The 128,751-nt window shown below is 40.1% G+C and overlaps 3 protein-coding genes across 5 annotated transcripts; 1 reads left to right on the top strand and 2 right to left on the bottom strand.

Moving 5' to 3' along the window:
• Positions 1 to 8,546: 8,546 nt before the first annotated feature.
• FZD3 (frizzled class receptor 3) lies at positions 8,547 to 45,596 on the bottom strand. Of its 3 annotated transcripts, XM_063300508.1 has the most exons (8): positions 45,510 to 45,596; positions 40,542 to 40,648; positions 29,892 to 30,360; positions 21,347 to 21,543; positions 18,995 to 20,012; positions 12,962 to 13,110; positions 11,857 to 12,090; positions 8,547 to 9,337 (listed from the first exon to the last, which is right to left on the bottom strand). In XM_063300508.1, the coding sequence occupies exons 3-8, from the start codon at positions 30,078 to 30,080 to the stop codon at positions 9,124 to 9,126; spliced, it is 2,001 nt and encodes a 666-aa protein (XP_063156578.1). In that variant the 5' UTR covers positions 30,081 to 30,360; positions 40,542 to 40,648; positions 45,510 to 45,596; the 3' UTR covers positions 8,547 to 9,123. The 3 variants fall into 3 exon arrangements, with proteins under 3 accessions (XP_063156578.1, XP_063156586.1, XP_063156595.1); XM_063300516.1 differs by lacking the exon at positions 40,542 to 40,648; XM_063300525.1 differs by lacking the exons at positions 8,547 to 9,337; positions 11,857 to 12,090; positions 12,962 to 13,110 and having other exon boundaries at positions 18,689 to 20,012; positions 45,510 to 45,594.
• An 8,059-nt stretch (positions 45,597 to 53,655) lies between these two features.
• On the top strand, positions 53,656 to 84,600 carry FBXO16 (F-box protein 16). Its single transcript, XM_063305287.1, has 9 exons — positions 53,656 to 53,881; positions 63,652 to 63,767; positions 67,385 to 67,420; positions 68,630 to 68,836; positions 70,154 to 70,318; positions 71,250 to 71,482; positions 75,658 to 75,763; positions 83,096 to 83,324; positions 83,681 to 84,600. Exons 1-9 carry the CDS (start codon positions 53,656 to 53,658, stop codon positions 83,782 to 83,784), a joined length of 1,422 nt encoding a protein of 473 aa, XP_063161357.1. The 3' UTR covers positions 83,785 to 84,600.
• A 2,985-nt stretch (positions 84,601 to 87,585) lies between these two features.
• LOC134500997 (L-gulonolactone oxidase-like) lies at positions 87,586 to 122,675 on the bottom strand. Its single transcript, XM_063308564.1, has 12 exons — positions 122,559 to 122,675; positions 120,337 to 120,438; positions 119,561 to 119,686; positions 117,544 to 117,638; positions 116,443 to 116,533; positions 101,805 to 101,990; positions 97,214 to 97,321; positions 96,478 to 96,554; positions 94,818 to 94,967; positions 92,238 to 92,402; positions 90,507 to 90,597; positions 87,586 to 87,916 (listed from the first exon to the last, which is right to left on the bottom strand). Exons 1-12 carry the CDS (start codon positions 122,559 to 122,561, stop codon positions 87,788 to 87,790), a joined length of 1,323 nt encoding a protein of 440 aa, XP_063164634.1. The 5' UTR covers positions 122,562 to 122,675; the 3' UTR covers positions 87,586 to 87,787.
• Positions 122,676 to 128,751: the final 6,076 nt, after the last annotated feature.

The raw sequence follows: 128,751 nt of genomic DNA, 5'->3' as shown, positions 1-128,751 counted from the left end.
TTCCCTGGCCTTCCTGAGCTCGCCTTTAGAAGGAAGCCCCTTTGGCCCGCACAAAACTGAGCCCCAGCCTGGTCCGCAAAGCTGCCGTGCCCCTGAAAGCTCCAACAGCGTGGCACAAAGATGCTGCACCTCAGAAAGCCCAGTCACCCCAGTCAGTAGCCCTCACCACCCTGCACTCCACCGTCCCAGCTGACCTTCACCATCTTCTTGTTCCCTCTGCTGACGAGGTGTGCCCGCACTGGCCCTTTGCAAAGCAGCCGCTAGCCACGTGAGGCCATCTTCCCCAGGTCGCATGAGGAAACTGCCATGCACAACCTTGGGAAGAAAGCCTCGTGCGGCCAACAGCTGCCTTATGAAGGGCCAGGCAGGGCATTCTTGGCCTGCAGTGGGAGCAAGAAGATGGAGAAGGTCAGCTAGGGCAACAGGGCTGCAGAGTGCAGGGGGCCAAAAAGGGCATAGATGGGGTGAGATAGGTGGGAGTGAGTTGAAACACCCCTGTGATCGTGTGAGCTGGTTGCCAAGCACCTGAATTTTGATCACATGACTGCGGAGGTGCTTCAATGGCGTAACTTTGGGGACCGGTCGTAAATCCCTTTGTTCAGCACCATTGTAACTTCGAACAGTCACTGAACAAATGGTTGTAAGTCAAGGACTACCTGTAGATGATCTGTTGGTCCAGCAGGATTCTTCTTCTCTATTCTGTAGGTCTGCAAGATCTTCAGAAGCCAGTTCCATTGTGTTCAATATCAGAGGTGAATTTGGTAAGAGGGCCTTTTGAATGGCTGCCCTGAATCTTGAAGTTGCTCCTTAGTTAAGCCCATTAAGCCTCTGTGCGATAACCTTCATTTTGGATTTAGATCCAGGGATTTGGTCTGTCATCTGATTGCATTCTTGCCTGCTGGGGATAGTGGATGATTTGAAGCCATCTGCTAATTTTAAACTGCTTTCTTTATTAGTGAACTTCCTTGTGGACTTATTATAGTAAGTATGGAATAAAAATGCAAATGAGCAAGTTTTATTTCCAGTTAAATGGGCAGAGAATTACAGCCGTAGAACATAATCTTATCTGCTGTTCAGATTTCCTTTTCCTTCCTTTCACCCCTTGACTTTATCCCTGCTCCCTCCCCTCCTGCCTTCTGTTCACTTTCTGTCATCTTTCCATAATTCATTCTTCACCCCACTTTCCTGTTTCTCCATCTTTTCCTCATTTTCCTGTTTCTCCATCTTTCTTTTCTGACTTCCCTTCTTCTCTTCCCATCTCTCTGATCACTTTCATCTTTAGTGCCCTGGCCCCTCTTCCTCCTTTTATTTTTCCCTTTCCATCTTCGTACCTTTTTTCTTCCCTTCTTTCTTATTCTCCCTCCCTTCTTCCCTTCCTCCCCTCCTCTACCAATCTTTTTCTCCTTCCTCTCCCTTTCCCTCCCATATTGTGTGCACAATATGGATCATTTACTTATTTGCACTGCCTGAAAACTCCAGAGTTTTCAGAATACTCCAGAGTTCACTGAGTACTAGAATAAATGAAAACTCTTGCAGCAATGAAGGGAACATTAAAATGAAAGGGGATGTGAGGCCAAGCACAAATTATAGTACTTTAATTTGTGTTTAGAGAATGATGGTGTATTGAGATTAAATATGGCCACAAATCAAAATCTCAGTTATTCAGAAAATCAATAGTCCTTTACTTTGGATTTATAGAATAGCTATTACCAAATTCCCCTGCACAATAAGACAGAGGAGGCAGGGAGGAGAGAGAACAGCTTTCAGTATCTCCTTAGTTGTGCTCAGTTTGGTGTTTTAGGAGTTCATAGTAAAAAGCAACACAGGTAAAACATACCATGCTTAAAACTTGTTACCAATTCTGTCTTAACATTTTGATGGACTTCCTTGGCAGAAAGTACCCCCCCTCCAGTCCTTGCTCATTTGCTAATACAATTTAGCAGGACTGAATTTGCAATGTTGAAAGAGGACAGCAAAGCAGCAATCATTCCACACTGGCTAAGCTGCAATTAGCCAATTAAACGAGGCTCCTAGGGTGGATAGTTTTATTAGAAATTTTAGACTGAGCTGACGAATCCTGCAAATAGAACTCAGAGCCTGGAGCCGTTAAAAGTGAAATGAAAACATACATTTTTCAAAGATGTCATGGTAACCCTAACCCTAACCAGAAATAATGGTGGATAAAAGTACTCTGTGTGTGTGTGTGTGTGTGTGTGTAATTACAGTAACACCTTCAAATGTAAACTATTACCTTTCTTTAGCCCTCCTTTTCCAATATATAATGAAACCATTCACAAGATTAAATATCTTGTAATATATATGAATATATACAGGTAGAGAAATATCTGGAGCCCAGAAGTGAAAATAATGGTTCCACAGAAGCTGCAGACATAGTTACTTTCCTGCCCTGCACTGAGCTCCCATATTCCCCAACCAAGTGTATTCAGAGACAGTGCTGGTTAGGAGGTTATGGGAGTTGGTCAAACACCTTGATCTAACACATCAGCTGTGGGTAGATCTTTACAAGATAAAGCAAAACAGCAACAAAAAGTTAGGTCTCTCCTAAAGAACACATTTATTATAGCACAAGCTTTTATGAACCATCTGGAAACTCCTGTAATGTAAAATGTTTGCTCTGGGTTCAGTTTACTTCTAAGCCTGCTCAATTTGGAGCTGAGCAGCATTTGCACAAATGGACTTATAAAATGGACCTTTTTTTTCCTTTGTCCAATTGGGATAACAGCAGTCCAAAGGTTGACCCCATTCTCCATTTTGGGCTAGCAATTAACTATGTCTGAACGTTAATAGCTAGTAAAACAACTGGATTTTTTACATATTTTTAAAGAAAAGTACTAGTATGATTACTATTCCCCCTTTTGTCTCAATAAGTAGTTTTGGAACATTTTGTCATGAAAAGAATTCATCAGTTAAAGTATTTCAAAAGGATAATTATCAGTGGAATTCACATATTGTTCAGACTTGTTAGTTTTGGTAGCTTTCAGATGGGATTTGTAGCTGGATTATCCTGCAATTTAATGCCTCAAGTATTTGGGAGAAACTCACGAACGCTGAAACGAAGGGAGAGAGCGCCATGCCTGCAACACAAAGCAAGTCGTACAAATGCAGCAGAGGAATAAGGTGAATGTTTTGTGCATCATTTCAAACAGAGCTAATGAAAGCGCTAGCACTCTTATGACGCTTCCAATACATTTTATAGAAATCGTGGCACATTTCCAAAATACTTGTGTGTACTTTTAATTCCCCAAACCAAATTTATTTTCCTAAGTGCAGACCACAACTTTGAAGATTCAAACTCTACTCAAACAGCAACGGGGATTAATTTCCATTTAGGAAGCCTGTCATAGCTGTAGTAACCAAAAGCAATAAAAACATTTCTGAAGCTTACCTTAAGTCACCTACAACTGTAGGTGACTTACAGATCTTACCTTAAGTCACCTACTTATCGGTAAGGCAGTTACTTATAGAGGTATTGACCACAATATTGTTATTAGTCCAATACCAAGACTATTCTAAGGAGATATAACCCGGGTTCAAACACTCTACTAAGTCCTGAGATAGACAATCCACAGTCCACATGTGCCATGTTACCCCAGACCATGCCAAGGTTGTGGCACTGAAATTTGGCAGCAAACCTACTAATATTCAGGGATTTTTGTTTGTTCTCAAAGATAAGAAATCGGTGTGTTAAACTGAAGCTTAACAGACCTATTTTTCTTTTTTCCCCTCCCCCAAAGTTGAACATTTTCGATTGTGTCTCAAGACACTCCTTGTGGCCTTCAGGAACCAAATTTTGTAAAAAAGAAAAAGAAAAAGCCACCTGCAGCCTGAGAAAGATTAACTGCTCTTGTGTTAAGGCACAATATGGTTTGCTTGGTTTTAGTTCAGTTATTGTATTATGCAACAAACCATGCTTGAGTAAACTCAGGGCTTAGTACAGTGGGTGAACAATCGTTCTGTTTGCAGTGAAAAGCCTGGTATGGAGATTTTATTGCCAATATTCAGCAGATATTCTTAAGACTCATAACTGATTTAAATAAAGAATAAAAACAAATTTCATGGTTATAAATTTGATCACTGCAATTCTTACTTGGAATAGAAAGGGGTTTGGTTTCTGGTGCACAACTACTCTAAAGTTTCACTGGGTTCATGGAAATACGTTCAAGCAAGTATTGGCATTAATGGGAAACCTATTTACAAGGCAGGGGAAGCCTGTATTTTCAGAGTTTTGGAACCCAATCTACCAAGAAATAAAGCTCGCCTTGATGGGTCTTTTGGGATATGGCAGCATTTCTGCACTCCCCCTAAAAACTTGCATGTTCTATGTATACATTTGTATTTTATTCTTCTCCCTAAATGTTTAAAGGAGCAACAAGCGTTTCGAAGATTTCATTTTAGTCATTTTATTAAAAATTCTAAGTAGTCTTTAAAAAACAAAAACAAAATGCTTAATCAATGCTATGGTATCCATTTGTACATGCACAGTTAAGGTGCTAAAACAACACAAAACTGAGTAGGACACTAGCATATTGTACATGAGGGGTCAAATCTACAAGGAGTTTAGTGCAAGTTGAACTGTTAGCATTGGAGATCAGGTACCACACTGGTGTATTCAAATCTGTCTCCTCTAATCACAATTTCAGATAAAGGTAGTAAACCTGATTTTTTTCAGAAACATTAACAGACCCAAAAAATAATTGGAAATAACAGGACTGATTAGAAGCACTACAATTTTAGAAGAATTTTCCTAGTATGAGTTATATAAGAAAAAAAACCTCATGCTTGAAAACAGAGGAAGTAAACAATTTTATCTGCTACTTCATTTTGGTTCTTCTGCACTGACAAAAAGTAGCCTATACCCACGTCGTTTTACACAAATTACAGCATTAAACACAGGTGATTAGTGCTGAGAAGGCTGAACTATTTTTTTCTAGAACAAAAACTTCTCTTCTAACTATGTCAGATCTGACAGAAACCAGCTTGATTGCTAAGCAGTTCAATATTCTGTTACAGAAAAGCCAGAAGAGTGATCTGTATAACTTGTTATCAAGATTGGAAATTTATTTTTTTTATCCCGCCTTTATTACATGACGCCATTCCAAGAGTGCTTGTCCTAGTCAGTTAAAAAAAAAATTCTATCTGCTAATGCTAGACATCATATCCTAATTTTTTGCTTGGTGCCATTTTCAAAAGAGGAAAACAAAATCTTTGTAAAACCAAAGATTAATTCCTTTGCCATTAGAAAAAAAGCCCTCTGCTCATAATCTCCGCTGACAATAAACCCTCAAATTGTTTGGTTTATTGTGGCAGCACTGCCAACACAGGACACTTTTTATTGTGCGTGAGAAAGTAAACTGAAGAACTGGTCTAAATAATCTACTTTCCCAGTTGCTGGGGGTGGGGGGGAGACAACAGATGACTTCAGTCTAGCAGTTTTAGACATGCAAGATGGAGCCAAAAGTGGCAGGAGTGCCCTGGAATTTCTAGGGCCACTGTGATTTGCATGTGTTTTATCAATAGTCTTAAAAAGTACTTGAGATTGCATATTAGTTTCTACTGGTTGGTATAAAATTAGGTTGTACTAAGCTGGGATTTTTCTATTTTGGCCATATATCAGTCCCAATGAAAAACCCATTCTAGTTTTGAGAACTTGTACAGATTGACTGGATGCTCACAATATATAATTTCCTGCATACACTTCTAGTAGAGCGTTTTAACAAAAAACACCATGTAAATGTTTTATTCAGCACTACTTAAATATGCTTAACTGAAGGAGAATACAGTATTTGTGGGCTGGGAGGATCAGGCAAGCTGCCTGAAGGGGCAGGCAGGATGATGAAGAAAGATTGATTTGGAAAACTACATGCCTCATTGAGCAATGAAGGTGGAAAGAATTTAGTTTACATACACCTGCCCCAATTTCAGCAATTTTGAGGAGTGAGATACCCCAAGCAAATGCAGGTTTTCAAGCAGCAGCACTGGTCTGTCTTATCAATCTCAGATTTTAAAAGGTAGGTATCTTAACATGCAGTTAATAGAAAAGAGAATGAGGCAGTCCCCTACCTACTTCTTTCTTGCAACCAGCTTTGATGCATAGCTACAGGGGCTCCCCTGGTTCTGTTCTAGGTTACAGTGATAGAAATAGGCAGCTGACAAATGAGCTTTGACTAGAATGTAGAAGCAAACAATGTTGCTGTTTTCTGGGAGAATTTTTTTTTTCTGAGTATGTAGGTTAAATCTATGGAATCCATGCTGACTCAAATTGTAAAGACGTTAGAAAAAAACTTGAGATATTTTGTTAGACCTTTTAAAATTTCCTTCAAAATTCTAGATATTTTCTCCTACTAGAGATTTCTATGTTTGCCTATTCTGAACTAAGCAGAAGTTGGAAACTGCTGTATGTCAAGAACAAAGAAAAATACTGCTGGACATTTAATAGTTGTGGCGCCTTAGAGCTAAACTAGATATTTGTTCCATTAATTGAATTACATACATTTGTCATGTAACAGGAATTGTGCAAAAACCCAAGCAGCCCGTGGACTGGAGATTTAACTGGTCTTTCCCCAGTTCTGACCTAGCAATTCCACTTCTGTGAAGTTGGTACAGGTGGCCCTTGTTACCTGCAATTCCATTATTCGTGGTTGGTAAATACAGATCAGATTTTATTATCTGCAAAAGGTTTGGGATAGCTTCAGTTTTTGATATATTGTTGTTTGGAAGATTTCTAGGGTTTTTTTTTTTAGTGGGGGAAGATATTTTAAGCATGTGCAAAATAACGGTGGGCTTTGCTTATGAATAAAGTATACCTGTTCAAGGTCCTGTTATGCACAAATCTGCTATTTCTGGCTGTTAGACTGGAATAGAATCACCACAGATAACAAGGGCGACTTACAGTATATTTAAATTTTATTGAACACTTCCTTGGTACTAATGTTTCTCCTGAAATGCAAATACCTGCAAATTTTTCCAGAACAATTGCAGAAAGAAACCCCTGCTTGCTATGGTTCAGAGGCTGTTCAGGCTTCCTCATAATTATATTCTCACAATTGACATTACTTGATCCCAATTGACTTAAAGCACCTGATTAAGTTACAAAGCAACTGATCTGGCACTTCACAATTTTTAAATTTAAATTTAAAATACTACTAATTCTTGTAGCTCCAAAGTATTTCAGCACCAGTTATTTTCTTGAGGAACCAAGAAAGAATGAAATGCTTTTCATGAAATTTTAGATACCTGGCATATTTGTTTTCCATTATACATAAAAAGTTGATAAAAGGGAGGGTGCATATTAAGAGAGAAAAAAAGAAGCAGAATAGTCATTTCCCAGCAGTTGTATTAGAGCAATAGATGAGGTAGGTTTAAACACAAACAAGTGCTTCCTTAACTCATGCCAATAGCTGCCTTAGAAAAATCAAGTTCACTTGATCAAGACAAGCATGGGCAATGTTTTAATTAAGAACTGTAGTTTTGCATATTCGAGTTGCTCATTTGCATATCATCCATAAGTGTGAACGAATACAAAACCATAGCTGATTACTACGTTGCACTTAAGAAGTGATCCTTTGTATCTTAACTTGGAGGTAAAGCGCATTGTTTAATTGGTCTTACTGTCTTGTAAATTATATTTTGAGTTGCATCTTCAAACGAGAAAAATCCCTATTCTGGAATTACAGTCTCCACTGCTGCTAACCTTGAGTTGGTCTCTAAATACTGAAGAGCTTTGAAATAATAAATTGAGAGCTAGTGCTTCACAGTTGGGCGGAATTCAAAAAGCCCCTTACAATATACTGAAGGGTTTGGTCTTATAAATAAGGCTAAACCATGATGCAGTTTGTTCTGTTTCAGCTTACTCCAGGCTGGTGTGGTTTACTCAACTGAATTATATGTGAACCCAGCCACCTTATTAAAGCAGCCTTCCTTCCCTTATCCCAAGCTACTATTTTTAAAAGATTCCAAATAATACCCTTATTTTGAATCCAGGCTTAAAGAAGGGAATGGAAAAATCTGTATTTTTTCCTCTGGTCTCCATATGCATATCTTGAGTTTGGATCTGAAAATGAGCAAATTTAACCTTTTCTCCTCATTGGCTGTCTGCTGGCCTCAGCAAATATTCTTTATAAACAGGCTAACAGATTATTTAAAGTACATATTAACCTATGGATCTTCTTGCCCTTCCTCTCAAAAAAAATCTCAGACTCCTTGATGCTAATAGAGGTCCTCCCAAAAATGCCCCAGATACAGCAAGAACCGTTCAAGACACTGATGCTGAAAGGGTTGAGGCATGGGGGAATTTTTCTAATATTTCTAGGGACTGAAAAAGTAGCTATATTAAGAAATCAATTTCTATCCTATCCAGTGAGGATTTTGAAGATGTTGAATTCAGTTTGGTAATTAAGAACCAACCCCACTTCCCTTCTTCTCTTTGAAAACAAGTAGGAAATTGGAATATTTTCTACCAAAGCACAAACAACACAAGAAACTTTACACCAAATGTTGATCCCCTCCCTCCCCTCCCCCTCCCCCATCAAGACCAGCAATTTAACTTAAGAGCCAACACCATTCTGTAGGACTTCTGCTCATTTTTCCCTTTGCTGCATTTCCAGTGTATTTACTTACAAGCTTTTGGCAATTCCCTACCGATGCCCTCTGTACAGTTTTTAATATGCAGCCTACCCTCTGTGCTGCAGGAGAATAACTAATTTATTATTTAATTAGAATGGGAAAAAATGCAAAACAGATGTCTCCCCCTCCCCTCACAAAAAAGCAAACCCAGTTTTCTAATTTGGGGATCTTTTCATAGGGCCTTCATAGTATGACTGTTATAGATGCATAAGGATTTTAAAAAGAGATTTGGGGGAAAACATCAACAAATAAATATAGTAAGTAATCCTAAATGCATCAACAGTTAGCTTATAGACTTGATCAACATCATACTTGCTTAGAGGCAATCTTTCTAAGAAACGTTGAGTTACAGGAAAAGGCAGTGACCAAATTGGGTACCATTCTGACTGATAAGGGGGGATAAAAACCGATACATTATTCTGATAAGAAATGAATACTGTTCATTTAAAATTATGTGTGAGATGGGAAAAGTAGTGCAGATCAAGCGCTGGTCCCATCCTCTTCAATAACTCGGTTCATGCTGGTGCCATGAGTTATATGAGTTACTGGATTTCCACTGAGGTCCCTCGTGCTGCTGTGACGTGACTGATCATTGAGCCGGTGGGAACTGCTATGCCTGGAGTGGTCAGTCAGTCGGGACATACTGCCATGAGGTAGTCGATCTTCAATGCCACGGTAACTGCAGGGGGTATATCTAATTCATAAAGACTTATCTGTTTTAGTAACACAGACATGTATGCATTGAAAACATTCAAATATTATCTAATAATCCCCCAAATATATAAATTAGATAAGCAAAACTCAGATGTCCCCCAGTTTAATCAAGCATTTCCATTTGTAGGGCTATCAGTTTTCAGTAAAAATATCTTAGCATAGTTTACTACTTTTTACTTGTATGTAATATTTTGGTTCTAGTTTTAAGCATACTTAGTTATATTCACTGAGGGACAAGTTAACTATGGATAATCTAACTGTAAGAAGCCTGCTGGATGAGGCCAAATGCCTATCTAGGTCATCATTCTGTATTTCACAATGATCTATCAGATGTCATATAAGCCCATAATGAGAATATGAGGGCAACAGTTTTTTTCCACTCACTTCTGCTCCTTAACAAAGGAATGCTGACCCTTACTCTGAATATAACATAGCCAGCGGAATTGGTGATCACTGATAACCATATTCTCCATGAATTTATCTCTTTCCCTTTTAAAATCATTACCGTTATTTTCCGTTATTTTATTTATTTATTCATTCAAATACTTTAATACTGCCCAGCTCAATCGTGACTCCTGGGCAGTTTACATAAGATAAAAATATAAAACAGAATGAGTAATACAAATACAAATAAAAACAAAAACGAAAATGAAAATAACAGTGCTCATGTATATCGACCATCCAGATAAACACTCTTTTCTCTTCCAGAAAACTCACAGGCCAAAGCATGAGGGTCATAACAGGAAATGATTGTCTGAATTCTCAAGGGGACAAAACTCTTGATGTCCCTTCCCTGCACGCATGCATGGACAAGGCAAAAGCTGTTTGGAGGAGATGTTCCCTAAGGTACTCTGGAGCCAGGCCATATGGAGCTTTAAAGGCCAAATCAGCACTTTGAACTAGACCAAGAAGCCTATTGGCAAACAGTATAGTGACCAATGAATTGGTGTAATACCAAGATAGTAGCACTTACCTGCTAGCAGCCTGGTCACTGCAATTTGTATCAATTAAAGCTTCTGAATCATTTTCAAAGACCGCCTTATATAAAGTATGCTATAATAGCCTAATTGTATGGTGACCAGCACATTAGTCACTGTTGCCAGAGCAGCTTGGTCCAAGTAGGACAGAAATTGGTGCACCAATTTCAGCTGGGTGAATGCCTGCCTGGCCATGGAGTCCACCTCCAAGTTGAGAACCAGCTCCTTTAGGAGAAGGGCTACCCCACCCATAGTTGTAGATGGAACCATTATGCAAACATTTCTGGGCAAATACCAACTCTTTGTTTCTCTCTCTCCAAACACAGGGTTGAGATTACTACATCTCCAATTCAGTCTGGGGTACAATGTAAAGATGAGTATCATCAGTATATTGCGAAACTAATAGATGACCTCTTCCAGCAACTTCTTATAGATGTTAGAAAGTAGAGTAGGAAGAGATGAGCCCTGCAGTAACTCATGCTATAGCACCCATCAGCCCAACTGCTTCTCCCCCAACAAAACTAACTGGAACTGCCTACTGTGGTATAAGTGAAATCTTCAACTCCCAACCCCTAGAGGTAGTCCAGTAAAATACCATGATCTGTCTAATAGAACTAAGAGAGCCTCCTTCAAGGACAGGCCATCCACAGAGTGACCAATGCTGTCTGTCACTTGCCTTAGTCTGAACCTAACTGAAAGGGACCTAAATATCCGTTTCCTCTAGGGCCTTTTTTAGCTGAGCCACCACTATCTTCTCTGCAAACTTCCCTGAAAAGGAGAGGTTAGAAACAGGATGATGGTCCACAAATATGGCTGGACTGAGAAATGGTGTCTTCGAAACGCACCATTGACAGCCATTTCACCAATGGTTTAGTCCATTCCAGCTTTTCACTACCTGGTTGCCCTCCAGAAGTGTAGATTTCAATCTGCAATCCCAGAATTTTCTGCATGAGTTATGCTGGAGGGTGTTCTACTGCTGTATGATTAAATCTGGAATTAGTTCATATTTAGTAACCAACTGGCTAGAAGGATAAATAAATGATATAAAACATGCATTTTGGAATGGTGACAAAATGTTCTATGCACCAATGTCCTTATTAAATAGTGTATAATTATGTATCACTGAATATATTATAGAATGGAATTGCCAAGAATTAGAGCTTTAGACCTCCTAATCTGCACTGAATTTCTCTCAAAGAGGAGAGATCCTATAACAGAAGCTCAAAGGCTGACTTCCTCAATATGATGTCCTCTAGGTATGTTTCAGACATACACATGAACTGGTTCCAGGTTGTGTCATATCATTACATTAGGAACATACCAGACTAGGGAAAGATAGTTTAAGCCCTAGAAAACCAACCACTTGCTAGACTTTATTTCAAATGAGGGTCTGTGGAAAGGAGAACAATTGCATACAACTGTTATCATTAGGAACTTCTACTCAATCATTTCTCTTGAATTCATTCTGTCCTGGGTTTAATATGAATTTGCACTTTGCAGGATAATATTTTAATCTCCTCACCTGCCATCTCGTGACCTATGCAAGCTGCCATGGTAGCTACTGACTTTGCTATGCACACTGCCTGCTTTGCTTCGCTGGTCATCCATCATAGCCAATTGTGTAGAGGAGGCATGGGTAGAAGTCCCTTGGGTGGAAGTGCCTCTGGATTTGCGAATTATGGGTGTATTTGGATCTCTCAAGAGAGACTGAGCAAAGTCGGGTTCCTGAAGCACTTGCCGGCTCTCATTAACAACCCTGGTGAATAACAATCAGTTTAACACCAAAAGACAAATGGAAGCAGCAGCATGTAGAAGAAGCTAGGCAACAAAAAAAGCTCTGACCATATTGCATGAATTCAGAAGTGCACATTTCTGTTGTATCTGTATTGTTAAGAGAATGCATGGCAGGCAGGTTGAAAATGGTTAAAAATTACCACTACAATTAAGGCAGATGCACAGCATCATTCCCAGAATATTGCTCCTACCAAAGACATGGAGGTATAAGTTATTATGTCCTTGGGCATAACTGTAGTTTCTGCCATCTTATTTACTCCACCTAACCAATATAATAATAAGCTTTGAGTCATGGTATTACGGGGCCTTTAACTGTACCTGACTAATCAGTTCTGTCAAGTGATGCAGGGACAAGTTTGCTTTGCAACTTATTATTTGATCTATGGGCTCCCACTAAGTTCTGCTTTGTTCCCTGTACCGTTAACATTTACAGTACATAAAATTGCCAGGGAAAGTCACCTTCAGTTTTGGGCTGCAATGTATGGCAACCTGATCTCTGTTTTTAACCTAAAAATCCCAGACAGGTAATTTTGGAACTGAGGAGGGGAAACAAGCTGAAAATCCAGGAAGTAAACTCAATGGAAAATCTGTGTCCTGGACAGAGGGATTCAACTAATATTGGATAGAGTTCCATACCTCCTAAAAATCAAGTTTATAGTTAGGAGGTGTTTCTGGATGCATTTTAATTCTGAAAGCACAGGTGACAGCAGTAGCCAGGAATGACATTTATGGACTTTGGCTGACATACCAACTAGAAAAAGCAGATTTGGCCTCTCCTATATTTCAGCCTTCCCCAGCATAGCCACCTTTCAAGCATATGGACTTCAACTCACTCTTTTTTCCTATGCCCATGAAAAAAGCTGGCCCATTCAAAGCAAGTCTTTTTACTTCCAACCCAAAAGACTGATGGGATTCCCACTACGAGAGCCATCAGATACTTCATAAGGAAGAGAATCAAGTCTGGCCGACTCATCTGGGTAACCTGTAGAAAAGAGGCAAGAACAACAAGGAGGCAAATGGTGCACAGGCACAATTCCAGGTACTAAGTCATTTAAAAATAACTGCTATAGACAAACACAAAGGCATTTGATTTCCATAGTTACAAAATCCAAATGGATTGATTTTAAATCAGTGCAATAATATATTGCATTATGTGTGAACAAAACGTAAACCAAGCTTTTTTTTTTGACATATCATGGTGGCCTGAGTAGCATATAGCACATTATGCTGCTAAGCCAAAGCCCAAACTCATTACAGCTTAGCATGATGTACAGATCAGACCACAGAGAAACATCAGTGTAAAACAGAATTTCCTCATGTTCCTCAAATAACTTTCATAAATCAGCAAGAGAATCTCAAATTCTGTATCCAGAAACTGCTTCTGTCAGCTTTTACTGGAATAATATGTGAATAATCATGCAGAAACAGCTGATTCTGTTTAGTCATGGGTGGCTGGGAGTAGCCAGATCATGTTGCTCCAGACCTCCTCTCCAACACCAGTAGAAAGACACGATAAAGATATTCAGAATAAACAGACAAGAAGTGTACAGTCACAAGACCAAATCTGGCATCTAAGAACTGCCTTTTTTTCAGGCTAGATTGTAATATGAGGACAGTTTAGGAGTCAGTTTGGGATGGAAGACTAAACTCCCCCAGCACTATATCCTTAAATCAGCAATCCAGCCCAGGATTAGGCTTGAAAAAGTTTTCCACTGATACCAGTAGAAGGCTTTTTTCAGCCCTGGTTACTGAATGGAGGGGAAGGGGTGATGTTCTTGTTAACTATTGGAATGCACATATTTGAAGGATTGAAGGACATAGCTCATGCATTGAAAATGGATGTGCATATATGAGTTTGTGGCATATCCCACCCATCTTATTACAGGGGTTTTCAGGCGTGGAATTCCCAAAAGGTTACCAACAGAGTTCTACTTCTAGTTTATGCAAAATTATGAGCATAGTGAAGTTATGCTTTGAATATATAACATTCTGGAGAAAAGACACACTGATTTTGTATTACCACCAGATATTCTCTTTGATGATCTGAAAACACAAGAGGCAATATAAGGTTTTGGATTGCAACCAGGTATGCTGGGGCTCAAGTTCCTACTCAAGCATGGAACTCAGTTTGAACCAATATCTGTCCCTCAACCTAACCCACCTCACAAAGTTCTTAGAGAATAAAATAAAGGGAGATCTTCATGGACATCATTTTAAATTCCCAGGTGAAAGATGGAATATAGATCTAATAATGAATAAGATGCTCCCTATGATAATTATTTGTTGAAAAGCTGTGAATTTTACAGGGACACAATTTGAGATTAACAACTTTAAAAGAGTCCTTTATCATATGTTGGAAAAGTGCACTTTTACAGTCACCGTTGCAACTTTCATTCTCATATGTGAAAATCAGGTCCACTCTAACATGCCTATGAGCCAAAGTGGATGGAATAGTAAATGCCAAAGAAAAATACTTCCTGCCCATTTACAATATTGTATGCCATTTTGCCTTTTTTACTTTTAAAATGAACTTTAATTTTTGTATTTATTATTTTAAGCACTGATGGTTTAACTGTGATGGTTTTATTTAAGGCTATTTTTATTCTCTTACAAGCTATTCTGGGAATGCAGTATTGATAAACATAATTTGCTAGTAAAGGATAGAAAATACTGTGGAGCAGAGGCTGGAAGTGGGATTGCATTTAGATAACCATAAACTCAGGTACAAGATTACGTAGCAAGAGTTGGCTGAATGGTTTCTATCTTTGGCAATAGCACCATATACAGCAAAATCTCTAAAATCCCTCTATGAAAGGCATAAGAAAAAGGTTTGTTCTCCTGAAATGATGTTCCCAACACCTTCATTATTAATTTGTACAATTAATTTAGCAATTGTTGCTGGATTAAGAATGGTATCAAATTAGTAAGGAAAAGGCAGTTGTTCACGTGGTACTACAAAAAGACCTACAGTACATGGATACCTTGTTGGCAAGCTTCTCATTGATAATGCTTTATTGTTGTGCTTAAGCAATATGTGGTAAACATCATTCCTGTTCTTGAAATAGAGAGAGCTGGACTGTCAGCATAAAGCTTTCAGAGAAGTTAAATCTGGAGGCTTTTCTGGTGTGGTCAAATATCATCTGAATCACTTATGGCTCCAAGACAATGTGATACTGAAGATGTTAGAGAGGGGTGCCAAGCAATGGTTAGATAATGAAGTGACTGTTGACCCCTGTTGACATGATGGGATAGAAACTCACTTAAAAATGCAGTGCTGCTTTGACCTCTATTTTCGCAGTTGATGCTGTGCAGCATGTGTAGCCATTAAAAACTAGGGTTGTTTGTTGAGAACTTTTGATTTCTCTAATTTCAAATTGCAGCTGCTTCCTTTAGCCATTTATCACTAATTTAAATGACAAAATATAACAGACCAGATGGTGAGAGAAAGTGAACAACTATAATCTGAGATTCTTTAAATATTTATCCCTGGAGAATGCCTCTATACAGAAAAAAAAGAATGGTCTTTGGAGTCAAATACTGTAGTTTGCCTTGTTTGGACCAAGATGCTCCATTTCAAGAGAAAAACCATCTGCCAGCCAGCCTATGCTGATGATACCCAATTATACCTTTCTGCCCCTGGCAACTGAAGTGACACTGTTGATGTCCTATCCTGGTGCCTGGAGGCTGTGGGGGCCTGGATGGGGAACAAGCTGAACCCTGGCAAGACTGAGTGGCTTTGGGTTTTTGGGTCCTCTGGGTCAGGGACTATTGCATCTTTGGTACTTGATGGGGTTGGACTGCCACAGACAGACACGGTATGCAACTTGGGGGTCCTCCTAGACTCGCGACTCCTGCTTGAAGAACAGGTGGCAGTCATGGCTAGGAGGGCTTTTGTACAGCTTTGTGTTGAGTGCCAGTTGCACCTGTTCCTGGACTGAGAGGCTCTGCTTACAGTTACTCATGCCCTGGTCACTTCCCAAATGGACTACTGTAACGCACTCTACATGGGGCTGCCCTTGAAGAGTGTCCCCAAGCTTCAGCTGGTGCAAAATGCAGCAACTTGGGCAGTTACATGTGCCCCTAGAACAGTGCATGTTACACCTCTGCTTCACAAGCTGCATTGGTTGCCAGTTTGTTTCTGGGTCCAATTCAAGGTGCTGGTTTTGACCTTTAAAGCCCTTCATGGCATGAGGCTGGGTTATTTGAGGGACCGCCTCCACTCAATTATATCTGCCCATCCCATCAGGTCTGGCAGAATAAGTATGCTTTGAGTCCTGTCTGTGAAAGAGTTTCATCTGGCAGGACCCAGAAAACGGGCCTTTTCTGTCATGGCACCCACCCTACAGAACATCCTTGACATCCCTCCAGAAATCCCTTAAAACATGTGTCAGCAGGCCTGGAGATCTCCAGGAGATGGTGATTTGATGAGATTGCTGCATTGTTTTTTAACATCAGTTCTCTCTACTAACTTGTTATTAATAATATTGTTGATGTCTCTTAACTATAGTTTTTAACATTTGGATTTTGATTGTTTTTATTGTAAGCCTCCTAAATTCACTTTACTGCGAGATGGGCGGTTATATAAATGTGATAATAAATAAAATAATTCAAATTCAAGTAATCTGTAGGACCCTTCTTCACCTGTGTGCTATTCCACATAGTTAAAAGGAGTATACCCAAGGACCACCCCAGATCTAGTGATGGGAATAAACAAAATAGGCCAATATAATCTATATTTTAAGCAAGACACATACTGGTTTCATATACACTATCCTAAGCCATAATGTGGTTTGTTTGGTTTTGGCTTAGTATGTGATTTGACAATGTGTGGTTTGTAAGACATGGTTCCTTGCTTAACATGTTATGCAAAGCCAGCCAATTATTGTCTACTAAACAATACTTGATTTTATACATTTTCATTTTTCTACCATTTCCCCTATTTAAACTGAATATTAACAGTGAACATATTTGTCATGTTCACCGTTCCAATGTTCCTGGTACATCGTAATGTTTCGCATGTCATTTACCTGATACGTGTTTGATCTGGGAGGAGGATTCCATCTCGGGGAGTTATCTGTTGGCTGTTGGTTTGGAATGTGGTTGGGTTATCTCATGTGTTCAAGGTTACTTTCCCAGGATTGGTAGAAAACGGTTAACAGCACCTGGGGGGGGGGGGGAAGTTTGCTACGGCTGGGCGAGGGGAGGGATTACGTTTTGAGCCGAGGGTTTTTAGTTTGTATTTGGCACGCTTTTATTCATTCTCAGCTTTCTCTGTATTTGCATACTATTCTCACAATAAATCAGATATCATTGAGTACCTGCTTGTGAGTCTGACTCTGTTAGGGTAGGCAATCATTACAATATTCTTGCTAATTTTCAACCACTGCTTACAGGTAGACCTGTATATACCTGGGGTAAACCACAGCAGCTCTTTTGAAAGCAAAGAAAGGGTTTAGTTACTTTAAGCATCTGCTGAAGTGACTGTAGCTCATAAAAATTGTGGCTTTTAAAAAAAATGTGTTACTCTGAAAAGCTGCCACAAGGCTCCTTCTGATTTTTGACTACCATAGATTAATGTGACTCTCCTCCTACAATGTTGAAGAATAAAATGACCATTATGTAATTCTGAAGATAGATAATTGATCTAATTTGTATTTGTGCTTTTGCAAAACAGCTGCTCTCATGTGTCAGCTAAGAGGCAGTTGCTGCTGTAGAAACTTCAATAATTTGCTAAGAATTATTGGCATAAGAATTAAAGTTCAATGGAAGAAGCCACTAAAGAAAGGGACAAGGAATAATACTGACTGATGGTGATGATGAGCCATCAAGTTGTTTCCGACTCATAATGACAAGATATATAGATTATCGACTACTACTGGCTGAATACAGTTCCTTTTGACTGTGTCAGAAGTATCCTTTTGATACCATGTCCTACGAATTCCAGCCACAAAAGGCTACAGCATTTTATAAGATATGCAACTTATTAGGTTGGTATACTAAACTAGAAGAGGAGGTTGACAAGTTTTATGGTCAAGTTCAATCTGAAATTGACAGAACATGCAAGCAAGATGTGCTGGTTGGTTGGAGTCTGGAATGTCAAAGTTGGAAATCTATCACACATGACCTTTTTTAAATATGGCCTTGTGAGATACACACAAAAAGAAAGAGCTACTATTTCTGAATCTTATCTAGCATCTCATAACAGCATTTTATAGGCTTAAAAGAAGAGAAATTTAACAGCAAAGCAATTAAAGTTCATCCCCTCTGAATGGGCTCCATTCAAGATACTATAATAAAGATCGCTTCTGTTCGGTTAACCACCCTCTCCATTTCATACTGGTATGCAATTCCCTCAGCCACCAAACAGTCATTTGGCATGTTCAATGTGTTCTTTTGTTCATTTTTCATGTTTGGCAAGTGCTTTGGTGTCATATCTTCTCACTGTAAACCCACAGGCAAGTATTGTGTGCGATTCCATATACGGGTATGTTTAGTGCCTAGTGAATTTAAGTTGTTTTAATAAGGGAAATGATATTTATCCCTATTTTTTAACTGTAGGACTTTTTATTTCAGTGCATTTAAAGTAATACAAAGGTTTTTTAAAAATACCAATTGATTCTATTTCCTTTGAAGGACACACTTTCTAAAAATTCACATTCACAATTTCATTTCGTTTTTTAAAACTGGGTTTCTTCTAAGTCATATTTCTAGTCACCCATACAATACACCAGGTAGTGCGTTTCTTCTTGATAAATATATTGCAGGAGACTGGTACCAAAGTTATAGAAAAAACCATGGCTTTCTGCCTTGAGGGAAATATAAGGAATTGACCATGAGGAAATGGCTTAAGAGATAGGCTCACTTACCTGATAAGGGCAAGGTATGTGATATTCCTTGCACCGTTCTTGAATCCATGTTGTCTCCCACACACTTCGGTAAGCTTGCTCATAGAAATAGCAGCCAATGACAACCAAGAGTGGCACAAGATACAGTACACTGAAGACGCCAATCCGAATCATGAATTTCACCAACTTGTCCTGGTTTTCCTTCTCTAAGGGAATTTCAATACGAACCCGATTTAAAGAAATGATGCCAGCAAGTAGCAAAGAAACTCCAACCACCACATACAGGCAGAGAGGAGCAAGAACAAAGTATCTCAAGGCATCCACATCATAAAGGCCAACAAAACATACGCCACTGATATTGTCACCTTCTATTTTATTCATAGCTAGGAGAATGATGGTAAGGGTTCCAGGGATGCCCCATGCACTAGCATGGAAGAGGAGGGCCTTCTTCTCAATGGCTTCACTACCCCATTTTGGGACAGCTGCCAAAAACCAAGTGATGGTAAGAATTACCCACCAGACACTCCCAGCCATGGTAAAGAAATACAGTACCATGAAAAGCATGGTGCATGCTTTATTGTGAGAGCCCTGCGTCACTGTGGAAGCCTTGTATGTGGCAGGGCCAGAGGCATTGCAGGCAACCCGGTCTTCTAGCAAAAAGCCAATGAAGAAAATTAGGGACACCATCATGTAACAAACAGCATAGAAGATTATGGGTCTCTCTGGATAGCGAAATCTTGTGACATCAATCAGGAAAGTCAAGAAAGTGAACAAGGTAGCGGAAAGGCAGACAATGGAGATCACACCAATGAAGTATCGTGCAAAAGAGAGCTCTTCTTGTCTAAAGTACATATTTGGACAAGGAGGGGAGCAGTCCCGTACCCGCAGGAATGTGTAGCCCAGATCAGGGTCTATTTTCAGTTCTCGAGGGCACCAAAAACCATAGTCTCTTTGCACTTCCACTGGTGCTTTTTCTGTTGGTTCCCCAACTAAATTGAGGTCAACAAGACGAGGATAAGGCTCATCACAGTCTGGGAACCTAGAATAGCAAGACCAAAGGACTTGTAATAATTTTTTAAATATAAGCAAGTATTGTTTTGCCTGTTCTGATTCTTTAAAAAAAGAATCAATCTGGAGGAATGCTCAAGTGTTAAAAAATGATAAGAAGAAATCAGATTAAATCATAAGAGTCTATGTATAGAAATCAAACTCTTATACAAATTATCCAACTATCAGCACCAGCTTCACCAACTGTTCTTTTCATGTTAAAATATGAGATTTAGTCAACTGCATCTATTGTGTAAGTAATCTAAGAGATTTTTGCAACTAACCTAGAAAAACAAACACACATCTTAAAAACATTTGAAGGAATAATAGAAAAAATCTATTGTGTTGCTTTGTCTGTTTGGTTAGAAAGTGTATATTTTTGTGGCCAGGTAAGCCTTTGGAGTTTGCCATGTGCACTGTGCAGTTTTCTCTGTCTTCTTGAAAACAGTCAATTTTAGAGTACAAAAGCTTCAAAATCAAATCTGTAATACTTTGTATTACACAATTTATATCATAGGGTCCTTTAGCCAAAAGGCATTGCTGGTAAAAGCCAGCACAATGCATTGTTTATCCAATGATATCTAGCCAAGATAGACTTTTCCTGACTTAAACATACAAAATAACACAGGTAGATGCATTCCTATACTTTTGCTCCTGTATTTTTCATTCAGAATCTATTTGCATTCTTTTAAGACTTTTTGTTTTAGTACTCATACAACATAACTTTCTACTCTACCAAATATTCTACATCATATTTTTTCAGACTCTAATTCCAGAGTCTAACAACTGGACTGCAATAGTCTGTAGGCATGGTTGAAAGGATTTAGATTTCCCTTGAAAAGAGATTTGTACTGTTGAAGTTATGTGTTTCTTTTCATTGAAATAAAAAGGTGACATAATTTGTTTCAAGCTTATACCTGACTCCTATCTGTCATTTACCAAAGTCAGAAAGGCTTCTACGCAAGTGGTACACCTGTGCAGAAGTTGCTTTCAATTTTGGCAAAGGCATGCTAGCAATGTCCTCCAAAAGCATTCAACAGAGCTTGTGGTGAGCCCTCTGACAAAACTGTGCTTAGGAGGGGCTGTTGATTCAAAACAAATTTAAAACTCTCCAAGTGAGTAAGAAAAATATTGAATATTTTGAATTTGAATATTTGAATATTTATAATGAGAGCAGGAAGCTCAGAGTTGGTTTCACTCCCAAGAAAATATCACAATCAAAAGAAAATATGGGAGGGATACATCATGTAGTCTGAAAATAGATCTTGAAAACATTACATATGTAGGTAGTAATTTAATGAATATAGATCCTGAGGATTTGCTCACCTGTTGCATTCCATGTCTTCAGGCCAAGACACACCAAACATCTCCATGAGTTTTGAACATTCACTGAATGCTCGTTGACAAATTCTGCGACATGGGAGGGTGACTCTACCATATTCCATGCAAACAGGAGCATAGAGAGCACACAGGAATGGTCGAAAGTCTCGGGAGCAGTCAAGGTTTACCATAGGATGAAATGGCTATAAAAAGAAAACAAAAGTAAATAGCTCTGGGCCAATATTTAAACAGCCAAATTCTATGCTGTATACTGTGATGAACTGTACTTAACAAAATCAAAGATCTCAGAATCTTTGCATAGCTTTGGGAAAATAAGTAAAGTATTATACATGTCAGAGAAAAAACAGCAGAGAAATCCTACCTAAAAATTTATTCATTAACATTAACTCCTTTTACTGTGCTATTTCTGACTAATGTAACCTGTGCAACTTGTGATATCAAGCTGAATGTTGCCCATCTGCCCAGAGCATGGTACACCCTCTCCCAATTTGTAATTTTAGGTATATAATAAGACCTATAAATTAATCAGTTTCATGATGCCTACTATATACTGCTGATCTGCATTTTGTAATACATATCTAAAACAATACGTTTTCATGAGATACATTGATAAAGCATACCCACCAGACAAGAAAACACTATGCCCTTACTCACAATCTCCTTGTGTGTGTATGTATATTCATATATATTCAAGCTGTAACCTAACTTCTTACATTTTAGCAGTACTTGATTCCCAGGGAAAGTTACACTCCCAACCATTCAATGCTTTATATTCAGTCAAAACTAACTCAAATGTTACACCTAAAATGTTAGCTTACTCTGGGTAGAAAATAATTTCAACGTAAGAATGAAAGATTCTACCCTTCTTTGCCAATATAATGTATGTAGTAAACTAGAATTCACTTTCATGTTAAGAATTAAACAGCCAAATATTAAATATTTAGGTATTCAGCCAAGTATCTATTTTTAGGTACAGAACTTAGGTAAGTGAAACAGTCACAGAAAAGGGGTGAGGGGAAAGTAAAAGGACATAAATGCAAAAATATTCAGTTGAAGTAAGTATGTACTGATCTCAGTGTGCTTTAAAAACAGTTATGATACAACTGCACATATAACCAAATAAAATATTATAGTGACAATACTGGGTTAGAAGGAAAATCTTGACTGAAATGACTAATAAAAAAACTCACTGGGTGGCCTTGAGCCCACATGATTATTGTTGTGGGGAAAATAGGAGGAGGAAGGAGTATTAGGTGTGTTTCTTGCCTTGAGTTATTTGTAAAAATAATAAAGGCAGGATAAAAAATCTTTAAGAAAATTACCTCTTAGCTCATTCTTTTTCAGAATTTTTGAGAGGATGCGATGACACGTATGGCACTTAGAATTACTTGGAGGAAGGATGCAAATCAGATGTGAGGCAATATCTCAATCCCATACTCCAATATTATTATACACTGTCTAGACATAAGTAGTACTGGAAAACAAGCTGTCAGCAGTCCCAAGACTGCCAATACTCCCAGTGAATACATATTATTAGAGTATGCAAATTCTGAATTAGCAACTATCTATACGCAGAAAGTCATTTTATCAGTCTCTTTCTCTTTCAGTACTTTAAATGCAGGTGATAGGAGTAGGATTAAATCAATGACCAGATTTTAACTTGGAGCCACGGGCAATATACTGTGTACTAAAAATTTAAAAATTGTTACAGTACAGAATTCTTATAGAAGCAGCATTGGTCCACAAAATCTGTTAAGTTTCATGGGGGAAAGGATCAACCCTACGGAGGGTAAGGGAGAGAAAGAGATATTTTAATAACAATTCTTTTTAGCTTGAAAGTTTAAAAAAAATCAGGCAAGGAGATAGATAGATAGATAGATAGATAGATAGATAGATAGATAGATAGATAGATAGAGGCAGCTAGCAGGAAAAGGATGCTTCTATAACAGGGCAAAAGGATCTTTATTCAGAGCAAAACAGCTTTTCTCTTTTAATTTTTAATTACTATGCTCCATTATAACTAGTGTCAGGATAGAGTTTATGTACCTCTTCTGCTCTTTTAATAAATATGAATTGCATTTAATAGGATTCTTGCCTATGCTTATATTAATTTTAAACAGATTAGACTGAATAGCATGATATTCTACTTCCTTTACCCTTCTTCTTTCCCTCAGTGAAAAAAAGAAAACTTCAAAATATAAAGAATCCTAAGAATCACAACCCCCCACTTTTCTCACATGGGATACATATTTCTTTAGCTCACAATTATATAATATATAAAATATAAATTAATTCAACTTTTCATAGAAAATTCCTCTTGAATACATGGCAACTGCTCATGTCTAGGCAAGCAAAGCTTCTCCCTCCTTTCAACTGCATATATTCTGAACTTCAGTTGGAAGCTTCTTTGCAAGACCAGAAACTGAATAGAAACATAGTTTAATCTAAAGCCTTTGTTGTTGTTGTTGATCACTGCCTTTGACATGAACAATTTCATTTCATCCAAATCAATAAACAGAAAATATAAGCAAATCTGGAAAAAGTTCCTTTCCACTAATTATAGAGCCTTGCAGCACAGGGAGATAAAGCTCCAAGGAATCTTCCTCTTTTATTCACATTCAAATTAATAAGGCTGACATGTTCTATTCACAGTCTGCCCCCTCCTTTCAGACTTCCATACCCATTACCATGGGAACACTGCACTCACAGGATTTCAAGCCTACCACAGGCCAAGCTTAGCCTAAAGTGTGAAAAGGGTAGAGTCAAAGGGTATAATTTTGCTCATGAGAATCAGAACTTCAACTTTTGTCACACCACAAAAGGCTGGTATCCATAGGAACAGTTCTTTACTGAACAGAGAAAAGGTCTTGCTAATATCATATACACAGACATGATATGGGAAAGAGAGGCAAAGATACCATGAAATATACAATCATGACAAATACACACACAAATCAATTTTACCCTGATTTATCAGGGAGTTACGCTGGTACAATTTTTAAAAAACTTGCTTCTTCATAGAACTGGTCTGCACACTATGAAATAGCAATGTTGCCCCTGAAATCTACAGCAACACTTCAACAGTTTGTCCTGATGTTACTTTTTTTTTTCTGCCATTCTGGTAAGTCATATGGTTGGAGCTTTAAAGAGATTAATAACTAAGGAAAAATCTAGATGAGGCTTTTACTATAACGTTGCTGTTTTTCATTCACAGAGTTTCACTGTAGTTCCAGAAGATTCTTCCACTGAAACTCCCACATTTTCCCATTTCCAACCTAACAGGGAAAAGATGGAAAAGATGCACAATCTATATACTACTAAAACTCTGTCTGTAACCTTCAACTGGGCAAAACAATGCGTCATAAGGCAAAACCTTGTCAACCAAGGTACCTCAAATGGGCTAACTTACAGAATGCATCGAAAATCCAGGACCCATCCCTCCCGTGGAATTGAAATTTGGCAAATGTTATAACACATGTTATGACATAAAAATTACATTAAACATTTTAAGACATAATACAAAATGTCATAAAACGTTTCCTGTGGTTAGCTTCTGATGTTTGACTGTGCTATTCAGTTCAACATTGGCTACTTTCAAGGCAGATACATCTCTGAGGGTCTCCCTGAATTTTTAAGAACTTTTCCAGTATATTAGAAGCTCTGCCATTGTTGAATGCATTGAGGAATCTGGTAGGGAAATATCTCTGAAATGATGACCCAACAGGTCACAGGTTGTCTAGTACTTTTTATTTGTAGTGCTGGTAGTTTTCCATGTGGAAGCAGTCTTAAGAGATAAGCAAGCTGTTCAAATGTGGGGGCCTTACAGATCAGGAACTCTAGTATCTGTGATGTTAAATAGCAAGGGATAAAAATAGAGTTAAAAGGTCTGATCTCACCTACCACGTTTAGCCTATTTTTCATTTCAAACTGAAACAAGAGCTCTGGAAATTAAAAAGGCTATGATGAAGACCTATTGAGAATATTTTTCTCACCTAAAAGGTAATTGTAATATGTTTTATGATTGTGTATTTCATGGTATCTTTGCCTCTATCTCCCATACCATATCTGTGTATATGATATTAGCAAGACCTTTTCTCTGTTCAGTAAAGAACTGTTCCTATGTGACAAAAGTTGGTGTTCTGATTCTCATGAGCCAAATTATACCCTTTGACTCTACCATTTTCACACTTTAGGCTAAACTTGGCCTGTGGTAGGCTTGAAATCCTGTGAGTGTAGTGTTCCCTTCCTCCTGAAAAGTGGTACAGAATAAATTCAGTTGTTTCCTTCCACCAGCAAAATTATATGCTCAAGTGGCAGAGCTGCCACTGCTGCAACGGACAGAAATCTGGCATTTGCAGGCTTAAGGAGCCCACATGAAACAATTATGCTTTCTTTTAATCAGCTACTGAGCAGATTAGAGTCTGAATAAAGGTAAGCTCTCACTGTCATGTGTACTGGGTCTAGAGTTCCTAGAGAACAGCTGGGGGCAAGGTTCTCTTTTTCTCTATACTGAAGCTCACAGTGAATAGGTTGATCATTTAAGTGAGCAGAGCCAGTTATCCTAGCAGCTTTGTGGGTTTTTGGGGGGAGTTAGGGATATTTCAGGTGCATATGTAAAGCTTAAAAGAAAAATGATGGAAAATTATTATTCATATTTATGACTGGTTGCAGTGCTCTGCAATCATGTGATTGCCATTTGTGACCTTCCCTGCTGGCTTCCCCATTGACTTTCTGGCAAGGAAGGTTGCTGAGATAAGTCTCCCCACCCATGCACTGCCCTCCAGCCCCTCTGCACTTATGCCATGCTGGCCATTGCCCACCTCCACGCACCCTCCCTGACGCTTGCTGTACTTCCCTTGCACCCTCAAGCGCCCTTTCCAACCCGTGTCACGCTCTCCTGCATCCCCTCGCACCCTTCCTTGTCCTCCCTCCCACCCATGTTATGCCTGTTGCACACCCCCTCGTGCACCTGACTTGCACCTCTCGTGTAACCCCTCACTCTCTTGCGGACCTTCCCAACCTGTGCCGCACCTCTTGAGCACCCTCTGGCACTCTTCCCGATCCACCCTTGGACACCCTCAACCCTCCCCCACTCATCCCCTTGCTCCCCCACCTGGCAGCAGCCACCTACCTGCCTGCCAGCGTAGACTTGCAACTTCCTGCCAGCTTCCCAGCTGGTTGTGGGAAGCTGGCAGGAAGTTGTTTCGCCTAACAACTGTGGGATTTGGTTAATGAGAGCGACTGGGACTGCAGCAATTGCTATTGCTAAGGGATGAGGTTGTAGTTCCTACTCAAAAGGCTTCCGGCTTCCAGTCCGTCAAGCACCCAATACTTTCCTTTTACCAATACCTTATATGTATTCCTTTTGTACTATATTTTATATCACATTTTCTTAAACTAAGATATGGGAGCACCTTTATTCAAATTTTACTGGACATCATAACCATACTTTATCATAATTTCAGATCAGCACTTTGAACTGAAAAAATATAGTATGTGGGGGTGTGTGTAGGACTCCACTGGGTTACTTAAAAATTACAGTGCATATTTCTCATGATCTTCAACACAATAATTATACTGTTAAGTATCTCCTACATTTTGAATTGGAGAGATGCCTTAGTATTAACTAGTACAATTAATACTAAGGCATCTGACTGGTTGACCCTAAAACAAAGCGAATGTTCAAATATGAAATTGCTTCAAAAATATATATTATTGGAATAAAACCTCCATATTTCATTTACCATCTTCCAATCAGCTTGCTGAGTGAGATGAAAGATGGAATAACATATCTCAAGGAAGTTGATAAAAGCACAAGACAAGCAAAAAACATGAGTAATGATTGAGGAAGGAACCAACTGTTCCAGAAATAATAAAAATACTAAAAAGAATTAAGCAAAAAGCAAAGCAGCTGTATCAACCAATTAACACACATTCCTAATAAAGACAACATGCTTAGAGGTATTTTTTATTCTTTTGGTAAATAAACAGTTCACAGTACTAACTGCAGGTGGACAGCTCTTCAGCTGGACAGCTCCTAGTTATTCTGCTTATACAAACTGGATACCTCAAATGGACCAATACCGGAACCCTAACATTTTATATAAAGAAGCCACAAAGCATCTTAACTTTCTCAAGCAATGAGGTGCTTTTTGGCAGCCTCAAATAATCATTAAAATTTAAGGGACAACAAGCAAACACAAACCTACAAAAGTGTACAAGATGGAAAATAAACTGTAACCAGTAGATAGTAAATGTATATTAGTCAAAGCTTAAGGAGTATGAGTAAAAAATTAGAAATAACTCTGAACCTTTGTGGGGGGGGGGGGAGTCTGTCTAAATTGCAGGATATAACAAGCAATCAAGCTTCTGTCTGTATTGGAATAATAAAATCATATCATGTAGATTGCTTTGGATTCAAAGCCAAAAAGCTGCTTCAGAGTAGATGTGGGCATACATGGCATACCTATCAGTACCTCCTTAAAGATGCTGCATCTTTTCCTGAGCCTGCAGAAAATACAAGCCCTGAAAAAAATGCAAATGAGTTAAAGGGGTGCTGATAGTGTGTGACAAAGTGCTTTGCAATGAGTGTGAACAGTACATTTTTAATACCAGCCAATATTGACTTTGATTTCCAAAGCACTAATAAGGTACTAATAAGGTACTTCATACAGCCAATATTGTTTGACATGAAATGACAGTACTATTGTGGCAAATCCTAGTACTTACCTCTTGTAAAATCCCCAAATTTCAGAGTGACATTTCATTTTGAAGATGGAGTGAGAATTTTTTTAAAAAAGGAATTAAATATGGGAGGGGAAAAAACAAAAAAATACATATTCTTCAGGCACATTTTCCCCCCAAAAAGCTTCTATATTCTGTTAGTGCAAAGTCAGAAAATTTTCCATATCTTAGATGAGTAGGTGATAATATATTCTTTCAGAATGTTTATTTTGCTGTTTATATATTGTAAATTGTTTGGGACATTTTTATAGAAGAATGTCATTTATAATTTTATCTAATCTACATCTGAGTATCCTCATTTTGATCTAATGTAGTAATTCTCATGGTACCAGGGTACCATGCAGCAGATAATACTGGCCTGTAAGGGTGAGGACAAAGACGCTAAGTGCAGTCATCAGCCTTCTATAGGCCAATGATTTTAAACAGAATCCAGTAGTGTATGTCTCCACTGAATATTCTTAAATTCTGCTTTAGAGGGTCTTTTGAACTTCCAGAACTGATTCTGAGAATACACATGGAACTTAAAGGAGGAAGGGCAAAATAAAGTATCACTGGAGGGGAGACATCATTTTACTGAAGTTAAATTCCATCAGGGTTCACACCTAGAGCCAGAAGTAAACCACAAATCTCCACACTTGCAACTTTTAATTCAGCTCCTGACTAGACTTAGAAGATACCCAGGCAATATTTGGAAGTATTGCAGACAAGAATAAAGCCTTGAACATTACATTGAACTGGCTACTGCAAGTCAAAGAAATCAGAGACTTTATACAACTATGCTGCAGAATTTAAAATCTAGGCTTCTTCCAACTATCTTTATAAATTAATATATATTTGGCAGGTGTTTGATAGCTTTGGAAAGTGGATGAGATATGTTTACTTGTTTTCTTTAGCTTGGAAAGAGGTAGTTCCTGCCTTACCTCTTACAGATTGCACTCTTCATTTTGGACAGAAAGAATGCTTATGGAATTGGTCTACATTACAACAGCTATAGGTATCAGAAAAAACAAGAAATGAAATTGGATTCTTTCATTTCCCCTCACTTCTTGGAAACAGTGCAGAAGTGATTAGTGAACAATAAAAAGGGTGTAAGGTACTAGCCACACCTCCTTCATTTCCCATCTGGTGCAGCTTAATATTTTTTCTTTCTCTCACGGCATACAACAATGCTTCCCCTACATTCTTCCCCATCAGCACTTTCATAATCAATATTTCCAGAAGAATCTTTGCAGCCTCAGTTACAACCCCATATGAAAATATATCCCCTTCCAAAAAGCCTCCATTCCAGCTGCAAATAGATTATTTTAAGAACAGAAATATTTGTTTTGTAAAGATCACCAACAACTTTATCAGTTACATGTCGTCCATCAAAGCACAGGGAGTACTTGTTCAACTCTTTACAATTCTTCAAGATCAAAAACTGCTCATGAGCAGAACTACCATATGTTTACTAAAAGTAAATATGAATAAAGCTGGTTCCAGATCTACTGTTACAGCACTAATCCATGACAGCCACATCTATCTACATGTTATATATTTTCATTTTAAGGAATTCTCATCACTCATTATATAAAAAGCCATTTTATACAAAAAAAAAAAATCCCCCCAGATCCAGAGTACACATAATCAAATGTGATGACCCCTCATAAAGGTTTCATGCTTTGTGAATACCCCCAAACAGAATAAAGGTAGCAAACACATTTATGTTCTTCTCTGTTCTGATAATTGTGAACAATTGTAGTGAAGATCTTGATTAACTATTTATATTTTGAATGAAAATACTTACCTCCATTGCTAAAGCTGCTGTTTGTTGATCATAATGATTCAAAAGGTTAGGCATAAATGTGGTATTGTATGGAAGATCTTGGCACATCCTCAGGATTATGGGTTCACATGAGAATAGGCTGTGGCCACCAGTGCATCTTGCCAGAACTGCCAAAAGCCAAAGATAATGGAACACCCAATTTACAGCCATTCTTCTGCAGCAGTCATGAGGGTCCCCAAATTATTTATCAGACATTGCTGGATTTCAACTTTTCATCCTAAAGTTCTCCAGAGACTGAATAACTTTTCACTCTAATAGATCTTAGCATAGTCCAGTAGAATACTTTTATTTCCAGAGCACTAATAAGGTATTTCATCTTGTTTTTTTTCTTCCATACCACCATGCAAGTTGTACTGTATCATTATAACATATTGACTAACCGCATTCCCAAACAGACTCCATGTTGACAGTCTCTTCTTCTATCAATAATCTAGGATAAGAACATAAATGCATTATTAAGGTTCAACATAGTATGCTGCTTAAAGTACTGGATGTGGACTAGAAGGACACAGGCTCAAGTCCCTGCTCAGACATGGAGTTCACTGAGTGACTTTAGATCAGTCATTCTTTTATAGCCCAACCTACCTTGGAGGGTTGTCATAGGGGTATAACTGAAATTCTTATGTATACTGTTGTGATCTTCTAAATAAACAGGGGATACAAATGCAACAAATAAAATACTTTGTTACTTATTAGATCTATGCAAAATATTTGGAAGGTGCATTACTGGCAATCCTGGTAGAATTGTCTTCTGTGTGTGTACATACAGGTTCACATGATATTAGTAGCCCCTGAAGCAATGGCATTAAGTCTTCAAGAGGACACAGCAGCTTGATGCTTTAAGCAGTATGTTCAGATGGGCACTTCAATTGGTTCATAAAGCATTACGCAGAATATTTCATATAGTTCAATACAGTACTTCTGAGCCCTAGTATTGAATTGTGCCACTCAATCAATCATTACCTGTTCTTATTCAGGCTTCTGGAAGCTAGGAAAAATGGATGTATAGACCATTGTACACCATCACAACACTCAAAAGTGAAATGAGAATAAATTTCCAGGGCCCTCTTGTGAACTTACTCATGAAATTCCGTTGTGTGTTTGTGTATGTATGTGTCTATACATACACACACACTTATATACATAAATATATTTCAATACAAACTACTGCCAAATCTAATTCCGTACTGTTTTATTACAGTTTATCTTTTATGCTAATCTCTGTGTAATGTTATATGGATTTTGTCATGAGTACAGATGGTGAGCAGGAGGAGGCCCCTATCCAGGGGGGAAAACGCATGTGTAGTTTAGAGACTTTGAGCTGTCATTCAAAGAAACCCAGAACAGACCTGCCTTGAGTTTTGGGTTTTATCTGTCTGGGTTTTCCCATGCTTCTTCAGTTTGGTAGGATTTTCTGTCTACAATAGCAGTTAAATAAAATACTAGAGACTTTCTCCTCGTCTCGGCGTGGTCTTTGCTTAGCCAGGACAGATTTTCCAAGACTATTTTCTTCTTTAATGTGCAAACACACAGAATTCTGGAATGCAATGTGCTCTTTCACTAAAGAGTTGGAGAAGGTATTAGATCAGGGTTCCTCAACCTTGCCAACTCTAAGCTGTGCGGACTTTAACTCCCAGAATTCTGGGTTGACATCCGCACAGCTTAGAGTTGCCAAGGTTGAGGAACCCTGTATTAGATGATTAGAACTATTTTCATTACATGAACTTTATCGTTTCTGCCTTTGTATCCTCCTCCTCCTAATCCAAAAAATTTGCCAAGACTCTACAGTAATAATCTTTTCTCTAATATCTTCATCAGAAGCCCCTGGGATTGCTCCAAGTCTCAAGCAAAATTCCTTCTCTCTCAATTCCACTAGAACCAAATTATCTAATTCTCTTTCCAGCTCTCTTCTGAATTCTGTCTTGCTCTGCAAAATTTCTACTTTGTCATTAATTTGTTTTACCTCTCTGAACATTTACTTTACAGAGCTTTCCATCTTAAACTTCTTTCATCTCTTCTTTCATCTTTACAAGTCTTTCATCCATCTTTTTTTCAAAAGCTGTCAATTTAGTATCAAGTGCTTCTAACTTATTACCCATTTGTTCAAATAATTTCTGCAGCAAATCTGGCATAATTCCTTTCTCTGCAGGTTGCTCTAACAATCCCCTCCTCCCCTCCATTCTTGCCAGTTTTCAAGTGGTTGCCATTCTGAAAGAGTCTCAAACAAGGGAAAAGGAAAAAGCTCCCCCCACTTCCCCCCCCCCCGTCTTTTGTCTTCCTGTGCCTTTAATACTTTCATCTCTAATGGCACTCTGTAGTTGCAGTCAACATCACAATCCACGTCTCCATAGTTACGATCACAGTCTGGCTCATATCATGCTTATCTTCTATTTTTTAAAATCCACCAATTTATTTATTTATTTATTTATTATTCAAATTTAATTACCGCCCATCTCCCCCAAAAGAGGGACTCTTTTGTCTATGCTCTTTAACAATAAAAAGCCCATTCCCAAGAAGGTCGGGTTCTTTTATCTAACTTAATTTAGTTGAAATTGTTCAAAAGCACTTTCACTAAAAAGTAATCTTTCAGAACTATCCCCTTTAACTGTTTTAAATTTTTTTTCTTCAATTCCTTGTTAAGCTTTTTGCCAGAAGTTCTTAAATCTTTAAAGCTGTTTTTTCCCCCTTATTACTTTGTAATCCAGAAAAACAATAACTCGCCAAGTGGAGTCTTTTCCTGCCATTCGGAAAAATCCCTCTTTAGCTATAAATTAATTAAATCCAAAGTGATTAAGAAATGAGGCGAATGAGCTTTATGTCCATATAGGCTACACCATGAGCTTAGATGGAATCCCTCACCTCCCAGCTGCTCCAAGGGATGTTTTGGTATACTTTGTCAGGAAGACGACAAGGGACCAAGTTTTGCAGCAGCATTTAATACCAGACTGAAGATAGAAAATACAGATATAATTGTTCTTACAGAAATCCCGATCAGAATCTTGTGTATGAGAAGAGTATTTTTTTTACTGCAAGATTAAAGCAAAAAAAGATCCCATTTTGTTGGGATAAACTGGAAGCTGTGATTTTTACATTTAAACAGCAGAGGTTTTGATTGAATTCTGTCCAGAAGGTGAGAGAATTTCTAAAAAAAATTCAAGGAAGAATTGGAGGAGATTCAAATAGAGGTATTAGAGGAGATTACACAAAAAATCCAACAGATGCAACAGGAAACTGAAAGGGATGATACTGAATTAGGAGCTACTGGTATTGATTTTTCTAAATTTTTGGCTTGATTATGGATTACAAATGTCTAACATGAAATATAAATGAGCAAACTCTCCCCAAAAGAGAAAAAAATAGTTCATTATTTGAAAAAGTTGAAACAAGTTATAATCTGCCTATAAGGGACACATATTAGAAAAAAGGATATAAAATATTTGATTTATAAAAAATTGGGTGAAGAATTTGTTTCAGCAGGAACAAAAAAGAAAAGAAACGGAATTGTTTTATATATTAATCCCCAACTAAAACCAAAACCTGTACTGACGATGAGCATGGTAGATTTGTTGGGGTGGAAGTTAATTTATATGGGACTAAGACTGTATGGGTGTTGGGAATTTATGAAGATAAAGTACTGTTTTATAAACAACTTATAGAGAGACTAATAGGCTTTTCTTATGAAAAATGGTGTTTGATGGGATATTGGAGTGATTTCCCCACAACTGAATAGAACTTCTGAGAAAAACATTAAAATCACTCAAGGCAAATTACCAAAAGTTTTTTTTTTTAATTTGATAGACAATTTAGGGCTGGTTGATATAATGGCAACTCAAGAGGGTACACCTATTTTTCAGAAAGACATAGATCCTTTTCAAGAATAGATATAATTTGAATTTCAAATAACTTGGCTATTAAGGTTTCTAAAGTAGAGATATTACCAAAGACTTTTTCAGATCATAATCCTATAAATTTGGTTTATAAAAGGAAATCCAGGTCCTTTAGATGGAGATTAAATGAAATGCTATTACAGAAGGTTGTTGTGGAGGATTGTAATAGAAACTAAAAGAATTTTTGAAGATAATTGAGGCAAAGGCATGATTTAACAATGGTTTGGGATGCAACTAAAGCTTTTATCAGAGGTCATTTTATACAATATAATTGTGAACTCAAAAAGAAGAGTAAAGAGAAAACACAAGCTATTTTGGATGAGATAAATAAAAAAGAATAAGAATTAAAGAAATTCCGAGAGAACATTAGTATTTCCCAACAAATCAAGCTATTACAGTGACAGTTATCTACTGTATGTTAACAGTAAGAGAAATGGAAATAAAAATGACTTATGCAAAGCCAAAAGAAAAAAACTGAGTTTGCAAATAAACAAAGGATATAAATATAAATTTATATAAATTATATAAATAGCTGGCATAAAAATTATGAAAAGAAAAAGAAAGGAAAATGATAGTAATTACAAGAAGAAGATACTGTATTAATGGACAATGTGGTCATACAGAAAGCATTTTATCAGTATTATTCTAATTTGTATAAAGGAAGTGACATCTCTTTAGAGAAAATAGATGAGTATCTAAGGAAACAAAATTTACTGAAGATTACAGAGGAAAAGAGACAAATTATGAATGGACATATAAGAATAAGGGAAGCTTCTGAAACTATAAAAAAGATTAAACCAGGAAATATGCCTGGACCAGACAGGTTATCAGATGTTTATTATAAATGTTTTGAGGATAAACTTTTACAACCTCTATAAAACATAATGAATTCTATCTTACAGGGAGGAAAAATGCCAGAGGGTTGGAAAGAGGCTAATATAGCACTAATACCTAAAGAGGGACAAGATTTGACTTTAACAAGAAACTATAGACCGATATCACTATTGAATAATGACTACAAGTTGTTCACAATGATTCTAGCTGATATTGAAAATAATTTTGCAAGGATTTATTCATGAGGATCAATCTGGGTTCTTACCTAGAAGATAGTTAAAGGACAATGTTAGAAATGTGTTGGACATTTTAGAATATTTGGAGCAATATAATGAAAAACAAGCTTCATTGATCTTCTTAGATGCAGAGAAGGCCTTTGACAATTTGAACTGGGCTTTCTTGTTTAAAGTATTGGAAGATATGAAGTTTGGAGAGAATTTTATAAAATGGGTAAGATTGATTTACACTTCACAGAAAGCACAAATAATCGTTAATAGAGATCTAATAAAACCATGTGAGATACAAAAAGGAACAAGACAAGGTTGCACATTGTCCCTTCTCTTGTTTATTTGAGTTCTTGAAATACCGAATAGCGATATAAGACAAGATGAGAGAATTGTGGGAATAAAGATTAAAAAAGAGACTTATAAGTTAAGAGCTTTGGCAGATGACTTGGTGTTGGTTCTAGAAGATCCTTTAAACGGAATTGAAACATTAATGAGTAAATTAAAAGAATTTGGTGCATTAGCAGGATTTAAAATTAATAAACAGAAGACGAAGATGTTAACAAAAATATGAAGATACAGGATCAAACAGAATTGATGAACAAAACGGGTTTAAGATTGAGAAGGAAGTAAAATACTTGGCTATTACTATGACAAATATGAATTCTATGTTACTTCAAAATAGTTATATTAAGAATGAAGTTAAAAAAGGATATGTTAAGATGGGAGAAACTACAATTGCCTTCCCTGAGGAGAATTTCTGTGATTAAGATTAATGTTTTGCCTAGAATGTTTTTGTTTTAGATAATACCTGTTTTGACAACTGATGCACCATTTAAACAATGGCAGAAATGTATCTCTAAATTTGTGTGACGGGGAAAAAAAATGAGTTAAATATAAGGTGTTACAAAATGCAAAGGAAAGAGGAGATCAGGTTTACCTGATCTGAAATTGTATTTTGCAGCTTGTTGCTTGGTTTGGATGAAAGAGTGGGTGTTGCTGAGAAACAGAAGACTTTTGGAGTTAGAAGAACATAACCTGAGATTTGGGTGGCATGGATATTTGTGGTACAATATAGTTAAGGTCAACTAAGATACCTCAAATGGTCTAACTTACAGAATGCATCCAAAATCCGAGACCCATCACTCCTGTGGAATTGAAATTTGGTAAATTTTATAAAACAGTTTATGATATAAAAATTATCATAAAACATTTTATGACATAATACAAAATGTCATAAAACATTTCCTGTGGTCAGCTCCTGATGTTTGACTGTGCTATTCAGTTCAACGTTGGCTACTTTCAAGGCAGATACATCTCTGAGTGTCTCCCTGAATTTTTAATAACTTTTCCAGTATATTAGAAGCTCTGCCATTGTTGAATGCATTGAGGAATCTGCTAAGGAAATATCTCTGACATGATGACCCAGCAGGTCACAGGTTGCCTAGTTGTACTTATAACTGCTGTAAAGAAAATCGGAAGCTACATCTTTGTATTTTCTTTCCCTCTTTATTTTTGCACTTTTAGCTCTTTCTTTGATCTTTTTCTTTTTCTCTTACTTTATATTAGTTTCTATTAGTTTATCTTCTTTTTAAAAAGTTTTATTTAAAGTATATATTAAAAAAGAACTAATTTCATTACATGTAAAAATCAGTATGAGTTACACATTGTAGGATCAGCATATAACAACACAACAACAACTACTACTACTATTGTTATTTTCCCCTTTGAAAGCATATCTAAAAGCAGAAGAAACACAATGAAAGCACTAAGCATAGAATTTTGAAGACAGGGGAAATATGAAGCATAACTAAATGGTAAGAATACAGTATTTGGTTACAGGAAGCCATCTATATCATGTGGCATTAAATTCCATAATTTAATGTAATGCGATGCAGTGCTTATCTGTCCTGAGTCCCCCACTGTTCAGCTGTATCATAGAAGTCCTTCTAATACTGAGAGGTAGTAAAATTCTGTCTACCTTCCATACATTATGTACTATTGTATATCAGATATGAGACTTCAACTGGAAAACAGCATAGGAAGCAAGAAATCTTCCATAGTCTCATTGACTTGACTGGATGCAACCACTCTGCCTGTGATATTAAAAAACAGAAGGAGACAAGCCAGCAATTCTAATCATTATCAGTCTCCCATGTTACATATACTTTACCCTAAATTTGTGTGTACATTGTATGTTTAATGTTTAAATTAAAACTATTCATGCTACCTATGGAGAATCCCAAAGTAAAGGGGTGGTCAAGGAAATATGGTACCATGTGAATAGGTTTGACCAAATTAAAGTCAAATGTACAATAAGTCAGGAATTTCATGTTTATTTCACCTAAAATTATCATTTTCATAAAATTTTTACTGTCTTCTGCAGTCATGCCTTTCTGAATCCGTATGCATAACATGACTTACATGATATTATATATGATACATTATGGCATGTTTTAACAAATTATTAGTGCTTGGACTAACAAATTATCTTCAGCTTAGAGGGAGAGAAGTGAAGGAGAACTATTCCATGTTAAAGAACTAAGCACTGATTCTGAACCTGCCATTTTCTTCCTACTTCCTCAGCTTTCTCCTTGTGTGTTTCATGACTTTAGGATGCTTAGCTTGAGACAGGACTAGTCTTGCTGCTGATCTTTTAAGTTGATCTTGAAATACTTTCAGTTAAAAAGCTAGATATGTTTCAAAAAAATATAACATGTGGCACCAGTAGCTTAAATGGTCAGTCAGGTTTCAGGCCTGGATATGGAACAGAAACAGCATTGGTCACACTTATGGATGATCTCTGGTGGGAGCGGGATGGAGGCAGTGCGTCCGTCCTGGCTCTCCTTGACCTCTCAGTGGCTTTCGATACCATCGACTATGGTATCCTTTTGGGTCGGCTCAGGGAGTTGGGGGAGGGCGGCGTGGTTCTGCGCTGGTTCACCTCCTCCCTCCAGGGCCAGTCCCAGTCGGTGCTAATAGGGGAGGAGAGATTGGGCTCATGGCCCCTCCTTTGTGGGATGCCGGAGGGGTTGATACTCTCTCCTCTCCTTTTTAACATCTACATGAAACCGCTGGGCGAGATCATCCGTCTCCATGAGATGAGGTATCATAATATGCTGATGATACTCAGTTATACATTTCCATCCCGGGGGAAGTAAGTGATGCTGTGGCTGCCCTTTCCAGATGCCTGGGGGCTGTGGGGGCCTGGATGGGGAACAACAGGCTTGGGAAACAACAGCTGAACCCTGGTAAGAAGGAGTGGCTGTAGGTTAATGGCCCTTCGGCTCCCATAAATTTGCCATCTTTAGTTCTGGATGGGGTCGCGCTGCCCCAGACAGACCCGGTGCATAACTTGGAGGTCTTCTTGGACTCAAGACTCCTGCTGGAAGAGCAGGTGGCAGTCCTGGCCAGAAGGGCCTTTGCACAACGTGTTGCGTGCCAGTTACGCCCCTTCCTGGAGTGAGAGGCCCTCCGAACAGTCACTCAGGCCCTGGTCATCTCCCATATAGACTACTGTAATGCATTCTACATGGGGCTACCCTTGAAGAGTATTCAGAAGCTTCAGCTGATACAGAATGCAGCTGCGTGGGCGATCTTAGGTGCTTCAAGATCAGCACATATAACTCCTTTGCTCCGCAAGCTGCATTGGGTGCCAGTTTACTTCCAGGTCCAATTCAAGGTGCTGGTTATCACCTTTAAAGCCCTACATGGCATGGATCCAGGTTACCTAAGGGACCATCTCATCCCCATTACATCAACCCGTCCCACCCGGTCATGCACAGAGGGCATGCTGCGGACCCCGTCTGTTAGAGAATTCCACCTGGCGGGGTCCAGGAGGCAGGCCTTCTCTGCAGTAACTCCTGCCCTTTGGAACATCCATCCCCCAGAAATGAGGCCTCCTTCCTCCTGGACTTCAGAAAACAATTGAAGACCTGGTTTTGCTACCATGCCTGAAGTGGGGAGAGGAAGAGCCATTCTTGGGGCTGGCTGGTTCCCTAGTCCTGCCTGGGACCAGTCTTACTGCCTTATGGGCTGAATTAGATCTGCTGTTACTTGGATTTGACTGTATTTTACATATTTATTGATTATTTGTACTATTTATGTTTTTATTGAATTTTAAATCGTTTTATTGTGAACCGCCCAGGGTCCCCCAAGGGTGGGAGATGGGCAGTGATAAAAATATGATAAATAAAAGGCTTTAAAAGGGGGCTGGACAAAATTTATTTATCAAACTTTATCACTGCCCATCTCCCCCACCTGGGGGGACTCTGGGCGGTTATGCATGGAGAATCATGGCTAGTAATTATTATAGGCAATACAAAATGCTGGGGAATAATAGTATGACTAGACTACAGGTAGTCCTTGACTTACAACCACAGTAGGAACTGGAAAATTTGTCGTTAAGTGGTGTGTTAAGCAAGGCATCATGTGACCGCACACAATTTTTTGACATTCTTTGTGGCAGTCATTAAGCGAGGCACACGATCGTTAAGTGAATCACACAGTTGCTTGTTGATTTTGCTTGTCGGAAGCCAGCTGGCAAGGTCTCAAATGGCAATCACTTGACCCTAGGATGCTGTAATTGTGTGTAAATACATACTAGTTGCCAAGTGCCCGAATTCTGATCATGTGACCTTGAGGATGCTGCAATGGCTATAAGTGTGAGGACCACTTGTAAGTCACTGTTTTCAGCACTGTCATAACTTTGAATGGTCTCTAAATGAATGGCTGTAAGTTGAGGACAATCTGTATTGTCTTCATGCCCATGAATTTTCAAAAAATATCTAGTTGGTCACTAGAGGAAACTGGATGCCAGACTAGATATGTTAAACTAATTAAGCTCAGTTATGTTTACATGCTATTTTCCTATATAAGTTTGGAAATAGGATGACATTCCTCTGAAGTTGAGTCCTCAATGCTAAACAGTCCCTTCACTATAAATACTAACATAGCAAAGAAGTGCACTATGAGAATTCTCTTTGTCATGCTTAATAGTTAACGGTAGCAAATGAAACAATCTGCGTTTTTTTTCATTTAGAACAAAATAACACAGCACTGTAAGAGTTTATAAAATGATGTGGCAAAACTTAATATAGTTATCTACTATATTTACCTAATAAGGTAAACTAGGAATTTTTTTCCATTAATAATTTACCATTAAAGCAAGAAGTTTGTTTCAGATTCACTGAGAAAATATAATCAACACATAAGAATCTTCTCTCTTTAATATAATTTGGAAGTAGGAGTGACCTAAATTCAGGACATCTTTCTTTCAGAGAAATATACTGGGCCTTTCACATTAGAATTAGTTATTAGTATATATTATATATTATATAATTAGTATATATTAAATATACTGGGCCTTTCACATTATTAGAATTAAATTCCAATAGAATTTACTAGTAGAAGGTTCAGGACGTAGGAGTTATATCTTAATTTTCTTATTTTTTAAGTATCTAACTTTCATATCTAATCACATAAAGATGAATTATTAAAAAACTATGCTTTAAATATAGTAGTAAGTGGAAAAACCAATCATTTTATTTTCAGATACAGGTGCATGTTCAGACATAACTAGTATAGTATAAACAGAAACCTAGTATCTATATATAGTAAAGATTTTTGTGCCAGTTCAGAATATTGTTCTGTTATTAAATACTTACCAGTAAGGTCAGATGTTCATTCCTTCTTTTTAGGGATCCATATATCTAAGCTGCACTTGTATTGGATTGCTCTTCAAATAGAGGGTACTGCGACATAAAGGACTTATCTGTAAAGAACAATACATGATTGTTCTAATTATAATATAAAAAATTAAGGATGAGATCAGATATCCTCTCATAATGGTTTTTGCAGAACTAGTAAAGCTGTTCGTGGATTTTTCAGACTGCAGATGATGGAATGGGATCTATGGTTAGAACCTCATTCCTGTGGACAGCTTAATATAGTGATGTAAGAACTCTCATGTAATTCAAAAAAGGCCTAACTAATCTACCATCCTATGATTCAGAGAAGCCAAGAATACGCTTACTTCCAAAGTTTCTTCTCAGGAAGTTGTATTCAAGAGCATAATGTGTCTGGAATAGCAGGTGATTTATTATTTATTTATTTATTAAATTTATCCACTGCCCAATCTCGTTCAGTGATGACTCTGGGCAGCTGATATTAATGGCTACTAGCCATAATGATAAATAACAAGGATAATATAAAGTTCTGTATAAGGAGGAAAACTGTTGGATTATATATTATAAATTCAAGATAACGTACCAACTGCCTTCCACCATGCACAGAAACATCCAAAAAATCATAGTTAATGGAGTGGAAGGTAATAATTCTAGTCTTTACTTTCTAGTTGCATTCACTTTCACCATCCCTCTCAAAACTCAACTTTACTTATGAAGGTTCTTTCCTCCAAAAGGAAGTAAGTTCTGCCTAGAAAACAAATCTGGCATAAGAAGATGGTAGTTGGCACATTCATACAGACTGGCTGGCAAATCTATGTCATCTGTGCTGAGTCTCAATCTCAGTGATCAAAAGCGGCAGACACAAATTTTAATCTGCTGTTAAAACTTCATTTATTCTCTAAACATATTTTAATACCACTCTATATGCAAATATACCTCAAAGCACCTGTCATAATAGAAAATGAAATAAAAATAAATAAAAATATAAAATTATATTCATTAAGGATACGGGAAGACAAAAGAGTGAATGAAATATTCATTCAACATTCAGTTAGCAGAGGCTTGGGAGAAGAGATGAACCCAAGATTCCAGAGTGTCAGAACAATCACTGAGAAGGCCTGCCTGTGAATAACTGTGAGGATGTCACCAGCAGAATCTCTCTGCTAAATCTTAAAGATTAATCAGGTCTGCAATGGTGAAGGCAGGTACTTAGATATACTACTCTCAAGTTGTTTAGGTCCTTACATAAGGAAAATTTTGAACCTGGCTTAGTAACCAGGTATAGCCTGTGGGGAGATGGGCGATGATAAAATTTGATAAATAAATAAAAAATAGTGAGTGTATGTCCAGATGTTCCCATTCAGCCACCTGCTTGCTGCATTCTGTGCCAGTTGTAGTTTCCAAATCAAGTTCAGCAATAGCTTAACATAGAGCACATTATTAAAGTCTAAACTCAAAGTTACTCATATGTAACAATATTTGGGCAGTCATGTCTAGGAAAGAGTACAGTTGACACTCCTCATGGTGACAGTCATTTGCGCTTCCAGTAAGAGTAATGGCTCTGTATGAACTCCCAAACTACACACTTGTTCCATCTATGGGAAAGTTTGCAGGTCTCATGAATAGTTTATGGAATTTTTACAATTTTACTTCTTTGGGATTCTGGCATATGGTAAGGAAATACTGTAAGACATTTCAAGTGGGCAAGTATAATTTGAAATTGATGAAGTTTGAGCAGTTATTTTTAAATTCACAGCATTTCAGAAAGAGGAGGACACATTTAAGCCATAAATATAAGAATAACATTTCTGTAATTTACTACTATTCCTATTCATTTTTCTATAACAAGACTGTTTTCATTTTGTTTTGGCCGCTGCATTTGGTCTTAAGATTACATCCTGGAAATTGACCCAAAATCCCACAGGAGGCCAACAACCACCTGGCCCCAATAAATCATATGAATTGACAGCTAATATAAAACTTTCCTACTTCAATTTCTAAGAGCAACATCAGCTTTTCAATCTCTTCACAATCATTTAAACAGTGCTACCATGCACAATATTTTACCCCATCTACAGCATAATCAGGTATATGCTAACTTAGATCATATATGATAGTTAATATAGATCATCTGACTACTCAAAAAATTAACTCAGTATTCCTGTATATTATTGAGACAATTCATATAATCACTAACGATGGTGATAACAAATCTCTGGAACTTAGAGGAAGATGCATTCTATCAGTCATTAGCGGTACAATATTTTAATGTTTCAACAGTAAAGTGCTAGTTGTGACAATTATTTCAATTGCAATTTAAGTATGAAAGAACAATTAATCCAGTGACATAAGTAGGAAAGAGAAATCAGATCTCTTAATTGTCAAACTAATCTATCCCTGAAGGTACATACTTTCCCTACCTCCATCATCCTGATTCTCACTGTGCAAAAAGTAATATATTAACTGCAGGTTTATTCTATTCTTGTATCTATTGTCTTGCTTCGAAAAGAAAACAGAAGCACAGAATGGAGTATAATCTCTTAAAATGACCAAAACACCTAGACCAGTGATTCTCATATTGTGGTCCTCAGATGATCAGTGGTCTGCAGAGATCTACCAGATTGTCAACAACAGCTTCTCCACCATGGTCAGTGCCAGTCAAAAGCCTAAACCAAAGTCTGCAAACCACCTCAATGCCCACCTCCCTAGATTCCCTGCAAGTCAGCTAGCTCATGAAAATGAATCAATGGCTGAAAAAAAGTTAATTGAAGCATACAGGTGATAAAAGTAGCAACATGAACACCAGAATTCAGAAAACTGACAACATCAAATAGATCTCAAGTACAGTTACTGTGAGTCTATAAGTGGATGCAAACTGGAACTGTGATCTTGCACAAGCAAGGCAAAAAGAAAAATACAAATAGGAAATACATAGATGAATGTTAATAAAGGACTTAAGATAGAGATCTGCTTGCCCCAAATCCCTTAGTACTCAGATTTCTACAGGAGAACATTCTATCACGTTTGTGCTAAAAATTAATATTATGGCATTGAATATTCAAAATAATCCAAGAATTAAAGGCATACTTAATTTTGGATTACTTTTTGGTTGAAAATTTAGTTTAAAATGGCTTTTAAACAGAGAGGGCAGTGAGGCATACACAAATGTGACTATAGTCATGATCTTATTCACTCAAAAATTACTCTTACTTTTATAGATGAAAATATAGAGAGGGGGTGTTTAATTGGGCAGTTCTTGATTTCCAAATATTTATTTAATAGTCCACAACTGCAGAAAGTTTGAATAATAGTGATTTAGGAATCTTTCATTGCATCACTGGAATGAAAAGAATAATTCACATTAAATAATCTTTATAGGGCTCTCCTATAATCTCTTCCAGGGAATTATCTCATAAACTAAAAAAGGAAATTCATTCTGTATGCTGACATTTACTGAAGTGAAAAAACTTTCCCACACATGTTCCTTGGTACTCAATCAATGCATCCTATGGAAGCCAGTTAAATTTAACTAATAATTTTCGCCTTCTACATTTGAAATGCTAACCTACCTCAATTTCTTTGCATATTTCATATTTTAGTTTTCCTATGAAGCAAGCACTTTCCTCTATCATTATGGGGGAGGAATTAAAGTAGGACAAAAGTGGCTAGGTTATGTAAAATACATTAGCTGCTAGAATGGTGGGGACAACGGAGGAAGCATTTCTGCAGTATTAAGGAGTCATAAGAACAGGAAAATTGTTTTGCTGGATCAGAGGACCCTCTCACTTCACAATTCCTTTTCTAGCAGCAGTCAGACTGAAAGGCAATCCACAGAAAGGGCATCTTCATCTATTCCCCATTTGTCTTTCTTAGGGAAAGAGCAAGAAGCCAAGGGATCTTCTTTGCATTTGTTGTTGTACACAAAGAAAAGCAATGAGTTACTAGTGATGATTTGGAATATCAATTTCTCAACAGAAACTATTAAGTTATTTTCCACTTTATCTGAAAAGGTTATTCTAAAACAACTCTGCCCCAGGATTACTTCTAGCCCCTGCAAAATGTTGAAAATAATTCAGTGGAAATTCCTCCTTATTTCAGTACCTGCATATGAGAGGCTAGTGGAAAACCAAAAAGAAAATTGTGAAGAAAGGGGGGGGTTCCTTAATTGCTATTTTTTTTTCCTGATGAGGACAGAGGTTCAGCACAAGCAAGCTCAGTTACATTAATTAAAAGGTCTGACCTTTAATCAAATATCACTTTAAAAATCTTATTACACACATTTTGCATTAATTTTTTGACAGCCACTTTGGAGGCCTATGCTCAGACAAAATAGCCAGATATAAAAAGCTTTAGGTAAAATTACTGGTGACATTAAACAATAACTATTATTATTTCACGATGTATCTGCTCCGTCCTATCCACTAGGACTGGGAAAAACAAAGACAAAAAGACTCCACTAATCCCTTTCCTTTCTTTCCCATCTACAAAGAGCATAATCGGGTATTTACTTCATTTTTCTTGTCTCAGTCCCAAGCCCACTTTGACCTGAAGATATACGGGAGTGTGGGAGAGACAGAGAAGGGCCGGAGGAGCGGGGGTCGGCAGGGAAAGAGGGAGATACCTGCAGCCTCTTTCTCTAACCTCCTCTGGCATGAAAGGAGAGGCTGAATCAGGTTTTCATTGTCCTAAGAGGCGCGCAGAAGAAGGCAAACAGCCCTTGATTACTGAGGTTGAGGATGCTAGTCACTGTAGTCCAACACAACTGGCCTAGGCTGGGAGACATTTACTATAGGGCGAGAAAAACTGGTCTCCACACAAAAGAAAAAGAAAGCCGGGCGCTCACACCTCTTCTTGGAAGGGAATTAGAGGCTCCTCCTTTACTACCGGCTCAGGAACGAGGAGGAGGAGGATGCAAGACCCCTGTCCCTTTTCCCCGTCACTGTTTACCTGCCTCCGGATCCTTTTCCTCCTCCTCCTCCAGGTGCCTCCGCCGCTCCAGGTCCATCGAGTACAATATCCCAAAGAACTTCCTCAACGACCGCCGCGCCTTTTCTCCTCACACTCTGCCCCGCCCCCTCACGAGTCTTGAATGCGAGGGGGGGCTAAGAAAGAAGAGAAAAAAGTAGCCAATGAAATCCCGAATCATTGCCGCCACTCTCGCTTGGTTGCTAGGTAGAACAAAAGAAGGGGGGAGGACACTGTGTTTCCGATGGGCCTCTGCAACTAGGCAACGGTTTCCATGGCGAACAGAATCAACTCGCAGACGGCGGTGGAGGAAGAAGTACTATAGAAGTGATTAGGCCGTTGTGGAGCGTGAGTGGTGGGGGAGTTTTGGAAGAAGGCAACCACGTCCTTAATCGTGCTGAAGCGTTTAAGGTTCAGATAGAGCAGGTGAGAGCTTGTATGGTGGCAAGCCAGTCACCCAAACCTTGGCGCTTTACACGGGACTGGATAGTTCTCCTCATCCCTTGTCAGCATCTTTGTATCTTCCAAATGGCTTGGGTTACAATCCCCATCACCCTCAATCAGCATGATCGCAGCTTCCACTATCTCCAGATGGCAGTCGGTGTGTCTGCCATTTGTAATCTATGATGATGTATATGACTGGTAATGGCTTTCACGTGGAGCCAGAAGTATGGGTGAGAGCCGGGGCTGGTGTTGTATCAGACAGAAGTAGTAGTACTTAATGTGTGAAGAAGTAGTTGACCTTCTGAAAGTTGTTGGACTCCAGCTGCCATCAGCCACAGCCAACATGGTACAAGATTGTGAGAGTTATGTCCAGCAATACATGCGGATGACACAAGGTTCTCTCCACTGTCTTAACATATGTGATACAATTTTTAATTCAATGCTGCTAATTCTTTGTTTTGCTTTGTTTGAAATTATAGCCTATGTTTAAAAGGTGATTGTTACAATGCCTGCTTTTATGTTGGGGAAATATGTGTAGGTAATGATTTATATTATTTTTTTTCTTTGTTAGCTGCTTTGGACATATTTTATAGAAAAAGGAAATAGGAGATATTGAATAGAAAAAAGTAATCAGGTTAGGACCTCAGGTTCAAATGTTGGTGATCTTGGAAAGCCTTTTCTCTTACATCTGTATCTGTTTGACACTGTCGATGGGTAGGTGGGTCTGCTGCTCTGAGCATCTTGAAGAAAAGATGGAATAGAAAATGGAGAGTGGGATAATTACCTTCTGAAGCACATCTAGAAATATTTATATAGATAGATGTTAGAGTAGTCAAAATTATTTAAAATAATTATTTATTAGTAGTAGTATTAACAATATCAGGGTTTTTTTTAAAACAGTAGCATTATTCACATATTGCTTACAAACATGGAGAAAAGAGGTCTGTATATCCTCCGTTCTTTGTTTGTTTTTTAATGTAAAACAAAACCAGGGGAGGAAAGAGAAGTGGGGCATTTTATTTCTTCAGTTTGATATATAAAGCTCATATATGAGAACTATCCAATGCTTCCTCAAATTTTAATTCAGTACTATATGCATCAAGGAGCAAAATATTGTAAGTATGGAGTTTTAATTATTTACTTTTATTACATCTCCAATTTATAAAGAACACAAACTATATTTTTGGAGCAAAAAGTACATTTTCTTTATTTGAAAGTAATCTAAATGTGTATTAGATATCATCTAGAACAGCCTTTTTCAACCTTTTGACCCTGGAGGAACCCTTGAAATATTTTTCAGGCCTCAGGGGACCCTGCACATTCAGGCTCAAATATAAGCCAGAAGTCACAAAATTATTATATTCATTTCATGTGTAGGCCTGTATATATGCATTAACAGTGTTCTTAAACTAAAAATAAAGAATGAAACTTGCCTCTTTAATGTGAAGTTGCCCGAATTTGAAATATTTTTTTAAATAAATCATGATCTCTCAGGGAACCCCAGTGACCACTCGTGGAACCCTAGGGTTCCACAGAACCCTAGTTGAGAAACCCTGATCTAGAAGGGGTTTTCCACCTTATATTTGAGGAATTATGTTTCTAATCTGCAGTATTGTAACCGTATATATTAAAATACTATCTTTACTATTGTTAATTATGCTGGTGCATCTTTGATGACAATGAGTATGTGAAAAGCTCATTGTCCAATGAGATGCAAACCTCATTTTTTCTCTGTTGGAATCGGGGGGGGGGACAATAGCGGGGGGGGGACAATAAATACAGATATCAACTTCAACAAATAAATAATGTCAATATTTAAATTAATAGGTCATTTTTTACTTGTTTTCAGAGACCTAACCTGGGAGGGGAAACCCAGTGCCAGAACACCACTGCTGTCAACTTTCAAGGCCACTTTTCTTGACATTAGAAAACTATCAGGTAGGCCTGAAATGGTGCTGTCTGAATTGGGCAAGAGCCTAATCTTTAGTTTCAAAGTCAATGTCATAACCTCCCAAAAGGGAGACCTTTTGTCTAGATTAAGAGATTCATAATACTAGGGACACTCCATAAGAGCATATTTGTCTATGACATCTACCAGTGGAATGGATTTCTCTTACACATGCTTCAGACTGTTCTGCTGGGTTGGGGAACCTGTTGAAGCAGATTTGAGGGGACAGGGAAGGGTTCTGCTTCATCTGTTCATGTTAATATTAGATACAGCCATCAGTAGCCTTGCCACATTAGGATCTGAAAGCTGAGATGACATGCTTAAGCCTATAACCTGCACATAATCTTCCTAAAGAATAAATCAGCGGCACACAAAAAAGATAAATAGATATATTAGTGGATGCTCAATTTGCCTCCCTTAAAAAAAAGTTTAGCAGGTGTTTAAACATAAGATTCTACCACAATATGTACATTTTTCCATGAATGAAGGAATCAGTATCTTTAACCCATTTTTCCATACTGTATATATTCTGCAATATATGTGGACAAATTAAGTGCTGTTTAAAAAAAATTCCAAACAAATAAAGATCCTTGTGTTTGCTAAGATTTCCACAGTTAAGAAATAATTCTCAAGTTGAGCCCAGAAGTGAACTGAATTCTAAGCTATTTCTTTCTAGTCTATAAAAGAAGCAAAGTTCCATTCCCATTTCCTTATAACTCACATTTCCTTATAAGTCATTACAATTTTTTGTAATTAAAATCTAAGTTTTTGGGGTCAAGAAAAATTGCTGAATAGTTTACAAGCTTTCATGAAATGACATGAAGATAGAAAGATTAGAGTGATCCCTTAAAATTTGTTGCATAATAAATACAATTGGTAATTAATTTATATTACCAATTGTATTTATTATGCAACCAATTCTGAAGGAAAATCACCTGTTTAAATCATGCTTCATGTATACACAAAGTGAATAAATTTGAATTAACTATATTTGAAAATTCTTTAAGGACTCTAATGTAAGATAAACAAAATATTCTGGATACTACCAACCCTCCCACGTCTTTAATACTTCATCAGTGTTGTTAGAACCCAGTGGCATCCAATCTAAACTTTTCTATTTTATAAATGCCAAATTTATATATTAAAGAACTTAAGAATATAAATTTCAAATGTATCAATAATACATAAAGTAACATCTGAATACAAAATCAGCCTTGCCTAAACTAATGTCTTATTATGCATATTTTCTAATAGCATAAGGGAGCCTTAAATGTATAATTCTAAAAGGAATTAAGAGTGACAATGACTTGTTTATTCATCATGTCAATACCTAATATAGTTTGAGGCAGCTTAGTATGTTGCATGAGCCCAGTCACTGTGGTTATTCAGTAAGCCACAGTAAACAAAACAAGGTCATTCACTGTTAGTGTTAAATAATAATTGAGGGGCACATATACTTGTCCAAGTTTCAAAACCTTGAAGTACTTCTCAAAATATTCAGTAACCCCAAGTATATCAAAACTCTTTCCTGTGTACAAAGAAATAATTGCAAGTGGATTGTCCTCATTTTAAGATAAAACCGCTATATCAATTAGAAGTGTAACAAATACGGAAGGCTAATAAATAAATAACATTTATTTGTAAAATAAATTACAAATAAAATCACAAAATTGTTGTTTTCAGGAGAACGTTTGCAAGCAGATGCTGCAAGGCTGCATTCTCTGCTTTCCTAATTCAGAGTTAGTTTGCAAATCTGTGATGCAGAGATTTCTGCTCGTTTTCAAATAAGTTTCAATATTTTATTTCAATATTATATTATTCTTGATTTCAGCTGCTGTAAGAAAATGCATGCTCTCCAGTTACCATCATAATATAGCTTATAGTGAATTCAGGTTCTCCCAGATGGAAGGTTCCTAGTTAGATTCTGTTTTTTCCTTCTTAATGGATTTTTATGGGGAGAACAAAAGGTTTGATTGTTTGAAGTATATAGCCACCCACTAATGGAAGGAATGAGGAAATTGAGAAAGGTTACATAGAAGACAACATCCTGTATATAACATATAAAATTATATTAAAGGGTCAAAGTGATTGCTGAAGAAAGCCTTATCTTGAAGCCAGCACTCCCTTCCTCTTTTCTTAGTGCAAACTTTATATAGGCAAAATTACCCTACCCACATACAAGGGGAAACTGCCCCCCTTTTGTTTACATACTGTATCCTATGTTGATGGATATTTTTCTTCCCTGTATTTTGAAGTCATAAACCAATAAAAGACAATGTGTAGGAAAAACAAAGGAATGGAATCAATCCCAGGATTATATATTAACTGATGAATTGTACTGCCTTGAATTAAATGCACTGATTTATCCAATCATTTAAAATACAGACTCTTACTTGTAAAGCCTGTGTGTCTTGGAAGCCCCAGTTTAACATTTCTGCTGAGTTAAACCAGGATTAACCCAATAGAGAAAATCAATCTAATGACCTTAGTTAATATGATACAAGCATTACGGTAATTAATCTTTCTTAAACACTATTAAATTATGTCTGTGAACAGCTTTCCTTGGCTCCTTGCCTTTCTATAGGATTTATTGGGACTTCCGATTCCAGTCTTTTTATATTGTAAAGTGACCCAGCTAAAATACTGTGGAAACCTTGTTGTCCCATTCCCTAATTACGGCTGTGCTAATCCTTCAAAAAATGTACTGCACAACACATGGGAATACATTTTGAATTGTTAAAGCAGCCTTACATAGAGGCATCTGCAAGCTGCTTATGAAGCAGTCATGCTAGCCAAGGGAAAGATATGGCTGCTTTAATAATTTGAAGAAAAGTGTTTCATATGTTTAGTTGTGTGTTGAAAAACATCTCTTTGTAAGGTTTTGTACAACCCTACTATTTACAGTAGAGAAGCACAAACAAATACCAAAGGATTCCTAACAAAGGCTATAGTATACCAACCCAATTATAGCTAGTTTGACATGACATAATAAAATAATTACAATTTGTAACATGTATGATATTTTCAGGTTTCTAGGAATCACAGTCTAATTCTGATATGATTTTGATGTAACATGTATTCTTAGGTAGTTTTAAAAATTGTTTTAGCCTATTTTTATATTGGAATTTTATTGTATAGTTATTGTTTTATGCTGTAAACCACCCAGAGTCCCTCCGTTTGGAGGAGATGGGCGGTGACAAATTTGATAAATAAACAAATAAAAATAAATTCTTAATTTCTTGCATTTCAAAAAAAAAATATGCTTTAGAGGACTGTGGCAGAAACCCTTGTGGGTGGGGAGCTGATTAGCAAGTAATAGAAAGCAAACACTGAACTTTCCAAAGGTGTAGAGGACCTGCTGAAGTTTATTCCCCCCAGTACTGTGAGCATTCAGGGATATGATATGAAAACAAAAGGAGACTTTTTGAAGTGTATGCAATCTAAATTCTGTAGGTTTCTCATTACTATCCTCTAATATCAACCATTCTCCTGAATTCCCACCTGCTCCTTCATCAGAGCAGCCTTTGTGCTCAGCAGACACTCAGGCATTCATACTCTACTGCTGTGGTTTACTCAAAAGGAGTCTGATATTTTCCCTTAACCACAAGGAGCATTCTTCAACCAAGTACCTTCAAGACTACAACTCCCAGAATCCCCCTGGTCACCACTGGCACTAAATGGAGAACATTATTTAACAAATTTTAGACAACAAACATCAATATGCATTTGGTCCTATCTTATTATGTGTCACAGGCCACAATTCAGATTCAAAATCTGACTCTGACTCTGATGATGTTGCTCCAGCTGAGCCTGTGGATTTCAGCCTCAGGAAACATCAAGCCATGATTCATCTGAGGCTGATCAACTACAGGCATCTGCTGATCAGCTGGAGCAGTCGTACGATGAGGAACAACCCCCAAGCCCCAGGTCTCAACACATGCAGCGTTGAGCAGAGTAATGCTACTCAGTGAGGCTCCTTGCTAGGCAAAGGGTGAGGCCTGAGTAATTGCAGCCAGCTGCCTGAAGATTATTTTATTTTCTATCCTGCCTTTATTGTTTTTATAAATAACTCAAGGTAGCGATCATACCTAATACTCCTTCCTTCTCCTATTTTTCCCACAACCAACACTCTGTGAGGTGGGTTGGGCTGAGAGAGAGTGACTGGCCCAAGGTCACCCAGCAGGCTTTCGTGCCTAAAGCGGGACTAGAACTCACAGTCTCCTGGTTTCTAGTCTGTTGCCTTAACCACTAAACCAAACTTATGTAGCCGCTTTGCCTTCAGCCTTCATTGGAATTAACCATTTGGAATTCCAGCTTGTGACTCTTGTCCCTGTGTTTCCTTGATCTTGAATCCTTTCCTATTGGACTGGCTGACTACCCAACTCAGCTCTTTGACTCCTGGAATGAATTTGGACCATTCTCTTGCTACTTGAACTTCAAACGGAATTATTCAGGCAAACACTCTTTGCAAAGACCCTGATTTACTGTACCATCTTGTCTACTGTTATCTGCCTAGCTGTGGTAAATAACTCAGCTCCATAGCAACTATGTCTGTGTGTGTCTGCAATCTGAGTCAGAAAAGTTTGATTCCAATTCTTTAACTCTCAGCTGACTGAGAGTAAAATTTTTTGTCTTTGAACATGTTGCAAAAAGCCATGACCAAATTAGTATGGAGCAGCTTGCTACTGAAAATGCTCAACTAAATCAGCAGGTTGCTTTACTCACTGCTCAACTGCAAGCAATGCAGGCTCAGCCAGCACAGGCAGCAGCATACCCCCCCCCCCCCCACTGTAAATGTCCTGTTGCTTGCCCAGAAAAGTTTGATGGAACTTTATCTCAATTCCCTACCTTCTGGGCCTAATGCAAGTTATATATGAGTTTGTGACCTGAAGACTTCCCAACAGAATAAGCTTACTGTCTGGAGCAGCTCCTAATTGGGCAACACAATTGTTAGCACATCAGAGTCCCTTATTAGAGAACTTCATTGAATTTAGTCATCATTTATAAGCCATGTACTTGGGACTTCCGGTGGGGAACATGGTAGTCTGAACAGGTTTTTTCCGCAAGCTCTGTGGACTGACCTGACAAAGTGGTATTTTGCGGGGGGTGGGGGGCTCAGGTAGGCTTCCTTGGAGCTAGAAGCGTTCTTCGGATTAAGGAGAACCCCAGGAAATACCCCATATGTCCTCCAGGTGGCTGATTATAGCCAGATCGCAAAACTGAGTTTTGCGTTTGATCGGTGAGTGAACAGCTGGGAGGTGGGGCTGTCATCTTTTCCGAAGCTGTAAACGGACACTAAAACCACCCCATTTCTAAAACACCAGTTTGTTTGTTTGTTTGTTTATGTGTAACCTAAGAGAGGCTTTTTACAGCAAAGATATGCTGGGTCACTTGATGATTTGTATTATTTTTGGGATTTTAAAACTTTTTTTAAATTTTGAAACTTGATTTTTTTCTTCATATATAAAGTATAAGGCTGAGAGTTTAAATAATTGTTTTTCTACTGCTTTTTGTTAAACTGAATTTTGAGGATTATAGACCATTGCCCTTACTTGATGAATCTGCAGGTTGAATTTTTATCTTTTTGTTTCTACTTCCCCTTGGGAAACTGTCTCTGCTTTCACTTTTTGTGACATTGATTATGTCCGTAAACAACGAGTTGGAGGATTTTTTCAATATCCTGGCCTCTGTTCGGTTAAGTCACTAGACGGTGTCATAATAGACTGTGGTGAGAACATGGAGGAATTCAAACAGATTTTTACTGATTTCTACCAAGAAGTTATTCAAGCCTTTGAACATTTCTCAGAATTTGTGAATACTAAACTGTGCCAGCAATTGGAGGAAAAAAGTGATAAAATTGAAAACTACAACAATGATAAAGATGTCATTTCAAGGAAGAAGATTGGGATTCAGATCCTGGAGCTAAAAGGTCAATGTGGAACTGAATTGGAGAATCTTGATGGTGAGAGAGATTTGTATTTAAAAAGAGAATCTGGATACACTGTGTTGATGGAATAACAAGAAAGAGAACTGGATTTTGAAAATTGGAAGATCTTTGATGAAAATTTGGACATTTTAAAGGGGGCTGTAGAAAAGTTGGAGATTTTTAAGGGGAAAGCTCTCTGTATTGTGTGGAGATATGTAAATGCTCTGGTTTACTTTGAAGTGGGATAATGGTTAAGTATCTTTGTTTGGATGGCCTTTTAAGGATTTGGATTGATGTTTCTGGTTTTTTTTGGACACTATTCTTATGTTTGTTTATTTATTTAATTTATTTATCATATTTCTTTACTACCCATCTCATATTGCAATGACTCTGGATGGTTTACAAGTAAAATTAGACATAAAATATTAAATATCTTTAAAACAAATACAGTATAAAATATAAATACACATAAATATATTTGTTAAAGAGATATTAACTAAGTTACTTTTTTGTATGTATATTAGGATTAAAATGTAGACAGTTTATGTTATTGTATTTTAGTTTTTCATTATAGTAGACAAAAAGGGGTAAAATGAGTGAGGAGTGATATTATTTACTCATTTGTTTTTTTTGGGGGGAAAGCTAGGTTGGAAGGGGTTGTTCTATGACTTTACTTCAAAAAAAAACTGGGGGAGGAAAAAATTGATTTGGATGAGCTTGCTTTGTTATAAATTGAAACAACCTATAGAAAGAATGTTTATTATGGTGTAACTGGGAGCAAGAGATTGATAGGAGTTTTTTGTATATCTTTGTTGGAGAAAGTCAGAAGTCACTCTCTATGTAGTTTCTCTTGTGTTTTCATATCTTTTTAGTTTTTTCTTCTTTCTTTGTAGATTTTTGTTTCATGCTTTTTAGTTTTTTACCTATATCTTGAAAATTAATAAAGATTGAGTAAAAAAAAACAAGCCATGTACTTGGATCCAGTGAAAGCACAAACAGCTAACTGTCATCTTCAGGAACTGAGGCAAGGATACTGCTCTGTGGCTGAATATGTAAGTGACTTCAAGTTGATGGCTCAAGATTTAGCTTGGAAGCAACACCCAAACCCAAGAGAATTTTGACAGAGGAACCCATGCAAGTTGGCAGTGCATACCCACATTTATCTGATGCAGAAAAAACCAGGAGGTATCAAGAGGGTCTATGCTTATACTGTGAAGGCCAAGGACACCTGGCTGACACATGCCCTGTCAACAAGCTATCTCCAGCAAGTTCAGGAAATGGACCCCACCTGATTCAGAAGCGCTATTGAATCAGGGGAAAATGGTCATAGATCAAGCCCAAATACAGTGTGGCATTCCTTCTAAACATCTGTTAGCCACTGTTATCTTGCACCTCCCTGGGAAGCCAGGAATACTTAAGATATGATTGACTCAGGAGAACTGCCAACTTCATGCACTTAAAATTTGCCAAAGAGGAAGGAATACCCAGCCATGCCATTCAACCCCCACTGGAGGTTGAAACTATCAATGGGTGACCTTTACGTTCATGACCACTAGTCAGGTCCACACCTAAGCTTCACGTGTGCTTAGGTCAGCATCAAGAACTGGTGGAATTCTACCTAGCATCAGCACCCCATTCCCTGGTGGTTTTTGGGCTTGAATGGCTTCAAGTTCATGATCCACAGATCACCTGGTCTGAAGGCTCCATAATTTTTAAGGTACCTGGTTGCAGAACTCATGTGAAATTGGCTACAGAGACTTTAGCGGCTGAACTCACCAAGGAATTTTGCCCAACCTTACCCATCAAGTATGCTGAATATCAAGATGTATTCAGTGAAAAGAAAGCAGATAAACTGCTTCCCCATCAATCCTATGACTGTCCAATTTATTTTGTTCCAGGGGCAAAGGTTCCAGATGGGTGTATTCACTTTCAGAACCCAAACTAGCCGTTCTTCGAGACTTCAGAGATAAAAACTTGAAAACAGGGTTTATCTGTCCATCTACATCTGTGCTCCTGTGTTATTTGTAAAAATGAACTGGGGGAACTCCGAGTCTGCAATGATTTTGGGGGTCTCAACCAGATCACTATAAAGAACCATTATCTGCTACCTCTCATCTCAGAACTTTTGGAATGCCTTCGTACAGCCGAGTTATTGACCGAGCTGGACTTGTGGGGTGTTTACAGCCTGGTATGAATTTGTGAAGGAGATGAATGGAAGACCGCCTTTTGCACTCACTATGGCCATGTTGAGTATACAGTCATGCCCTTCGTATTATCTAATGTTCCCGGGGTCTTCTAGCATTTGATGAACTATGTTTTTTGAAATATTTTGGACAAATGTGTCATTATCATGATGATATTCTCATATGTTCAGTCTCCCCTGCTGAGCACTCCCAACATGTTTATTTGGTGTACAGTGCTTCATGCACATCAGTTATTCACCAAGTTGGAAAAATGTGAGTTTGATCAAACCACAATTGAATCTCTGGGTCATCACATTTCCCCAACTGGCATCTCCATGGACCTTGCAGGCTCCATGAAGAGTCAAGGATGTACAATTGTTCCTGGGATTTGCAAACTATTATCGAACTTTCCAAACTTTACATTTCAACCTCTCAGTGCCTCTGACATATCTTTTAAGAAAGAAAATACTATTTAATTGGGACCAAAAGGCCCAAGAAGCTTTTAAGGCTATAAAGTCTGCTTTTGCCTCTAAACTGATCCTACACCACCTGGATCCTCTGAAACCCTTCATAGTAGAGATAGATGTGTCTGATGTTGCAATTGGAGCGGTCCTTCAAGCTGATCCTCCTCCTCCTGTACTCTTTCCTTGTGTGCATTACTGAGAAAATTAACTCCTGCTGAATACAACTATACTATTTGGGATAAGGAACTTTTAGCCATCAAAGTAGCTTTTGAAACATGGCATCATCATTTAGAGGGAGCCTGTCACACTGTAGAATTGCACACTGACCATTGAAATTTGGAGTACCTGCAAACTCAATCAACAACAGATCCGATGGTCCCTCCCGGTTCGACTTTCGAGTGACTTACATACCAAGCAATTATAATAAGCGAGCCAATACTTTGTCCCGGAAACCTGAATATAACCAAGCTGATTATGTGCTCTTTTAAGTGTTGTCCCATTGGAGAAGCTTTCAGCCATTATAGTATCAGATGGCTGGTTAAAGGACTTGCAAGAACCATGGCATGAGAATCCTTATGCTCAAGACTGCATTCAGGAAGTTCAAAATTGGCCCCAGAATCAACCCAGCAACTGGACATTTGATCAGGGCCAGTTGCATTTTCAGGGGTTCTACTATGTTCCTGCTGGACCCTTGCAGGGAAAGGTTCATGTCATGATGCTCCGGCTGCTGGCCATTTTGGGCAATATAAAGCTCTACAACTCGTTTTGAGAGACTTTTGGTGGCCACGGGTTCATGATGATGTCAGCTGTTATGTGGCTTCCTGTTCTACTTGCCGTTGAGCCAATCACATTCCTGGCAAGCCCTCAGGCGTATTATTACATCTGCCTGTGCCAAATCAACTATGGGGAACAGTATCTTTGGATTTCATCACAGATTTACCAGAATGAGAAGGTGCCACCATTACTTTGGTTATTGTGGATACGTATAAAGCACATTTCATCCCTTGTACTGGTTTGCCAAGACACAGCATAACTGTTTATACAAATTATCTTCTGATTACATGATTTACCTGATCACATAGGTTCAGATTGAGGCCCTCAATTTCCAGCCAAGTTCTGGTGGGAGGGCTTTCAAGGTTAGTATATGTAGAATCACCTGTCTTCTGTGCACCACCCCCATTCTGATGGACAGAGGGAATGTCTGAACGGTATTCTAGAACAATATGTTCTATACATTTTCATCAAGATAATTGGGTGGGGCTTTTGCCAGTTGCAGAATTTACATACAACCATGTATAACAGACAGCAATTCAGATGGCTCCCTTCTTTGCCAACTGTGGTGTCCATCCTTGGTTCCTTCCATTCCCACAAACTTCTTCAATTCCAGTGGCAGAGCACTTCCAACAAGAATTGGTAGTGATTCATCAAGTCTTGCAGGATCAATGCAAGAAAGCTAAAGAATTTGTGAAAAGACATCAACCTAGACCCATTTTTAAAGTGGGAGATGAAGTTTTGGTATCTACTCGACATTCAACCATGCCACATCCTTGCAAAAAATTAGATCACAAATTAATTAGCCCCTTCACCAACAAAGCTATAATCAACCCAGTTGTGTACTGAGTCAAGCTGCCTGCCTCTATCAAAGTGCACCCCATATTCCATCATTCCCTCCTGGTTCCAGATGCCCCGGCAAGTTCTCTTCATCCTTCCATTCTACCTCCACCTCCCATTTCAGTTGACAGCGAGCCTGAATATGAAGTTGCTCACCCCTTGGACTCTGGGTTGTGTCAAGGTCACCTCCAGTACTTTATTGACTGGAAAGATTACGGACCTAAGGAGTGGTCTTGGGAGGATGCATCCCAAGTGCATGCTTCACGTTTAGTTCAATGTTTCTATCAATGCTTTTCTCAGAAACTTTGCCTTGTTTGGACCATTCTCTTGCTACTTGAACTTCAAATGGAATTATTCAGGCAAACACTCTTTGCAAAGATCCTGCTTTACAATCTTGTCTAATGTTATCTGCCTAGCTGTAGTAAATAACTTAACTCCTTAGCCACTGTGTCTGTGTGTGTGCCTGCAACCTGAGTCAGAACATTATCAGTGGCCATATAGATTATTTATTTATTATTTATCCAATTTACATGGCCGCCTATCTCAAGAAGTGACTCTGGAGAGCAAAGAGAATTAAAATAGAATAAAAACAATAACAAACATTATAAAAATTGAAATACAGCAGCTGAGAAACAACAACCCAAATCACTAACACAACCAGGAAGTGGGTCCCTGGACATACTCAGGGCCCCAGGCGTAGAACTAGGTGAATTTATACTCTTGTTCTGTTGCTATTATATTCTATTATTGTTTTTTAACTATATTTTTTGTGGCTAACCTTCTAGAGTTTTGGAGATTGGAGCAGATTATAAATATTGTATAAATAAATGAATATTGTAATTTAGGAGGCAGCTTGAAACTTACATTTTTATTTAGGGTTTTTAGAATCTTAGAAAGGCTTATAGTTTTATGTTATATAAGTACTGTAAACTCCCTACACTTCAGCAAAGGATCGTTACCTTGTCATGGTGCTGGAGCTTGAGCACCTCAATGATGCCATGAGCTAAACCGTGAAGGGCCACCCAAGACGGGAAGGTCATGACAGAGAGGTCAGACTAAATGTGATCCCTGGGGAAGGTAATGGCAACCCACCCCAGTATTCTTGCCGTGAAAACTAAATGGATCAGTACAACCAGAGATATGTTGGTATACCATCAGAAGATGAGACCCCTAGGTCGGAAGATGGTCAAAATGCTACTGGGGAGGAACAGAGGATGAGTTCAACTAGCCCCAGCAAAATTCCAGAGGTTAGCCAGAAGAGATAAGGAATTATTTTTAAACAAGTAATGTGCGGAAGTGGAAGAAGGCAATAGAATAGGAAGGACTAGAGACCTCTTCCAGAAAATTAGAAACATTGGAGGTAAATTCCAGGCCAAAATGGGTATCATCAAAAACAAAGATGGCAAGGACCTAACAGAAGAAGAAGAGATCAAGAAAAGGTGGCAAGAATATACAGAAGGCCTGTATAGGAAGGATAACAATATTGGGGATAGCTTTGACGGTGTGGTCAGTGAGCTAGAGCCAGTCATCCTGAAGAGTGAGGTTGAATGGGCCTTAAGAAGCATTGCTAATAACAAGGGAGCAGGAGACGATGGCATCCCAGCTGAGCTGTTCAAAATCTTGCGAGATGATGCTGTCAAGGTAATGCCAGCAAATTTGGAAAATACAAGAATGGCCATCAGACTGGAAAAAATCAACATATATCCCCATACCAAAAAAGGGAAACACTAAAGAATGTCCAACTATTGAACAGTGGCACTCATTGCACATGCCAGTGAGGTAATGCTCAAGATCCTGCAAGGTAGACTTCAGCAATTCATGGAGCGAGAATTGCCAGATGTACAAGCTGAGTTTAGAAAAGGCAGAGGAAGTAGGGACCAAATTGCCAATATCCGCTGGATACTGGAAAAAGCCAGGGAGTTTCAGAAAAACATCTATTTCTGTTTTATTGACTATTCTAAAGCCTTTGACTGTGTGGATCATAACAAATTGTGGCAAGTTCTTAGTGGTATGGGGATACCAAGTCATCTTGTCTGCCTCCTGACGAATCTGTATAACGACCAAGTAGCAACAGTAAGAACAGACCAAGGAACCATGGACTGGTTTAAGACTGGGAAAGGAGTACGGCAGGGCTGTATACTCTCACCCTACCTATTCAACTTGTACGCAGAACACATCATGCGACATGCTGGGCTTGAGGAATCCAAGGCTGGAGTTAAAATCGCTGGAAGAAACATTAACAATCTCAGATATGCAGATGATACCACTTTGATGGCTGAAAGTGAAGAGGAACTGAGGAGGCTTATGATGAAGGTGAAAGAAGAAAGTGCAAAAGCTGGCTTGCAGTTAAACCTCAAAAAAACCAAGATTATGGCAACCAGCTTGATTGATAACTGGCAAATAGAGGGAGAAAATGTAGAAGCAGTGAAAGACTTTGTATTTCTAGGTGCGAAGATTACTGCAGATGCTGACTGCAGTCAGGAAATCAGAAGACGCTTAATCCTTGGGAGAAGAGCAATGACCAATCTCAATAAAATAGTTAAGAGCAGAGACATCACACTGACAACAAAGGTCTGCATAGTTAAAGCAATGGTGTTCCCCATAGTAACATATTGCTGCGAGAGCTGGACCATAAGGAAGGCTGAGCGAAGGAAGATCGATGCTTTTGAACTGTGGTGTTGGAGAAAAATTCTGAGAGTGCCTTGGACTGCAAGAAGATCGAACCAGTCCATCCTCCAGGAAATAAAGCCAGACTGCTCACGAGGGAATGATAGTAAAGGCAAAACTGAAATACTTTGGCCACATACTGAGAAGACAGGACACCCTGGAGAAGATGCTGATTCTAGGGAGAGTGGAAGGCAAAAGGAAGAGGGGCCGACCAAGGGCAGGATGGATGGATGATATTCTAGAGGTGACGGACTAGTCCCTGGGGGAGCTGGGGGTGTTGACGACTGACAGGAAGCTCTGGCGTGGGCTGGTCCATGAAGTCACGAAGAGTCGGAAGCAACTAAATGAATAAACAACAAAAACTCCCTACAACTATTTAAGTGGGCAGCATATAAATGTATAAATAAATAAGCCAGTAAACCAATTCTGCATTAGCCAGAGGAATGAACATTGTAAGGGCTGTTAAAATACACGGTGTAAAAAGTGTGCACTCAAAATCGTTAGGCATATAATCATTGATAACAATGTTTGTGCTTTAGTGTACATTGACTGTTTGGAATCAGAGATAAACTCCAGTCTTCATAATATTTGTCAAACTGTTTTAGGGAAAACAGATAATTCATATAAAAAAATCTATAAACCTAATGACTTAACCACTCTTGATTTATATTCCTCCAGGAGAGAACATGAATACCAGGACAGCCTGCAGCAGTAGTGCCTCACTATATTCATGTTTCTGGACAGGAACAGTTCTCAGCTAGCTGTAACACTGAAAGCTAACTGCTATATGTTTTTGTGAGGGTGAGGTCTTGGCAGAGATAAGAGATAGTAAGCAAAGGAATGGTAACAGCAGCCTCTGCAGAGAAGTCAAAATCTGTAAGACAGCAGGTGTAGTGTCACAATCCAAGCCCTACCTCTTTTGTATCTGTGTCACAGAGGAACAAAAGGGGTAGAAATCTTGCTGTCCTGCAGATTTTGATGCCCCACGACAGATGCCTCTGAATAGTAAATCTTGTTTTGTGATTCTTTTTTTGTAAAGAGTGGCAAGCAAGATGTTTGAGTCAGATGATATTCTAATAGAGAAAATGGCAAAATATGGGCTGGTCTATGCTATCATCAGATAGATGCAGAGCTAGTTGAACAATGGTACTCAGGGTTTGACATCACAGTGGAAGGAAGTGTTGAGTGTTATATTGCAGAACTAAGTCTTGTGCTGCTCAACATATTTGTATAATTGTTCAACATAGAGTCATTTGTTGAGATTGGCGGCTATAGAAATCAAATAAATAAATAAATGACGACTGAGGGATTACAAATATAATTATCAGATTTATCAGATAACACAAAAATGAACATAGGAAGATTCCAAGCACCACAATATGGTGCAATATTTAGATTCAGGGCAATATTTAGATTCAGGAGGGTTTTGACTACCAGAAAAAATAGAGAGAAACCAGCAAGACAAATGCCTACCAAGTCCTACATTTGGATAGGAAAACTCAAGGGAATGAATGTTATCTTCAGATATGCAAGGCTGTTATGTGTAAGATGGGCCACCATTAAGAACTATTCCAGAAGTCAGGAAACAATAGGTTTAAATTACAAGGAAATAGATATCAGTTGGGCATCATAAATTTCATAATGATAAAAGCTGTTTAAAGTGGGAGATGATTGACTCTCATTTGTTGGAGGTGTTTAGCCACAGGCTAGGTGGCCATCTTTTGGGGATGCTGTAGTATAGAATTCCTGCATTGGGCAGGGAATAACAGGATGATCAATAAGTTACTTTCCAGTTCTCTGATTATAAATGAGCATTCCCCAATCTGGCACTCCTCAGATATTGGAACTATAGTTGCCAGAATTCTAAGTTAGCATGCTGGCTGGGAATTCTGGGAGTTGCAGTAACAAGTGCAACACATCTAAAAGGTGACAAGTTGGGGAAGGTTGAGCCAAATAGTGTGCAACAGTGATCTGTGTCCTGTTTATACCACAATTCTACTATTGCAATGCACTTAATGTAGGGCTAATCTGATGAAATGTTCAGTTAGTTTTAAATACATCAGTTATGCCGCTAACTGAGGCTTGTGTTGAAAAACCTGCACAGGTTGCCAGTTGTGTTTTTGGCAATTTAAGAAACTGGTATGTTGTATGTATATAGCTTAGCCTGGATCCAGTCCAGAATAGCAGGCTCTATAGTTCTTGATGGTTTAGTGCAATAGGTTTCAGCCCATGGACCAGAAACCACTAGTAAAAGTAAAGATATTTTAAGTGAAACCAGTTAGCATGTCTGGCATACATATCTGTTTAAATGCCACAGATTACACAAGAAAACCAAAATTCATATTTGGCACTGTTAAAAACATAAGCAGTGCCCTGCCTATCTAGTCCAGCAGTCTTCTTACAGTGGCCAAAAAACTGCACAAGGAAGCCCATCTCCCAGGCCAAACAACTGCACAAGGAAGCCCATCTCCCAGCAGATGGCCTTCAGAGACAGTACATTCCCATCAAGGCTAATAGCTGCTGATCCCCATGTCTTCCATGAATTGGTCCAACCCATTTTTGAAGCCAGCCAAGCTGGTAGCCAGCTTGATAAATCTTTGTATTCACACTTTTCCCTCTAAAAACAGAACTTTTACTTTAATTTTAATTAATTTGATGATGATGCATTATATTTTTAGGCACTCCTAAGTGTTAGAAGAACAGTTGCCTAATAGCCATATTGAATACTTGAGATTGAGTTTAAGCTGCCATCATGTTTCTGTTTTTAAAGATTGTTTTAAAAAGTATACATATAAGAATGTAAAATTAATTGTAATACACAACTTTAACACTTGCCAGATGCCTCAGATATAGTTATTGGCACTTTAATTATGTTTGGTCCTTTTCCATGTAAAAAAAGACATGGCATTTGCTCCTCCCAAAAACCTGGAAGGTCCCAAGATGCAAACAAAGATGAGCACATGGACACCACTGAATCATCAGCTCATGAATGATAAGGTACGTTTTATGAACTTTATAAATTATAAATCATTTGTGTCTTCATGCATTTCTTAACAAGTATGCAGGCCTCCCTTCAGCAAAGGATCGTTACCTTGTCGTGGTGCTGGAGCTTGAGCACCTCTATGATGCCATGAGCTAAACCGTGAAGGGCCACCCAAGACGGGAAGGTCATGACAGAGAGGTCAGACTAAATGCAATCCCTGGGGAAGGTAATGGCAACCCACCCCAGTATTCTTGCTGTGAAAACTAAATGGATCAGTACAACCAGAGAGATGTCGGTATACCATCGGAAGATGAGACCCCCAGGTCGGAAGATGGTCAAAATGCTACTGGGGAGGAACAGAGGATGGGTTCAACTAGCCCCAGACATGATGACGCAGCTAGCTCAAAGCCGAAAGGACGGCTAGCGGCCGACGGTGCTGGTGGTGAACAGAAAATCCGATGTTCTAAGGATCAACACACCATTGGAACCTGGAATGTAAGATCTATGAGCCAGGGCAAATTGGATGTGGTTATTGGTGAGATTTCAAGATTAAAGATAGACATTTTGGGTGTCAGTGAACTGAAATGGACTGGAATGGGCCACATCACATCGGATGACCACCAGATCTACTACTGTGGACAAGAGGACCACAGAAGAAATGGAGTAGCCTTCATAATTAATAGTAAAGTGGCTAAAGCAGTGCTTGGATACAATCCAAAAAATGATAGAATGATCTCAATTCGAATTCAGGGCAAGCCATCTAACATCACAGTGATCCAAATATATGCCCCAACCACAGATGCTGAAGAAGCTGAAGTAGAGCAGTTCTATGAGGATCTGCAGCACCTACTGGACAACACGCCTAAAAGAGATGTTATTTTCATCACAGGAGACTGGAATGCTAAGGTGGGCAGTCAAATGACACCTGGAATTACAGGTAAGCATGGCCTGGGAGAACAAAACGAAGCAGGACATAGGCTGATAGAATTTTGCCAAGACAACTCACTCTGCATAACAAACACTCTCTTCCAACAAACTTCACAAACTTCTTATTGCACAATTTAGGATCAGACTAAAGAGATTAGGGAAGACCCACAGATCAGCTAGATATCAGCTCACTAATATTCCTAATGAATATGCAGTGGAGGTGAAGAATAGATTTAAGGCACTGGACGTAGTAGATAGGGTCCCGGAAGAACTATGGACAGAGGTTCGCAACATTGTTCAGGAGGCGGCAACAAAATACATCTCAAAGAAAGAGAAAACCAAGAAGGCAAACTGGCTGTCTGCTGAGACACTAGAAGTAGCCCAAGAAAGAAGGAAAGCAAAAGGCAACAGTGATAGGGGGAGATATGCCCAATTAAATGCAAAATTCCAGAGGTTAGCCAGAAGAGATAAGGAATTATTTTTAAACAAGCAATGTGTGGAAGTGGAAGAAGTCAATAGAATAGGAAGGACAAGAGACCTCTTCCAGAAAATTAGAAACATTGGAGGTAAATTCCAGGCCAAAATGGGTATGATCAAAAACAAAGATCGCAAGGACCTAACAGAAGAAGAAGAGATCAAGAAAAGGTGGCAAGAATATACAGAAGGTCCTTGCCATCTTTGTTTTTGATCATACCCATTTTGGCCTGGAATTTACCTCCAATGTTTCTAATTTTCTGGAAGAGGTCTCTTGTCCTTCCTATTCTATTGTCTTCTTCCACTTCCGCGCATTGCTTGTTTAAAAATAATTCCTTATCTCTTCTGTCTAACCTCTGGAATTTTGCATTTAATTGGGCATATCTCCCCCTATCACTGTTGCCTTTTGCTTTCCTTCTTTCTTGGGCTAGAACCGCTCTACTTCAGCTTCTTCGGCATCAGTGGTTGGGGCGTATATTTGGATCACTGTGATGTTAGATGGCTTGCCCTGAATTCAAATTGAGATCATTCTATCATTTTTTGGATTGTATCCAAGCACTGCTTTAGCCACTTTCCTATTAATTATGAAGGCTACTCCATTTCTTCTGTGGTCCTCTTGTCCACAGTAGTAGATCTGGTGGTCATCCGATGTGATGTGGCCCATTCCAGTCCATTTCAGTTCACTGACGCCCAAAATGTCTATCTTTAATCTTGACATCTCACCAATAACCACATCCAATTTGCCCTGGCTCATAGATCTTACATTCCAGGTTCCAGTGGTGTGTTGATCCTTAGAACATCGGATTCGCCATTCACCACCAGCACCGTCGGCCGCTAGCCGTCCTTTTGGCTTTGAGCTAGCTGCGTCATCACGTCTGGGGCTAGTTGAACCCATCCTCTGTTCCTCCCCAGTAGCATTTTGACCATCTTCCGACCTGGGGGTCTCATCTTCCGATGGTATACCGACATCTCTCTGGTTGTACTGATCCATTTAGTTTTCACAGCAAGAATACTGGGGTGGGTTGCCATTACCTTCCCCAGGGATCGCATTTAGTCTGACCTCTCTGTCATGACCTTCCCGTCTTGGGTGGCCCTTCATGGTTTAGCTCATGGCATCATTGAGGTGCTCAAGCTCCAGCACCACGACAAGGTAACGATCCTTTGCTGAAGGGTTGAACATACCTTAACCAAATTTTTCCATCTATCATTCCTCCCTCTTCATTTTTCTGGACTTATAAACCCATTTTGTCTACTGAAAACTTGCTGGAAACTCCAAATACTACAATATTTTATGAACTTTAAATTGACTTTTATAAGTCATAAATGTATTTTGCCTATATACAAAGATTAGGCAGATTCACAGAGGCTAGAAGGGGCTATGTAATTGTAATGATTGCCTATCCCAATAGACTCAGACTCACAAGCAGGTACTTAATGATATCTGATTTATTAGAAGAATAGTATGCAAATACAGAGAAAGCTGAGAATGAGTAAAAGCGCGCCAAATACAAACTAAAAACCCTCGGCTCAAAACGTAATCCCTCCCCTCGCCCTGCCGTTGCAAACACCCCCCCGCCCCAGGTGCTGGTAACCGTTTCTACTGGTGTCCTGGGAAAGTAACCTTGAACACATGAGATAACCCAAACACATTCCAACCCAGCAGCCAACAGATAACAACTCCATGAGATGGAATCCTCCTCCCTTCCCAGATGAAACACGTATCAGCGAAATGACATGCGAAACGTTACGATGTACCAGCAACATTGGAACAGCGAACATGACAGTAATAGTTACATGGTACTTCCATGTTCATATTGGTGCACCTGTAAATGTTAGTTGCTGCTGAACATTCAGAGTGGGAGACCTGTTGTCTTTATACCCTAACTGTGGGCAACTGGGGACCATCTGATTAGCTAGGGATGATGCACTTGAGGGACCTTTGGTCCAGAAGGCAGGATAGGATGGATTTTTGGACATTACTTTTCAGAGTATCTAACAGGAAAAGTGGGCCTTTTCAAACACACATACCAAAACTTGGCCTTATATACTGTTCAAGGTCTTCTACTGAAAAATGTAGACAGGATTCTGATTATTTCCTAAATTAGAATTGCCTTTTCAGTCATGTTCCTCTGACAGCTTTATGTACTTAATTGTTTCTAATAGTGTGATGAGTCATTCCTTGTTGAATCTAACAAAAAGTAATGTTAAAATTACTTTTATTTCTTTAAAGGTATTTGAAGAAAGAAGAAACTTGTTGGGGAAATGGGTAATAATCTTTCCTTTCTCAATTGTTCTGTCAATCTCACAGGCTTCAATACTTATTGTTCAATTACTAGACCATGCTGGGAAATGTAAACACATTCCAAATGCATTTTTACCATAGATCTGGTATATGGTTTGTTTTTAAAAGAGCATGTCATTTATTTAAGAGTATTCCTCTTTCAGAGTGGTCTAAAGGACTTTTACTCTGATAGTTCTACAGTTCTTTGATTAAAGGAACTGTCTGAAGGGCACTCATTTGGGAAGGCTGATTTAGAGGTAATTTATCCCTTACACATAAACAGTGTTTTAGGTCTTCAAACATGTAGGCTTCTCAATGTATACAGTATATAACAGTGTTTAAATCATGCCATTTTTGTGAAATTCTCAAAAGCACCTGATTTTCTTTTCTTGGGGACAGAGTTTGAACTAGGTGATTTTCATATCTCTCAATGGCATTTCATTCATTCATTCATTCATTCATTCATTCATTCATTCATTCATTCATGCAATTTATATAACAACCCATACATGACTTTAGGCTGCTTACAATAAAATACATAAAATATATAAAATATATTATAACCAAGGTGACTGAGGGAGGCTGTCATAGCAGTCTTCAAGTACCTGAAGGGGTATCTTACATAAGATGGCCTGTTCTCCATTGGAAGACAGAATGCAGAATAATGGTCCTGTTACAGGAATGACTGAATGTTAAGAATATATTGATAGTAAGACCAATTTAAAAGTGGAACCAATTATGGAGGGAAGTGGTGGGCTTTCCTTAGCTGGATGTGTTCTAGCACAGTCTGGACAGTCATTTGTGAGGAATGCTTAGTAGCTTGACCTAAACAGTCCATTTCAACTCTTATGATTCTGTGATGCTGTTTTCAGTCAAAAAGTGCAGTCTACTTTTGAATAATAATGTTGAGGACAGAGCAAAATGCATTCTTTTTTATCAAGCTTATGAGCTGCCCATAAACACCTGGACAACCTCTATTTGAGGCAGGATGTGGTCTAAATGAATTCTTGGCAGACATTCTTGCCCTTTATAGCAGCAAGGAAATGTGCAGAGATCTCTTTTGCTTTTGGAATTAGCTTAAGTGCATAATTGGTTCTGCAGTTTATTGCTTGCAAACTATAATGATGGGATAGTCATTTGTGAATAGCTGTCCCCAGTTGCCATGAAAATCACAACTGACCTCTTTCCCCACAGTTTGACAAATGGACAGACAGTCAAAGGCGAAGAGTCCTGACAGACTTCTTGGAGCGCTGCTCCCTTTCACAGCTGAAATTCTGTTTCAAACTACTGCAGGATCGAGTGCCAGTTGAAGCACTGGATTTCACCACCCAGCTTCCCCGAGTGTTAACTTTGTACATCTTTTCTTTCCTGGATCCTCGGAGTCTCTCCCGATGTGCCCAGGTAAAACTCAGCATGTTGGAAAGGATGCAGCGGAGAGATACAAAGCTGAAATCACTGGGTAGGTTTAGCCTAGAGAGGGGAAAGCTAAGGGGATTATGTCACCTTTTTAAAGGAGCTGAGGCAAAACAGCAGATACCTATGCTACTTCTTAAGAATAGGACACAAAGAAATGTCCTCAGTTAATAGATATTGATTATAGTTTAGGAAATAGTTCCAACTGGAAAAGCACTTTGTCAGTGAGATGAGCTGAGGAAGGAAGTTCAAAGGAATTTCTTTCGTGTGGCTTTTCACACTAAGGTTGGTCAATCCCTACATACCTTGATGGGGGACATGGGAACTAGATTAATTATATGGGTCTTTTCCAGCTAGTGATTTTACAACACTTGAACATAATTGGAAGATCAGTTTAGAGATACACTGGCATTGATGAATTCCAACTCATTGTTCAGGCTAATCAGCATACATAATCTATGGTCCAAAGTTCATGGATCTAATGTCTGGCAAGTCCAATTAAAATGTTCTCAAAATATACTGTATGTTTCAGTTATGACCTTGGAGACCCATTTTATGTCAGAATAAACAATACTGGGCTAGGGTTATAGCCTTCCCTATCTTAAAGTCCTCTGGATGGATAAAATTCTAGTAATGGCTGGCCAGAATGACTGCTAATTGTGCTATCTTAGGATCATGGCAATTGTAATCTAGAGGGGACCAGATTGGATTGTAAGGTAGCCCTTACTGGTGACCAGGAAGACTCTTAGCTCCCTTAAAGAAACTCCCTGCTTTATGTACAGAAGATTTCAGGTTCAGTCACTGGGCTCTCTTATTAAAAGAGACTTGGGTGATCAAGTCTGGAAAAAAACTTTGAGATCATTGCTTGTGAGAACAGACAGTATTTGTTCAGTCAGACCAATGACCTAATGCAGTGCTAGACAGCTTTGTGTGTAAATACAGATGTAAGTACTCAACAATAATTTGTTTTTCTTATTGATGCAGTTATACTATAAGATCCTCCTTAGAGCAGCACTGATCAGAATAATTGCAGGAAATACGTGTATCCACATACTCAATTTGGAAGATATGCAATTATGAAATGTAGCACTGACACATATTTCAACAGTCCAGAGTCTAGGCTATGTCGAAGAATATATATTCAAATAAATACTTCCTTAGAATTACCAATTTGAGTTAAAACAGCACTATGTTTTAAAAATGTCAAAATATGTTTTGTATTTGGATTATATGCCCCATTGCTCATGGGTTTTTGTTATGATACAGCCCTTTGAAACACAATAAAGGTGCTTTTGGCTTTTTCAGGTAAATTGGCACTGGAACTACTTAACCCAGCTTGATCAACTCTGGATGCCAAAATGTCTACGCTTTGGGTGGTATATCAATTTCTCTCCAACTCCATTTGAGCAAGGAATCTGGAAGAAACATTATATTAAGAAGGTAGAAGAATTTCTAGTCACCAGACCTAAGGTATTTATGGAACCTCTGGAAGATAAGTATTTTGGGAAATAAATCTGAATGTTTATATTGGATATTTGAAATTTCCATATGCAGATTTGTTTTAATCCCATACTGAAGTGGAGCAGTTTCATAGGAGTGTTCCACATGCTTTTCTGAAATAATGAACTTTCTCACAAGATGTCTAATCTGAAAACTCATGTACGGATATCTGAGCTTGTGCTTCAGAGGGTTTATATAAAGGCATGGTGATTTTAACTTTAAAAGAAGGTCTATGGCATGTTGGTAGAGCCCATTGTTTGCCTAGAGATGGCCCAGCAAATTTACGTAGTATCAGAAAAAAACTGTTGTCAGATGATGTTGAAATAGCTGGATCAAAGGTTTGATTCAGTATAACTCAGTTTTATTCCTAATGATACAATTTGAGATTATCTAGTTAAATAGAATGGCCAGAGGTTCTGGGCATACACAATATGTAAAGAATGGGTGAAATTCATTGCTACAAGATACTGTGATGGATACTGACTTGCTTTGCTTTAAAACCTAAAGACAATTTCACATGGATATATTTGTCAAGGGCTACAGCTCACGACAGCTAAAGAAAAATTACACAATCAAAATTGATGTGCATTGAAATATTCGTACCTGACAAGAAAATATAGGGGGAGAAGTTTTGTTTTCATCTCTAGTTGGGGAGGGAGAATCTTGGACTGACCATTGATAGAAACGGGATAGTGGACTAAATAAACAGAGCCACTTTGTCTAGTTCTTTTGTGCCTTCAAAATCTGTAACAGAGAGACTGTGACTTATGCTGAACCAGTGCACTACAGTTTTCAAGCAATGAATAGAAATACTGTGGGGGACATTAGGGGAGAGACTCAGCATAGTATGGAATATCTGTAGTGGAATGGGGCTTACTTCGCTTATTTTTCTTCCCCCTAGACCCCACCAAAAGATGATTTTGTGGTGGCTGATGTTCAGCCAATAACAAAAGATGTTCCAGAAATGAAACAGTCTTTGTTGTCAGCCCTCCAGTCAGCATCTCTATTAAGAAGGAAGATAAACAAGGAGAAGAGAGAGCTCCCACCTTGGCGTTCATCAGATAAGCATCCAACAGATATCATTCGTTTCAACTACTTGGATAACTTTGACCCCATTGAGCAGGCAAGGCAGGCGTAAGACATCTTTTTCCTACAGTAATTTTATTCTGTGTCTGTCTTTCTCTGGCAACAAAACTAACTTTATTATGTTTGATGTTATGTTGCCATCTGCATAGGAGCTGGTGAAAATATTCTATTTATTCCCCAAACCCAAGCTTTTATTCACTATTTCCCCATGTATGTCCCTTCATGATTAATGGCACACCCTAGTTAGACTCTAATTTCAGTCACGTAGAACATGAGGTAGAACATGAGATGTCTTGACGCAACTAGCTCAAAGCCGAAAGGACAGCTAGCGGCCAACGGTGCTGGTGGTGAACGGAAAATCTGATGTTCTAAGGATCAACACACCATTGGAACCTGGAATGTAAGATCTATGAGCCAGGACAAATTGGATGTGGTTATTGGTGAGATGTCAAGATTAAAGATAGACATTTTGGGTGTCAGTGAACTGAAATGGACTGGAATGGGCCACATCACATCGGATGACCACCAGATCTACGACTGTGGACAAGAGGACCACAGAAGAAATGGAGTAGCCTTCATAATTAATAGTAAAGTGGCTAAAGCAGTGCTTGGATACAATCCAAAAAATGATAGAATGATCTCAATTCGAATTCAGGGCAAGCCATCTAACATCACAGTGATCCAAATATACGCCCCAACCACAGATGCTGAAGAAGCTGAAGTAGAGCAGTTCTATGAGGATCTGCAGCACCTACTGAACAACACGCCTAAAAGAGATGTTATTTTCATCACAGGTGACTGGAATGCTAAGGTGGGCAGTCAAATGACACCTGGAATTACAGGTAAGCATGGCCTGGGAGAACAAAACGAAGCAGGACATAGGCTGATAGAATTTTGCCAAGACAACTCACTCTGCATAACAAACACTCTCTTCCAACAACCTAAGAGATGGCTTTATACATGGACTTCACCAGATGAACAACACCGAAATCAGACTGACTACATCCTTTGCAGCCAAAGGTGGCAGACATCTATACAGTCGGTAAAAACAAGACCTGGAGCTGACTGTAGTTCCGATCACGAACTTCTTATTGCACAATTTAGGATCGGACTAAATTGATTAGGGAAGACCCACAGATCAGCTAGATATGAGCTCACTAATATTCCTAAGGAATATGCAGTGGAGGTAAAGAATAGATTTAAGGGACTGGACTTAGTAGATAGGGTCCAAAAAGAACTATGGACAGAAGTTCACAACATTGTTCAGGAGGCGGCAACAAAATACATCCCAAAGAAAGAGAAAACCAAGAAGGCAAAGTGGCTGTCTGCTGAGACACTAGAAGTAGCCCAAGAAAGAAGGAAAGCAAAAGGCAACAGTGATAGGGGGAGATATGCCCAATTAAATGCAAAATTCCAGAGGTCAGCCAGAAGAGATAAGGAATTGTTTTTAAACAAGCAATGCGTGGAAGTGGAAGAAGACAATAGAATAGGAAGGACAAGAGACCTCTTCCAGAAAATTAGAAACATCGTGTCATGTTCACTGTTTCAATGTGCACTGTACATCGTAACGTTTCACATGAAATGGTGCTGACGCACATCGGAGGTAAATTCCAGGACAAAATGGGTATGATCAAAAACAAAGATGGCAAGAACCTAACAGAAGAAGAAGAGATCAAGAAGAGGTGGCAAGAATATGCAGAAGACCTGTATAGGAAGGATAACAATATTGGGGATAGCTTTGATGGTGTGGTCAGTGAGCTAGAGCCAGACATCCTAAAGAGTGTGGTTGAATGGGCCTTAAGAAGCATTGCTAATAACAAGGCAGCAGGAGACGACGGCATCCCAGCTGAACTGTTCAAAATCTTGCAAGATGATGCTGTCAGGGTAATGCATGCTATATGCCAGCAAATTTGGAAAACACAAGAATGGCCATCAGACTGGAAAAAATCAACTATATCCCCATACCAAAAAAGGGAAACACTAAAGAATGTTCAAACTATCGAACAGTGGCACTCATTTCACATGCCAGTAAGGTAATGCTCAAGATTCTGCAAGGTAGACTTCAGCAATTCATGGAGCGAGAATTGCCAGATGTACAAGCTGGGTTTAGAAAAGGCAGAGGAACTAGGGACCAAATTGCCAATATCCGATGGATAATGGAAAAAGCCAGGGAGTTTCAGAAAAACATCTATTTCTGTTTTATTGACTATTCTAAAGCCTTTGACTGTGTGGACCATAACAAATTGTGGCAAGTTCTTAGTGGTATGGGGATACCAAGTCATCTTGTATGCCTCCAGAAGAATCTGTATAACAACCAAGTAGCAACAGTAAGAACAGACCACGGAACAACGGACTGGTTTAAGATTGGGAAAGGAGTATGGCAGGGCTGTATACTCTCACCCTACCTATTCAACTTGTACGCAGAACACATCATGCGACATGCTGGGCTTGAGGAATCCAAGGCTGGAGTTAAAATCGCTGGAAGAAACATTAACAATCTCAGATATGCAGATGATACCACTTTGATGGCTGAAAGCGAAGAGGAACTGAGGAGCCTTATGATGAAGGTGAAAGAAGAAAGTGCAAAAGCTGGCTTGCAGTTAAACCTCAAAAAAACCAAGATTATGGCAACCAGCTTGATTGATAACTGGCAAATAGAGGGAGAAAATGTAGAAGCAGTGAAAGACTTTGTATTTCTAGGTGCGAAGATTACTACAGATGCTGACTGCAGTCAGGAAATCAGAAGACGCTTAATCCTTGGGAGAAGAGCAATGACCAATCTCGATAAAATAGTTAAGAGCAGAGACATCACACTGACAAGAAAGGTCCGCATAGCTAAAGCAACGGTGTTCCCTGTAGTATCATATGGCTGCGAGAGCTGGAGAATAAGGAAGGCTGAGAGAAGCAAGATAGATGCTTTTGAACTGTGGTGTTGGAGGAAAATTCTGAGAGTGCCTTGGACTGCAAGAAGATCAAACCAATCCATACTCCAGGAAATAAAGCCAGACTGCTCACTTGAGGGAGTGATAGTAAAGGCAAAACTTTGGCCACATACTGAGAAGACAGGACACCCTGGAGAAGATGCTGATGCTAGGGAGAGTGGAGGGCAAAAGGAAGAGGGGCCGACCAAGGGCAAGGTGGATGGATGATATTCTAGAGGTGATGGATTCATTCCTGGGGGAGCTGGGGGTGCTGACGACCGACAGGAAGCTCTGGCGTGGGCTGGTCCATGAAGTCATCAAGAGGCGGAAGCGACTAAACGAATAAACAACAAGAACATGAGCAGAAGTTCCTGTGGCTGCTCAGACGTTTTGGCTAAGCCTGGACTCCACCAGAATTCTGGAGAAGGTCATAGAAGAATTACCTTGTCTTCTTCAGATATGCATAGAGCAGCTCCGAGGATTGAGTAAATTCCCCAGTTGTGCTAGATCTATCTTTGTGTCTCTGATACTGAGGATTGCTAAGAATCTATGATGCAGAAAGGCTTAGAATATACCAAGGGTGTCACCAGGATTGTCTGATATTTTAATTGTCTGATATTTTCAGATCAGAATGAGCATAATAAGAAATCATACTGCATCCAACTGATACTAGCACTGCCAGCTGAAATTTTCATGGAGTGAACTTTGAAAATATACTGCATACTTCCTTCTTTGGATTATTAAAGTCAATTCTCAACAGGATAAAACTCTATTTTGTCTTGCTTTTTATTTAGGCATCTAATTACTTAGGCATTTAGATGGATCTAACAGATTGTTCCATGCCATTGTGGGTGATGGCTGGGTTAAATCCATATTGAAAGGGTTAGGATTAAGGTTAATTCAGTGGTCACTTTTGTATGCTGGTACTATGCAGTGGTTTTTTTTATTACGTGCATGTATTTCCTGTTTGGAAAATCGTAAGTCTTCGTTTATCACATACTGTGGTCATTTTCAAAACAAACCAACTCCAGGTTATGGATTACAAAACTGATATTTAAAATTATGGAAACTACAGAGTGCTGAACCATCTGCATATCTGCTCTTAAGCCCTCATGCAACTCAGCTGTGTGCATCCTTTCTCAATTTCATTGAGGTCAGGCTACTCTCATGTCAGAACTGGGGCTTTTGTCCTAACCAGTCTTATTGCAGGCCCAGGTATCATTTGATACAGAAATTCAACTTTCCCCTCTTCTCTGTCTTGAGAAGCTTTGTTTAATATATTCATTTTCTCCACTCTAGCAGTAGAAGGAAAGGAGGAGGTCTCACTCCAGACCTCAATCAGTCAGCCTTTCAGAAAAAGAGGAAACCAGGCAGTGGAACGTACAAACTCCGAAAAGCAAAGTCTCTGGCAAGTATTGTGACTGGTTGACTGTGTAGACTGAGCAACAGACTCAATGAGGAGTCTAACCCTTGGCTATTGGCAGCTTTCCCAATGCCCCTTTATTTATGCCCCACTGCATTTCATTGCTGCTTGAGTCTAGCAGCCTACAATTTACACCATCAGATTTCAAAGCTGCTATTTAATCTTTGCATATGAATGGTTATTACTGCTGGCAAGACAGGCTCTTTTTGGATAGAATATTTTTAGGAGGGTAGGGCTCAAGTAGGTATCCCTGGGATCAGCTTTTAAAGACATAGGCAATAGGAACCATGTTCTCATAAGTCGGCAGAGTAGGGCCATGAATAAAGTTGTATGTTCTGTTGGACAGCGTAATTAAGTTTTGTGATTTTTTTCTTCATTAATGATATTTTGCCAGGATGGAACAGCAGTGCACTGATAAAAGAAAACAGATCTCCTGACTAATAGATAGATTACCTTATTTCATTTAATCTGTATTTGGAGCGTATTCAGGAGAATCTGACCCCAACCTATGTTCAGATTCCTTAGACTAAATCCCTAAGGGATGGATGTTCAGTATTCCACCTTTTGATATTTATTCCACAATTACAGAGTGCTAGATGCTGAATGCCCCCCCTCCCCAAATGAACCAGGTAATGAGGGCCTTAGACTGGATTGCTCCTATATTTGTCTCACTACCCCTGAGTCCTGGGGTGCGCCTTGGTTTTCTGAGGAACTCCAGGAGATGAAACAGAAAAGAGATGTGTAGAGTGCGGTTGGAGGAAGATAAAGAATAAGTCTAACTGAACACAAGAGCCCATGTTGGTAGTACATTGTGGTGATAAGAGCAGCAAAACATAGCTATTTTTCTGCTTTTACTGCACAGGTAGCTATCTGGCAGCCCTATTTAAAGTGACCCATTCCTTGTTTGGGAGGGATGAGAGGCAGGATCATCCACAGGGCCTCTGTAAGGAATAGTCTAGGCATCTAGCAGATAAATACCCTCTTGGATTTTATATTTATTGCATTTTATAATAATTGTGATGTGTCTGCTTTTATGAGATTTTAATGTTTATGTTCGGAGTTTGATTTTATTGTAAACCTCCCAGAGTCCCTCTCTTGGGGGAGATGGGTGGTAATTAAATTTGAATAATAAATAATAAATAAATAAATGACTCAGAGTTGGACTCTGACTGGACAGTCCTTTTGAGATGATAGAAGCAAGGTCTTGTATGATTAACTGGGACAGGTTTGAACTTGTAAATCCTGAGGAGGTGGTCAGTATCCTCAGGTCTGCTGAGTATCTTTTTTTTTTTTAGAACCCTGCCCCTCTTGCTTGGTGATGGCTGTCTGGGAGGTGATAGATTGTTGGGTCCATGCTGTAATCATGGCTTCACTGAGGAGGTGATGTCCCTGCAATCTTGAAGAGGGCAGTGGTGCACCACTTCCTGAAGAGGCCTTCACTGGACCCAGCTGTACCAGGAAATATTTATTCAGTCTCCAACTTTTCCTTTTTAGGGAAGGTTGTTGAAAACCGGTAGACTACAACCACAGAGGGTCCTGGAGTGAACTGATTATCTGGATACCTTTCAGTCAGATTTCAGGCCCAGGCATAGTACAGGGACAGCAGTGGTTGCATCTGTTAATGACCTCTAGTGGAGCTGGGACCAAGGCAGTACAACCATCATGGTTGTTCTTGATCTCTCAGGGCTTTCAGTATCATCAGCCATGGTATCCTTCTGGTTTACCTGCAGGGATTTGGAATGGAAGGCACAGTGTTGCAGTGGTTCTCCTCCTTTTTCTGTGATTGGGTCCAGTCAGTGTTAACAGGAGAGAAAAGATTAAGCTCCAAGGCTCCTGGTCTGTGCGGTATCTCTGGGCACTACACTCTCACCCCTTCTGTTTAACATCTACTTGAGGCCACTGTAAATCTGCTGGTTTGGGGTCAGATATAATCAATATGCAGATGATACGCAGTAGAACTTCAGACTGACTAGATGACGCTGACACTTGTCCAAGTGTCTGGAGGTTGTAGGGAATTAAATGGGGAGGCCTGGAGCATCAGTTGGCATGCTCAAGGTGCCATCTATTAAGCAGTGTCACCTGATGGGACCTAAGAAGTGTCACAGCACCTTCCCTCTGGAACATGCCCCCCCCCACTCCCGATACAACTAGTCCCCACCTTGGCCATGTTCAAAAGAGCTTCTGAAGGCTCTTTTCCCAGGTTTTGGGTTAGAGTGGGTGGCAGGTCTTGCATGTTTGATTGTCTTTTAATGGTTGTTTTTATTCTGGTGTTTTGGTTTTTTGAAATTGTATTGTCTCATTTCTTTTACTGTATGCTGCCCAGAGCCATTGTAGAGTTGGGTGGTCTTATAAATTTCTAAATAAATTAACTGCCAGAGGGTTTTTTTTATTTTTATCCCACCTTTATTATTTTTATAAATAACTCAAGGTGGCAAACATTCCTAATACTCCTTCCTCCTCCTATTTTCCCCACAACAACAACCCTGTGAGGTGAGTTGGGCTGAGAGAGAGTGACTGGCCCAAAGTCACCCAGCCGGCTTTTGTGCCTAAGGCGGGACTAGAACTCACACTCTCCTGGTTTCTAGCAAAGGATATGAGAGACTGGTCATGTTAAGACATCAGGGAAAAGTGACTTACAAGATAAACAAATTGAATAATAATTTTCAAAGTAAGAATAGATTAGTACTGCACATAAAATGATTTTATAACAATGTAGCATTTAAAAACCATTATTAAAATCAAATAAATATTCAGTAATTAGCTATGGCATCCAATATGTCAAGAATCAGAATAAGTAATTAATAGGATTTTCTGTCTAATCTGAAGGAATTTGTCCTTATTATGAATCAGGCAAGGTCTAATATTTTAATATTTCAAATTTGATCAGGTGTCTGAGAGTTCCACCTTGTTTTAGATTACTAAATTATGCTGCTTATTTGAAGATACTGGAACCAATGAGGCATTTCTGATCATTCTAAGGAGAGAATATTGAAAGATTTCATCTTTGTTTTATTAAAGATTTAAACTTGCGTTCCTTGGAAAAGTATTTCCAGCTGAAGTAGATCTTCAGCTTTCCTGGCCAATCATCATCATCATCATCATCACCATCATCTCTACTACTATTATTATTATCATTATTAGCATAGCCTCTTAAAACTTTAAAGCTGAAATCATGGAGACCTACATGGGGCCAAGCCCTATTGGCCACTATGGAATAACTTAAGTGTAGATATATTTAGGTTTCTGTTACCTGTTTCTGTTGAACCATCCACCGTAATGATTTTATCATTTGTTACTTATCTGAAGTGTGGGTTATCCAGTCTTTGTAATTAATATATAATTCATGCTGAAATGAAATCCCCAATATATGCTTGCTCAATCCCAACCCTTTAAAAGACTGAATTCCAAAGGACACCTTCAAGTGCCACTCTGAAGAGCTTTACCAAGGCTTTGTGATTTAACATGTTTTACTTCCTCCTCCTTTAGCATCCTAATGCTGAATTGTCAAGAACACAGGATTGTGGGAATCAGGTATATGAAGCCTGTTGGAGCATTTGCTTTCCACTGTCCATTATGTGCTACATCTGTTCCTGAGGGCAGAGAGGCAGGAGCAGGTTCTCATTCTGCCTGCCACATCCTGTCCTGTCATGTAGCATCAGTATCCTTGACATTTTAAGCTCTAGCATGCCCATCTGCTTCTCTTTCAATTGTTATCTGCCAATCATCGTTTTTTTTTTTAGTCAAGGCAAATTAATCTCTGTCTTTCACATATTGTCTCTAACTCCAGCCTCTTAAACCAAATGCTGAGGAAATGGAAAATGCTGATATTAGCCTTTCCAGACTTAAACACTGCTGGCAGGCAAGCTGTTATCTGCCGTAATCTCTTCATGATGAATTCCTAAGAAAGCATTTTCTTGTCCTGGGTTTTTCAAGGTGGTAGGGAAGATATTAGGCAAATAAATTAAGGCTGCAATCTTAAAGAATGTCTACTTCTGATTGGAAATTGCAGATCTTTTTGGTTTGCGTTATTAAGCACTAGCTATATTTGGGGTTAATAAACAGTTTCTGTGAAGTATCACTTCAAATTTTGAGTCTGAAATCACATGCCATTACAGAATGTCCTGCCATACAAAGATGCATTTGGTAAAGAAAACATGAATGGCTTCCCGTGCATGTCTCGAAGTAGGATTCTAGCACAGAATCAGTGACAGTCAAGTTTACATCATGATGGGTGACACACTGGCCACATAGTTAAATACTCATTGCATTTTATAAACTACAGATATCTTGAACACCCAGGGTTTGATTTAATGGCATCTTTCAGTCGAATCCTCCTGCTTGTTAGAGCCAGTAGCACTGCAGGAGCCCAAACTGACCATATGTGAAATAATTCTGACATATCATGAATGAGACAGTTGAGAGAGCATATTGGTCATATGCTTCCACTTGGCTTTTCCTGCCAAGAGAAACAGGTGAACAGAACATGGAATTTATTTCATGGTCTTTTTATGGCATCTGAACTAAGACCCTGGAGCTGTAAGCCACAGTTTGATTTTTGTTTCTTGATATGAGGAGAACTAAGCCAGGGACCCCAATTCAGATAGCACAATAAATTATTATAGAGCTTCTGTTATTGTTTATCTGCTCCTGGTGGGAAGAGAAGTGAAGTGTGAGAGTTTGGAAAGAATGCACGGGCACACCAGGTCATTCAGGACAAGTTGGAGTCTTCCAAAATATCAGTTTGCTATAACATGCAAAACTTAATGTGGAATCAGAGATGCATTTTAATAGTTTAAAAGGAATTTTTGTTCCAAATAGTCCTTTAGTTCAAAGAAAGGAGATAACTGCATTTCTGAAGATGTTATTATTTCTAGCTATTGTTAATCGTTATTGTTATAGAAAAAGAAATAACTTAATAAATGAACAATTAGGGGAAACCTGAACCCAAAGCCAAAATACAGTCATAGCCAGAGATCCATGGACATAAAGAATTATGACTGCCTATTCTGAATATGCACACTTCATTAATTTTCAGTCCGTTTCCAGTTGTGGGTGAAACCTATAGATTCTTGTCTCTGTAAGATAAAGCCTCCTTGAAGTTGACCTCAATGCTTAGATCGGGGAAATGTCAAAATAGCTTTCTTGATAGCAATTAAAGTGGTTTACTACTATCTTCCAGGATTTTTTTTCAATTTCCTCTTCTAGTTTTTAGCCCTAGTGTTCCTTGATGGTCTGCCATCCAGGTAATAACTAGTTCCAACCCACTTAGCTTTCTAGCCTGGACCAGTTCAGCCAGGTGTTATCACCTGTTGAGATCCTGATCTTGAACTGAATAGAATAAACTGGCTTTATATCACTAAAGCCAAAAGTCAAAGATTCTAGTCTCTCCTACAAGAATCTAGGGTTTATCCAAACTGCTGTAGAACACAATTCCAAGTTTCTTCTTTCTATCTAGTAAAATTCTCACCCATTCTTTTCCAGATATCAAACATTATTCATAGTTGTATCCACTTTAAGCACCCTCCCAAATTATTTAAAGGCTCACAGTAGGCTGTCAAGCCCACTTAAGCAAGATCCCTTTCTTAAAAAAACATGAATTTTATCATTTGATTCAAATATATAACTATTTGGTATATTCTGATTGCCAGGCAAAGATTTTTATTTTCCAAAGTGAGCACTCCATGATGCCTTTGTTATCTTGTTTGGCTGGTCTGGACTGCTATGTTTGGTTGTATTATTTTGAGCCTATATTACCACAGTCTGCGGATTTGCAAGCCATTCCCAGTACATATTAACCCAGATTGCTTGCCCTCCATTTTGTCCTCAGCAGCCTACATTTTGCAAATAGCTTCAGGAGCTCTCAGTGCATATTGGGAAGGAGAGCTATCCTCTCCAGTCAAACAACAACAAAACTCCCCAATGCACAGAACAGAAAGCCCAGCTTGGGTTTTTGGCTGCTTGTGACATGCCAGTGCTGTCTCAGTTTTACTGTTACATGAATTCCAGAAGGTCTCTAGCAGCAGATGTGATGCATAATCCCCATATTGCAGAATAGCTGGCAAATTTGCCAAATATTTTTTTCTGCCTTCAAGCCGGTCTTCTCCTGGTGACTACAGGAAGAAGCTCATGCAGTTTTCTTGAAAACATTTTTCAGAAGTGGTTTGCCATTGCCTTCTTTCTAGGGCTGAGAGAGAGTGACTTGCCCAGAGACACTTAGCTGGCTTCATGTCTAAGTCAGGATTAGAATTTATGGTATCTCAGTTTCTAGCCCAGTGCCTTTAACGATTACTCCAAACTGGCTCTCAATAAATGATTACAAAAAAGCAAATAAATTAAGTACTTGAAAACGATTCTTCACTGAATTCAGTGGATGTATGGTACTGTGGCCTTAAACTTGTTACACATTTCAAAATAGCAATATTTGGGTCAGGCAGGAAGTATTGTTTGGATTTGATCATAAATTAAACCTCACAATTTGGTAAGAGCCTTATATTGTCTCCTACTCATTCTTTCTCTTGCCTTTTTGTCGATCCTCTTCTGTTAACTGTGTGGCAAACCCAGGGCCTAATTGATTATAGCATATTAAGGGGGGAAAAGGTAGCTACCGTAAGATGGCTTGAGAGATGGAGAGAATCCCAAACTGCCTTGTCTTCTGCCCCATCTGGAGATATGAAGATGCTAGGTGATGCAGCTGGAACTGTAGCTTTCTGCTGCCAACTTTACTTTATAATTCTTAGCAAAAACTGAACAAACACTTTCAGGGTCCTATTCCTCACCAGGGGTGTCTGCAGAGTCAAGGGGAAGCAAATGATGAAATAAACATCACAACACAAATTCTGCACATTATGCACATTGTATGCAATGTTACAACACAAGTACAAAAAGATAGAGCTTGCATTGTAACATCACAACATGCATTTCATGGTTTTGGTATCACTGTGTTTAGGAATGGGTGACTATACCCCTCACACACCATGAGGCCCAGGATCATAAAAGCTGAGTTTTTCAGGATTCCATACTAGATGGTTGGATGACATTTTGTTGTAACCACAGCCCTTCATGTTCCCAAGTTTGCTACCTCCAAGAGCTTTTTAGCAGTTGGCATCATTAACCTGCCATAAACCCACCCACATCCCTTAGCAGAAAATACTTGACAAGCAGTAGCCAAATCTGGGCTCAGTGCAAGGTATCTCTTTGAGTTCATCTATCTTTTTTCATCTCTAAAACCATAGAAGTCAAAGCTTCATCTGCATGTTCACCAGAAATTTCATCACTTGCTATGTTCCAAATTTCCTGTTTATCTGCCTTGTTTCCTAGGTGTCCCTCTCGGCAGAACTTGCAGGCTTGCAGGCAGAAGTTCCAGTTCGCCCAAGCTGGGCTATGCATCAGCCAAACAGCTGCCCTCTGACTAAATCAACAGCTAAAATATTTGCTCAGAGTGCTCAGTGGAATGCTGGGATACGTCCTGCACCTGCCCGAGGGCCAGTCCCAAAGCTGAGTGAGAAAGGAAAGAAAGCCTTTACCCGAACTAGCAGAAGCTCACCAAGTCAGTAAACTGTTGTCCGTTTAAAATAAAGAGGGGGTGAGTTGAAAGGAGAGGGGGATGGTGAGAAAAGGGAGGTGCTGCCTGCTCTAATGCTTGTGTCTTGATTTGAACTGTGAGGAGGGCCCATCTGGATCTCTTTTGAATCTGAATGCTGTAGATGACAGAAGAGAAATTGCTTAGTTTTGCATCCCACTTGATGGCTTCCTAAAATGGTTGACCCTTGCAGGAAACAGGATGCTCGACTAAATCGGTCTCTGATCTGATTGTATGTTCTTAAGTGCAACGTATAGGATGAAGGTGGGAATTTTCTTTCTTTAACACTAAGCTTAATTATTTAATCTCTTAACCCCTCCCAGCATCACCACTGTTTGAAAGTCAACCCTGGGAAGTTCCATCATCCAGCTATGTATCTGATCCAGAGCAAGAAGATAGAGAAAAGAGACCACTGCATCACCACTGACTTAGTCTCCAAAAAGAAAAGGCACTTGTTCAGTTATTGTTAAGTGAAATGTCTCTTTCTCTGAAGAGTTTGTGTTTGGACAAGGATGAAGAATCACGTGGATAATTGACAGATTTATCATGGCTCTATTTCTATAGTGAATCAATTAACAGATACCTTGGTTTTAAAAACTTGTGAAGCCAGGAAGTTGCCATGTGGCCTTGGATTGTTTCCCAGCCTCAGATTCTGAACTGTAGAATAGAAATGGTCTCAATGTATTTCATAGGAATGTTGTGAGGGTGAATATTATAGGGATTCCAACTGCTCAATTCTGTATATGTTTACTCATGTATTCAGTGAAATTTCCTGATAACTGAGTAAACAATAGCAGCTGAGAGCACTTAGAAACTAATACAATGAATCTGAATGCAGAATCAGATTAATAAAAAAAACAAGTAGAAAAATGGGGGAATACTTAAAATTGGGGTATATGTTTGAATTATACTAAATAATAATAGGGAAATAACCATCATGTCCTGTGCCAAATGTAATTTTCACATCCATTTCTGCATCTCCTCCTCCTGTCCATCATGAACAAATGCTTATATAAGATGAGAGAGTACTTATATAAGCAGAAAGGCAGGGTATACATTAAATAAATAAATAAATAACCATCACCTTTTCAAGTCTACCATTATTAGCATAGAGATTGGAAGCTCCTTGGAAGAGAGGCCAATCTTGTTTTGCTTGCGCTGCTTTAGAAAGCATCCTGTACTGTGACAATGCTCATGGTGCACTTGAACATGCTAATTAACTTGGAAATAAAATGGGGAAGCTCAAAAATAAAACTGGGAATATAGCGTACCAGTTCATCAATGACGATGATGATGATGATCTAATGTGGTTCAGTATGCAGTACCTACCAGGACCTATTCAATGACCAAGCTACAGGAACATGATTTGAAAATAAAAAAACAATATGGGGTGGGAAGAAGGCATTAGCTTGCTTGACTCCCCAACAGTTTAGTGCATTGTGGGAAGGGGAATTAATATAGCCATCAGAAGAAAACCAATATCCCTACTTTCAGGAAGGAATCATGCCAAATACATAGCAGGAGAAGCTTAGTTTGCAGAGTACTTTCTCCTAAATATTATTGTGGCAAGATCCAGTCTTTCGGGTTCTATAGGAAGGCCTTGACTACTCCTGTGTGTGCACTTTGGAACTGCTGGGGAGTTATTCTATATGTTTAGTTTGGAAAGTATTTGTCCACATGTGACTAAACACCTTCAACAACGATCTGTCAGAGTCCAGTTTACATTCAGTGGGGTGGAGTAGATAAAGTATTGTACATTTTGAGGATTAAGCTCACTCAATCAAAATAATCAAATGTTGACAAAATGATAATAGGAATAGAAAGCAAATATTGATAAAACATTTCTTATGAACCACCCTTCACTAGACTGTAGGCAGATCAAGAAACGTTTGCAGGTAGGTGAGTTGGCCCAATTAAAAGAAATCCAAAAGTAACAATTCAATTCAATTCAATGCAAGGCAGAAATCAAATGTTGCACTTTGCATTGTATTGACCTTTGTATTTTGGAAGGATGATATGGTCTTATGTCGTTCCTGTAGCCTCTGATGGAACCTTGAGATCTTTAGATTAAAGAAAGGGTTTCAGCTAGTAGGCAGTATGGACACTCTGCAGACAATGTGCATCACTTGGACACCTTATGTAAGGCAAATGTAGATGTTCAATGAACGTTGCCACCTCTTTCCAATTCTGCAAATTGCATTGTTACAAGCTTGCCTCTGATGTGCCAGCAAGCTGTACTAGTACTGATGGGGAAGATTGGAAAGCATGCAAAGAGGGTCATCTCATTTCACACATCATGAAAACCGTGTTACCCACAGTCTGCCAGCTATTTGGTGGGCTGGAGGAAGTGCTATTTACATGGAGACAATGGCATGTGGGAAAGTTGAGTGTGGTGAAGGGAAAACACCAGCCTCCTCGTAGGCAAACCACAGCTCCTGTTTGTAAGTGCCTGCAGGCTCAGGGCTGGCTAAGCTTAAAGACTGCTCTGCCAAAAGGCAGGGGTTGGAGATGGTTGAGGAAGATGGTAGATACATAATGATAGAGAGAAGCCTGTAGAGGAAGTGCTGGAAGTTCTCTTATCGAGGCCTGTATAAACAGATTCCCCCACCTGTCTACACTGCCTGGTTGGGACCTGGCTCATTTGTCAGGCACTAAATAGAGCTGGTTCCTTTACTAGAATTCCTAAGGAAAGGAAAGAACCAGAGTCTTTGCAAGTAGGGAATTGCCTGTTTGCTGAGGCTGGAGGCCCACTTAGTCTGCTGGTGTGAAGGAGGATATCAAGCCTCAAACTACTGCTGCCTGTCCCATTTTCTCCCTTGATTTGAGTATTTTATGTTTGAGGATTTTTGGTTTTGGACTGCTGACACTCCAAAGAGACCGTTTTGTTTTCAACTGACCCTGAATGCTTAAGGGTCTGGGAAGAATAAATTACAGCTGGTTTTCTACAACTTTGGAGTCCAGTGTTTGTTTGCTGTTACTCATGAGTCAGCTCACCACTGCTCTGTCTACAAGGGACTTTACCACATGGATTAACTCTTCCTTCGCTCTAAGGTGTATGGGGTGAGAGCTAGAGTTTTAGTGAGTAGGAATGCTGATTTTGCCAACAGCCACCTGCTAACTAGCACCAAGCTGGAGAAAAGCAAAACAAGGTGTTCATTAAACCATGAAAAAGGCAGGAAAAACAAATGCTGGATTTAAAGCAGGGTGTATATAAGAAGGGATTGCACTGTTGTGTTAACCATGTGCAATCAACTTTTTGAAGTGGCTTCCAGGTTCAAGCTGTGGAGCCTGACAATGTGTGTGAAGGTTTGTGTGTGCAGAGTGGTGGCAACGTGTATATGGTTCGTGGTAGAGTGAGAAGGGGAGGGTGTGCAAATTCTGGCCTCATCCACCACCAATTCTACCCATGCTCACTGGCATACAGCTCTTAGTCTACTCTACCATTGTCCCAAAATTGTCCACCCTTGATCTAGCACTCTATGACTAACCCCTGTTCCATTTGCAACGCACATTTAAAGTGCCATAAAGCAAAATGACATTACTCCTGCAAGTCCTTTCCAACATTTTTATCATGATGCTGAAATTGGGGAGAGTCTGGAGGGGAGAGTCAGAGCTCCAAAACTGGCAAAAGGGAAGAAAAGGGATACTCTTGAGGAGTAACCTTAAAAAGACAGAAAGGGGGAGCAATTAAATAATCTCTGTCTAATAAACAGGTGAACCACTTGAATTTGATTGTAGGTCTACTTGGCTTTTATTTTAGAAGAGAATCTAATTTATACAGAAGATCCATGTTCTAATAAATCATGCATGTGGACAAGGGGAACGCTTCCTTCACCTATGAAATAATAGCAACAATCCTTATAAGATCAAAGATCAGCTAAATCAAAAATAATACAACAAATGAAATAAAATATGTTCAGAGTTGATTTGTGTCTCAACTGTTGCCTCATTTTCATTGCAGCCATACAAAATTTGACTAGAGTAATAGGGATAACATAGCTGGCATCGGAAAGGAGAAGGCTGATAATCAGCATACCAAGACTGGCAAATTTGAAGACAACTGCAGATTATGTAATTCTTGCTAGGGATTAGGGAATGGAGTGGAAGCAGCAACAATATGGAATTGCCCAGAGAGTCACAACGTAATGCGTGTGAATAAAGAATTGGGAGAAGGTGATCATTGCCATACTATTGCATCTCTCTTAAGATGAGAAACAGTGGCTTGACCCAAAAAATATTCCCCTCTGTTACTTTTTTCTCTATTTATCGAACACATTTAAATAGACTTCTGGGCAGTCTAAAAGCAATGTGCTCTTGGCAGCTTGGTTTGGCATTACATCCCAGCAAAGAAATTTTATTCATCAAGAATAACCATGGAGGACTGTGTGAGGGGCTGGTCCATGTCATCACCACCTTCTTTACTTTATCCTTCAGTAAAAGACCCTTTCCAGATAAGTATTCAAAAACATTCCTCTGGGGTCCAGTTTCTCCCGGATAGAGCAGAATTTCTGAAAACCTGGGTACATCTTCTCAAAATCCTTCCGGATGCATGTATGGGCCTGGTGACAGAAAATCTGTTTTATGATACTGGTCTTGGGAAGGTGTCAACAAGCATAGGGTCACAACAACTATTCAGAAATTCACCTGTTACCCTCCTGATGTAGTTATGTTGCCTATGGATGTTGCAAGCAACCCATAACATTTGGTAAGCACCAGGTTGAGATAGATCAACAATTCCTGATAATTACAGATAAATACTGTAATGTATATATAGTGTGTATGTGTGTATATGCACACTGTGTGTGTGTGTATATATATACATATACATATATATAAAATCTATCAATCTGTCTCACTTCAGATGGCTTAAAACACTTTGCTTGAATAGGTTGTAATTGTAATCTCTTGAGTTTCTCACATGGCTCCTATAGACACTTAGAGGATCTACCAATACTTCATTGACATCTGCCACATTCCTGCCCCACCTGATTTTGTTTTTGTAAAATGTTTTACTTTAAAACATAGGAAGCTCTCATAATCTGAACTATAATCTCCATTTCCAACATATGGTTGGAAATAAATCCCAGAGGCATTCTTAGGAAATAAAAGGGTTGGACATACTTATATTTGCTGCAGAGAAAATTGGAAGCTTCTTTCTATTTTTATTCTTTCTCACTGAACTTTTATTTTTTCCTTTTTCTTCTTTCTTTCTTTTTATTTTCTATTAGTTCTTAGTGTTTATGTTTTCTTTAAAACTTTTAATAACATTTATTTTTTTAAGAAAGGAAATAAGAGGGTTGGTAGCTGCAACCCTTTTGCTTGCTTTGAAAGTTTACATCTCTTTTCGAATATTTTAAAGCAAGACACTAGATAACAATTGTTGTGTTGTGGATTTGTATAGCTTCCAGTTGGACACACTGAGTTCATGCATGTGAGAAATAATAATAGAAAAATATAATTTAAGGGTTGGAAGATAGTTTGCTCCACGGTGCAGAATCCACTACTCTGGCGTTCAGCCTCTATTTAAACACTTCCAGCAAAGGAGAGTCCACCACCTCCCCTGGCAAGCTCTTATCAGTAGGATTTTTTCTTGATGTACAGCCAAAATCTACATCCTTGTAAGATAAGCCAAGAGCCTGAAGTTCTCAGAGACATCAGGGGTGTCCATAAGGAAGATGGGTGAAAAAAGCCAAGATGGTAGCATGCGATACAACACATGCTTAAAAAGGATGGAGCTTTGACCTTGTGGCAGGCATCACTTTGATTTTTTGAGTCTCACTTTAGACTTGCCTGTGTCACTTACAGAATTACAGAATGCAATGCAAGAGTTTGAAAAGATCTTAGAGATATTCTAGTCTTCCTGCCCAAATCCTGGAGAGCTGTTTTCACTCAGAACAGGCAATGATGGTCTAAACTAGTGCATAAGGCAATTCCTCATAATGTTCATAAAAGCATGAATCCAGATTGCCTGAAAGAACTTGCTTTTATGAAGAACATTTGAAATTTCTTTGGCATGTCATAATTCCAGACCTCATGAACATGCGTGTTTATTTTCTTGCTTTTAAGACTACTTGTAAGATGACTTTGCACAACATCTGAATTAACAAAACACAAAGGCTTAAATAGCCTGCTGTGCCCAACCAAACCATAATATAGCTTGACGTGATGGCCAGGTTCACAAACATGCTAAGATAATGTTTCACCTGAAGCACAACTGCATTTTAGTTTAGCTTAGCATGTGACTGCAGAGTAGGTCTCCTGAAATTGCACAGCCTTTAAATTGCAGAGCAGTTTTTTCTTTTTTGGACAGTGATCAACTAATTTACATATTCATTTTAATTATAGTGAAAATCTCCAAATCCATAAGGGCTGAAGCTGTTGAGGTAGAAACCAACAATGCTGCAGCCAGGCAAAATTGTTGTATACTCATTGAGTAGGTGCCTTAGCCTTCCTATCTCAAGGCTGGGAAAAGAACTGTTAGAAGTCTGCTGACTTAAAAAGGTAGGAGGAGAAGTTTTAAGATTTAAAACCTGGAGTTGCTGAATTCTGTGTTTGCACTAGGCGGATTTTCTTCATGTATATGGCTTCTTTCTTCTGCAACAAAGCAACTATTCTAAGCTGGGTTGATCAGAGGCATCCACTTGGGGGCATGTTTCCAAATCTGTAAGATGGTGGGTATGATGTTGTGATCAAAGCTCCACTCCTTTTTCATGTGTGTACAAAAGAGGTGGGGCTTCAGTCACAACATAACTGCCATCTTGCAGATTTTGAGACATCTCTCCATGGAGACCCTTAGAGTTGAGCATATGAAGCTTCTGTTGTGAGTTCACTACTGAATGTGTGGATGAATACCGGCAGAATAGAGATGTATTGCTGTATCTGAAGTCTGACAAAGCCCAGTGTTTCTGTTGAGATCAAAGGCTACCTCTTACGATGAACAGAGATGGAGGAAACAGCCAGTCTTAGTACCCAACTATGGGACAGCACATATACATATGTAAGAAATAGCCATATCAGATCAGGCTGTCCCTCTAACTGGTAAAAGTCTGTATTATTATTTTTTTGTTCTGTGTTTCCTTTTGGTTTGCAAAAATAAGCTAAGTGGGCAAGTGTCTATGTTTTCTAGAAGAGAGGGATTTAACTTAGTACCTTTGCCCAGTGTGGTCTCCCTCCAAACTTCTTCATGACACCTTCATAGGCAAGCCAGTAGTCAAGGCGTGGAACATTTTTCCCGTAGGGCCTTGAGAAAGAGGAAGAAGTGGAAGGCAGGAACAGAGATTGAATGACTCTCCCTTACACGATACCTTTGTGTGGTTCATTACAGAGGGAATCTTCTGCTCTGCCACACCACTGCCACCACCATCACCCCCATTTGCTAATCATCCTGAAGGAACCTTAAATGCAAAGTGTGGTTCTTTCATACTGCCCTCATCACAGGGATTTCAGGTACATTTAGCCTGGTGTTTAGCTCACAAGGAGCACCTTCAGCCCATTCTTCTTCGCTTGATTTACCCAATAGCTTAGCCCTGTTTCAGCGCTAAGGGAGGGAGCGGCTTTTGTTTTAACTTGGCTCCTTTCCAGCAAGTCAAGATCCTGCAAGCCCGCATGCTAAACAATCTTTTTTTTCCTTTTAACTCACAAAGCTGAACATGAGGGGGAGGGTTGTTAGCTCAGGCTAGTAGGCAGTAAGTCCACAGAAAGTGCACATGTCACAAACACTAGATGACTTTGCTTTCATCCATCTGTGAAGCAGGGAAGGGGAAAACACTGGTTCCAAAAGGGTGGTGAGGAAAGAGGTCATACACATTTTGCAGTGTGCTAGTGCTGATTTGCTGTCAGCATCATTGCAAATGCAGAAGATATATTTAGTAACAGGCATGATAAGATCATTGTGGGGATAGGACTTCTTGAAGAGCGTCCAGTCTGCACAGCCACAAGATGCTGGTTTCTGGTTAGTTAGTCTAACTTTCTGAACTGCCATATGTGCAATAGGTTGTAGAATGGCCTTCTTTAGCTTGGGGCCCTCCAGATATGTTTGAACTTCAGGCCTCAGAAATCCCGGATTGGCTCGAAATTCTGATAGTTGCATTTTCAACAAATCTGAATCCATAACAAGAAATGTTGCTCTAAAATGGCTCTTTGTAGGGAAGGAAAGTGGGTGTTGAGGAATAGGAATCTGCCTGCCCATCTCTCTCCAGGCTCACCCCAGCACTTCTGCAAGAGTGCTGCGTAAACTGGTCAGTAGTTATTAACCTCACCAATAAGGACCACCACTCCAGAAGGCCATTTGAAAAGCATTGCCCCAGACAGCTGATGTGTTACTGAGAGTCACCATACTGAATGTCACTCTTTTGAACATTGGGTCAGAATGTATCACTACTTCTTTGCAACTCAGCTTTAAAAAAATAGGCAGGCTATCAGAGTTCATGTATTATCTCGATTTACACTGGGAAAGGGCAAACTCTTCAGGGTGCTTTTCTGGGGGCTGCCAATTTCTTTCCCAGACCCTCCCTATGAAGCACTATGAGCATCCTAGGGAGAAAGCTTCTGGGATAAAACAATGGCTATTGGTAGGATGGGAGCTGCCCTTGTTCCCTCAGAAGCTCTCTCTGTGCTGGACTAACATCACAGATGGGGGATGCTGGGAAAGAAAACAGAGGTGCTTATCTAGAGGCTGCCATTAAAGCTGAGTGGAGGGTATAGAAGCAATAAGGGTCCAAAACAGGATTCATCCCTTTTCAGCCACAAATCTTTCATTGTTTAAACTCTTCTCTCTTGGCCCAGGGTTACTTAAGCTTCACTTTAGTTTTCATTGGTACTGACCGAAACACATTCCTCCAATCACCCAACTTGTCTTCCCCAGTTATGCCTCCTTCTCACCTGTACATAATAATGTTGATGTAACAGCTGTCCCTCTGGAAACAGGGGCTCAGGAGGATGTCATCCCCCTGGGTGAAGCGCACTTCTACTGGGTAGTGGGCTACCATTTTGGGGTTAGTCTCCAGTATCCCTTTCAGCTCCAGAAGAGCATCCTTTGTTTTCTCACTACCAAAAGAAAACCAAGACGTACCAGACAAATCATACCAATATTTTAGAATGGAGTTAATGTCTTTCCATTACAATCCAGAACTGGTTTAACTGTCCATGCCTTCTCATGAGTTATAGAGAACCATGGAAATGACCTTGGAGAAGGAATCCAGAAGTTGTTAGGCCAACGACAGCTGCCGAAGCATGCGTTCAACACAGGAGGGGCGAGGGAGTATGAGGAAGAGACTCAAACTCCCCAGTCCATAAATAGGAGGGGAGGGAAAACAGAAGCAGACCTGCAAAATTCTTTTGCTATAGCCAATCTCAATTAGGCAGAATTCTAGTCTTCTTGTAGTCAGTTACCTGATCTGGTCTGCTTCATAGCACTGATATGAGTCCATTGGGGGCAACCAGTTTTTGTTGATGTTGCTGTTGTTCAATAAAAGAAGGGGATCCTGTCACCCCCCATGGCATCCTGCAACATCTGTGGTTCTATTTTCAATGAACATGGATACAGTCACACTTTCCAGGCTGTCTAAACTGATAGCTGCTCCAAGGGCTTTTACAAACCACTGTGGACCAACCTCATAGCTGGGAGTGTGCAGTAAATAAATGAAAATTAAATAAATAAAGGGGAAAAAAGCAGTTCTCAAATTGCCTCCCTTTGAAACCTGTTTACTTAAAATGAGAAATTGACTGAAAATAATAAGATCAACTTTAATAAAGACAAATTCAATTTTCTTTATCTAGGAAGAAGAAGAAATCAAATGCAGATATAAGATATGGATATTTGGCTTGCTAATAGCATTTGTGAAAAGAATAAGTGCTGACTGCAGGCTGAATATGAGTCAGCTGTGCCCAAAAAGACAAATGTAGTTTTAGGCCATATAAGTGGGACTATAGTTTTCAGACCAAGGGAAGAAAGAATTCCATTTTATTCTGTCCCCATCCTGAGAACTATGTCCAGTTCTGGGCAACACCCTTTAATGATCCAAACCAATTAGATTCAGGGAAGGACAAATGTGATCAAGGGATCTGAAAATCATATTAAGATTGAAGAAAATGGGAACTTTTAAATTTCAGACGACAAGGCCATGCAGGAGATGATACCATTCTTCAACCACTTTTTCTTCAAACACAAACAATTATTTTTTTTAATGTACATTAAAAGGAAAAATAGACCACAGAAAAGGGAGATCTATTCATCTGTAACTCCATGACCTTAAATTAATAATTCTGTTTAGCTAAGCTGCTAGGGTTATTATGATGTAAAGGGAGCAAGGAATCACTATGTATGCCAGCCTAAATCCTTGAAGGAAAGACAAGATATAAATATAAAAATTGCCCAAAGATGGGCTTTAAATTCAGTGTCTTCCTTTAAGTATGATCTTCTCTCTTTGAAAATGATACCAGAATATCCTGAGCCTTTCAGTTGGGAATCAATTAATTAGCAATTACAAAGCTATAAATCTAACAAGCAAAGGTGTAATACACCCTGTGTAATACATTCAAAGGGAGTCAAGACAGTGTTCATCATCTCAGGCAAGCTCCACAGCAATGTCTTGTTTCATCAAGACCCAAGTTGGAGGGCTGAAGTCCGATTTTACACATGGAAGTGATTGAGCCTCCAGTTCAATGTCTGAATGACAAGGACCAGAAATAGTCATCCTGAGGTCATCTCATCACAGTTGCTAGGAATGGGACCCCCTGATTTCCTTTTTCTCAGCCAGGGGCATGAAATCTTATCTATTTCACTTTTCTGTTTCTTAATCTTGAATATTTTGGACATGATCTGGCCCACTTTGGACTGGTTTCAGTTCTTCACCCTGCTACACTGGAACTTCATTTATTTATTTTAAGGTAATGATTTGTATGGTGACTTTTTCCTCGTATGAAACTCAAGGCAATATTTATGATGTGCCTCTCTTTGATCTCAGAGACCTGTTTCCTTTTCTTCTTCTATCTTTTAGCTCATTATACTGTAGGATTATGATTATGATTATTTTATCCTATCTTTTTATTTATACATATATATATATATATAGAGAGAGAGTGTGTGTGTGTTTGTGTGTGTCAACTCAAGGTGGCGAACATACCCAATACTCCTTCCTCCTCCTATTTTCCCCACAACAACCACCCTGTGAGGTGGGTTGGGCTGAGAGAGAGTGAGTGAGTGGCCCAGAGTCACCCACTGGCTTTCATGCCTAAGGGAGGCCTAGAACTCACCATCTTCTGGTTTCTAGGCCAGCACCTTAACCAATACACCAAACTGGCTCTCAATCTCAAACTGGGAGAATAGGATCCTAAACACAGAGTTAAACAGATTCCACTTTTAATGGTGGATCTGAATGTTAAATGTCAAATATCCTCCAGATCATTCTGGAATCTATTGTTTCTACCAGAGAGAGAGAGAGAGACACCCACTTGACTTACATGGGTATGGCCCAGTCTTGCACATGCTGCTTGAAACGGCATTCGTAGTTGAAGATCTTGTAGCTCAAATTGACGTTTTCCACTTTGCCAGTGAAGAGGAGCCAAAAGAAGAAGCAGTTGATCCAAGTCACCAAGAAGGGCAGGAAGGTGCTGAAGGTGAAGGAGAAATGACAGACTGAAAAGGGTTCTAGCTCAGTAGCGGAACACCTGCTTTGCATGCAAAACTCCCCAGACTGAGTAGCTACACTCTCCAGGTATTTGGGGGAATGATTCTTCTCCTGGCAGAAGGAAGAAGGTAATAGAAAGTCTGGTGTAGAAAGTCTTCTCTAGTTTGGCACCTTCCAAATCTTTTATTACAACTCTTGGGAGTGTGGGTGTGGACCACCCTTCCCCAACCTGATATCGTCCAGATGTGGTGGGATTCTTCTGCCCATAATTCCCTGCCACCATGGTCAAGCTGAGTGTCCCTAGTTGGACATTCCTGGGCTAGACTGAAGATCTGCTTCCCGCATTTCTACCTGGCAGAAGCAGCAGGGAGGGGGTAGAAATCAATGCTGGATGTCATCAGAGAGAGCTTTGCAGTGCAAGACTTTTGCTGGGTGGGCAACAAAAGCCTTCCCTATTGTTGCATCTAAAAAAGCTGTTCATGTCATGGCAATTATTCACTAACACAGCACAAAGCTTAGAAAAACTATGAAAAGGGATCCTGTAGCAGGAAGCTATGTGGGAGTGGCAACATATGTCTATAGCTGTTAGTATTTCTTCCAGGGTTTCTCCTCCTTATTTAAGTACAAGGCTAGGAGTGTCAGAGATCAAACAGCATTCTGCAAATAATAAAGTACTGGAGTGGTTTGACTTGGGCTCCTGATCAACCCTGTTATTCAATGTTTCTATGGCTATATTCTGGTAGGTAAAGAAACCTTGCCATCACCCTTCATAGTTACCTGGCCACTGATTTCAACAGAATAGCCCAACTACATAGCAGCATCTAGCCAATCTTGGCTGATCTTGAAAACCTATGCAAGGTCAGACCCATTTTGTATTTGATGGGAGACCACCAGGAAATGCCTGGGCTGTGGTCTAAACTGAAAGTAAAGTAAAATAAAATAAAATAAAATAAAAAATAAAATAAAATAAAGCAATGGCAAACCACTCATCACCACTGTAACTGAGTCCATCCATTATGGGTGGAGCAATTTCTTTTCTCCACCAATTCAGCAACCTCACAGGGGTGCTTGCATCTTCTGCCCACCAGAGGACAGCATAGGTCCAGGTATCACACCACTAGAGTAAAGTGAGATTTGCAACAGTAGGTGGAGATTCTGCACGTGTCTGTCTGTGAGTAATCCTGCTTGATTCATAGTGTGGGATGGAACCCCTTGACTTCAAGGAATAAAAATTAATCCGAATATCAAGTTTACTATCCCAGACTGATCTACTGTAATTCATTTTTGAAGTCTCAGAGAAGGAGTGGAAGATACAGGATAAATATACAAGTTACAGCTAAAAGAACCCACCCCAAGGTAATCTGGACAGGAGGCCTCCTGGGAAGCAGAAAGTGATGAGATGTGAACAAGAAATGCAGTCCTTCCATCCACCATGCAAGAAGATTTCACTGAAATTAGCGGTCCTTCCATATTCCAGAGATGTAGAAACTAACCTGGTCCAAAGAAAGAACTCCAGCAGATAATATCCAATGGCATAATCCCAAAACCAGTTTGCCGAGGAAGAGGGAGGCTGCAAAAACAGAGTACTGGATTATTATGAGTTTGTCAAGAGGCTGGGGATCTGGCTTTTAAGCCTGTGGTATTGTGAGAACCACTTATTGCCAAGTTCATCATAAACATGAGCATATACCAAGGTAGAATTGATTGATTACACTGATATCCCACCTTTCTTTTCAGAGCTCATATTGGGGCTTGTATGGGGTCCTCTCCTCAATTGATGCCAACAACAATTACCTTGTAAGATACTTTGGGCTGAGAGACAGAGTGACTGGCCCAATCTCACTCAGTTTGCTCCATGGCTGGGTCTCTCTGGTCCAAGTCCAGTGCTTTAATTGTTTAAGCTTAGGAGGTTAGGCCAGCTTCTCTGAACTTGACACTTTTGAGATGCTCTGGGAAGAGCTGATGGGGATTAGAGTTAGGCTTGTAAGGGCATGTGCTGAGGTTAGATGCAACTTCTTGACCTATAAAGAATGTCATTTATGGTTTACCTAACAGGGATGTTGAATGGAAAAAAGAGATAATGGGAATCTTCTGCTGGAAGTCCCTGTGAAATGAGAGAGACCCAGGACCCGCATAGCAACTGGAGACTTCTTAATCCCTGCCTCCCTAGTTTTCTCTCTCCAAAAAAGTTAATGGTGAACTACCTTCGTCATGGTGCAATGAACTTACCTTGTTGGTATGATCTTGATAGATGATGCTCACATTTTCACTGTGAGGAAACCAAAGGAAGCGGAAATACTCAGATTTCTTTAGGTGATTTTCTAGGTTGTCAAGGACCTGCAAGAGGTCAAAGTTGAGATCTGAATGGACACATCTTTAAATTGGGTGATATTGCTCAATTTTCTGGTTTGATGGGCCACCTGAGTGATATGCTGAATAATTAATGTTCAAGAGTAAAACTGGCTGAATTATGAATTTATTGTTTCTCACCTTTCCTCCAGAACCTCAAGGTGGCATATATAATACTCTCTCCTGTTTTTATGCACCTAAAATGTTTGAGGTAGGTAGGTTGGGTTGAGCAATAATGACCAGCCCAACCCCCCACAAAGAGCTTCCAGGGTGAGGCTAGCTCTGAACCTGGGTTTCTCCAGTTCTAATCCAACACCTTAACCATCAGACTACTGGTTCTCCTCTGTAAGATGATGATTTTTCAGCGCATTGATTTGCGGCAGGAAAAGAACAACAACGAACGGTCTCTACTCTCCCTAACAGCAGGAGTAGTTCAACAGTGGAAACAGCTATGATAAGTTCCCTTTTATTGGTTGGACAGTTATCTTTTGGGGATGCTGAATTTGGATTCCTGCACTGAGCAGAGGATTAGGCCTGGTGGACTAAATGTCCCTTCTGCTCTAGGGTTCTGTGGGAAGTCCTTCTCATCAATATGAACGTCTCGAAAATACTGCAGAGGAACAAGAATATTCCCATAGGGGTTTTATACAGGATGTCTCAAAAGTGCAGTTTTTAAAGGTCAGAACTGAACTAAGGCTTTTGGGACACCTTGTATTATTTCCCCCTCCCATTTTCTAAACATTTTGCCAGCAAAATTTGATCAGTGAAACTTCGTGTCACCAAATAACGGGTGTATATGATCAACGGTTGTTGTTTGAATTAATTGCTGCTTCCTGGCCATGAACCACTTTAAGTTTTCCATTTTCTCACATGGCTTAAAAAATAGAAAATGAGAGATTGGACAAACACAGCAATCCAAACTTCTTCCTACATGAAATCTTGCAAATTTGCTCTGGAGATGGGAGCCAGGACTGGAGAGTTAATAAACCAACAGCAAAGCTGACTGACACAGTTGAGGATTGAACTGGATCAGCCTTTCTCAACCTTTTTACCCTGGAGGAACCCTTGAAATAATTTTCAGGTATCAGGGAACCCTGCCATCTTCTCTAACAGCAAATCACTGCCAAAGAATAGGTCGAGTCTTCCTAGCAAACACAGGTTCCCTTCTGCAGCCAAGGAATTTGTTTGGTTCACCATTACTATTTTCATCAGCTTTTGGTCATCTTAAAATGGAAGGGTTGCCTTCCATTTGGAAAAGTATGGTGGCTCACTATAGCTTTCTGTTGAACTTCTACTACCCAGTAAAGAAAATGCCCACAACTAAAGGATGAATTGACCTCTGATTTTGCATATTTTGCTCTCTCTCTCTCTTAAACCTATGCCTATGAGGCCGCGGAAACTAAGAAGCACAAATTACATGTAGCAAACGAAAGAGGAGTAAAATATATTGGACAAGAAAGGTCCATGGAGACAAACAGAGAAGATGAGCAGCCAGTGGAGCTCAGCAGTTCAACTTCATGTAAAAGGAGCATCTGTTTGTACAACTTAATCTGGAGGCCCATGTGCAAAATCAGGAGTAATGGGACATATTATGTGTGTGCCAAAGGAAATCATGGCGCAAAAAAAAAAAAGGAAAAAAGTTGTGGGGGGACCTTTCTCTTAATTTGCTCTCTCCAGCTGTCTCAGGGAACAGAAAAAGCTTTGTGGGAAAACAATGTACAGTAATACTGAAGCATATTCATGGAGCTGGTGAAAACTGGTCAAAGGAAAGAAAAGAGAAAGGTCACTATGATTCAGATATCACATGAAGATATGAAACAACTGCCTTCTGCATCAAAGGCCAGTGTGTCTCAGTGACATAGTGCCCAATCTAGATTTCCATTCAAGGTCATTCATGAAATTATGGGCTCAGATTTAGATCTTTTGGCCGTCCACATTCAGCCCTCCCTCTTTTAAAATAAGAACTGCTGCCTCTTATCCAACCTGGCCTTAGTGAATTACAAAGTCTTCTTAGCATCCAATTTCCATCAGTGTCCAGCCTAGTGCCTCCGGAAGCCTATAATCAGAATATGAAGGCAACAGACCTCCCTTATTAACGGCCCTGCCTTTCCCAGTATCAGGTATTCAAAGATTCAGTTGTTCTGAAGGTTTAATTCCACTATCATGGTTAATTGCAAATAATGGATTAATCCATCATACATTCACCCTAACTCTAACCCTATCTTAGTGTACCCTTACCAGATTTATTAGACAATACTGCAGTGCCTAAACATCTGCTGTTAGTGTGGTTAACTGCAGGGCTGGCTGTGGGGTTACGGGAACTATAGTTCAGTATGTTTGTAAGGCATTAAGCCTTCCAAGGCTACAGTAAAAAAACAAAAAGTCAATGAGAAGGGGGAAAAATTCAATTTGTTTGAAAAATTAGTCCATTCACTCCTATTTCTATAGGCCACAAATTTCAGCAAATGCGGCCTGCTCATAGGCTCTTTTATTTCTTAAAAAAGTATATGAGAAGATCTATGTTTGATGGTCACATCAAAGACCTATCAAGTTATCTTTAAAAGTGGGACATGAATGTAATAGACTTTTCCTGCAGTTGATGGTCAGTGCTTGGTATTCAGAGGGCTGATACTGAGTATTTCCACATACTTTAATTATCTTTATTACCATCATTTATCAATTGTCCCCAGACATAAGTTGTCTGGGCCAAATATAAATTAAAACATGATAATCACATTGCCAATAAACTTTAAGTCATGAAAAGTGCATGAACACTGGGTAGCCTTGCAGCAGTAACAGCATCATCACTGGAATAAACTTACCCCCTGAACCTGACTGTCCTTGAAAGCCAGCTAAGGAAATACCTGTGTGCTACATCTAAGACAACTCTCCACTAGTCAGATTACTTGGATGATCTGACATTCTATCACTTTAAAAATGATAAAAATATCTTCCTATTTATTTTCTCTACTCCTTGAATAATTTTGCATATCACGCCTTGCCTTTTAAAGTTGTTATTTCTCCTCCGAGGAAAGTTGTGGCATGAACTGAGCAAAGTTAAGAGGCAAATTGTTCTCATCTGGACCTTTCCCTGCTGTCCCCCTCCAGATGGGTTGGGATAGCATGGTCTCTTTTGGCAACGTGGGCTAGGAATTTGGAAAGCAGCCCATCTGGCTTGGAAAGGCTGCCATAACTTATCAAAGACAGACCAAAGTAGCATAAGTTGAGCCTGGTCATTTCTGCTTCAAGTGAGAACTCTGGGTTGATTTGTTTGATGATCCATTGGTTTGTTTTCTTGGCTGTCCATGGTATTCTCAGGAGTCTTCTCCAACGCCAAAGTTCAAAAGTATCAATATTCTTCCTACCTTGCTTTTTCAAAGTCCAACATTAGCTTCCAGAGTATTACAGAAATACCATGATTTACATGATTCTGATTTTTCTAGGTATATACACATCATGGCATTTAAATATTTTCTCCAAGGCCTTCATGGCTGCTCAACCAAGTGCTAGTCTGCAGTGGAATTCTTGACTGCTTATTCCTTTACCGTTGAAGGTAGATCCTGAAAGGCAGAAGCTATCTACCATTTCAGTACTGCCCAGAGTCATGCTCGAGTGAAATGGGTGGTGACGAAATTTGAAATATAAACAAACAAACAAACAAACAAATAAATCTTCATTGTCAATTCTAAGGCTGGTTGTTTTACCTTTTGTCATTAGTTTGGTCTCCTTAATATTTAATTTTAGTCCCTTTTTTTCACTGTGCTCCTTAACTTTTATTACTGGAGCTTACAGATCTTTTGTATTTTCGGATACCAAGCTAGTGTCATCAGCATAGTGCAGGTTATAGATGTTTCTTCCTGCAGTTTTAAAACCATGCTCATCTTCTTCCGATCCATATACAGTAGGTTGAATAAATAAGTGGAGAGTATACAGCTCCCACTTATCTCAGAGGCAAACAAGACAAGAATCTTGATTTAAAACAAAGCATTCTTAAAAGAGTACATTTGCATCATAGACCAAAGACTGTCAGAAACTTGTTGTATGGAAGGTAACATGGGTGTGTGTGGAATTTTCCAAGTATAAATGTATGGAATATACATTGCTCTTCCCTATGAGTGGGAGATCAAGAGTTAAAATCTTTGGCACATGTGGGGAATGCACACACACACTTTAGACACTAAAAAATAATTTCCAAGGCCCAGATACTCCCGGAAAAGAAACTTAACCTTCCTACTTAGGGTCCTCAGCTTAGAAGATTTCCTAACAAATTAGATGATTTGAGACTGCTGTGTATAGAAAAAAAATACTTGTTAATTAATTATAACTGCATGCTGGTAGAATTTTTCTAGCTGCTTTGACTCTTCCAAGATATTAAAATATCAATTGGCATTTTGGTCACACAGTTAGGCACATCACATGCCTCTCCAAATAGTGTTAAATTCTACTTCCTGACTATAGCTTCTGAGCTTACCTCCTTGAGTGTAGATGGGAAGGTGGTTTCTTGCAGGTAGAATTCTGCTACACATTGGAAAGTGACTGTGAGAATGATGCCCAAGCAACCCAGGTGTACACATGCTGCTTGGTAGAGTTCAGGATTCACAGATTCAGAGCACTCCAGGATTTCCCCTGAAGCTGTCAACAGTGTCATGGCTACCACCTGCCAGGGGAAGAACAAGGGATCTGGTTTAATCTGTGAATCAGTTCATCTATTACAGTACATTTGAAGAGTTAGTTTCAGTTGAGTTCCACTTTACCTTAGTTTACCAGTATCTATCAACCTGCCCAACCCAGGGCCACGGGTTAAAATTATAACATATAGGCTGTGTTCACACAACGTATTTAACCAGGTTAGATACAGATTTAGTAGTTACATATATGCAACATACCAAGACAGCTTTTTTAAAACCTAGATCAACTTTTTTGTGCCTTTAGCATGCTGTACGAACTCATATTACAGGTAGTCCTCATTTAGCGACCACAATTGGGACTGGCAACTCAGGTGTTAAGCGAAGCAGTCACTAAATGAAACCACAACTGTGCTTAAGATCTTACTTCAGCTTTCCTTTGCTTTATAGACCTGCGAAGGTCGTAAATGTGAGGATTTGTCACAAAGCTACTTTTTCATCACTTTTGTAACTGTGAATGGTCACTAAATAAGGCAGTCATTAAATGAGTCCTACCTGGGTTATGGTTTAGTAAGTTGTATGAGGCAAGCCAACATATTTCTCAATGAAGCTGGGGTGGTGGGAATCAGTGGCTCCAAAGCTGCATGACCCTACTTCTCTATAGCCCTCAGAGTATCAATGACCACAACTGCTGAAAATCAGTGGCACAGTGTCTCATAGTTTTAAGGCAGAATACAAACATAATCTGTGATATAAGGCTTAGATTAATATTTTTTAAAATAACCATCCCCAAACTCCCCCAAATTCTTAAGAAAAAAACCAGAATACTCTGATCCTGTCTATGTGGATGACATGGCCCTGCCCATTTGCACTGTCCACTGTCCGCCCATTATACCTCTGGGCCTTAAAAAAAACATTAAGTTTGGCTCAAACTTAACCCAAAATCCCCCTTCCTTGGTTTACACAATGACTGTGATATACATACAACACATTGGGCTAGACTAAAGTGTGATTGGGAAGTTTGTAGTTCAGCATGTTATAGGGACTCAGACATTGTCTTAGCATGTTATGTGAACCAAGCTACCCGGCATGTCTTCTGGTGGTGTAAAGACTGGTTCCCAAACTGATAAAGATTCAGGAGTTAGTTAGGTGAACAGCCAGCTGCAAACTTCCTTGTTATCAATAAAGAGATCTGCCTCCTTCCTGGATCATAGGAAAGCTGCTAGAAAGGAAATCAAAACATTTCCACTACAGCCAACATAGAGATGGATTCATTCTAAATCGGAAAGGGTCCATTTGCTGGAATTCAAGTAACCCTATCCTATCCATCTCAATGAATCTTGCTAAAATTACGTCTATGAAACATAGCTTGGAAAGAATCCCTTTTGGTTTGGGGAAGCTGCAAAGCGCCTGATATCTAAGTGCTTGATTTACACATTTTTTTTTTTAATGTCCGAAGCTTTTTATGTTGTGCTGTTTGGGGTGTTGATATTATTTATGGATTTTATGTGGCATGTTTTCGAGTTTTAGTATATTCTGAGATCGTTGGATTTTATTGATAATGTCATTGTTTTATGTATCAAACAGGATGGTTTGCTTGGAGTGTGTTGTATCAACATGATAAATCACGATAAATCAACATATAGATCATTCAATCAAATATAGCCATAATATGGTTGGTTTGGGTACAGCATGGAATGCAAGCACAGATGCGAGGTCTTCTTAGCCTGGTTTAGGATTTAGTGTATTGTGTGAACCCACCCACATAGTTGCTAATCACCACCCCTACATGCTTATTAACACTGTTGGTGTCATTGCACTTATTCAAGGTTAACTGGAAGACAAACAACTGAATATACTGCATATTCCATTGGAAAGCATTGCCTTGAATCAATCTGAAGCACTACAGCTTCTACTGCAGCTTTCCCCAATTGGGTGCCTTTCAGATTTGTTGGACACTGATTCCCATAAGCCTTTGGGAATTGGTCCAAGAGATCTTGAGGGCACAAGTTGGGGAAGGCCATTTTACTGCATTTGAATCTTCTCTTGATGTTGCAATCGTCACACTGCAAGATGGGTTTCCTCATAGGATAGTTGCTCTGAGTCTCAGTACTACCTTCTTTTTTGTTTAGATTAGGTATTGTGGGTTTTTAACACTTATATTGTTGTTTTTTGCTTAAACTTTGCTGCCTAGAGTCACTTTGGGAAGAGGGGTGGCCATATAAATACAAGAAAGAAAGAAAGAAAGAAAGAAAGAAGGAAAAGGACTTTTTAGAACAGTCTGTGTTTAGGATACAGAAGCAATAAGAGGAAGAAACAAAGCAGGCTGCATATATTTGTGCTTCATAAATCCCAACTGATTCAGTGCAAAGATTTCAGAAAAGGCATTCATTCGGGAGTCTTTGATGTAATAATTTCTCACAGTTAAATCAGGGAGATTTTAAACTGCTGGAATTCATCTGCATAATTACTTGATATTGAACTATATGATTTAGTTAAAAAAAATCTTGCTTATTTATGCACCACCAGCCTCCATACTGATTATCCTGAGGGCATTTGGAGATAGTATAAAAGGGATGCCACATTACAGCCATTACAGTTCAACTTCAGACTAATAAGTTTACCATAACATTATTTTATTACCGCAGACTCAAAACTGCTCATATTTTTAGCAATGGCTGTGCTTGCATGCTATGCTTACCCATGGTTATCTGAACAATTTCAATTGAACAAAGCCATTTACTGCGGTCTCATGATACACTGAACCACAAATTAACTCCATAGGCAGAGAGACAAAAGTAACCCTAATAAGTTGTTGTCAGCTAGTTTGTGGCTCATCGTGTTATAAAACAGATAATAGTCCTTACTTTGTGGGACTGCTTATAAAAATATCCACTTGCTTTTCTTTGGTTCAGCAAAATCTGATTGGCTATAAAAAAATCATATCAGCCCCATTTACTGTAAGGTCCCTGACTGGGTAAGATCACTCATGTGATTAATCTAAGAAATAGAGAGAAAGAAGCAAAGTAAAAAAATGAGTGGTGCTGAACAGAATTTGAAACACTAACAATGCTGACAGCTCGTATTTTTATGATTTGAGAAAAGAGATAGGAGAATTCCATCACTCATAAATGGCTAATTTTAACTCCAAATTAAAAGTATCTGATAAGCACCAGGCAGTTACTCTGAACTGGTAATTCAGTTTTAAGATTCATTTGATGCTTCAGTTCAAATGAGACTTTTCAAGTGTCAATTCAAGCAGAGGCATCCTCAGGAGGCAGTAAAAAAGGTCAAGGTGGTGGCCTTAACTGCATGATTGAAGTTTTTTATATGTATCGTATGTACAAAATACCTAAAAGGAGTCACAGCTTTCATCACACAGTCATAGTTACCCTCTTGGCTTTTTGGGCCCCGGTAAAGATGCTCCTGGTTTCAAGTTTTGTTCTGGTTCAGGAACATCGGCTTCAGCAATATGAACATCTGCAGATCTGAGTCATGACCTTTGATCTACTGCCAAGCTTCTGTAAGTATGTGGTGAATGTCCTTGGTCTATTACACTGTTGCATCACTGGCTGAAGCCCAGAGTTTACAGTTGCCAGAAAGGAAAGATCCCAAGGTACCACCCCCTAAAATTATTTATAGCTAGCATCTTCTATAGCTGGATGACCCTCAATGGCTGGATGATGCTAGAAGATGCTGTATGTAACTGATGGACAAGGTCTTCATGACTCCAATTCTTCACAGTGTGTAATGAAAGCATCCCAACCACCCATTTTTCCCTATCCTAGCCCAGTTTTTCCTCCCAAGAAACTTTCTCCAGCAGAGGGCACCAGTGGGCTGAACTTCAGGCTACCTTCTAGCTCTCCAATGGCTCTACAAAGTAAATTTCACCCATCCTCTGGTTTACCTTCCCTACAATCTCACCTGCTGAAAATGACTTCCCAGGGGGAAGAAAAGACAAGGGACAGGAAGTAGACAAAATTAAGCGTCTGAGGCCTTTTGCACGGTGCTGCTGTGCTGGGCCTCTTTTCCATCTCTAGGCAATCTTCTGAGGTCAAAGTGGTTCAGACGAGAAAACAAGCTCTAGGGAAATCACACTAAAATCAATTGAAACAAACCTGCCTATCATTCTGCCAGCTTTGCAGCTGAGACTCTGCTGCTATCCTAGGTAGCCATTTACTGCTTTGGTTATATAACAAGGACAGACTTCCATTCTAGGAAGCAAGAAAGACAACAAGATGGACCAGTATAATTGCTTTAAAATTCAGCTCTGCACAGTTCTACATCACTCAGTAGCCTATTGTGTTCAGGCTATATACTAATGTGAGCTTGTGGACTGTTTCACCTTCTCTTTCTTTCTCTCTTGCATTCATGTACATATGCACACACTGGCAGAATAGAGTCAACATCATGCTAAACCACTGCTTAGCTTTGACCTAGTTTGCCATCTGAACCCTGCCATAATTTTTATAAACCAGCATTTAGTGTACTAGGTGAACTAGGCAAACATAGCTTGTTTAAATAACTATGATTATACAAGCAATGGTTGAGCACAAATTGTGACCAATGCTACGTTCTCTGGCAGTGGATTCTATAGTCCAGTGCATCTCAACCTTGGCAACTTTAAGATGTGTGGACTTCAACTCCCAGAATTCCCCAGCCAAAGCTGGCTGGGGAATTCTGGAAGTTGAAGTCCACACATCTTAAAGTTGCCAAGGTTGAGAAACACTGCTATAGTCTAAGGTATAATGTGATGAATTTCCACTTTTCTACCCTGAATCTCCTAACATTAATCTTCCAATATCATGTGCATCCACTTTCTCCAAACCATGCCTTATATGTGTCATGACCCCGTTGCAAGGCACAAAGAGCCTCACAACGTGGATCATGATCATTAAGGAAAAGGGGAAGGAGATAATTAAAACAGTGCTTAAACCAAGCACCCAAAGCACCCACACCCATGGACTCATATACAGCTGAAAAGAAGGGCTTCAGATAAGCAGCGATAAGCCGCACCTGGTGCCCTGGAGGACACACCGGAACCAAGAGGACAAGGAAAGACACCGGGAAAATGCCCACGCAGCCATCAAGGAGCCCATCAAGAGGGATTGGGGACAATGAAGGGTGGAGGAGCATGGGACCCCGCAAGAGGGTATAAACAGGGCGCCTTACCACCGCAACCCCGTTCCCGTTTTTCGTTCTGTCAGCCACCATTCCAATAAACCGGAAATCCTTTAATACCTATTAAGTGAGTCTGTGCCTTATTGCGAAGCGATACTGACCCTGACATAAAAACGGGAACGCACAAAAATTTTTTTACCTAGCACCTATCCAACTAGCTTGTGAGGGACCCTGCTAGGTATGAACAACCACTTGGCACCTGGCGGCGAAGCTCCCCTCCCCTTGGGCGGGATGTGGCTGAGGTCCAGGCGGGACAACGCCCAGGTAAGTATGGGATCCAGCTCGGGGGAAGAGGAGTGGGAGGGAACCACCCCGGCGCCCCGGGGCCCGCGGGCCACTGGGGGTGAGACGAGGGGATCCTCTCCAGGTTCGCCCAGCACCCCGGAGGAGACGCGGGCCGAACCAACACCCAGGGTGGACAGAGTCGAGGGATCGCCCGGCACCACGGAGGGACCAAGGGAAGGTCCTTCATCCACGACAACCAGAGGTGAGGGTGAGCGGAGTGGCGGGCGCACCAGCGGGAGTCTGCAGACGGCGGCAAGGCTGGACGCACTGGAGGAGGGGATGCAGGCGATACGGCTGCTGCTCCAACAGCTGACAGCGGCTCAGGAACCCCGCGGCGGCGGCATCGGGGAGGCGCACCCGGATGAGAGACGGCGGGACGACCTCGTGGGAGGCAGCAGCTACGGCGGAGACCGGTCCAAGGAGCCCACCCAACGACTGGAGGCGCACCCGGATGAGAGACGGAGCGGTGACCCAGCGGACGGCGGAGGCTATGGGGGAGCCCGGTTCTGAGAGGCCACCAGAGGGACGACATCCCACCCTCCCACCCTGCCGATGAGATGACCTACTGGCGAGGGGACCCAGCGAGAGACGACAATGACACCGCCAGACGCCTGGAGCCGATCCGACCTGCACCAGCCCCCACGCAGCACACTGCAAGGCCCAGATGTGATCTGGAGCCCGGCCAGAATGGCAGCCAAGGACTTTGGCATAAAGTTTGATGGGGAGCCCTCGAAACTCTCCTTTTTCCTAACAAATGCAAGGTACTACCTCGAAGAATGGGGTCCCTGTTTCAGGACTGAACGGGGCAAAGTCAATGCCCTCGCCATAAAATTAAAAGGATGGGCCGTGGATTGGTACGTCCAATTGTGCCAATCAGGCGCCCGGGCACTGCAGGACAGCACAGAATTCCTTCGAGCGCTGGAACTGCACTTCAGGGACCCCCTGGAGCAAGAAAGAGCTAAAAGGACGCTGAAAACACTCAGGCAAGGGCAGCGCTCTGTGGCAGAGTATGCCATGGAGTTCCAAGCCCTAGCCGGCAAGGTGAAAGCCTGGTCTCAATCGACCCTGATTGAGAAATTCAAAGAAGGTCTTAACTTGAACATGTTGCACTCTGTCGCAACAACCCCAACTCCCTGACCGAGTGGATCCGGCTGGCAGGGGAAGCAGAGGACGCCCACGACACGTTCTGCCAAGCCCAGAGGGAAGCACAGCAGGCGGAGACAGCGAGACCATCACGGACAGCCGCAAGGCCAAGGAAGGCGAGATCCCAACCGTGGAAGGAGGAACGGGACTGGCGCTTTGCAAAAGGGCAGTGCTTCACGTGCGGCAAGGACGACCATAAGGCGGCAGCATGCCCCAAACCGACACCCAGAGAGAGCACGAGGAGGGCACCAGCCGCACCAACCCCAGCGCCAAGAAAGCGACCAGCAGCGAGGGGGGAGTATCGGGCCAGACATTTCCCCTACAGCTCAGAGGAGGAGGGAAGCAATCCCGACGAGCCGACGGGAAACGACAGCCACCTGGCCTAAGGGGCGCCGAAGGACAGGTGGAGAAGAGCAACAGGCGCAATGACAAAGGGGTGAGTGAGGAATGCCCCACCCTCTATGTCCATGTCACCCTCACCCATGGGGAAAAGACTGAAAAGGTCTAGGCACTGATTGACTCTGGCTGCTCTAAAAACCTAATGCACCCAGACCTGGTAGCCGCGCTTAACCTCCGCTGCTATCCACTTCAGCACCATCTGGTGTTCACTCAGCTTGATGGATCAGCAGCGGGAGGAGGCCCGGTCACCCAATACACCGGAGAAACTGCGCTAAGGCTCGGCAGCCACGAGGAAAAATTGGCTTTCATCGTGGCACTGGTGGGGCAACCCCTACTCATACTAGGCATCCCATGGCTCATGCAGCAAAACCCAGTTATCAACTGGAAAACCAGAGAGATTAAGTTTGCTGACGGGCGTTATCAAGCACTCACAGGGAACAGGGTCCCCCGAGCGGCCATGGGGAGGGCAATGACAACTTCAGAGCACAGAGAGGTGGCGCTGCCAGAGGGACTGCCAATCAAATACGCGGACTTCGCAGACGTCTTCGGCGAGAAAGAGGCGGACAAACTCCCCCCCCACAGGAAAACGGACTGTACCATTGAACTGGTCCCGGGGGCACCCCTACCCAAACCCAAAATATATGCCATGACCCAGAGGGAGCTGGCAGCATTGAGGGACTTTGTGGACAAAAACTTGGCAAGAGGTTTTATCGAGCCTGCAAACTCTCCAGTAGGAGCGCCAGTCCTCTTTCGTGAGAAAAAGGACGGGTCACTGCGGCTCTGTACAGATTACCGCGGATTAAATGCCGCATGCGTATCCAATAAATACCCTCTACCCTTAATAAAGGACATCTTGTCCCACCTGGCAAAGGGTAAGGTATTCTCTAAACTGGACCTAAGGGAAGCCTATTACCGTATACGGATACGGGAGGGGGATGAGTGGAAAACTGCCTTCAACTGCCCATTGGGGACGTTTCAGTACAAGGTGCCACCATTCGGACTGGCAGATGCACCGGGGGTATTCATGCAATTAATCAACGAGGTCCTGCGTGACCACCTTTTTAAGGGGGTTTTGGTTTACCTCGATGATGTATTAATCTACACTGAAACAGAACATGAGCACGAACGCTTGTTAAAAGAAGTGCTCAGGAAACTTTGCAAAGCAGAGCTGTTTGCCAAACTCTCCAAGTGCGAATTTCACAGGAAACAAATTGACTACCTAGGGTATAGGATTTCCACTAAAGGAATAGAAATGGACCCAAGCAAGGCCCAAGCTATACTGGCGTGGGAGTGCCCACGCACGAGGAGACAACTTCAAAGTTTCCTCGGATTCACGAATTTTTACAGGGGGTTCATCCCGGGACTGGCGGAGATTGTATTACCCCTAACGGACCTGCTTAAGACTAAGGGCTTGGGGGACACGCACAAATCAAGAAACCCGGGGGCGCTACTAAACTGGACAGCTGATTGTCAAACGGCATTTGAGAGACTAAAAAACCTCTTTACAGCTGAGCCAGTGCTACAACACCCTGACCCCACCAAGCCTTTCGTAGTGCAAGTAGACGCCTCCGACTTTTCCATCGGAGCTCTCCTGCTCCAAAGGGACTCTGACAACCAGCTAAAGCCCTGTGCCTACCTTTCCCGCAAATTCTCCGAAACAGAGCGGAGATGGCATGTATGGGAAAAGGAGACGTTCGCAGTAAAAGCAGCTCTGGAAATGTGGAGGCACCTGCTGGAAGGGGCCACCTGCCCCTTCGAGGTCTGGACAGACCACAAGAACCTGGAGGCTCTCAGCACGCCTAAACGCTTCAGCCCGAAGCAGGTACGCTGGGCGCAGTTCTTCAGCCGGTTCAATTTCACGCTGAAATTTATACCGGGCAGAAAGAACTTCCTGGCGGATGCCCTCTCCCGACGACCACAGGACGACACGCAAACCTCAGACATCGTGGGGACAGTATGGACCGACAAACAGTTGGGATGCCCAGCTGTCACGAGCAGCCAGACAAGGAATCAGTGCACGCCAGCACGAATGCCAGGGAACAAATGGAGCCGCCGTTCAATTTCCCCTAACTGGCAACAAAGACTCGCACAAGCACTACAAACAGATACATGGTTGCAAAACAACCGACACCATGTATCTATCAAGGACAGCCTCGCCTGGAAAGAGAAAGTCTTGTACGTGCCAGAATCACTGCGGGGGGAAATTTTAAACAGATCACACAATGACAAAACGGCAGGACATTTTGGGTTCGTAAAAACCCTTCACCTAATGAGGAGGCAATTTTGGTGGCCAAACCTGAGAAAAGATGTGAAAGACTACGTTGCCACCTGCCCCACATGTGCCACCTCCAAACGGAAAGGGGGGAAACCCCAAGGGCTGCTGCAGCAAGTAGCCAGCCCCTCCCGCCCATGGGAAGAAATCTCCATGGATTTTATTGTGGACCTCCCACCCAGTCAAAGGAAAACAGTAATCTGGGTGGTAAAAGACTATTTTTCAAAGCAGGCACACTTCATTCCGTACGCGACCATCCCCTCCGCCCAACAACTAGCACGCCTGTTCCTGACACACATATACAGGATTCACAGCGCCCCCTGCAGGTTGGTGACCGATAGGGGCACACAGTTTACGTCAAAGTTTTGGAGGGAATTTTTAAAACTAATCGGGACTAAACAAGCACTGTCCACTGCGTGGCATCCACACACGGATGGATCTACAGAGATCCTAAACTCAACACTTGAACAGTTCCTGAGGGCATTCATAAATTACCAACAGGACAACTGGATGGACCTACTACCTTTTGCAGAGGTAGCCTATAATAATGCAGTACACCAAAGCACTGGCCACACCCCATTTAAGGTGGTCTATGGAAGAGACTTTGTACCAATACCAGAACTACCTCAACCAGAGGCCCCACCCTGCTCACCAGACGACTGGGCAGCACAGCTGGCGACAACCTGGCCAATCATCCAAACGGCCCTAGCAGACGCACAAACTACGTACAAAAAATATGCGGACAACCACAGGGCGGAGGCACCGAACTACAAAGTGGGAGATAGGGTCTACCTCTCCACTAAGTTCATAAAAACCTCGCAACCCTCGAAGAAGCTGGCACCTAAATTCATCGGACCCTTTAAAATCACAGAGGTAATCAATCCAGTTACATTCAAACTGGAACTGCCTCACAACTTGCGACGGGTCCACCCGGTATTTCACTGCGCTCTACTGAAACCGACAAACACATCCAAATGGCATATGGAGGAAACCCCCCCCCCACCCACCATGATAGACAACCAACAACATTTTGAAGTACAAGAGATACTGGACTCAAGAAAGCAAAGAGGCAAGCTGCAATACCTCGTCAAGTGGAAACATTTCCCCCACCCAGAGTGGGTCCAGGAACAACATGTCAGAGCAAGACAACTAACCAGACGTTTCCACGAGGCATACCCAGAGAAACCAGCACCCTAAAAGACATCTTCGGGGGGCAGCATGTCATGACCCCGTTGCAAGGCACAAAGAGCCTCACAACGTGGATCATGATCATTAAGGAAAAGGGGAAGGAGATAATTAAAACAGTGCTTAAACCAAGCACCCAAAGCACCCACACCCATGGACTCATATACAGCTGAAAAGAAGGGCTTCAGATAAGCAGCGATAAGCCGCACCTGGTGCCCTGGAGGACACACCGGAACCAAGAGGACAAGGAAAGACACCGGGAAAACGCCCACGCAGCCATCAAGGAGCCCATCAAGAGGGATTGGGGACAATGAAGGGTGGAGGAGCACGGGACCCCGCAAGAGGGTATAAACAGGGTGCCTCACCACCCCAACCCCGTTCCCGTTTTTCGTTCTGTCAGCCACCATTCCAATAAACCGGAAATCCTTAATACCTATTAAGTGAGTCCGTGCCTTATTGCGAAGCGATACTGACCCTGACATATGCCTCCATCATGCCCTGCTTACTAAACTCAAGATGCATCAAATGGGCACCCCGAGCAACATGAGTTGTCATGGCTAAATAGTCTACACATCTGACTGCTGGACCTCACAAGGAGTTCCCAGCAAGAAAAAAAGCAGCATGAACACCGACCTGCTACGCCATATGATTAAAAAAAAAAAAAAAAAAGGGTATTGATAGCTAGGATACTTTGACTCAATGTGCATTGCGTTACTTTTGCTAACGTTGCTGTTTTCCAACTGAACACTCATTCTGCACTTTGAGAGTCTCTTTTGGAATTTACCTTGTCCCTTTTCTTTGCAGCTGCAGAAATGCCTGCTTCTGGCCTGGATCACTGTTAAAGCCGCAGGAGCCCTGTGCTGTTTGGCACCTGGTCACCTAAATCTTCCCATTGCGCTTTACTTTATTTTACTTTTATCCACACTTCTTAATGTCTTGCTCCCAATTGGTTCTGGACAGTCTTCTGTGTGTCGACATGTACATATTTATAAGCACTTGCACCAGAATAAATCCCTGCCACTGTAAAACCTCCTCTAGAAGTTTTTAGGTAGGAGACTGATGCTCAGAGGCAGAAATAGTAAAGGCGGGATAAAAATTAATTAAATAAAGAAATAAAAGAGACACGGGAGCTGAGGTTTCTCAGACAGGCCTTCCTTCCTCATCCCCTCATAGCACGGGCAGTCTTTTAGGCAAATAATCTACTAAGGCTACAAACATTGTTCCACTTTTGCCCCATTTCCTAGGATTTCCCCCTTTGCTTTTTCTACAGTACCGTTTCTGTCAGCTGCTCATACATTTCATGTCTTCTTGGTTCCTCAAAGCCATCTTGTCATCTCTTTTGTCTCTCAGTTGATCACCTGCCCTCTCTTATTAGCTTCCATCACTTTCTTTTACTGTTTTACAGCCTTCCCTTGTCACTTCTTACAATCCATGGATTTTTGTGGGGGGGAAATTATCAGTCACATGGAAAGGCGGGTAATCTAGCCAGCCACCATGGTCTGAACTGGGGAGAGCAATTTGTTTTGCAAGCAGCCATGAACTACTATTAATGGCCTATGGATAATTGGGGAGAGGAACATCAAAGCTTTGGGTTCCACTTAAGCTCGACCCAAGACTCCTGAATCTGGGAGAGGTCATGTGAGAAAGACACTCAGAGTAACTCTCCTTAGTTATGCTAGGTATAAGTTGAGCTGGATAGTTGTTTTGGCAGGTTTTCAAGATTTCTGTTAAAATACCCTGCAATAAAGATCTCTGCAGAATCCAAATCATTCTTGTTTGCTTGCCTCAAAGGGCATGACATTTGGGAATAGTGCTACAGCTTGGCATCCCATAGTGCCATTCTTAAAAGACTTATGGGAAATTAAAATGGCAGTCACCCACAGGAACAGCGCCTTTGCTGGTAAGGCCTCCTTTTTCCCATTTAGGGTACTTTTATATTACCACTGTTTCAATCTCTGCCCCCAGCCCCTCCAAAACAGGTTAAAGTCGACCAGTAAGAGAGTGCAAAAAACAGCATTTAGTCAACACCACCTCCCCTGATCCGCCATAGATCCTGGAGTTACAAAAATCCCCTCGCCCACATTCCACACAAAAAGGCATTAAGCAGTGAGATAGTCAATGCATGCTCTCCTTACATGTTACAGGCATTTGCCTGCCATAAAATCAGAATAATTGCTGAAAGAAAGAGTTAGGAAGCCCCTAAATTACCCTTTCTCCACGGCATTTTATAGCCTCTGTGAATGGTGCTGGTGATCATGCTGGCACTTTTGCAACCAGGCCCTTTTCTCAGTAACCATAACCTTGGTTTGTAGGATGCTGTTGTGACTGAAGTGGGGAAGAGGGGCAGACAGGTTCAGGAACAGATTGTTGAAATGTAGGGTTGTGAAGTCTACTTGAGTCCAGAAGATGGAGTGAGCAGGGCCGCAACTGGGGGCGGCAAGTGGGGCATGTGCCCCGGGTGCCGCGCTGGGGGGAGCATCAAAATGAGTGCTGGGGGGGTGCCAAAATGGGCGTGGAATCCATGTTTGCCCCGGATGACACAGACCCTAGTTGTGGCCCTGGGAGTGAGCCAAGGACAACAGGCATCCCACAGGCTTAGGACAACCATCCTTAGGAAAATTGCACTTCTGCTCTGGCTGCAAATAAACTGCAGCTGAACGGGGGGGAAAACCTAAACTGAGCTCTCAAACCCCACACATGATTGACTGCTGGGATTCAGGAAAGACAGTTCCTTTGCTCCTTGCTCATTTTTATTGTTTTTCAACAGAAACAAGGCTGAGAGGTCCTTGAGTAAGTCTGCCTTCTTTTGTACCTTATCAGTTAGCGCTGATTGATTTGGGGGGCAGATCTGGGGAGTGCCATATAATATGTCAATTCTCCAGTGCCTGTTTGGATATGCAAATATTCACTGCAAGCACTTACAAGCAAGACAAATGGCTTTTAAAATGCCATATTTTTTAATGCATTTTCTGTCACCTCAGTTGAGAAAAAGCTTCTAAAGATCCCACTGTCTGTCAAACTACCATCTGGTTTATTTCTTTTCCTCTTGTCATATCACTGATCTTATAGGGATTTTTCCCCTATTTTTTTAAAGAAAGAAATAATGTAAAAATAATTTCTTGTGACAAATTTGTTGGCTACATTGGCCATAATAAATAAATAAACTCTAATGAAATTCTATTTTTAGAAGCAAGAAGATTGAGCTGTTCATTAAAAGAATTAAATGCCTCAACCCTATCATCACAGCTTTTGGATCAGATCTCCATGTGAGTTGCTTTTTATGAATTGCAGCTTGGGAAGATTCTTGCACTTCTTCTGAATTGGACATCAAAGATGGTCTGGTTCCAGTTCAGAGGCCAAGTGTGTTGGGATTTGCCACTGCAAGGCAAGATCACCATCGCTCTAATGAACTACAAAGATCATCTGGCAAAATTCTGACCTTGAGATGACATCAGCTTTGTGATGCATTGAAGGCCTTAGCAAAGTCTACCACAGCCTTGGAATATGAAGGAAAAGTTCTGGGCACAAATAATTCCTCTCCAAGGTTGTTTGCAGTGAGAGGTGGGGTGGGGGGAGGCAGTCAAGCAAATTGTGTGAACACATTACTATTTGCCAGATTCTTAATGGTCAAGGGGAAATTTTCTTCCAACTGAAATCAACTCCCAGCAACCTCATGGACATGCATGTAGCGTTTTTGGCAAGAATACAGAAGTGGTCTACTAATTTCTTCTTCCAGGATGTTTTTCAGCTTCCCAATTTAGTCTATAGCCCTGGGATTTCCCATCCAAGTACCCACTCGGGTTTTGAAATCTAGGCAGAAATTGCCTTTTGAATAACTACTTCTCCTGTGGTGCCTTGCAGACAAAGGGATTTCAGTATGATTCTGCTTTATTCTCTCTCTTATTTTCTTTTACTGGGGAGTCAAAGCTGAAATAATTGGCATTCTAATGACTTGCTGCCGTGACATAGTGGCTAGGAAATTTTTACACCCTGCTGGTTACAGCCCATTGGGATCTTACCTGAGTGGCCAAGATGCCATGACTAAGGCCAGTGTTGTGTGTGCCAGTGCCTATGACTCCAGCAGCTGCCACATCTGATACTGCTCCTAGACTGGGCCCAAAAAGGCATAAAAGAGAGATTTAGCTGGGATTCCTCCCAGAGGTAGCTGTTGAGACAATGATATTAACAAATGTGACATTTGTACAAAAAGCTAATTAACTGCACCTGCTCTGGCTCCAAAACATGCCCCAATGAATGCTGAACATATGTCACAGCCCATCAAGTCATAGAAATAGGACACTGAATATGAAGGGACAGTGGACACAGATTTGCATTTCTGATCCTGCTGTGGTTCCTTGGATTCAGCACATCCTGGCAAGGTTATAGTCAGGAGCTCATGGATTTCTGACCCTTGTGAAACTGAAATCTTGTTCCCGGGTGTGCTCAATTAGCAGGGGACCCACCTCCACCCCCAGGAATCCTTCCTTACTTCCTCTAAAATCCAGGAACATTCCTCTCCCATCTTCATCCACATCCCACTTGCACAAAAAAAAAAAAATCAGTTTTGGATGCCCACGTGTTGGTAATTACTCTTGGATAACTTTGGCTGTGAAAAAAATCAGTCTTATTCAATCCTTCTGTGATTAAAGAGCTCTTTCCACCTTGGTGTCACCGGACATGAGTGAATTTGCATATGCTCCCATAAGCCCATTTCTTTTTGCAGTTTGCTTTAAAAGAAATCATTTGCTTCTCTAAAAAAAGGCAACAGGGTGAGGGATTTCCTTTGTTTGCAATTATAAGGTCTTTGGAGTCAACTGTATCTGAGCTTCTGTGCTAAAAACATTCTGTGCTGCCGTAGAAGCAAATCTGTGCCTTGAATCTTAACTTTGCAATATATGTGACTATGTGAATTAGGTGTGTTGAAACCTGGCACTGGAGACTTTTACAAGAGGGAACCCTCTGAAACAGTCCTCTCCCCCTAACTTTTAAAGTGACTTGATCCAATTCCACTGAGAATTCTGTCACACCTTTGGCCACATTTATAGACCAGGTGTAACATTTGGTCTTATGTGCATCTCAATGATCTGGGCAATATACCATCTCAGTGAAGGCTTACTTACATAGGTAAAGCCAAGCTGTGTTTGCTCAGCTCCACATTCAAATCAGAGAGTAGAATCCCTGCCTCTACCGTCACTTGCTTCTTCTCTTTGTCCACCTGCAAGAGATGATGTGTGTTGTTATGTTGGTCAAAGTAAGGGCCCAGGAAGGAATATTCTATCAGGGCTTAACACGGTATTATGGCTGTGCATGGGCCAAGTATAATTTGGAAGAAATGCATCAGAACTCTCACCAGCAGGTTCCACAATAGCCTCTGCCTTAAGAAATTGCATTAAATATTTGATTCTAAAGCAGCAGCATCTTTTTCAAGTATGCATAGAAGCTTTTAAAAATATTCAATGAGTTGTAGAGGGGTGCTGTGCTTGTTTCTTTGGGATTTTTTTCAAAGTGGGCACAAGGAGTTCTAAATGCAGAGCCAAAGATGAAGGGAAAAACCCCCCATTGGGTAACCTTATAGAATTAGGCATTGTGATTTTTAAACATGGTTTATGGCTTAACATGATATGAGAATTCCAGCTCACTGTGTCTTTGCTGATCAGCCTTAATTAAAGCAAACTATGGTTTAGCATGATGTGTGAACCCAATCAGTGGATTCTGAAACTCTCCTTCCATATTTAAGGAAATATTGAAGACGAAGCAAAGGCAACAGCACGGTGTTTCAAGAGGATTCTAATTCTGAAAACCTGGACTAAACAGTGGAATGGAACAAAGTCCATCACAACAAATGGATCTGAGAAGCAAATAGACCCAGCTGATCCTAGAGATGGGGAGAGTGAGGCTGTCCACTTGAAGCCTGCCATGGCTTTAGGGCAGGATTCAGGATAGGATAGGATAAAAGAATTGGTAATTCAACACTAGGACATGAAAGGAGATTACCAGGAGCTTTATTCCTCCACCCCTCAAAAACATTTGGAATATAGTTTTCTGGAATATGCAGAACAAGAGGCATTATGAAGGGTGCAAGGCCTATCTTGGGATGTAGATGCTTCAGGATAGGGCCAGGTTTTATGCCAAAGTTCAGGATAGGGTAATTTAGATACTTATGGGTCATCTGGCTGGGATAGTGACTGTCAGTGTCATGAGTACTGATGGCGAGCAGGAGGGGGCCTCTATCCAGGGTGGAAAACGCATGCGTAGTACTGAGGAATTAAGCAGCCATTCAAAGAGACACAGATCAGACCCGCCTTAACTTTCGGGGTTTATCTGTCTGGGTTTTTCCCATGCTTCTTCAGTTTGTTAGGATTCTGTTTTATGTAGCAGTAATAAACACTAGAGACCTACTCCTCATCTCAGTGTGATTTCTGACTGTTAGGACAGTCAGGCTCACTTTGCACACCTGCCTTGAAACTACCGCTACACGCATCAGCCAAGGCGAAAGCAAACCCATGTCAGCTTTTGCAGCTTTGCAGGCAGAGAAGATCATTAACCACATTCCTTCACAAGCCGCTGGAGCCAAGGATGGGCTGATAAGGCACCTGGACTCTAATTAAGTCTAAGGAACAAGGACGGGGGAGATCAGGAGTGAGAATGGGTTTGTTTGTGAGACAGGGAGGAGAGACTATGTCAGAGGGAATGATTTAATTTGAATGCTTTGGCGCCAAAACATTATTCAGAGCTTTGCAACTGTCCTGTGTAATCAGATTTTAATAAATGAATTCTTTAAGCTTTCTAATGGACTGTCTGGAGAATTTCTCAAGTTAAGATCCTGGTACTGGGGCCGTCACAGTGACTTGGAGGTCAGGAAGACATTTGCACATATCTGGAGTGCTAGCGCTAACACTACTTTTCATGTACTTTTCATGGATAATGCCCAGAGATATAGTGAAGTGACTACTCTCCACCCCATTACCAACATCTAGGAGCTCCTTACTCATTCCTAGTAGTCTTTAGTCTTGTTGGTTTTGCTGCCTTTCTCATAAAAAGAAAAGAAAAGAAGCCTTCAGAATTCTGAAGTCAAGAGAGATGAATAATGAATCTGACCAGTGCCCTAGCTGTTCTTGTGCTAAGCACTTCTTTTACCACAAGGATCTTATTCATTCTTCCCATCTGGATCATGAAGTCCTCTGTGCAGGCAATGTCTGAAGGGGAGTGTCCACCGCCAACCACTTTCACTTTCTTGCTTTTCTGCCTGGCCAGAGCCAAGATCTGCAGAGATGTTAATTACACATTTGCACATTTGGAGTAAGCAACCTGGCTCTTTCTCTAGGCTGTATAATAATTCCCATAAGCCCTGGTTGACACAATAGTGATAGAGCACAATAGGAGTTGTAGCCTACTAGACTGTCTACCCTAGGGTTGAACTGGAATCCCCTTTTCTATGCTTCTACCAAATTGGAGACAACTTAGCTCAGTGATGTTCAGAACAAAGATTGAGAAACCCACTTCAAAAACAAAGCTATACATGGTATAGTCCAATCACCACATTCCCCACTTTAAAGCCTTGCTGTTGCACTGATTTTACTAACATAATATGCTTAAATGTATTTTGATTTTACTTGGTCTCCTGATATAATAATTTATATTATCAATATATATTTTTATTTTTATTTAATTTTTAATTTTTAATTTATTTTAAATTTTTATTTTAAATAATTATCAATAATTTGCTCCTGAAATCAAAAGATGTTGACAAAGGCCCTGTCCAAAATAATCATCCTTCATTATTTATTTTGGAAAGATGGGGGCAGGGAGAGTTGTAGCAAGTTTTCATTTTTCTTGCCATGAGTCCTTGACTTCTGCTATAGTGAGTCTATGGAAAGTTGGAAAGGTCACCCAGCTGGATGTTCCATGCTTACCTCTCTGATCTCATCAACTGTTGTTGGCTGGAAATACATTTCTGGAGAGGAACCATAGGTCCTAGCCCAGTTCTGGAATCTGATTCCACCTTCGCTGTGTACCTAGTGCCCAAAAACACATAGTGGAAGCCCATCCATCTGAGAATTCATTGTAGAAGGTCTCCTGAAAACCAATTGTCAGTTTCAGCTGCCCCCTTCTGGGCAGGATTTTTAAACATGGATGATTGCTTTGTTTATAGGCTGCCTTACTGGACCAACACCACTCAAAATGGTAAACAAACTACATGCACCAAATGAGACATTGTAAGATAATTTACAGATTCTAAAATATACCCCTCCCAATTAATACATCAAGTATTGTGAGACAGCTCATTTAAAAAAATTACAAGCCTTTTGAAATAGTTGGAAGGTGGCCCCTGCATTATGAAAGAATGCTACCTGGGGAATTTGGGGAGTTGAAGTCTACAGACCTTAAAGCTTCTGAGGTTGAGAAACCCTGATCTAACTGACCTTAAAGATGGACCAGATTAGCCTCTGATGCTGATCTCACAACTTGGGCAAGCACCACCTCCATGCTGAACAAATAACCTGGCCCCAGACCATTTTGGCAGAGGACCCAGCTGAAGCTGCAGGACCGTTTGATGTCCTCAGAACATCCGGATGTACCACCACCTCCAGGCTGCTTTCAAAAGTGGGTGCCAAATCAATATTTTTAATAGGATAGAAGAGAAAAATTATTTAAAAATTGAGAGGAGGAATCATATTCATTTATTGAATTAATTTCTTTTCAACTTTGCATTTAAATTCAATTAAACCAAACTTAGTTGCTGTCTTAGTTGCTTATTGTGTGTTGCTGTTGTTGTTGTTTTTGGACTTGCCCGCTTTCTTGGGTATGGGCCCTGGATCACTACTCAAATGTCATTCTCAGCCTTAAAAAGGGGCTTTTGCACACTGATGACTCTTGGTCAGGTATGTGAACTACCCCTGAGAAGGATGCTGTGTTCCTTTGATGAAATGAAAATCCACTGACATTCCAACATTTGGCTTTGAAGTTGGAGGTTCCAACTGTAACCTCTCATGATCAATCACTGTTTGCTCTTGGGTGGTGGCAGTATGTACTATAGCTGGCTTTGGCTGATCTCGAAAAAACCTGACTAATACTGCACTTAAGAGTAGAGACCATCAGGAAATACTAGAGTTGTGGGCAGATTGGGAAATTAAAACAACCATCTTGGAAGAAGGCATCAGCAAACCATTTCTGTATTGCTGCCAAGAAAATGACATGGGCATATGTCTGTGGCCAGCAGAAGTCAAGCTTGATTCAAGATAATTCTTACCTTCATGAAACCTCTGGGGGAAAAAAATCAGGACACACTCCCAACCCCCAAGCTGTTGCATCCATAGCTCACAGAAAAATATTCAAATTCTAAGCCTCTTTTGTACCATGGGCACACTTGGAATTCTAATGACATCTTGTGGGTACTCTCACAAAACATCTGCCATGGGAGACTTGCTAATCATTCACAGCAGTTTATCAGAAGGCAAATTGTGTTTTTGCTTTCCACCAGGTTTATACTAGTGTTCAGTTTATTTATTTCTTTGAAACATTTGTCCTCTGCTTCCCATTAGAAAAACTTTATGAGTAGTTTGCTTATGGGTATCCCCTTTCTGGTTAGTGGGGATACTTTCAAGCAAAGGATTACACACCAGTCACAAATTTTCAGATGCATTCTTAGAAAGAGATAATGCAAGAGATAGCTTTGCTTTGGAGCACACAAACTATACATATTCTACACAGGGGAGGGATCTTCGTATCTCAGTATTAAAAGAATGCTCATCCATGTTGTACTGAGGGCTTCCCTATTCTTGCTGGTAACTGTCCCAAGGTTTCAAACAGACTGTGCTGAGAATGTTTTAAGCAGGCGAGCAATGAATGAAACCTTGTTGCTTCTGGGGAAAGAGCATGGTGCACCATGAGTAGCGTTCTACAGAACCTGCCCCTGATGTGGTCCAGTCTGGAAGTGGTGATAAAATAAAAGAGAGAAATGAATAAAATAAATAAGAGCCTCATTTTCCAAATACTACTAAATCACCATTTCTCTCCTGTCAGTTCAGTGCCTTCAAGATAATTTCGGATGAGATTATCTTTCCTTGGACTCCTCAACCCAACTCATCCATCATTTCAGAGCAGTTTCTCCCAAGATTAAAACAAATATTCTTACCATTATGCTTGGCTTTTGTTGAAGCTCAGAGGGAAGAGTTGCAGAACAGAATGTCTTCCACTAAAGAGCCCTAAAAGAGAAAAGGGGAGAAATTTAAAAGCTGGATTTTTAGGTGTTCACAGAACAGCAAAACTAGACAGATGGGAGGCTCAGAAGTTCAGACAGGACTGCTGAGTTGAGAGAAGACAAGTGATGGAATACCTCTCTATGTCATAAGGGTTTTTCTCCAGGAAAAAAGGGGTTAATGAGTAACAACTGCAATGTTGGTTCTGGGTTAAGAAATTAGATTTGGGATGAAAACTAAGCAGCTTTCCTCTTTAATTAACAGACAATCCTGATAGATTCTTTAAAATGAATATGATTGAATAACAGAAGAAAGGAACACCATATGATTACATATATTTGGAATAGATTTTGGAGAAGAGAAAGTCAAAGAAAATTATATGCACACATACACATACATTTAAGAAAAAATGTATCCTTTAAAAATGGCTAAATAAAACATGGTTATTATAGAAATACTATAAAACTTCTCAATAAATCAGTTAAACAGAGTTTGCCTATATCAGATGAAAAAGTCTCTGCTTTTTTTTATACTGGATTATTCTTGAACCAACTCTGTACCAAAGATTTTCAAGTGTAAACACACACACACCCAAATTCTTACCAGTCTGCCTTTGTCACAAATCACTGTGTGCAAAGACAGAAATATTTACTATTAAGGAAAAGACATGCTTTGTTGATCAGATCAGACCAAAGTCCATCAACTGAACAATCTGTTTCCGAAAATGGTCAGTATTTATTTTATTTTCACATGAACAGCTGCCAAGCCCCTTCCCTTGTTGGTTTCATTCTGGTATTTTTGTCAGGCAATACCTTCTAGAATCTTGATTTTGTCTTATCTAGTATGTTAGCTAGAGTGTGTATAGTCCATCCCATACCATTGCCATTAAAGTAAATGAATATGCACCATCTTGCTTTTCTCTAATGTATGAATTTCACTAAGAGCTTGAGCATCAGAACATTTTGTGTCATTTTTAGAGGCCTTTTTCCTGAACTCTGTGTACCAACCTTGACCTCCAGATGTGAAGACAGCTATGAATTCTCTAACCAAGTCTTGTCCTCCAGCTATGGTGTACTACAACTGGCCAACGTAGAGCCATTAAAGAACAGTTTCTAGATATAATTGTTCTGTTGTCAGGAGAAATTTCAGATATAGGAAGAGAAGACATTTTTGTTTTATTTTTTTGGAGCCAGAAAAGTGTGTGAAGAGTACACCAGAAATAGCAATCCAGACTGGCCCAATGCAGCTGCTATTCATGCATCTCTATAGTTGTTGTTGTCAGTAGTTTTGTCTTGCCTTGCAATTATTACCCTTCCCCACCCCTCCCTTCTAGCCTTACCATAATCTCTTGGTTCCTGGTTGGAAGAACAGGGAGATTGGAAGATCCCTTCCTTCCTCTCTGTTTCAGTATCCTGATCAATTTGGTTTTAAACAGCGTAGTTTAACAAGCATAATATACATGTTCAACTCTTAAGTAGAAAAAGCCACAGCTAAGCTGGCTAATGGGGGAAGGCCCACTGGAGCTCAGGGCATATTGCATTGCATATATCAAAGGCACTGTATTGTATTACATTATGATTATGATTATGTTTTTATTCATCAAGGAAAGACACAGTATAAAGACCAAACAAAAGAATAATATCTTTGACTAGTGTTTGTAAAATTGAGTTCCAGCTAGGAAACTAGGAATTATCCAAATAATCTTGTAAGATATAATATCTGCCCAGCAAAGTGTTTCTTGCAAGGGTGCAGTGGCTCTCAGTCACAGCCTACAGCTGAAGCAGTTTAAAGTCATTCTTAGCTGTTCCAGTTTTAAAGTAGTATTTCACCTCTTCTGACATTGTTTTTACTGTGGACACAGCCTAGTACATTTCACTGAAAATGTGCTTAATGACCTAGTCAGGGACTGGGATCCTCCAGCTTCTATTGATCATGTTAAGCTCTTGTGGTTTTACTTGGCACTGGTCTCCATGGCCAGGAGAGGCCTAGCTTCTTCAGATGCAACTGCCTACTTAATGCCTCACCAGCTCTTAAAAAGTTCCTTATAAGCAGAGGTTTAGCACTCTTTTAAAAGAGCACTAGACCTGAGAGCTGGACCTGTGTTTTATGAGGTCAACTTAAATTGGGAAAGAGAGCTGTGTTCTGTAAACAATGATTCTGTAAACAGTGGGTTTCATATTTGAAGCACCTGCTTATATTTGCCCATCTCCATCTTACTCCTCATTAAAGAGTTGCTGATAGTTGCTTCTCCAACACCAGAAGGTGATGGTTGGTGGGTGAAGAAACGAGGCCTGTATATCCAGCAATCACTTCGCTAAAGATGTCTCACATTAAGATAGTGAGAGCACCACTTGCCAGCCTTGTTACAAAGGCAGAGGAGGGCTCAGCTATGAGGGCGGGACACTTTATGCCAACATATTTTACTGCAAGCTCATAGACTATAGGAAACCATTAACAGAGCCATTTGGCTGTGCTCTTAGTCATACAGAATTAGACAAGGTCTTTCCTGCCATTCTCCTCTTGGTGCTTCCCTGCCCTGTGGCTTCTTCTGAGGAGCAACCACATTTCAGTTTACCTGTCCATTCAGAATCTCCAGGTGCTAGAATGAAGGATTTATGGACCATGCTTGGAGCAGAGTTTCCAAGCAGCAATTTAGTGCCGCCCAGTTGATTGGCTTCTGAGTGCCTCCACTGGGGTCATCACTAAGCACAGATTCATCATTCCTGTAATGAATACAATAGGCTCAGTCTCTTTCTGAACCAAAAACTCCCTCACAATTATGATTTTTTTCTTACTACCCACTTAAGAATGCCAGTGTCTTTTCAGACACCCTTGAGGTTTTGTTGCTTAACAGCATGCTAGTTTCTCCTCAAAAATCTGACTTTTGACCCAATTGCCAAAGTGTTCGCATTTCCTTTGATCCATTTCCTGCTGGCATCTTTCTGACTGAAAGTGAGCAAATTAAGTGGCTCACTTAGAGCAAAGTGCTTGGAAAGCTATGAGAAAGCAAAGTTGACTGTTTCTCAGGGTAACTGGATCATTGGTTAATTGCATGCAGCTTCTGGAATTAGAGTCTACCTTGAGAAATTAAGGACATAAGAGGAGCATTGGCAGATAAGGCTAAAGTTCTGTCAAGCTTAACCTCCCGTCTCACTCTTTGGTCAGCCGAGTGAATTCATGAGGATGATGCTCTTGCATAGTCCCCTTTTCATATGAAAGAAGCTTGTACTGGAGAACTTAAATTAGACCTGTCCTTTGTGTCATTTTGGAGTTTCCACATTGCACAACCATATCTGATCATGCATAGAGCACAATCATATATCAATACTTTTTGCCTTTTGACTGCCTCTCTTAAAATAGGACAGATTCAGGAATGGAAATGATATCTTCCCTTCCCTGGTCCTCTAACAAGCTCTCTGTCCCATGTGTAATTTCAGTATGCAAAAGCCCCTGCTAGGTTCTTGCAACAGGACCGGCCAGCGTTCCTGAGAAAGAACCCTACACAAATCCCAAGTGCTAGGTCCTGCCTTTTACCTTAGCACATTTTAAAGTATTTCTTAGATAGCCGGATTTCATAAATCCATACTCCCTTTTTAAACTGATTCATAAGGATGTTCCATGTATAGGAGGAGCTTGGTGAAAATGTGCCTGAAAAGGTATCTTCCTGTCTTTCTTCCTCTCCATTCCTGCATTATGGCCATTAGCAAGATGGGAGGAATTGCTTTGAAATATCACATTGCAATCCTTATGCTGTTGCAAGAGGGAAACAAGATACGAGCCAGAAATGCTGCCATTTTTTGCAGCAGGTGAGTCTGCCTTCACTGGCGGTTCTTTTGGCACCCAGATGCTGAACAAAAATGCTCCTTGTCCCATCCCTCTTCTTCAGCTCCAGGCAAAAGGCTAAAGTTCAACTGAAATAATGACCCTGTTAATCACAGAATGGTTAATAAGAACAGTGCATCAGCAAGTTAGCTATTGCCTGGTTCAGAGTCCCATTAATTCTCTGAGGCCCCTGGGCATAGTTGAACATGTGGAATCCCCTTGGTGGGGTGGGGTGGGGTGTGTGCAACTCATCAACAAAATTGAGGAGGCCTCAGAAAAAAGACAGCTGATGAAATTACAGTCCAGACTGCATAAGGCATTTTCTTCATGGACATGTCATCCTATACCTTTACAGAGTTCACTATGTATGGCGCCTTACAGATCTTCTTGTCAAGGGGCTTAAAATCAGGCAATAAGAGAACACAAATGGTTAGTGACAGTCATTTATGAACAGGACATTTCTTAACATTTGCTTATAGAGGAGAATGAACATTCCCAAAACTTGTGTTGGAAGGGAAATTAGGCCAGTGTTTCTTAAACTTTTCAAGAACGTGGAAACCAAACCCATGACTAGCCTTTTTTTCCAAAGAAGAAAGCTACTAGGCTACTAGGTGGTGGCAGAAACATATGATACCAAAATTCTGTTTTCTTCCTGCATCTCTACTTCCATCTGCTGGCCAAAGGGAATGCCAACTGTCATGAGCACTGATGGCGAGCAGGAGGGGGCCCCTATCCAGGGGGGAAAACGCATGCGTAGTAGTGAGGAGTGGAGCAGCCATTCAAAGAGACACAGAACAGACCCGCCTTGACTTTTGGGGTTTATCTGTCTGGGTTTTCTCACACTTCTTCAGTTTGTTAGGATTTTCTGTCTAATGTAGCAGTACTAAAACACTAGAGACTTATTCCTCGTCTCAGCGTGGTTCCTGACTGTTAGGACACCAACTCTGGAACCCCGGGTGCTTTGCAATAGGCAGGGCTAATGTATGTGAGGATGATTTGACAGGGTGGTTTCAATCAGTAATCCCACATTTTGCAATGCCTTGAGCAGGGAGTTCTGCACAGATGCAGAAGACATGTCCAGTGCAGAGAAGTGGCTGAATATATGACTGAGCCTTTTCCTCACTGCAGTTTGAAGGGTTATGGTGGAGCACTCTCCTTCCCACACAGGCACCACAACAATAGTTAGGACAATGTGTTGAATTGCTTTGCTGAAGATCTGCACAGCTCTGCATGTGTAATAGTGACTAAGCTTCCAAGGTTGAAGTATTTTTACAAATGCTTATGACCTACAGTATCTACATGTCATTTAGAGAATACTAGTTTTGCAGAACCTAAGAGATACTGATTCAGGCCGTTGAGCCCAACCTTCTGTTCAGTGTAGAATACAAATTAAAGCATCCTTCACAAATGTCTATCCAGGTTCTGCTTGAAGTCATCCAAAGAGATGTGATTACAGAGGTTGATGGTGTTACAGTAGTTCTGGAAGGAAGGCTTTATATGGCTCTATATAAATGCCAATATTGAGTGTTCCGCTTCTCAAAGTTGGCCTTGAGGAACATCAGCAAAAAGTTGAGATTGTCCATATGGGTCTCTCAGCGTTACTGGTTCGATCACTGTGAGTTACAGGATAATTATGGCTTCCCAGATCAAGGGTGAGCAACTCACAGCTTCTAGGGCATGCATCCCCATCAACCCTATTTGCAGCCCCCAGAACTTACCTTGAGTGGGCAGGACATAATTAATACCCAGCCTTGCATCCCGCTGATCTGTTGCTTCCATTTTTTATAGCTTTTAAGGGACAAAAGAGATGTTTCAACTCTCAAACCTTTCCTTAAACCTTAAATCCACCCCAAAACCTCCTCCCTCAAAAGGAAGGGTTTGAAATTTTGGAGATAGATATTTTTTATGCTGTGAGCCCAGGGGTATAGAAAGAAAACATTACAGATGCAAGAAAACAATCAACAGCAAAATATATGAAAGAAACTGTAAACATTAGGGTTAAGAAACCAGGCAGGGCATCAAGGAAAAAACACAAGCTTCCACAACTCCACCAAAAAGGTTTTTCTATTTTCCCCATAGCAATTGAAAGGGAAGTTTTGAAAGGGTTGTTTTTTCTTACCATATCATTCCTACTTCAGGGCTTAAACTTCAGGTGTCATATATTTCTACATGAAAACAATGGGAAAGTGCTGTGATTTTTCAATAGTCATAGTCAGCTGCCTGGGGGGATGGGGAGAGAGAGAAGACAGAGAAAATGGTTTTGCTTAGTGTTTGTCCCACGTGGTTCAGGGTCCGCTTGCTTTTGCA

Source organism: Candoia aspera, chromosome 1, assembly GCF_035149785.1.
Source record: "Candoia aspera isolate rCanAsp1 chromosome 1, rCanAsp1.hap2, whole genome shotgun sequence".
NCBI lineage: Eukaryota > Metazoa > Chordata > Lepidosauria > Squamata > Boidae > Candoia > Candoia aspera.
This window is presented reverse-complemented; position numbering and strand designations above follow the sequence as displayed.

Excerpts from the sequence above, each read along its gene's own strand:
- FZD3 (XM_063300508.1), bottom strand. The coding sequence starts at position 30,080 with ATGGCTGTAAATTGGGTGTTCCATTATCTTTGGCTTTTGGCAGTTCTG. Across the intron at positions 12,091-12,961 it reads CATGGGCATAGGAAAAAAGA|GGTTGTTAATGAGAGCCGGC; the intron begins GTGAGTTGAAGT and ends GTTATTCACCAG. Across the intron at positions 9,338-11,856 it reads CATAGGTCACGAGATGGCAG|ATATACCCCCTGCAGTTACC; the intron begins GTGAGGAGATTA and ends TTTATGAATTAG.
- FBXO16 (XM_063305287.1), top strand. The coding sequence starts at position 53,656 with ATGGAGGAATTCAAACAGATTTTTACTGATTTCTACCAAGAAGTTATT. Across the intron at positions 67,421-68,629 it reads GAAACTTGTTGGGGAAATGG|TTTGACAAATGGACAGACAG; the intron begins GTAATAATCTTT and ends CTTTCCCCACAG. Across the intron at positions 83,325-83,680 it reads AACTAGCAGAAGCTCACCAA|CATCACCACTGTTTGAAAGT; the intron begins GTCAGTAAACTG and ends AACCCCTCCCAG.
- LOC134500997 (XM_063308564.1), bottom strand. Across the intron at positions 119,687-120,336 it reads CAGTTGATGAGATCAGAGAG|ATCTTGGCTCTGGCCAGGCA; the intron begins GTAAGCATGGAA and ends ACATCTCTGCAG. Across the intron at positions 87,917-90,506 it reads GGAGACCACACTGGGCAAAG|GCCCATACATGCATCCGGAA; the intron begins GTACTAAGTTAA and ends TTCTGTCACCAG.